The following is a 118,899-nucleotide window of genomic DNA, read 5'->3' as shown; positions in this document are numbered from 1 at the left end:
CGGCTTTTGAAAAACTTCAGGTCCATGTAACAAATTTATAAAAAGAGTTAGGATTTGTACCAAGTTTTGACCTCTCTGGGAAAAAAAAATGTAAAAATATATGCTTGCAATGACCAAAGCTGAAACAATTTGAGCAACAATAAATACAATAATGTTGGATTATAACCCAAAGTAGAAAGTAAGTATTTATGATTCCTTGCTGATTTTATGAAGTATTGAATAAACAAATAAATGGGAGAGAAGAGACTTTTGGAAAATAAATAAAATGCCTATATGTGAATGTGAAGACTTAAAACCAGTTCCTAAAGCCTGGTATCAACAGCTTCCTTCCTGTGAAAACAACCTCAGTGTTTCAAGGAAATCTCCTGGGCAGAACAATTCCAAATAACATAACTTCCTATTCCTGAATTGTGGGCTCTGTATAGTGATTGCCTTCCAAAAAGTAGAGTATGGAAGTGGGGGGAGGGTTTGTAAGCAGTGAAGAAATCTGACAAACATTACCTCAGCCAGGTGACCAAGGTCAGCGCTAGCATGATAAGCCATGTTGATAGCATATAGCCTTGATATAATGTGATAAAAATAGTGCCTTACCTCTGTGGTCTTCCTCCCCAAAACCCCTAAGCCCAATCTAATCATGAGAAAAATATCAGATAAATCCCAACTGAGGGACATTCTACAAAATACCTGATCAGTATTCTTCAAACTGTCAAGATCATCAAAATCAAGGAAAGTCTGAGAAACTGCCACAGCCAAGACGGCCTAAGCCAAGAGAGCCATATGATGGCTAAATATAATGTGGAATTCTGAATAGGATCCTGGAACAGAAAAATGAAATTAGGTAAAAACTAAAAAAAAATTAAATAACATATTCACTTTAATTAGTAATAACATATAAATATTTGTTCATTATTTGTAACAAATCTATCACACTAATGTAAGATTTTAATAATAGGAGAAACTGAGTTGGTGGTATACAGAAACTGTATCTTTCCAATTAAATGGAATTATTTCTTCAAAGTGAATTCAGAACTCTGGCTTGCAATGTGCACTGGTACAACTACCTCTTGTTTTTACTAATGAGCCACATTATCAGACCCAGTGTCTAGCCTGCACAGCCTACAATTGTCCTAGGAGTACGTAGACTTGGAAAGGAGAAATTTTTGTGCCATGACAAGCCCTGTGCTCAGTTCTATGGACACAGAACTGAATGGGACATCAAGCACTGGCCCTACCTGTGTATATTTTGGTTTATAGGGATGGGATGCTGACTAAAAATTGAGAATGAAATAACACCCACACAGGGAAAACTGTAGGTGACTGGAAGCTAAGAGCCTAGATAAGCTAAGAAGCTAAAATAGGAATAAAAACTGGATCTTTGGGTTTTGGCAAGAATCAAAGATGCTATTTAGAAGGGGAGTCTTGGTCCAAACTTTTTCACATACTATAAGATGCAAGATAGGGGCACAGTCTGTGGACTAGTTGTCTGGGCAACAACACCATAGTGATAGTAAAAGAAGAGCTGAGAAAAAAGTTGGATGACAGACTGAGAATATGGTTCGGGCCAGAGGTTCAAGGTTGTTTGCTTTAGGGGCACAACTATCTGCTTTGAAATTGTCAATGGAAAAAAAAAGCCAAACTCTGTAAAATAATTTTAAAGAGATTTACTCTGAGCCAAATTTGAGGACCATGACCCGGAGCCACGCCCAAGAATCCTTGAACAAGTGGACCCTGTGGCTGGGTTACAGTTTGGTTTTATACATTTCAGGGGTTACAGGTAAAGTCATAAATCAATATGTGGGAGGCATACATTGGTTTGGCCCGAAAAGGTGGGCCATCTCAAAGTGGGTGGTGGTGGTGGTGGTTTACAGGTTATAGGTGGGTTTGAAGATTCTTTGGCTTGTAATTGGTTAAAGACATGAAGCTTTGTCTAAAGGCTTGGAATGTTTCAACATAAGGAGCTGTTTATCAGAGATAAGCCACCAGACATATATTTGTTGTGTAAATTGAGGACCTGCAGGTTTGTCTTGCATACCCTTAGGTCTGTTAATGGGTTATAGAGAATGTCCCAAAGAAGGGAGGGGGGCATGATAAGGCATGTCTGACCTCCTTCGTCCTGGCAGACAATTTAGTTTTAGGATATTCCTTTGGCCACGAGGGAGTCCATTCAGTCAGCCATGGGGGGGGGGGGTGAGCCTTAAAATTTTATTTTAGTTCACAAAATGTAAAGATCAGAGAGCAACATAAGTAACTTCAGGGAACATAGGAAATTCCAATTGTGCTTGCACCCATTTGGAAGTATAATAGCCTTGCTGTGTTCCCTGTAAGACTGTTGGTTCCACATCAGGAGCTACTGGTACCAGTCTGTGGAAATTGATTTGGAGTCTTCATATTTGCTCATCAGCATTTTATTTATTTCCGCAAAAACAAAGTGCTGATGGAAAATTCTTCTCCCTCCAATTCCCAATATTAAGAAGTCTTTAGAGCAAAGATTTGTATCATATTTTTTTACTCTGGATTCCAAATCATATTGAATAAAATCCATGAAACTCCTTTCCTAGAAAGATGCCCCTAGATATATACATACACCATTTTTAAAACTATCTCAGTGCACTACTGAAGTCTATGGAAATCAGGTTAAGAATCTTCTTCATTTGATATTCTTCTTTATGTCATCTAACCTTATTTTTAACTAATAAGAAACAAATTCTGTAAGTAGAAGAAATTAAGCATTCTACTACTAAAATAAAATTATCTTTTAATTGTGGCTGAACATTTCATTAATCTTGATCTTATAAATTAGATCAAAGGTGCACCCACAACTGAAGCTGAGATACTGGTTAAACCAGTTCTCAAAGAGCTCTTAGAGTGCATATGCAGTTTGGGAAGACTTTACTCAAGACATAATTAGGTCAAACAGAGTGGAGAGGAATAGGCACATTTTTATCACAGGGTAATTGGACCTCTACTGAGATAATTTGTCACAGAGAATTTTAATGGCTTCTGCTTAGCACTGATTGTGTCCTGTTCAAACAAGAAAAGTATACTCCTCAAAAAAAATTCAACATATACATTCATTCATTAAGGACTAATTCTCAAACTCTGAATATCAGAGAGGCAGTCTTTTCCAGCCACAACCTTCATGGTTATAGCTGGTTTTGAACCCCAAGCTCCCAAATTATTTCTCTTACCATTATTAGGATAATAATAAATTTGTACAATACATAGTTTTAAAAGCCAAATGGATTGACAAAGCCTGTTTTTCAAAAGCCAACAAAAACAAACAAGCACAGCATTTTCCTGCCTAAACCCTCCCTAAATAGAATTCAGGTTTCCTAAAGGCAACTGTCCAGTTGCTTTTAGCTTCTAATTCTATGACCTTTGATAAGGAACTTAATCTAACCTCTCTGTGTTTTAGTTTCTTCACCTGTAAAACTGTCCTCTGGATTCTGGTTGAGTTTGGCCAAGGGAATACCTACAGGAGATGTAGAGGGAGAGTGAAGAGTGAGGTTGACATATGTAGCCTCTGGTTCTGTTGGCTGTGGTCTGAATCCCCCAGATTATGTTCTCACACCTGTCAACAAACCTCTCTACACAGCTGTCTCCAAAGTGCTGCAGGTCCTCAAGCTCCACCTTATACTCTTCAAGCTCAAGGATAGTGTGACCACACCAGGCCAATCTGGTTCAACTTTTACGTAATAAAGCCGTTAGTTTTTTTCAGTTGCCATGGACCCCCAGGTTGAAGGTCACATACCCTGAGCATGCGCAGATGAACGAAGTGTGCAACCATGGGTGGAACCTATGTGCTCAGATCAAGGAGCGGGAGAACTAAATTCAGACGCGGACACCCATGGCAGGATCCAGGGTCCAATCAGATCAAGCCCTGGCATTACCCCATGACATGGTCCACTCAAAGCACACCTCCTGGCATGACCCCATTGCAAGATCCAATCAACTCACTCCTATTATCCCATGCTTATAAAGTTCGACCCATTCCCAGGTTTGGGAGATAGATTTAAGTGTTTCCTCCTCTTTTCTTGCCAGTCAACTTGCAGTAAAGTTTCTTTTCTCTAAGACCGGCTCCACAGCACCATGGTATTGGCTTCTATGTGCATAGGGCAACGAGCCCATTGACTGCTTGGTAACAGTGGTGCAGTATTACTAGGACACTGTACTACCCTTGTTGCCTTACATGCTGCCCATTTGTTTTTAAATAATCATTCAAATTATCCTCAAACGTTCTAGTTTGAGTAAACACCTCATTTCCTGCTATTGTCCTGACAGATACAGACATTATCTAAAGACTTCCCTCTCTGAAAAAAGAAAAAAAAAAGACATTTAGCTCTTCCACACAGCCTAACACACAAACACACTTCTCTACCCACATCTTTTCAATATATTTGTATCACAGTATCGTGGCCAAATAGTGTTTTCCTTATTATGCCCATGTAAATACTGTCCACAGCTGGTTCACTTTGTACACTACAATTACATCTTATTTCTTGTTTTTCCTGATTTGAGTACTGCCTCTTTTGTTTGCTTCCTTTCTGTGTATCTAACACTAATTCATCCCCAAACTCTCTTCCAGGGCTGCAAAATTCTGAATTTGGTCAAATATTTTCAGTCCCCCCCCCTTTTTTTTTTAACTCGTTCAGTATAGACTGGTTAATCTCTAGGTCTGCTTTACAGCTATCATGCTGACACTTCTCCATCTGAGTCTCTTTACCTCTCTGCTGTTTAGAATCCCCTTTTTGTGGAATCACAAATCTCTTGGTTTATTCCCTGTTTTTTGGTGGAGAATATTCTCCAATAACTTTGTGAGAAAGGAGAGAAATTTTTTTGAGACTTTGCATTTGGCTTTCTGAAGCTGGTTTGCACTCAGATACATTCCTGGACCCTCCCTTGATCATCTCTGTAGCACCAGTGGTTGGCTCCTGCCACTATATTTCCCAGATTCTGCTGATGACAGCTGACATTTATCTGAGTTCTGCCAATAGAAGACAATAAAGGAATATTGAGGGGTAGAAGGAAGAAAGAAATCAGGGTCTTTCTTGCTTTCCTTCCCTTTTTCCTGCAGCATCTCTGGCAGCAATTGCTTCTTCTCCGTAACTCCAGATTCTGCCGGACATGGTTGTTCAAGAGCAAGATGCCACCCTCTGGGTTCTGATTTCTACATTACCCTGTTTCCCCTAGTTGGCTTCTTTGATCTTCCACCACCTCTGTAACCAATTCCTGTATTAAAGACTCTCGGGTTTAAGTCCTCATGAGATTTCTATTTCCTGCTTAGTCCCTAAAAAATATAATGCATGTCTGAAAATACATTTATTCTAACTTCATAAGTGATTTAGTTTGGTCAGGTAGAGATTTCCAGTGAGGAAAAACTTAGAATTTGGTGAGCGTTATTCTATTGTCTTCTAGTTATCAGTGTGGTGATTAATTTAAATGCCATTCTTAAGTAGACACTCTCTGGATAATTCTTGTTTTTTTCTTGTTGTTGTTTTATTTTGTTTTATTTTTTGGTCCATTGTGCTGGGCAGTAGTTTTTGGAAGTTTTCTTGCATTCATTAATAATTTCCCCCACCCGCTTTATTTTCTATTGTCTTTTCATGGAACTCTTTCAATTAGATGTTTTTGGACATTCTAGACTGGCCTTTGAATTTTCTTATCTTTTATTCTCCTATTGTCCATCTTTCTTTTTTATTTCTTTTTATGGGAAATTTTTTCAACTTTATCTTCCAACTCTTCTATTAAACTTTTTTCTATCATATTTGTTAATTCCAAGGGTTCTTGTTCTCTTAATGCTCTTTCAAAAATAATACTATTGTATAATTCTCATCCATACAAAATGTTTTCTTATTTTTCTGAGACTATTAATGATAATTTTTTTGTTTTTGTTTTTTGCTTCTGTTACCTATTCATCTGTATGTTCACGAAGCTCTCTTTGTTTCATTTGCTTGCTTTAATATCTATTTTCCCTCTGATTTCTGGTGACATTTAGCAGTCTAATCATATTTAGGAGGTAGGCCCTAAAACCTAATTGGTACTATGAGTGTGGTATGCCAATCAGTGGGCCCCATTCTAGAATCATTGTGCATGACAGGCCATTTCATTCAGGACCCCTGATATGTCCACTATGGGTCAGTTTTCTTATGACTGTCAATTTTTCCGGAGAGGAATCTTTCAATCTTCTGCATGTTTAGGGCCAGAGGTAGTGTAAATTTAGCTGTCCATGCTTTCTGAAACAAGTGCAGAAAGGAAGTTGGAGGTCTCCTAAAGAGCCTTTCGTTAAATCCCCCAATATTTAATATGCTCTTTACTTCCAACTTCAGCTGTGCCTGGTGTCCCTAAGTCAAGAGCATCTTTGGAGCATTTTAGCCCAAAAATAAAGCTCCTATCTTCCACCTCTGTGAAGGAAGGGCAGTCCAGCCTGATGAGCCTGAGGTTAGTTACATGGTTCTTCCAATTCCTAAGGCTTTCGAAGAAGCTGTGATATCAACTTTATTGTTGTTTGCTTCCTACCTTGCAAACAGTTAGTTTTCGGCTTTATCTACCCTACTTTATTCAACTCCCTTCTGTTATTATTTATTCAAGTCCCTTCTGTCTCCTAAAATTTTGTTGATAAATGTGATATCCACCTAAATTCATTTTCTCTCTTCCACAGTACAGTGTTAACTGTGGGAGTAAGCTACCCATCCAGGGTCTGTATTTACCAAGACTCCTTACATCTCAGTGTGACCATATGATTAGTTATAATCAATAGATTATGAATGCAAGTAACATGTTTTTCTCTGGGACTTTAAGAAATGTGCATTTCCCCAAGATTTAGGGGACAGCAAATCCATAAGGTAAAAGGGGACTGGGCTCCTGAATCACCACAAAAACAAAAACAGATTCTCATTTCTTTGCTGACACAAAAATCTACAAATGGATTCTTACATTAGTAAGGAATAAATCTCCATGGCATCAAGTTATTAATACTTTAATTTAGAAAGAAAACAATATTTCATATTATCCATTATTTAAAAGCTCTCATGTTCTCTTCATCATTGTGGGTTTACACATTTTTAAATTGCTTTTATTGTCAGCTTATGGGCATCTTAATAAAGCAAAGATAAAGTCCTAGCCTTCACTGCCATCTTTAACCACAAGTCCCTTTCAACAATGTGACCACTTGGACCAAATGTTTGACTTCTGAGTAACGTCAAAGTGCTTATATCTAGAGATTACTTTTTTCTTGTTCCAGCAATAAAACATATTTCTACTTCTTCATTTTTAAACCTGGGTATTGATGTCTGCTTCATGTCATAGAAAAACAAAGAAAAAAATAACACACAACCCCACAACCCAGAAACCACACTACTCTTGCATTGGTGGATTCTCCCCCAGCCCCTAAATATTTATAATGCAAAAATTTACATAATTGAGGTATTTACATTTTTCATCCTGCTGTTTTCATTTAACATTATATCATGTGCTTCTTCCCTGAGCTATCACAACCTTTTCCAAAATATTATTTTTAATAGCTTTGTAATATTCTTCCAGGTAGATATAACCTAAATTATATAATCATTTCCCCCTCCCATTGTAGGAAATGTTTGTTATTTTAATTATTTTATTATTATAACAAAGTATTCTAAGTGTTTTTGCACACAAATGATTTTTTAAAATTTGGATTATTTCCTTAAGAGAATTTTATACAAAATGAAGGGAATAACCATTTGCATGAGCTTCCGTGGTGGAATGTACAAGTGCTAAGGGGGCAACAGCAAGGATCTTGTTTCAAGGATATGGGGAAGGGAGCTGATTAGCTTCCTAGGGCTGCCCTAACGAATGGATAAATTGAATGGCTTAAAACAACAGAAATTTATTATCACAGCTCTAGAGGCCAGAAATCCAAAATCAGTATGTTGGCCAGGTTGGTTCCTTGTGGAGGCTCTGAGGGATAATCTATTTTATATCTCTTTTCTAGCTTCTGGTGGTTGAGAAAAATCCTTGTCATTCCTTGATTTGTAACTGCATCACTCCAATGTCTGCCTCTCTCACACATGGCCTTCATTCTGGTAACTGTGTCTCTGTGTGTCTCTAAATCTCCTCCTTCTTTTAAGAACACTCATCATCAGATATAGGACATACCTTAATCCAGTATGACCTCATGTTAAGTTAATTACATGGGCAAAGACTATTTTTAAATAGGTCATACTCACAGGTACTTTGGGTTAGAATTTCAACGTATCTTTTTGGGCAACACAATTCAATCACTATAGCAGTAATTGTCCCTTTGCCCACCCTAAATGAAAACCAGTGTGGGAGAACTTTAACTGCAAGACAGTTTGAGGGCCTCAGACATAAAAGGGATTCTCCTGTTTGTTTCTGAAAGTTTGTCTGAATTTACATGATGGTGCTTTGTCGAAGAACTTCAATTCCCAGAACTCGATGCAATAGTCTCTGAGATTTCCCCGTTAAACAAACAAACAACAATAAAAACCAGGTTCTGTAGTGTTTCCCTGAATCAACACCCTTTAAGCCCAGAAACAAAAATCGTATTAATATTGCTAGATTTAGTCTGGCATTCATAGGCTCTTGTGTGTTATGAGGGACAGAGAATGTCCTCAAGCTGGAAAACTGGAAAATTGGAAAACTGGAAAACCTGTTATTTGAGCTTTTCCATGTTCCCCGGCTCCCTCCCAAGACTGCCGGCTTCCCTCACTCGGGAAGGCGCAAAGGAGTGAGCTTTGCCTGATGGGATGGAGACCTTCCCAGAGTTTCTCTTCAGAGGCTTTAGGAGGGCTGGGTTCTCCCCACTGCCTCTTATTCCAAGCCCCTGCTCAAATCAGAGTCCGTTAAGCCAGGGAAAGGGCAAAGGTGTTCAAAGCCGTCGAAGATATTTCTGGTTTAGTATTCAACGCTGAAAGCAAATGCGAATGACTCCAAGGTTTCTGATTCTCTCGGTTTTCTTCCAGCCGGTTTCCTGTGCCATTGGCACTTGTAGATCTGAAGCTACTAGGGCCACCCTCAGCTCCAAAATCCGTTTCTGTCACAAACACTTGTGAATAGGTGCTTCGACGGTGATAAGCAAGTGGAGTTCAGGGGAAGCTAAAATTAACATCTTTTGTCTGGGAATGCTCCTTTGAATATCACCCTCCTCAATTGAATTTCAGTGTACTGTGGATGACTTCTTTCACTTAAGAGCTAGAAGCTCTTAATGTACCTAGGAAATTCTTTGTTACCAGACTTAGTATCCACACGCCAAAAAGTCCTTTATTTATCATATCAATTCCACTACCCAAGACTAGTACACTGCTCACATCCTCAAATACTTTAACAAAGTACCTGTGCAATTTAAGTAATCATGGCCGAGTGGCTAACGCGATGGACTTGAAATCCATTGGGGTGTCCCTGCGCAGGTTCGTAATCCTGCTGACTACGGTTTTTATCTTCCACCTGTAAGTTTCAGTTGTTCCTAAATAGTACTCCATTTGCGGCACCCCAAAGCCAAGCAAAACTCCTACATTCTAGTTGTTGTCACCCTCGTCGGCAGCCCTGCCTAGTACTACTGAGGTCCAGTAATACTACTGCATTCTAGCTGTCATCTGAGTTGATAACCCTGCAGTGCCTTCCAATTGTCAGATTTGTTGGCACCTCGCTTACCTCTGAGTTACTCTCTGAGTCAAATAACTTCCTCCAATTTCAGACACAGTCTCAAAATTGACATCAATCTCAAGTGGAGGAGGGGATCTACTGTGGCATGAACCTAACTGGCCGTTAATCCTGATTTGAGGAAGGCAATTCTGTTTTCCTCGATTACAAGCCATGGCCAACTTGGATTTGCTCTGAGCATCCAGATCAGACTCCATCCTCTCCTGTGGTAGAGATGACTTCTGCTACCATCTGTTCTAGGGAACTCGAGATTTACAAAAAACTATTTACTCTAACAGCTACCCTTTTTTTGAACCGTTATTGTGTTGTAGGCACTGAATCAGCATTGTATGCATTATCTCACCAATTTAATTACCAATATAATCCTATCAATTAGGTAATATTAGTCCTATTTTAAAGACGTATTATAGAAAATGATGATTGACTTGCCCGACATCAAACAGTAGAGTGATACCTACACCAAGGACTTTCTTAAATATGGATGTGAAGTCACTTTTTCACAAGTACTACAGGGAATATTTTTTTTTTTAAACAAGTGGTTAGAAGTCTCAGACTAGAGTACTTTACACATGGAAATGATTTTAATATCTGCTCCTATTTATCAAGCATTTATTATATACATATTTTTTCAAGGCTTTGTGTATGTTAACTTGTATGATAAATACAACATCCATACACAGTAAATACTACTATTACCTTCTTTCTCCAAATCTGGAAACTCTGACCCATGGGAATAAAATAATTTGACTCAAGTCACCCAGCTAGTAAGTGGCAGGGCTGAACTTGAACTTTGCCTGTGTTTGTGTCTATGGCCAGGGAGCCAAACAGTTGGGGTGGACATGGTGGCAGATCAGGAGTGCTTTCATTGCCACTGCCTACAGTTGAAAATTAATGCTACTGCCTAACTCTTTTATTCAGTTTTCTCTGTAAATAAATCTCTAAGTTGCTAGTCTGCAGTGTGAGGTTGTTGCCTATTGTGCATTAAGTGTTTTGTTATCCCAAGTTTAAGAAATATTATTTAACAGCAATGAGGCTTTGCCTGTTTTGGAGCAATATTAGCAGTGATTGTGATTGTAGCTTCATCTAAATGATTAGTTTATAAAGAGTACCACACCTGTTGTGTCTTCTCCTCCTGAAAACTCCAGAGCCCAAGAGTGAGAAAGGTTTGTTAAACCATAGGAAGTAGATGTCAAGGCTAACCACTAGATGCCAAGTCCAGAAAAATTTCTGGTTTGAGAGTAAAAGCAAAACTCACATTGAGCCCCATACAAAGACCAACAGGAAAGCCTGTTAATCTTGGTAAACTGGGTTTATTGAACCAGCTGAGCAAGGGAGAGCCCCATTTTGAAAGAGTCTCAATAGTGTCTCAAAGGGAAGGGTAAAGCAGATAAGAGTTTTGGGGGCTAGGCTTAGTTACAGGATGGTTATGGAGTAGGATGATGTTAGAGCAGAAATTACTAACCGAGATCTGTTCCGAGTGATCAGAATTTGTAAACTAAGCAAATGACTGGAGCAGTTATTTTATCTTTGGGATCTAATCTTTGGGATTTAATTCTTTGTGGAATTGTTTTTACTATGGTATTACCATGAAATATACAAATAAAATGGTGTTAAAAAAACTTGAAGTTAGGAAGTTTATCATGCACATCATGGTTTGGAACAGTTTCTCTGCTGTGTGTTTCATAGTATGACGTTTGAAAGATTTAGTTTCTTGTTTTGTTACTCATCTGATTTGGTCCAAAGATGGCTGGATTTGAAAGTCAAACAACACAGGCTGTAAAGGAATGGGATTTAAAAATAAAAAATGAAAATTAGGTCAGTTAGAGAAAAGTTCACAAATTTGTTGCATTTACCCGCTAGTACTCATTATGTTAAATGCCTGTCTTACAGCTTAGAGGGTCCAAGGTGGAGTTCCTTGGCCCCAGTCTGTTCTTCCTACCTTCTCCAGCACATACAGGGACAAAGAATGTTTATCTGGGCTTTACAGTAGATTTGGGAAACAAGTGTAAATTCAGAGACTCGCTGCTTTGGTTCTCATACAGAAGAAAGTTGGGAAGAAAAAGTCCAGGTAGAAGCAAAGAACACGTGGAAAAATAAGAAGAAGATGGAAGAGGAGCGGGAGGGAGAAAGGCCAGGAGATGGACTTGGACACCAACATGGGCTTTATGGTCCTTCTACACTGCCTCAGCTATTCTCTCCAGCATGCCAGTAGGAGGCAGACGCCAATCATATTCTTACTAACTTTCAATAAGTATCCTAAACCCTCTGTCATTTAAACGTAGATTCTCCTCTGGGCCTTAAAGTATCTGTAGCTTTGACGTCTTAGAATTGACTTGATTAAGGGCTGGTTGGGTGGTGGTGAGATGCCACTGCAGCTCTTCCCCCGGAGTCCAGTAGGGGACCATAGCGGAGGACGGAAGCAGCCTAACAAACGCCCTGGGCGTCCGCTGGGGAGTCGAACCCCGAGCTCCCGCGTGACAGGCGGGGATACTCACCGCTACACTAACGAGGAAACAGCAGGCAACTAACGTTGTCTAGTCTACCTCTAATAAGTGAAGCACTATTGGCTACATCTTTTGAGTCTATAGGTTTGTGTTCTACTAAGTTGATCATATTTGGCGAATCTACAAACCTGAACCCATACGGACTCGTCCGCGACCAACCAAGTCTCGCTGCGGCGCTTCCCTCGGCCGTGTCACTCAACCCACTGCCGCCTGAGCCAAAACTGTCCGGTGGGTGGACAGCCTGCTCTTTTGACAGTAGTTGCGTCGATTCCTCTGACGGTGTTTCTCGTACTAGATTTGCAAGCAGCGAAACCGAGCGACCAAAGCAGTTGACTCGTTGATTCCACAGACACTCTGTACTAATTAACCAAAAACTGTGACCTCTGACTAGGGCTCATTTCCATAGGGGAAGAAAATACTATCAAGAGTTGTCTAGCCTTCAAGTGTGTTTAGAGGGCAGGGAAACGCGAGGGTTTCCAGAGAATTGAGCGGAGGCTCCGTTGAAGGGAAAATGATTAAGGTTCTACTTATTTTACTTCAATCTTAGTAAAAATGATAGAGCAGTAACTTCCATCTCCTCTTGCTGTGGAGTTAATTGTGTCCTGGGCGAAGCACCGGATGACTTTAGTCAAGAATTTCGCACAATGTAACTTGCTTCGATTTCTTCTTTCCACTAATTCTCGTTTAATTTGTCTAAAATGGAGCATCCGTAGTCAGCAGGACTCGAACCTGCGTCGGGACACCCCAACGGATTTCTAGTCCATCGCCTTAACCACTCGGCCACGACTACAACTGCACGATCTCTCGTGAGTGTATGTTCCCCCCCCCCCGCCCCCGCCCCCTCCCCGCCTCCCCGCCTCCCCATCCCCGGCCCCTGGTGGGAGACATGAAGAAGCACAAATCAGGATACACACTATCTAGTGTGCAAGAAAATCGGCTTTGTGAGTTGAATGCAAACCTTCAGGTAAAATGAGGGTTTGGTTAAAAAAAAACAAAAAGTCAACCTTTTGTGCTGACTGAACAGTCAAGAGTACGGGGATGAGAGTCCTCACCGCACGAGCATCAGTGTGCCAAGCAAACAATAAACACTTCAAGACAGTATACACTGAGCGAGTTCCCACCAGCTCCCGGACTAGGCTGTGGTCTGAGCTCAGGCACTTGAGTCTCGGGAATTGGAAGTAAACTGCTTATTCCGAGGTGGAGTCAGACCCTAACTTCCACCTCCTGCTCATCCATTGCTTTTCAACAACGTGTCTTCCAATAGTCCTGAACACCCATAAGTACATTGAAGAGAGAAAGGGAGATTGGCTAGCTTGTGTGAAATCAGCGAGGTGGAAATAGGACAAAAAGAGCTGATGGTTTACATGGTTATGATATAAAGATGTCTTTTGCAGCATTATATGGAATAGCAGAGAAAAGTAATATGTTAATCAGTAAGGGAATGATATGATGCATTCCTATCGCAGGGTTAAATAAAGGTTTCTACTTATTAAGGCACCTTTAATCTTAATAAAAATGATAGGGTAATAACTTCCATCCCCTACTGCTGTGGAGTTTTGGTCCGGGGGAGGTACCGGACTGTTTAGTCAAGAATCTCAAACAGTGTGACTTGCTTCAATGTGACTTGACCCCACTTGGTCATGTCATATTATCCTTTTTAAAAATTACTGGATTCAATTTGCTAACATTTGTTAAGAATTTTTACACCTATTTTCATAAGAAACATTGGTTCATAATTTTTGTTTTTATCAAGCTATGGTCTGGTTTTGATAGAATAATATTCACCTCATAAAATGAGTAGGAAGGTGTTTCCTCCCCTTTCAATTTCTGGAAAAGTTTATGTAGACATGGTATTATTTTCTCTTCAAATATTTGGTAGATTTAACACTCAGCATTCAATGAACCTCTCATTTTGGTACAAAATCATGACACCACAGAATGATTTGATTTGATTCTCACCCTCCAACCATGCATGATACTGCTGTATAGTACTGTCATCTGGTATCTAAATCTTAAATATCATTGTTAAAAACAATGTTTATTAATTTCCTTGTTTACACAGAATTTTGCATTTCTTGCATTCACCAGGTCTAAATTCATATTTACTAATTTCCTCTTTACCTGTTGTATCTAATGTTCAAACTGTATTTGGATTTTTGTTTTAATAAGTGTATTTTTCACTGGCTGATTTTTTTTTCCTTTTAAGTATAGTCCTGTGTATCCTTATCTATCACCTAGAACACAGAGGTTCACACTCAGATAAGACTGCTGGATCCTTTCATTGAGTTTTTTGGCTCTGACAAATTGTTCCTGTTCGTCTGCTCAACTATTAAATTTCATCTTCCTTTAATTTCTTTTCCAAATAACCAAATATAATGAAAAATAAGTGAGCTGCAAAAATCATGTGATGAATAATACAAAAGGTAACTTGACAGTGGGGAAACTTGATAGGACCTTAATTCATCACAATTAGCATAGTGAGTATTAGGATTAATCAATATCCTGTGTGTCCTGATATGAAGAACTATGAAGGACACTACCTCACTTCCAGAGGAAACATCAGACAAATTCAAATTGAGGGGGCATTGTAAAAAAATGCCTAATCCACTTATTTTAAAAAGTCAACAAAATGAAAGAAAAAGAAAGACTGAAGAACTCTTCTAGATTAAAAGACAAAAGAGACATGACAAGTAAATGCAATGTATTTTTTCATGAAATAAAGGATTTGCACAACTAGCAAAAGATTAACAAGATTTATAGATTTTTGTAATTGTTCAATGTTTAGAAAAGAGAAAGCCTCTGTTTTTAGAAAATATACAATGAAATATTTAGTGTTAAAGGGACATCTTGTCTGAAACTCTCAATGGTTTAGAAAAAAGATTATATATGCAAATTTGCATATCCATCAATAGAAACAAAGCATATATGGTAAATTATTGACATTGGAGAATCTGGGTAAAGAATTTATGAAACTTCTTTGTACTATTCTTGCAACTTTTCCATAAATCAGATATTATGTAAAAATGAAATGTTAAAAAAAGAACAGAAACAGATTGTCAGAATCACAAAATTCATTGAAAAGATTTAGCATTCCCATGCGGGAAATGAACTCCTTTATTCCAGGAGGTAAGAGAGAATAAACACTACTGTGCTGAAAAGAAAGTGCTTGGGATGGAGGAGCCTTCTCTGTTCAGCCTTGTCCTAGATCCTGGGCTAACTGAACCAGTAAGACAGGATTCATTTTCTGGATAATGCAATGTTTCTAGACCCATATACAGGCTATCTTAAGTTCAAGCCCCTGCAAACGAGGCAATGAAGAAAGCATTTGATAGACTTTACTTTTCTAAATAAGACATATATGTGAGAGAGTTCACAAGTATAAATATTTGTGTTCTCCATGGGCACAATTCCATGGAGAACAAAATTCAAGGCAGGGGTTTCGAGACAGGAAATGAGGCAGCATTTTCTGCGTTTTGCTCAGAGATTGCTTCTTTTTATACAAGTGGAAAAAAAAATAAGAAGAGAGATCCGTACCCTTAGCCCCACGGGAACCCAGTAGCTACAGGGATTTGAATGTCAGAGCAGAACAAGGTTAGCCAAAAAGGCCGCACAGTTGTGATAGGGACCGGTTATAGGATGTTCCTTTCTAGTCAACTTCAGATTGTCAGACAAAAGACAACCCCGTAGTCGGCAGGACTCGAACCTGCGCGGGAAAACCCCAATGGATTTCTAGTCCATCGCCTTAACCACTCGGCCACGACTACAGCTGTCACAGTTTGGACTTTAACATATTGATGAAATCACGTAGCAGGTGATGCGTGCAAATTTCTGTCTTTGACGGCTTTATCGGAAAAGGTGAGGTGAAGTGAGAATTTAAGGAAAGGAGGTCATTCTTTCCGACAACCCTGGGAATTGAGAGCTCTGAAATGAGAGAGGCAGAGTCCTCATCCCATAAGCATTGGCGTTTCCAGCAAACTTCAGGTCTGTCAGGTAACACCCAGCTAGCGCCTGCCTGCCCCGAGACTCCAGCCAGGCTTCTGTACTCGCCACCGCTGGCACCAAGCCTCCCCGGTACCGAGGGGCAGTCAGGTCCGAACCCTCCTCTAGTCCGGGATGTTCGCACTTCCCTGAGCCCAAGCAGGCGCGCCATCGCAGTGGATTCCAGGCACCGAATTGCTTCCGCTGATTTGTGTCCCAGGTGGAGGGCACGAAAAATTATGTGGAAAAGCCTCCTCTATGTCCTCTCGCTGTGATATTGGTAAATCTTTAGGGCAGGCTCATACTCTGGTTTGATTTCTGGTCCATGTAGGGGCTCCTCTCTTCCCTTAGATTTAACCAATTCAAATCAACTTTTTCTCCCTCTTACATTTCGACTTTAATTTCTCAATCATAGTGCTTTCCCAAGACCTGAGACTTATTTTGTCTACCCTGCTTAGAGGGCCTCAATCTAATTTTTAAAAGAAGGGGGAGGGGGAGGGGGAGGGGAGGGGGAAGGGAGGGGGGAGGGGAGGAGGAGAAAGAGAGGCGGGGAGAGAAGACACCGATGACAGAGGGATCTATTGTGACATCTAAACAGAGAAGAAAAGGAGGGAGGAGAGGGGTGAAAGAAGAGTGAAGGCAGGGTAAGGGGGATGAAGAGAGATTGCTTACATACAGAGATAAAATCAACTCTAAGAAACCACATGATTTAATGGAGGAAAGTCTGTTCTGAGGGGAGTATTAAGCTGAGTTTGGGGTAAGGGAGCCAGACTCCATATCTAACTGAGCAGTCTATGATTTGAACTGTCTTTCCTATCAAAATGAATTTTAATCACATAAACATACTTTAAAAACCATGTCAAGTTAGGACATGACTAAATGCAAATTTAAAGTAAAATATAAGTTGTGATCTAGGTGTTGCCATAACTAATTATATGTTCCTTTTATTTGGTCTACACATTTTTAACAAGCATATAACATTTCGTTAAATTCTTTTTGTCAAAGAAATATAGACACAAACTTTTGAAATTAAAATGTTTTGTTTGGGAGAATAGAATTGCAGTTCGGGGCACACAGGCAAACGGGTGGTCTTTAGTATATCCCAAGAACAAAGAGGAGGTTAGAGGTTTCATAATAAAGGACAAATGTTACATATTTCTCTTTGAAAAATTTCATTGGCACTAGTAAGATTTTGAGGAGCTGGCAAGTTCTGATTGGTAAGTGATGGCAGTGAGCAAAATTAGTCTTAGTGTTGCAGCAGATTGTTTCAGTAGCCATTAGATACACCTGGCTGTTTCAGCTGCCAGGCTTGCAGAGAGTTACATTTTTGGAGCAATGTTTTGTGCCCTGAGTGCTTTTTCCCCCTGGTTTCTCAAATCTGTTTTAGTTGACAAAAATGACTTAATTTGTGTGATCAAAGTTCACACTTTGGAACTCTAGTTTGAAGGAAGTTAAATATTGAAGAAATACCAGAAACTTGTCATGCTTTAAAAAATCTCAGTAAAAAAGGAAAATTGCAATGATTAATATTAATGAAAACTAAATTTATTGGATCAATTCTTTTTTTACTTAGAATAAAATGAACAGAGATCTTTGACAGCTTCATCCTTGTTTATTTTTCTCATCATTCATCTATATGGACTGAAGAAAAAAAAAGCACAGCAGAATAAATGCAGGTAAAAGAAATGAATAAAAGTTCAGCCACAGGAAACAAAATTATTATAGACATTTCAGGTCCAAACTAAAAACAGTCTAAAGTCCCTCAACAATAGAAAGGATAAACAGGTTTTTTTTATACAAAGAATAGTAGAGCAATAAGATTAAAGATTTTTCAATTACACAAATGTTGGAATAATCTCACAAACATAATATTGAAGTGATGCCAGACACAAAGTCATACATGATTTTGTTTATATATACTGTAGTTCAAAACAGACAAAACAAATCTGTAGTGTTAGAAATCAGGAAGGTGATTGTTGAAGGTGGAAAAAGGCCATGAGGAGACCCGCTGGAAATCTTGAGAATGGTTCTGTTTCTCAGTCTGGGTACATAGGTATGTTCACTTTGTGAAAATTTCTTGAGCTATATAATTATGGTTTATGCACTTTTGTGTATCAATATTGTGTTATATTATGCAGCAATTAAAAATTTACTTAAAAATGAAAACCTCTCAAGCTATTTTAAGCAAAAGGAATTAATAAAGAATACAAAAGCTTACAAAATTTTGGGAAGAGAGGGATAAAGGGAGATGTCAGCTCTAATTTGAGCCTGCAGGAATTATTCCTAAAACAACTCCCAAAGAAATGATCTTCAGGGAGGCTGTTATTGTCTCCACAATCAAGAAAGTAAGAAATCAAGATTCTGTCACTAGGATTGTTAATTTCAAGGAACTGTAGGTCAGGCATCATGAAACTTCTGCAACAGTGGGGTTCTCTCTAGGGCTGTAGTTCTCAAAATTTAGCATGAAATCTAATTTATCATGACAGAAAGCAAGTCAGTCAGTGATTTTTGCCCAGGTCTTAATTTATAAAGGTGACTGAGTGAAGACACAGAGAGCTCAGTGCCATTGAAAGAAAATTTTAATGTTATTTACAGTTCCCCTAGACAGGAGAAGCACAGCCCACCATGCAGGGCCACATGGGGAAGTACCAGTGTCAGTGAGTAGGTAGAAAGAAGTGAGGAGAAAACATAAGCTACAGTGTTTATCGGGGTTGCCACGAGGAAGGTAGGGCAGGTCAGGGTATATAGTTTAGGATTGGTTAGTTTGAATAATTCTGTCAGGCTTTAGGATACAGGGGCTGTCCCTAGTTGCCTGGGATCTGATGCTTGGTTGATTTAGGGTAGGGGAAACATTGGCTTCGCTTGTGAGAGTTAGATACAGGAGGTCATTCAGAGTGTGGGCTCTGGATAGCAGGAGATGTAAACAACTTTGGCTATAGTTTCGCCCTGTGATGGATGATCAATGGATGCCAAATAGACAACTGCAGACTCTAAAGAAAACACAGAACAGTCAGAAAGCAATTTATATTTCTAAACAAGTTGCCAGTCGCTACTGCTGCTGGTCTGAAAACCATACTTTGAGAATCACGTGTTCTGGAGCCCACCATGCCTCCCAGATGTGAATTAGCAAATAACTAATGTTCCTCACCTTGCATTCCTCTGCAGAAAATCCCAATGAGTTCATGAAAATGCTTGTGAGCAAAAAATAACGGAAACATATGGTGCCTTATTTCCATATTTGAAAACTCCGAGGCAAAGTTTAAATCTAGAACCCTAACTGCAGGAGTTAGGGAAATGCAGTTTTAACCTTCTAGCCTCTGTAGTCAAGTAAAGCTCACTTGAAGAAGATGGAAATAGATGGTTACTGCCAACCTACTCTACCCTGTACAGACATCGAAGCTGAAATGCTCTGCCAAAATTGAGTTTTCCCAGAGGATTATAAATAATATGTCAGCATTGCACTGAGAGGAAACTGATTGATTGGCACTATCCTTGAAAGAGTACCTCACTGTAAGTGACCAGTTTATCAGCCATTTCCCCAGGAGACTCTACCTAGACTTCATCAACTGATTTATTGCTTATAGTCTTTTTCTTATTCATTTTAAGGAATTCTTTATATATCCTAGACATGAGTCCTTTGTCATATATATGTACTACAGATATCTTCTCCTACTCTGTGCCTTGCCTTTTCACACTGTTGTCTGGGTGTACTAAAGTTCTTACATTTAAAATAGGTCAATTTATCAATCTTTTATGGTATTGCTTTTTGTGCTTATTAAACAGGAAGTATTTGCCAACCAGAAGTTCATGAAAATAGTCTCCTTTTTTCCTTCATAACTTTTATTATTTTAACTTGCACATTTAGTTCTTTAATCCATCTTGAATAAGTTTAGGGAAAACATCAATGTCCACATTGTTTTCCTTTGTATATCCAGTTGATTCAGCACCACCTTTTGAAAAATCTATCATTTCCCCCCTTGAATTGCAGTAACACTTTGTCATATATATATATGTGGTTTTATATGAACATATCTATGTTGTTTCATTTGTCTCTTTATCTTTATGCCAGTAACACCTTTGTTAATCAGCATATCTTTAGAATAAGTCTTGTTTTGTAGTAGTAAAAGTCCTTCAGGTTTCTTCTTTTGCAAAATATCCTTGGCTATTCTAGATACTCTCCACTTGCACATACATTTTAGAAACAACTTGTCTGGTCTACCAAAAGTCCTGTTTGAATATTTTATTTCAATTACATTAAATCTGAGCCTTTCAATCAATGAATATGTTATATCTCTTCATTTATGTAGATATTTAAACATTCTTGCAAAGTGATTTGGAGCTATTGCTGTATCACTCTTACACATTTTTATACATTTATTATTTATTGTTAGATTGTTGATAGTTTTTTTGCTATTTTAAATGACATTTAAAAAATTTATTGTCCATTTTTTGTGAGTATATATGAATACAACATGTATTTGGATATTGGTTTTTGTATCTAGCAAACTTGTTATTTTCACTATTGATTCTAATAATTTGTAGATTTTGAAGATTTTCCAAACACATAATCATATTATCTGCAAATGATGGGAGCCCTATTTCTTCATTTTCAATCTTAATATCTTTTAATACTTTGTCTCATCTTATTTCATGGCCTAAGAAATGCAGTGGTGATAGTGGTTGTGCTTGTCTTGGTCTCAATATTTGGGAGAAAGTGTTAAATATTTAAAATTTTTTCAGCAATATAAATGGTGTTCAATTTTGTCAAATACTTTTATGCATCTACTAATATGATCATTTGGTTTTTCTCTCTTATACTCTGTGGTAAATTTAAAGTGATTGATTTTTAATATTAAATTTCAAGTTACTGAAATGCACATTATGGCTTAAGATTTGACTGTTCTTTCTGCATATTACTGGGTCTGATTGCTATTATTTTGTTCAGTAGTTTTGCATCTAGAATGTTTAACACAAAGGTTGCCTGAGCAATTTTTTCTTTAGTCAAATTTTAGTATGAAGATTATACTGGCCTCATAAAATGAATTGGGAGGAGTTTTCACTTTTTCTATTTTCTGAAGAGTGAGATATTACTTTTTTCTTAATGTTTTAAGATTGCAACAATGAATCCATTTTTGCATAGTGTTTGCTTTGTCAAAAGGTGTTATAGGCCGAATAGTGTCCCCTCAAAACTTGTATGTTGAAGCCCTAACCCCAGTACCTCAGAATGTGACTGTACTTGGAAATAGAGCCTTTAAAGAGGTTATTGAGTCAAAATGAGGCTGTTAAAGTGGGCCCTAATCCAATCTGACTGGTGTCCTTACGCGAAAAAGAAATTTGAACACACAGATATCAGGGATGCATCTGGTGCCACAGAGCCCTTGTGAGGACACATCAAGAAGGCAGTCATCTACTAGCCAAGCAGAGAGGCTTCAGAAGAAACCAAACCTACCAACATTTTGATCTTGCACTTCTAGCCTACAGAACTGTGAGAAAATAAATTTCTGTTGTTTAAGCAACCCAGACTGTGGTGTTTTGTTATGGCAGCCCTAGCAAACTAATACAGAAGATAATTATGGTTTTCATTTCTTTAATAGACTTCAGATTACTTGAACTTATAATTTATTTTTGAGTCTATATGGTAAGTTGTGTTTAAGAAGGAACCTGCCATTTATCCTCTATTGTCAAATTTATTGTTCTAAAGCTGTGCATTAATATCCTATGATTGTCGTCTTGAGATCAGTAAGATATTTAATGTTGTTCTCTTTTTATCCTTGATATTTTTTTCCATTAAAAAGAAGTTGATTTGAGGTAACAGTTTTACTAAGAAGCAAATTTTTGCTTTGTTTATTTTCTCTATTTTTCTTTTCTTTTTCAGTGATTAGAGCTCTTATTCTTGTTATATTTTTCCTTCTAACCTTTTAAAATTTAATTTATTAGATTTTAAAATTAGGTTCTTGGGATGAAAGCTTAGATCATTCAACTGCAAATTTTCTTCTCTTTTGGTATTGAATTTGACATTAGACATTAAGCACTGTTTTAACTTCATGCTATAATTTGTGATATATCCTATTTTCATTATCATTCAGTTAAAAATATTTTATAGTTTCATTTTTTTTCTTTTTTCTTTCTTTTTTTTTTCAGACAGAGTCTCACTCTGTTGCCCAGGCTAGAGTGCCGTGGCATCAGCCTAGCTCACAGCAACCTCAAACTCCTGGGCTCAAGTGATCCTCCTGCCTCAGCCTCCCGGGTAACTGGGACTACAGGCACGCACCACCATGCCTAGCTAATTTTTTCTCTTTTTTAGTTGTTTGGCTAATTTTCTTTTCTATTTTTGGTATAGATGGGGTCTCGCTCTTGCTCAGGCTGGTCTCGAACTCCTGAGCTCAAGCAATACTCCCGCCTCAGCCTCCCAGAATGTCAGGATTACAGGTGTGAGCCACACGCACCCAGCCCTATAGTTTCATTTTTTAAAAGTTATTTGACCCATGGGGTTTTTTAGTTCTATACTATTTAATTTTGTAACATTTGGGAATTTTCTATTTATTCATGTTATTTATATTTATTTAATTACACTATGCTCAGAAAAATACTCTGTGTGATGTCAGTCTTTTGAAATTTGTTGAGACTTATGTTAAACTCAGCACATGGTGACTTTGGTAAATCTTCCATGTGTACCTCAAAAGCCTAGATATCCTGCAGTTGAAATTAACCTTATTACACAAAATTTCTCTATTACTAAATTTTTGTCTGTTTGTCCCATTAGTTATTTTGATAGAAGGTTAAAATATTCAACTATAAGCTGGGAGTGGTGGCACGCACCTGCAGTCCCAGCTTCTCAGGAGACTGAGGCAGAAGGATCGCTTGAGCCCAAGAATTTGAGGTTGCTGTGAGCTAGGCTAACGCCATGGCACTCTAGCCTGGACAAAAGAGTGAGACTCTATAAAAAACAACAACAACAACAAAACAAACAAACAAACCCACAAGTGAAATACTCAACTATGATTATGGATTTTTATATTTCTCTATTCAGCTCTCAATTATTTGCTTTCTATACTTTGAAGCTATTTTTATGTGCATAGAAATATAGGATTGTAATATCTTCCTAATAAATTGACTCTTGAGGTTATGACATAGCCTCAGTATTTTTATTAATGCTTATCCCTTGAAAGTCTATAATATATAAAATTAATATTACTAAAGTGATTCTAGTTTATCTTTTTTGGTTACTTGTTCTGATATATCTTTTACATTTTTTTGCTTTACTTCTTTTTTATATCCAGATGTTTAAAGTGTATGCCTACACTGAGCATATAGTTTGGGGCAATTTTTTTTCCATATGACAATCTGTCTCTTAATTGAAATATTTAGTCTACTTATATTCAAAATAAGTATTTATTTAGCTGAGTTTAAGTCTACCATCTTGCTCTTCTTTTAATTTTAGCAATATGTTCTTTGTTCTCTAATTCCTGCTCCCTTGCCTCTTTTTAGATTGAAAAGTATTTGTATTAAAGGTTTTAGTGTAGCTATCTTACAAATTATTTTCAGATTTACTTCTAGGCAGTTGACATTTTTATGCTATTGAAACTAGAACTTTGAATTTTTAATTTCCCCTTGTTTGTTGCTAATATATATAAACACATTTGAATTTTTTTATATTGACCATGAAACCAGCTACCATGCTATAATAATTCATCTATTAATTCCAATTTTCAGACACTTTATTTTTCTTCAGGCCCAAGAACAACCTTTATTATGTCTTATAAGGCACATCTGCTAATAAAGAATTCTCCTAGCTTTTGTTTGACTTAAACTATTATTACTTTGCCTTAATTTTTCTCATTTTCTAAATTTAGGTATCGTTTGTATACTATAAAGAGTACAAATCTTAATTATACAGCTTGATGAATTTTTATGTATGTATATACCTGTGTAACAACCAGCATGATCAAAATACAGAAAGTTTTTAGTAATACAGAAGATGTTTTTAGTCTCATCCCAGTCAGTGCGGTCCTTCCCCCTAAGGACAATCACTCTCCTGATTTCTATCACTATAAATTAGTTTTGTTGTTTTTGTACTTTCTGTGAGTGGAAGTGTAAAAGTATGTACTGTTCTGTGTTTTCTTTGCAAGACATAGCTATGAGATTTATCTATGTTATTGTATCAGTAGTTATTCTTTATAATGGCTGCATACTATTCCATTGTATCTGTACACCACAATTTCCATTTCCATTCTACTACTGATGAATATTAAAGTGGTTTCAAATCTACCACTACAAATAAAGTTGTTATGAACATTCTTGTGCATGTTGTTTATAGTTTTTATATTTATCATATATTCAAGTAGTGGAATTTCTGGATCATAGGAAGTATTATGTTTAGCTTTTGTAGTTATGGCGAAAATTATTTTCAGAGTTGTTATCCCAATTTATACTTCTACTAGCACATGAAAATATTCTTAACAACAATTGGTATTTTAATTTTAGCCATTCTGGTAGATGTGTAGGGTTATCTAATTTTGTTTTTAATTTACATTCCTCTGATGACTAATGATGTGACTTTTCATATACTTATTGACTATTTTGGAATCTCTTTTTTAAAGTGTCTGCCAAGTCTTTTGTCCATTTTCAAATTAGGTTGTTTATCTAATTCTTATTGATTTATGGGGGTTCTTTATATATCTGGACTTTAGTCATTTGATGGTTACATATAGATATAGAAAGAAATATCAAAAATACCATCTCCATTCCATGACTGTGTTTTCACTCCTTTAATGGTGACTTTTGCAGTCAATACATCCTAATTTAAATCTTAATTCATCTTCTTATTTTATGATTCAGGTTCCTTATGTCATGTTTGAAAAATCTTTGCCTAGCTCAAGTTCATGAAGATATTCTACTGTGATTTCTTCTAGAAACATTACTGTTCTTTCTGTCACATTGAGAGCTATCATGAAATAATTTTGTTTATAATGTGAAGTAGGAGTCAAGGCTTATTTTACTCTACAGGTAAAATAAATGTTCCAGCATCATTCATTAAAAAAACTATCCAGCCTAAGCAACATAGTGAGCCACGTCTCTACAAAAAATAGAAAAATTAGCTGGGTGTGGTGGTGCACACCTGAGTCCCAGTTCCTGGGGAGGCTGAGATAGGAGGATCACTTGAGCCCAGGAGTTTGAGGTTGCAGGGAGCTATGATGATACTACTGCCCTCATGAGAGGCAACATAGTGAAATCTTGTCTCTCTAAAAAAATAAACAAACAAACAAACACACTATCCTTACTTGACTAAGTTGACCTATGACATATTTTGTAAATTGGCAGCATAAGTCTTCAAGATTAATTTATCTCCTACAATATTGACTTGACTTTTCAAGTTCCTTTGCATTTACCAATATATAGTAAATTTTCACAAAAATACTTGCTGAAATTTGATTGGGATTTCATTGAATCTATTGATCAATTTAGGAAGAATTAACATTCTAATACTATTGAATCTTCTAAAATACTAACTTTGTACATTACTTCACTTAGTTAAGTCTTATTTAATTCATCTCAGTAATGTTTTGTAGTTTTTAGTGTACATTTCTTGCACACTTTTGTTAGATTTATTACTACCTTGTTAATGTTTCTAATACTGTGGAAAAAGGAATTTTTAAAATTTCATTTTTCACTTGCTTGTTGCTAGTATATGTTGACATATTTGATATTTTGTATATTGACCATGAAGCCAGCACCATGCTAATTCCAATCATTTTTTAGACTCCTCTCAGTTCTGTATATTCATAATCAAGGTATCTTTCAACAATGAAGGCTTTATTTCCCAAAATTAGTATCAATCATTTCTTTTTCATGTTTTATTGCACTATCACTTTTACTATACGGTTGAATAGAAGTGATAATAGTGGACATTCTTGTCATGTTCCAAAACTCAGGTTCATTATAGGTGTTTCATAATTAAGCTTTATTAGGCTAAAGAAATTCCTATGTATTCTCATTTTGAGAGTGTTTATCATGAATTGTTGAATTTTATCAGATTCTTTTTCTATATCTACTAAGATGATTATTTAGTTTTTATATTTATTCTTTTAATGTGGTAAATTACATTTTTAAATGTTAAACCAAGTTTTCATTCCTAGAATAAATCCCATTCGGTTATAATGTTTCAACTTTAAAAAAATATGCTTGATTTGATTTGCTGATATTTTGGTTAAGTGTTTTGAGTTATGTTTATAAGAAATATTGACCTGCAATATTCCCTTCTTGTAGTCCATTCTCGGATTTTGGGATCAGAATTATGTGGCTATCATAAAAGTAGTTGAAAAATATTTTCTCTTTTTCAATTCTCAGAAAGGATTTCTGAAATATTGGTATTATTTATCTTTTAGTTGTATGGAAGAATTCACAAGTGACTCTAGGCCTGGAGGTGTATATGAATGGCTCTTTAAATTATGGATTTAATTTTTTATAATAGGTATAGGACAATTCAGATTTCTTATTGTTCTTTGTGTCAGTTGTGATATATTGTGTTTTTCAAGAAATGTGTCCATTTCATCAAATGTTTCACATATATTGACATAAAGATGTTTATTGTACCTCTTATTTTTTAAATATCATTAGGATATTTATGAATATCATCTATTTCATTCCTAATGCTAGTATTTATGTGTTATTTTATTCTCTTTTTTGATCAGTCTTACTCAGGGTTTATCTACTTTATCAATATTTTAAAAGAACCAATCTTTTACTTTGTTGATTTTCTTTGACAGATGTCTGCTTTTCAGTTTACTGATTTCTGCACTTTTTAAAATAGCTTCTTCTACTTTTTGCATTTAAGTTGCTGGTTTTTTACAGTTTCTTGAGTTAGATGAGTAATTTTCAACCTTTCCATTGTTCTAATGCATGCAATTAAAAGTAAAAATTTCCCTCTAAAATAGCTTTAAATGCATTAAACAAATTATGATATCTCTTATTTTCATTATCATTCAGCTCAAAATATTTTGAAGTTTCTATTGTGTTTTCTTCTTTGACTGATAGATTATAGAGACATGTACTGCTCTATTTCCAAACATTCAGAGTTTTCTTGGATACACAAAGATTGAACCTTTGTTACAATTGGCGTAGGTTAGTTTTTCTGTACTGTGAAAACAGCCCTTACTCCTTTTATGTGGTCCTTACTGCTAGAGTTCTTCGCTTACTGCTAAGGGGTAATGCATCTGAAGTCTGAAAACGACAGCCATTTGACTGAGTTCACTCCAACTGGGAGAAGCAAGAACTATAACCTGTCTCCCTAGAACCACGCAGCTGCTGAATCTCTACAGATGATTAGACTTCCAGCTGCTCTCTTCTGCAGTCTTGGAACATCTTCGTATGTATGTACAACTTAGTAATAGCAAGTGACATATGGAGAGTTTATTATACATAGAAATTTGAGATTCTTCTCTGTGGTTCCCTTGTAACCTGAAATCTGACCATCAGGTTCTATGCACTTTGGTAGCCCCAAACTCTGACCAGTGTCTCCCCCGTTTAGTACAACTGTTTCTTTTCACGTGAGTTTTATTCCAGAATGGTGCAGTATAGAACACACCCTCAGGAGGAAAGCCCTGTGAATGTGTGACTCATCTCATGTTTCCTTTTCCTCAAGGATTGTAGCCCTCCAAGCCTTGCTTGTATTGATTGCTTGTCAGTGCCTTCAAACAGTTGCTTTATAGTTCTTATCCATGATGATTCATTTTCCTCTTTAATAAAGAATATTTTGTCTAAGAAGAAAAGAAGTACTAGAGACAAATTAAATTCAGTGTTAGGTGAAAAGGATTGGGGCATCAATCACTCAACTGTGCAGCAGTGTTACTGAAAAAATAATCTATTGACTGACACTGCTGCACAAAAATATTAACTTATAAATTTGACTACAAAAATTTTATAAGAAAATGGAAAATAATTAATTTTAAAACAAAATCTCAGATTTATTGTTACATGCTAGAAGACTATTCCTCCATCAAAAGAACAATGATGTTTGAGTTTGACCATGGCTCACAGAAATACTGATTTTAGCATCTAACCATTCAGCATTCATCCAAAGTATATATTGGGTGTACTTCTAATTCTAACCTTATTTATCATTATAAAGGAGCATAGATAGAATGATTTGGATTTGGTCATACCTTTCCATCTTAAAGGTTATTGCTGTTTTGAATCATAGTATCATTTTGTTTTCATATCCCAAAATGTAGTCATTATCAAACAATGTTGTTTTACGCATTCATTTCTCATTCAGCCTTTCTCACATGTTATGAATTTCCTTGTTCATTCATAATGTTTGAATCCCATTCCTTCATTAGTTCTAAATTCCTATTCATTAATCTATTCATCACCTCTTTCACATTCATTGTTCAAAGTGTACATTTGAGCTTTTAAATTTAAATGAGTATATTTTTAATTTACAGTTTTATTACTTTTTTCTTCTTTTAACTTTCTATTTTGAAGTAATTTCAGACTGACAAAATCCTTATAAAAATAATACAGAATATTCCTGAGTACCTTTCACCCTACCCTCCATGTTAGCATATTTAGCATATTACTAAATTTTCTGTTTTTTCTCTCTCATATATATACATGTCTATTTCTGAACTATTTGAGAGTGAGTTTGAAGACACATACCTCCTTTCCTTTAAATATTTTTGTATTTTTTAAATATGTGTTTATTTTCTTAAAACAAAGATATTCTGTTATAGCACGGTAGAACACTTAATGCAATCAGGGATTAGCACTGATAGTATTATTTAATCTGTATACTGTATTCAGATTTCACCAATTGTTCCAATAACATCCTCTATAGTAAGAGAAAAATCCCAGATCATGTGTTGCATTCAGCTATCATATCTTTATGGTCTTTAACGCAGAATGCTCAGCCTTTCTTTGTGTTTTGTAACATTGCTATTTTTGAGGAGTACAAGTCAGTTATTTTGTAGAATGTGCCTCACTTTGAGTTTGTCTGATGTTTTCTCTGATTCAGATTATTCATTTTTGCCAGGAATATCACAAAAGTGACGTTGTCTCTTCTGACTAACTCATATAAAGAGATATATAATATTGGTTTGTCCCAATACTGATTTGATACCTTGATTAGCATAGGGCCTGTTTTCTGCACCGAGGAGTTGCTCTTTCTTTCTTGGTATGACTCTGGTGATTTCTAAATCTCATGTTTTTTGTAATTAGTATTTCAGTAGTTTAAAGGGACCTTATTAAAGAAAGAAACCCAACATTTCACTGAAAGAACTAAGAGGCATGTTTTCCTAAAATTCAAGCTAACTCCACGTCGGGGAGTCGAACCCCAGTCTCCCGCGTGACAGGTGGGGATGCTCACCACCATACTAACGAGGATTTGGCGAGGAATAGGGTTCTGAGGAAATCCCCATGAAGTTACTCATTGTTCTCCCTGTGTCTTTGCTCAATAGTCACCCGTTCGTTTCCTGTATCCACTATAGCCAATGTGACTCAGCTTCCAAGTCGAATGTGGATTCGCCTGCCTTGATTCCACTCCAGTTCCTCCTTCATTCCTCGGAACACACCACACGGCGGGACGGCCAGCGATGGAGCTTTGTGAGAACCTTAAAAGAAGAAAAAAGTGCCCCTTCTAGCTTCCTTTGTGGAGCACTGGTTCCCGTCTATTTAACCATGGTTTAAGCCCTCGCGAGTATAGAAGGGAGTTGGAAACCCTGTAAGGGGCGTCCCTGGACTCCACCGAGGTTTCAAGCCGGGTTTCGAAGGCAGGAAATACGGAGGCGGGACCTGCGCTCCGCTAAGGAAAAAGAGATTGTGAAAGTTCTTGATCTGTCCCCTAACTTGCATGCAGAAGCTCCATCACGAGTTTTTCCCTCACACAGAGAGCAAATTTACATTCTAGTTTCCTTGCTGGGTATGTACGCGCGAGGTAAAACGTCTCGTAGTCGGCAGGATTCGAACCTGCGCGGGGAGACCCCAATGGATTTCTAGTCCATCGCCTTAACCACTCGGCCACGACTACACAGGCGCACATTTCTCGTTCAAATCCTAAAAGAGAAATCCTGCCAGCTAACATAGGAAAACCTTCAAACAAGAAAATATGGTAAAAAATGGTATCCTGAGCGAGAAACGGTACTCCGCAAGTTGAATACAAACTCTAAGGTGAAGTTAACTGAAAGTTTGATAAAAGAGGCCAATCTCCCTCGGGCAGCCGCGGGGAGTCCTCACGGTATCAGCTATAGCGTTTCCAGACAACTTGAAGCTTCTGTACGTCCCTCACCTGGAACCAAACTCACCTTGCAAGGAAGTAGAATCAGCCCCTTACCCTAGTTCTACGCCTGACACGTACAACTTTTGATTGGAACTTCCAGACCTTACGGCACTTAGATGAACGATAATGGCTTTCAGGGAGGGACTACTGCTGATTTGTGTCTCAGGTAGAGGGACAGAAAACCATGCGGAAAAGCTTCCTTGTTCCTCCTTGCTCTGACGTCTCTAAGCGTCTAGGCCCATGTCCATCCTAAGAGAGCATCAGTCCCGTTGCGTTTGCACAGCACTTTGCATTTCACAATGCGCTTCTACGCTCCAGTTGGGTTAAGAACGAAATTTGTAGATAGTTCACGAGTTCCTATGAAAACAAGTTACATTCCAAAAGGAAAATCCTAAAAATTGATCTTTGGCCAAGGCAGGCATTCCTTTTCTCGAAATTTAACCAACGCGGTATGTTTTCTTTTCCTCTTCTTGTGTTTTGGCCTTAGAGTCTAAAGCTGTCATAGAGTTTTCCTGAGCCCTTCGGGTGCATAAATTACTGTAATTAGTTTTTATCTAATATGTGCTAATCTAAGAAATGAGAAAAATGATCGCAAGCGAAGAAATCACGTCGCCTAAATAGATAAATGATGAAATGGGACAAGAAGGAAGAGAGAAGAAAGGAAAAGGGGCGGAGGGAGCAAGAGGTAGAAGGAGGAGAATAATGGAGAAAGAGGAGGAGGGGAAGGAAGGGAGGGAAGGAGAGAGGGAGTTAGATTTTCTAAGGACCCTTGTTACAGCTCAAAACATACACCAAAGTGTGGCGTTTTGACCTGCTGAGTCCTTCGAACTAAAGAAGCAGTCTCAGAACTAAGGTCTCTGTGACCTGGAAGTTCCTCCAGAAGGAATGAGATTGCCATCAACACCATCCCTAGAATCTACATTAACCAGGGAAGATTAACTCATATCACATGAGAGAAAACTAAAGGTCTCCATGCTCAGGACACCACGCGCAGATAGACTTCTATTCTTCTATTCACCACTTGTTCTGAGGGCTGCTAGCCGAGAGACTTTATCTGTATAGTAAGATAAGCTTTGTTTGCAGTGCAGTTCCTTCCTAACCCTCTCCAAGGTTCTCACCACCACCTTCCAGGAGCCTTAAAGCCCCTATTTCTTTCTGTAGCTCAAAATGCTATTTAAACTTCAACCATCTGGCCCCTCATTGAGTCTCCTACTTTGTGCAACTTCTCCATCCCATTCGTATGCACATAATAAATTTGTATGCTTTTTCTTCTGTTAATCTGTCTACTGTCAGCTTTATTTCTCAGACTCAAATACCCAACCTCCAGAGGGGAGAAAAAAGATTCTCTCATCCCTGCAGTCTCAAAGAGGACTATAAGAATTCACTAATTTTATGGAAGACTACTTTGAGGGGATAGACATGAAGCAGTTTTGATAGGGTGGCCAGGTGTTCATATAAATATTAATATAAATTATGCTATAAAAATTGTTGTCTACAATTCATTCGTATTGTGTCCTTTCTATTTGGTGTACACATTTTTATCAAGCATATATATCCATATATATTTCCTAAAGTCATTTGGAACTTTAGCTTTGAATAAGGTTAGATACCAAAGAAACATCAAAAATCTTTTATGTTTAAAAACAACTCAGCAAATTAGAAAGCAATTAGTGATATATTTGAACTAAAATTACTAATCAACTCTTGTTTGTTTATTTTAGGGTAACAATGAACAGGGACTGGGAATAGGGGCTGGCCACAGCTGCAATCTTATTTTTTTTACTGGATTGAAAATAAAAATGTGAGAGAATGTATCTCAGTAAAGATAGAATCAGGATTTAATTGCAGGAAACAAAAACTAATCCAAGTTCTATTTGAGTCCTAAACTGGAAACAAATCGAATGTCCATTTACAGCAAAAAAAAAAAAAATACAAAAAGGCCATGCACAGTGGCTCATACCTGTAATCTCAGCACTTTGGGAGGCCCAGGAGGGAGGATCACTTGAGGCCAGGAGTTCAAGGCTGCAGTGAGCTATTATCTCGCCATTGCATTCCATCTTGGGAAACAGAGCCAGATCCTGTCTCAAAAATAAATAAATAATTAGCCAAGTTTTTTTTTTTCATACAAGGAATACCATACCACAACGAGAGTGAAAGAACTACAAGCACTCACAACCACATGGAAGAGTCTCACAAACTAATATTGAGCGAAACAAAGATCAAAGAATTCATACTATAGTCCATTCCATTTATTGAAAGTTCAAAAGCAGGTGAAATTAATCTATGGTGTTAGAAGTCAGGATTCTGATTATGCTTGGAAGGCAGTGACTGGAAGGTCCTATTTCCCTTCAGAGGAATACCTCGGATTCTGGTAATGGTTTTATTTAATAGTTCTCAAATTGAGTGCTGGGTACATGGGGGTGTTTGCTTTGTGTAAATCTATTGAGTTTTATTGATCACTTTCATATGCTTTTGTGTATTTGTTAAACTTCAGGAAATATTCTTCTTTTAAAAAAAATCTTCCTCAGGAGGATATTTTTCCTGCCACTAAAACGTATGACATACATTATACTTATTTTAAGAGCACACTAAGATATTACATATTTTTTGAGTAAAAAAATCTGGTTATTACCAAAATCCTACCTGCTGTGCAAAATGACACATTAATAAGGCAGGGTTATATATAAATTATTAATCTATGCACTTTCTGTGAATTTCAATTTTTTTTCTGTTCTCTATTTGGCACTTTGAGTTAATTAAATTAATTAATTCAAGTAGAATGTTTAAAATAGAGCTTGGCACCAAGTAAAAACTCAATAAACTTTGGATCTTTATTCACTAAATTATCTTCTTCGCAGACAGTGTTTCTTGCTGGTGCTTAGCACATAGTAGGTGTTCAATAAATATTTTGCCTATACACTCAGGGAGCACCTATATGGTACTTCCTATGGTTGTTTGGTTGTTTATCTTTTTATGTATAGACTCAATTGATAAGAGCAGATAGAGAAATCACTGAAGATAGAAATTATGTAGATCTTCCTGTTATCATCAACAGGAAAGCCTCATTTGTATAAGGTCTGGTTGAAAAGTTTCCAAATCATCTGGTGCTGGTTCCTGTTTGTTTAAGAATTCTTTCCTCAGTTTACGTCTTTCCTCATGCACTTTATTATAAGCAGCAATGAGAAACCAGCTTGCACATTCCACACTTTTCTTGGAAATCTCCTCAGCCAAATAGTCAAGTTCATCACTTACAAAGTTTGTTTTCCACCCAATAATAGAGTACAATTCAGCAAAGTCTCTGCCACTTTATAACAAGGATCGCCATTCCTTCAGTTTCTAATCATATCTTTTTCATTTCCTTCTGAGATCATACCAGAAACACCTTTAACTTTCATATATTTTTTAATTAATGGACTTCGTTTTTTTGGACAGTCTTAAGTTTATAGAAAAATTCAGTGGAAAGTAGAGAGTTCTATACTCCCTTTCTCTTCCCTCCTCCCCCAGTTTTCCATATTATTAAAATCTTGTATTAATGTGGTACATTTGTTACAATTGATATGCCAATATTCATAAATTATTACTAACTAAAGACCATAATTTACACTAGGGTTCACCCTTACAAGTTTTGGCAATTATAAAGTTGCTATAAACATTCTTATGCAAGTTTTATATGAACATAAGTTTTCATTTGTGTAAATACCAAGGAGCACAGTTGCTAGGTCCTATAGTAAGAGTATGTTTAACTTTGTGAGAAATTACCAAGCTGCCCTCCAAAGTGGCTGTACCATTTTGCATTCTCACCAGCAATGAAACAAGAATTCATGTTGCTACACATACCTTCCCAGTACTTGTTTTTGGGCTTCTAGATTTTGGTAGGTATGTAACGGGCTGTCATTGTTGTTTCAATTTGCATTTCCCTGATGATATATGATGTAGAGCATCATTTCATATGCTTATTTGCCATCCACATATCTTCTTTAGTGAAGTGTCTGGTAAGAGCTTTAGCCTATTTTTTAATTGGTTTGCTTGTTTTCTTATTGTTGAGTTTTAAGAGTTCTTTTTATATTTTGGATATCAGTTCTTTATCAGATATGTGTTTTGCAAATATTTTCTACCAATCTGTGGCTTGTCTTTTAATTCTCTTAAACATTCATTTTTTTTTACACCAATGTTCTATTCATGACAATATATGCATTCTCCAAGCTGAGTGAAGCTTTCTCTACCATGTTCCTTACTTCTATCACTTTCATTCCTCACCAGAATTGCCTTTAAAGTCCACATTTCTATCAACCATCTTTCCAAGACACTTTAGACTTCTAAAATTCATGTGCCTGAAAATTCTTCCAGCTTCTATCAATTAACCAAATTCCAAAATCACTTCAACATTTTTAGGTATTTGTTATGGTAGCACCCCTCTCCTCAGTACAAAAATCTGTGTTAACTTCCTAGGCCTGCCATAACAAATTACCACAAACAGTTGCATCTGCCAAATAAAGGAATTTTAAGTGGTATTATCTAAAACTTTTTCAGTACTAAAATTTATCTTGGGACTTTATGTATTGAAGGTAACTTGGCTGATATAAAATTCTTGGGTTACAGATATTTCCCCTTAAATTCTGCAGTTATTATTCCATTGTTTCTTAGCTTCTAGTGTAGTTAAAGCAAGATAAAGGCATATTGACTTTTGATCCTTTATAACTATTTTTTTTCTTCATTGTTTGTAGTAATTTTTTTCCCCTGTGGTTTAAATTTTCTTTGCCAGCAGATGCCTAGGTCTCTCTCCCACTCTCTTTTATTCTCTCCCTGGAACATTATGAAGTATTTTAATATACAGATGTATTTTTTCCTAATCTCAGGAAATTTTTGTATTTTTTTTACTAAGGACTCTAGTGTTAGAGATTAGGAGGGAGTGCTTGGGACCATATTACTAAAATTCAAGTCACAGCTTCCCCATTTACTGGCTATGTGACTGTTAGCAAGTTACTCAACCTACCTGTTTCTCAGTTTCCTTTGTTGTAAAGTAGAAATAATAATAAAGAAGTAACTCCATTAGATTGTTTTAAGAATTAAATAAGTTAATAGATGTAAAACACTTAGAATGATGCCTGGCACATAGGAAGTGTTAAATGATAGCTGGTTTTTATCTGGTCTCTCCTTTATGATTGCCAATCATCCACATGTTGGCTTTCTACCCTCTGTCCTTCATATCATTTTCTCTTATTCTGTTGCACTCATCTTTTTCTTTTGAATCATGGAGAAGCTTTAAAAGAATATTCTATACATAAGTGATTCCCTTTCCCACAGCATCAATTCAGTTTTTCTCCAACATGACTTTACGTTGCTGCATTTTAAATATGCTTGCTATATGTTCTTATCCCTTTGTATCTAGTGTCTTTTTATTACAAGCCTGTTCTCTCACAGCTTTTCTGTTCCATTCATGCCATGTCTTCCTGTATTCAGCTAAGAATACCAGATTGTTTCCTGAAATTGTTTTCTAATTCCTACAGACCTTTTCTGAAATCTGCTTTTAGAGACTTTTAAATATTGTTCCCTTTACTTTGACTGTAAGTTCATTTTTCGTATATTCAGTGTTAGGATTTTCAGGTTTAGTGTTTTGTCAGCCAACAGGCTGAGAGACTTGACCTTGTCCATTCTATCCAAATGTTGGAGACGCACTGAAGCACAGTAAAGTGCAACGGTCACATCTTTAAAAATATGAAAATCCACCAACTTATTGGACTCTTTCCAGCCAAAGACACACTGACAGACTGGCTTTGGGCTCCACTTGCAGCTATGTACTGATTGACATAGGCATATAAAATGAAATACTAAGGGGTAAAACACAGGAACACCACCTCTAGGTTTCCTTAAGCATTTCTTAAAATGTGGGTCGCGACACAATTGAGAGTCATGAAAGCAATTTTAATGGATAACTACCAATATTTTTTAAAACAAAGGAATAGAACACAAAATAGAATGCCGGACATGTAATAAAGCATCGTGAAGCACTTGTTTGCGGTTCAAAATTCTATGCGTGTAAATGTGTCTTTCTTACAATCAGTACAGTCAGGCAAGTTTGGGAGTCCTTGCTCTGCACACACAAACGCTTGAAACAACCAGGGGCAAATGACTGGCTAGTAGAACGCCGGGCGCCGCGCAGCGCGAACGCCCACGTTTGCTGCAGCTTCTGGGAAATGAAGTTCCGAAATATCGTCGCGGAGCATTCTGGGAAGCGTAGTCCTGTGTGCCCGCTGGGCGCCGATCAGAGCAGCTGGCGTGCGGGGCGGGGCCGTCTCCGCACGGCCGGAAGTGACCGTTGAAGCCGGCTGTAGGCGTGGAAAGAGGTGCTTTGGAAGTCCAGCTGCTGTGGCTCCGTTCGTTAGGTCTGGTGACTGTCACAGCGCTTCTGGACCCGGGAGCCGAGGGTGTGGATCGCGCTAGGGGGAGGGGAGCCCAGGTATCACCATGGCAACTACCAGCCCTCCAGGCGTGTGACGTCACCCTTCTGGTTTCGCGGGTAGCGGCCTCTGAGGGAGAAAGCTGGGGAGTCCTCGAAGGGGGCGCACCTCGCCTCCTTCTGTGTGGGGCGGTCCCGCCCTGATCCATTGGAGGGCTTTGTTCTTTTGTTCCGGCCTAAAAGGAAGTCGTGTGCTGGGTCCCGCCCTTCTGGTTCACCTTCCAGTTTTTACTCTCGCAACAGGTGTGTCTTCCTGTATCAGACCCCAGGGGTGTGAGTCTCAACTGTGTCCAGAAGAAACGGGCCGGGCCTGTGGGCGCCCCTGGCCAGCTTGTAGGATGGGCACCAAGGGTTTTTTGGATCTGAGCCTGAACCTGCGTACTCAGTCGCCACTCTTTTTGTTCATCGGAGTACATGCCTCTCTAGTGCTCTCTTGGGGTAAGACCTCTTGTGTAAGACCTCTCTTCTCTTGTGTAAGACCTCTTGGCCACTCTGCAAGACTATGAGGTGTGATTTTGTGACGTATGCTGCTGACTCCATCCTGTGTCTTTTAGGGTAGGCAACCTCAACGTGTGTAAGAGCTCAGACTTCCTGCAAGAGGAGCTGGACATCTGAGTGTCATACCGAGTTACGAGCTGGAGGAAGGCTGCTTGGCGAACCCTGGCGTCCAAGTTCCGGAGGAACGAGATGAGCTCCTGAGATGGAAGGTAATGGGGACAAATCAGGGGAGAACGGGGGTAATGGAGGCTAGAGAACAGTCATGACTGGAGGATCAAATACTGGGTGTCAGAGCTGGCAGGAGAGGTGGAAGGAACAGTATGTTTAGGGGTAAGTAAAGAAACTTAATTATATTTCAGGGAAATACTCATATTTACCTTATAGGGAGAAACTTGGGGGAAGAGTTAATTTTTCCTGGCATCCATATTGAGGAATGAAAAGGAACAGCGATTTAGAATATCTGTGATCCCTGTATGACTTCTACTTATTAAACATTAGAATGATAATCTTGTAGTCAGAAAAAAAATCTTGGTAATCATCCCTTCAATTCAAGAATCAGTTTTGAAATATACTTGGCAGATGGCTGTCTGTCAAGACTATGCCAGAACAATTGTGGCATTAAACTTGCCATTTGGAGTGCAGACTATTCCCTTATTGGCTTTTTTTTTTTTTAGTTTCTTATATTAGAAGTGCCTGTCCCTGTAACTTTTGTGTCGATCTTAGTTCTTAGTGCCCCAAAGCAAAAGTTCTTTTACGTTGCTGCCCTTAAGATATGTGAATTCAGCTGTTAAAACTCCTCCTTATAAATTATTTTATAAGCAATATGGCCTTAGTTCCTTTGATGGGTCCATGTGATATATCTCGACCTCTTCTCCAAAAACTCTCCTGCTTGTCAGCATTGTTCTTGAAATGCAGTGCCTAATACTAAACATAGTTCTTTGGATGTCCTTTGACGAATACCTGAAAGTATGGTGTACTACTTCTTTTGATTGGGATTATATTTCTGCTGTTTGGCATCAGATTGTATTTGCTTTTAAAAGAAACCAACAATATTATATTGTAAATCCTAGGTCTTTCTTACATAAACTGCAGAGAACTAGTCATTGCCATTCTTGTGTAATGGAATTGTTATTATCCTTAATTTCAGGACTTCATATTTATGATTGCTCAATTTTTTGGACAAGTGTTCCAGCCTGTCAGAATAATTATGAATCCTAATTTACTTCTTCAGTGTTTTAATTGTCATTTCCAACTTTATGTCACTAGCAGATTTGATGAGTATTTCTTCTATTTCTTCCTACATGTAATCAAACAGGTCAAGGTAAAGACAAAGCCATGTGACATGTCACTATAGACTTCCCTCTGCATTGTCATTGTCTTTACATTCTTTAGATATGGCTATGCAGTCAGGTTTGGTTTAACTTCTTATCATGTAGTCAGTCCTTTTTCTTGCATCTGTAAAAAATAGTATCATAAGAAGTCTTAGCATTATCCTAATTATTCATGTAGGTTTGAGCTATACTTTTCTCAATTTTTTTTGCCCTTAATGTCTTTTTATGATGTTCTTTTAAATTCTAAGTTCCTAAGAATTAAATCAGCCAAAATGGTTTCATTAAAAGTCTTTGTTTTTTCTTTTTTTCTGGGAGATTTTTTACAACTATGTAGCTAGGATTAACTTTCCTGACCTTCTATCCCTTGTAATCATACTAATTGTAACACTTACTAAGCATTTACTATGTGCCAGGCACACAGTTTGTTTCTGTAACTGTTGTTGGTTCTCTTGGTTTCTGTTACTTGGATTCAAAAGCATCTTGCCTTCAGGTAAGATTTCAGGTAGTATTTCTCTTGATCTTATTTTCCTAAAGTCTTAGATACCTATCTGTCCATGTACAACAATTTCTTTCAGTGTTAAAAACTCCAAGATGACGTCTTCATTTTTTTCTTAAGATTTCTGTTACAAAAGTTTTTCCATACTGGCCAAAATTGAGTCAAGGATAATAATTCCCTTATTGCTTCCTCTACTTTCCGAGGCATGACACCATTAAGATAAATCAAGAATTTCTTGATTAACACATTTTTTACAAAATGAAACTTATATACTTATCCAGACAATTGAAACCATCTAGGTTTTGTTGATATTCATCATTCCCACTTGCCTTAGCTGTTGATGCCATGCTGCTGTCAGCATGGTGCTGCTTTTGTTTTTTCTCTCCTTTTTGATTTATTTACAGTTTCCATCAGGTTTCACATTCAGGGTTATTGCATTGCATACAGTAATCTATCCCTTAGTCTATTTCTCTTATCAGGTCAATTACAGTAAATTTTACCCAGCCTTTTAACCAGGGCTTGATCATGAAACCCACAGTAGGCCAGTGGGATTTCTCTGGAATTTCAATCTTGGGCCTAAAATCAGATGCCACTGACCCATCCTAATGGTGGTATCCCAAAGAGACTGTCCTTGCACCATAATGGTTCAGTCTGGATCCCCTGAAATGATGTGGGTCCTGTGCATTTGATTGTTTAGCTTTTCTTTTTATTCTGCTGTTCCCCAATGTCCTTATATTTAGTTTCTTCTTAGTTTTTTTAGTTTTTTAAAAAAAGTTCTATCGTTTGAGGGTCTTATTCCAATTATGACTTCCATCCCAACAAGCCTTGGTAATACCTAAAAGACTGTATATCTCTCTTTTTTTTTTTCAGGTGTAAATTCACTTGGTTTATTGCCCCTATCTGATGCATTTGTGTCTGTGGTCATAAATATCCTTCTTGACCCTTACCTGTTACGATTTTTTTTTCTTGGTTTTTCCCAAGTATCTCTTACAGCATTGTTATTGTTTCTATTTCATACCTCATGTCTCTAATTCAGATTTTATCTCCAGAGATATCATCCCTCACTGTTCTTACTGCATACATTCAACTTCAAAAGGGATAAAATTCTTCTTGCCTACTTCTTTGTGGAAACAGTACATCTAGTTTAGTTTTCCCTACCACTGTCTCCTCCTTAACAGCATTTTGAAAGGTATATTAGTCAGATAATTGTTTCCACACTTTTAAAGATGAGGAAATTGAAGCCTAGAGAAAACAAGGGACTTGCATGATTATGCATGAGAAATTATCAGAGGAGCTGTTCTGAGAATCAGGCTTTCCTATCAATCAGTACTCTGAATAGACCTCCCCAAGAGCAAAGTTTGTTTTCATTTTGTTTATTGAGGTATACGTTACAGTAAAGTGTACACATATTAAGCATAAAATGTAGATCTTGATGAACTTTTATATATGTGCATACTAGTGTAACCAAGATATGTAATGTTTCTAATGCCCCACAAGTCTCTCTTGTGCATCTGCCCAGTCAGTAATCCCTCCAGAGATAACTACTATTCTAACTTCCATCACTATAGATTAGTTTAATCTGCTTTTGACCTTAGTATATATGTAGTCATATAGTATACATATTTTTTTGTGTCTGGCTTATTTTGCTCAATATTATATTTATGAGATGTATCCATGTTGTTAGTTATGTTAGTAGCTCTTATATTTTGGAATAATATTCCCTGTATGAATATACCACAGTTTGTTTATATCTTCTCTTGTTGAAATACATTTGGGTTGTTTTCAGTTTAGTAATATTATGAATAAACTTGCAATGAACATTCTTGTACAGGTCTTCTGATAGACATAAGCAATTCTATGGGTGCGTGCACAGGAGTGGAATTGCTAAATCAAGGGTAGACAGATGTTTAACTTAGATACTTATGTTTAACTTAGTGTATACTTTCCTAAGGGTTGATAAATTTACCCACCCCTCACAGCAATGTGCAAAAGTTCCAGTTGCTTTGTATTCTTGCCAGCAATTAGTATTGACTATGTCTGTTTAAGACATTCTGGTAGGTGGATAGTGTAAACAGTGTATGTCACTGTGATATTTAATTTACATTAATAGCAAAGTTTTCAAAGGACATATGAAGACTTTTGGAAAGTAATCTGATTACTTCTTCATATTTTATATGTAACAAAGAAAAGGCAGCAGAAATATTTTGACACAATGAGGACTGTAGATTGAGTTGTATGATCCATATAACTAAGTATCTATGGACAAAACTGAATCTTAAAGCAAATCTTAAACAGGGCCCCAGTTAGCAGTTCTCTTGTATATTTTTTTCTGATTCTGAAATGTAAAGGAAATGGCATAGTTTCTGTTAGTTTTAAATAGAAAAGTAAATGGGCTTTATGGTTTGCTGGGAGTAACTAAATTGGAGAGAATTCATTATGGCTTCTTCTTCTCCTAGATCTGTCCTCTTCAGACTCTGCCCTTCTCCAAGGGGGACATACTCTATTCCCATCATCCAGTTTTCAGGTAAGTTGGGATTTCCCAAAATGCCATTTTCTTCCTTACAATGAGATTGTATATTCTTTTGCAGTGGGATATTTTTGTCCAAAAACCAATGTTGGCAATTCATTCTGGGCTCTCATTTGCCCAATGCTCTGCGTCTCCAGCTTTAACTAATATATTCCCCACTTAATCTGTTGTTTAGTATCTTGCTATGCTCCAGGGATGGGAGAGCAAAAGAAGTACAAAACTTGATCCTTTATTTGAATAGAAGAAAATGACTGCTAAAAAACAAAACAGGCCAATATAAGAAAGGTGAAATGAGTAGTATAGAAATCAGAGAACAGAAAAATGTATGCAATCTAAAGGGGTTAGGAGAATTTCATGGATGGGGCATTTGTGTCACCTCTCAAAGGATAGATGACATTTGGATATTTGAACAAGTAAGGTTGGAGGCTGTATTGTAGGTATGGAGAAGATTATAAGCAGAAGTTCACGAGTAAGAATTCGCAGGTGTCACACAAGATTTAGAAAAATTTGGAGGAGATGGTTTATTTTGGCAAGTGGTAAACAAATGGTTGAATAAGGTTAGAATATGAAAGTCCTTAAATGTCTGGATGAGAAGTTGAAGGCATTATTTTGTAGGTCATTTGTAAACCATTAATGGTTTTTAATGAAGAAAAAGTGACCTGATAATGTTTTGGGAAAAAAATGATAACTGATTGAGAACTTAGATTGAAAAGGTAACAATTGCTTCATCTGCCATAATCAACCTCAAGCCCTCCTTTAATCAGTCTCCTTTTTCTTCTTAGACTTTCCCTTCTGCTTACTTCTTGTTCTACAACTGAATCTTCTTACTAAAGAAATAGTCCCAAGTACTTTTGGTATTGCTTTTTTATTGAGGGGTATATTGTGACAATAAACTGCACATATTTAAAGTATATGATTTGTTACATTTTGACATATGTATAAACTCATGAAAATATCACCACAATCAAGAGAATGAACTATAATCTATAATCTATAATCAGAGAAGAAACTATAATCAGAGAAGATACTTTGTATAACTTAAATCCTTTCAAATTTATTGAGACTTTTTTTTCCCAGAATATACTGCATCTCAGTAAATAATAAATGAGCACTTGGAAAAAAATGTATATTTTGCTATTGTTGGGTAGAGTGTTCTACAAATGTATTAGTTTCCTATTGCTGCTGTAATTAATCACCATAAGCTTAGTTGGCTTAACATAACACAAATTTACTGTCTTACGGTTTTAGAGCTCAAAAGTCCAAAATGGGTTGCCAGGGCTGCATTCCTCTGAAGGATGTAGGGGAGAATCTGTTACCTTGCCTTTTCCAGCTTTTAGAGGCTGGTATGTTCCTTGGATTGTGTCCCCTTCTGTCTTCAAAGCCAGCACTATGACATCTTCAAATTTCTCTCTGACTTCTATTTTCACATTTTCTTCTCTGGTTCTCTTGCCTCTCCCCTAGGACACTAGGAGGTCCTAGGACCTTTGTGATTACATTGGCCCCACCCATGTAATTTAGAATAATTTCCCCTTTGCAAGGTCCCTTAACTTGGTCACATTTGCAAAGTCTCTTTTGCTATTTTAGGTAACATATTTACAGGCTTTAAGGATTAGGACATGAACATTGTTCTGTATACCACAGATATCAGTGAAGTCAAGTAGATTGATAGTGTTGTTCAAGTCTTTTATATCCTGAGTGATTTTCCATCTACTTGTTTTATCAGTTGTGAAAACGGTATTGATATCTTAGGCTATTGTGGTTTTGTCTATTTCTACTTGCTATTCTGTTTTTGCTTCATGTATTTTGAAACTCTTTTATTAGGTGCATATAGATTTAGGATTATGTCCTCTTAATCAGTTGACCCCTTTGTCATTGAGGAATGGCTTTTTTAGTACTGGTAATATCACTTGCCTTGAAGTTTACTTTAATGTTGGTTACTGTCAGCATGGTATATCTTTTTCCATCCTTTTGCTTTTAACTTATTTGTATCTTTATATTTACAGTGAGTTATTTACAGGCACCATGTAGTTGGGTTTTGCTTTTCTTCAGTCCAATCTGGAAATCTGCCTTTTAATTGGGATGTTTACACCATTTATATTTAATATGATTTTACACTTAATGTGTTAAATTTAATGGAACTGTTAATATGGTTTAGCTTCAGTCTGTAATCTTGCTGTTTGTTTATTATTTGTACTGCCTTTGTTCTTTTTTTTCCCCTCTAGTCTTCTTTTGGATTGAATATTCTTATGATTCCATTTTATCTCCTTCATTGGCTTATTGCCATAACTCTTTGCTATTTTAGTTGTTACTTTAGGTTTACATAATTAATTTATCACCATTTACCTTCAAGTAATATCTACTTCATAAATAGCATAAGTACAATAGTGTGCTTTTATTTCTGCCTTCCATAAAATGGTTTTTATGCTGTTGTTGCCATATATTTTACTTATACATATGTTATAAATCCCATGTTATTATTTTCGTGTAAGCAGCCAATTATCTTTGAAAGAGATTTAAATAACAAGGAAACAATGTATGTATTTACCTATGTAGTTACCATTTTTGGTGATCTTCATTCCTTTGTGTAAATCAGTGGTTTACAGTTGGGGGTGATTTTGCCCCCAGGAGACATTTGTTAATGTTAGGGAACTTTTTTGTTTGTCTTAATTTGGTGGGGAGTGCTACTGGTATCTAGTGGGTTGAGGCCCGTGGATGCCTTACTACACAGGACAGCCTCCTCCCCTCGCAACTAGTTAAAGGAATTATCTGGTCCAAAATATCAATAGTGCCAAAGTTGAGAAACCTTGGTATAGATCCATATTTTCATCTGGTGTCATTTTTCTTCTAGTTGAAGAACTTCCTTTAACATTTCTTGTAGTGTAGGTCTGCTGGTAAAGAATCTTTCAGGTTTTTATGTCTAATTTTAATGTCTTTATTTTGCCTTTGTTTTTGAAATCTAGTTTGTAGATTTATTCCTTTTAGTATTTGATATTGCTGCATTGTCTTCATGCTTGCATTGTTTCTGACACAAATACCACTGTCATTTTTATCTTTGTTCTTATATATTTACATGTCTCTTTTTCTCTGCTTGTAAGATTTTTCTCTATCACTGAGTTTGAGCTATTTGATTATGATTTATCTTGGTGTTTGCACTTTGTGTTTCTTGTGCTTGTACTTTATAGAGTTTCTAGGATCTGTGGTTTTAATTTTCATCAGATTTGGAAAATAATCAGTTACTACTTCTTCAAATTTTTTTTCTGACTCCCTTTCCTCTTTTTTCCTCCCCACCGCCTGACTCCCTGCCCAGGGACTACATGCAATTGCACATATATTGGTCCACTTGAAGTTCTCCTATAGCTCCCCAATGTTCTTTTTTCAAATTATTTTTTTTCTGTTTCACTTTGGATAGTTCCTATTTCCCTCTTTTTTTTTTTTTTTTCTAAGAGATAGGGTCTTACGCTGTCACTCAGAGTGAAGTGGCCTCATCGTAGCTCACTGTAACCTCGAACTCCTGGGTTCAAGCAATCCTTTCACCTCAGCCTCCCAAGTAGCTGGAACTGCAGGCACACACCACCATGCTGGGCTAATTTTTAAATTTTTTTGTAGAGATGGGGTCTTGCTATGTTGCTCAGACTTATCTCAAACTCTTGGCCTCAAGTGATTCTCCCACCTTGGCCTCCCAAAGTGCTGGAATTACAAGTGTAAGCCACCATGCCTGACCCTATTTCTCTATCTTCGAAATTACTGATCTACTCTTCTCAATGCCTAATCTGGTGTTAATACTATCTGATGTATTTTCTCTCTCAGAACATTCTCATTTTCAGCTCTAGAAGTTCCATTTAGATTTTTTTTTTTTTTTAATTTCCACATCTCTTCTTAACTTTTTGAACATATGGAATAGAGTCACACTTTTAATATTCTTGTCTGTTAATTCTAGCATCTGTGTCAGTTCTGGGTTGGTTTCAATTGATTGATTTTTCTCATTATTATGGGTTATATTTTCCTGCTTCCCTGCATGCCGGATAATCTTTGATTGGAAGCCACATACTGAATTTTACCTTATTGGGTTCTGCATATCTTTATATTTGTATAAAATATTCTTGAGCCTTATTCTGGGATGCTGTTAAGTTACTGAAAACAGCATGTTCCTTTCAGGCCTTTTAAAATTTGTTAGGTGGGCCCAGAACAGCATTTAGTCTAAGGAAATTTATTCCCCACTACTGGGGCAGGAGTATTCTGAGTATTTTACCCAGTGCCTCATGAATTATGAAGTTTTCTAGTTTGGCTGATGGGAATAGACTATTTCTAGCCCTTTTTGAGTGCTGCTACTGGTCCCTTGAGATTTTTTGGATGATTCTTTCCCTGACTCATATAATCTCATCACACCTATGAACTGACTGGTACTTGGCTGAATACTCAAGACGGAACTCTGCAGATCTCCTTGCTTCTGTCTTTGTGTAGTTCTCTCCTCTCCAGTACTTTGTCCTGTGAACTCTAGTCACTTTGATTGCCTCAAACTCTCAGTTCTATTTCTTCAAGTTCAGGGAATCTGTTGGGCTCCTCCTGGTTTCCCCCTCCCTGCACCAGTGCTTGGAAACCCTCAAGGCAGTAAACTGGAGCAGTTGTAGGGCTCACCTCATTTGTTTTCTGATTCTCAGGGATCACTGTTTTTCATTATATGAGGTTCAGTGTGTTAGAAATTGTTTCATTTTGCCTGGAAATTTTTGGTTATTTCATGCAGAAGAGTAAATCTAATTCTTGTTAATTCCATCTTGGACACAGCTAAAGTGTAGGCTTTGTTAGCATTGATCTAGTGTAGCCTTACTCTAGGGCTGTGTTTCAGTGACTCATGACTTGCCTTCAGTTTGGTGATTCACTGGAATGACTCCCATGACTTAGTAGCATAACTTATAGCTAAAGAATATTACAGCAAAGCATACAAAAGAAGTTCATAAAGAAAAGGATATTCATAAGCAGAGTCCAGAGAAATCAGATGCAGGCTTCCAAGTCCTCCCTTTGTGATGGTGGTGCAGATGCACTTTCTCTTTGTGATCCACAGAGACATGAGAAATGTCTACCCAGGGAAGCCTGCTTGAATCTTAGAGTCCAGAATTCTTAAGGATTGCTGATCACATTGGCTGTGATATCATGCAGTGTGACCAGTTGTGGTATAGACCCCACACTAGGCACCTGGTACACATCATAAATTTATGTGTTTAAACAGTGCTGACAGCCTGGTACATCCTGCCCAGTGTTCCAGGCACACAGAATCACATCATTAATCAGTGACTATGTAAACATTCCAAGGTTTAGTTTTCAGAGCTTGTTCAAGGGTCAGAACCGTAGATCCGTAGATCCCTGGAATTTAGGAAGGATTGAGCCAGCAGACCTCCTGCTTAAACTCTTTCCTCACAGGCTAGACTTGCCCTGCTCCCAAAGTATGCTGGAACTGTTTGTGGGAGCTGATTGTGCACATCTCTTCTCAACTCTGTATTCAGCTATGTCATGTTGGTAACTTCATACTGCTCATGGAGATTGTGTTGTCACCAGATTTTTGGAGCTCTTCCTCTGTGCAGCTCCCTCCTCTCTAGTATCTAGTCTACAAATTCCCTGCCTCAGTATTTCTGAACTGCTACCTTTGTCTCCTCAGCTCGGTAAGACCACTGCTTTGCTAGAGTTCTGTCTCCATGCTCTGCAGTCTGGGCAGTGCCTCAGGCAAAAAGTTGAGGGGATTTGGGGGCTTATGTTAGTATTTCCTTTCTCCCAGGTATCTCACTTCTGTCTTGCCTGCTGTTCAAAATATGAAAAGACTTGTTGCAATTATATTGTTTAGTTTTATTGCTTGCAGTGGGGAAGCAAGTCCAGTTGCCCTGTTGTGGTTAGAAGCAGAAGTTCCAATGATTTAATATATTCACCTATTTTAAAACAAAGTTTATGTACACTCAGTTTTAAATACTTAGTAAAAACAAAAAAAGTAGGCAGTTCCCCTGCATTTCTCCAGGTCCCATTACCCATGGGGTCCCACCAATAGTATTTAGTTTGGTATTTTTTCAGATTTTTTTCTATGCATTTACATATACACTTTCCCTTTATCCATAAAAATAAAAATGGGATCATATACCATTATTCTATTTTTAATATATATACACATATTTTCTAATCAGTACAGGTAGAGATAGCTCATTTTGAAAATGTATACATAAAGTGTTTTGGTATGGATATATGCCACATATTCTTTAACCACTCTCCTACTAATAGACATGTAGTTTGATTTTTTTCCCCCTTCACACAAACGATGTTGCAATGTAACTTGTTCATATGTCTTTGTACTCTGAGGTGTTTCTGAAGAGTAAATTCCTAGATGCAGTAAGACTGGACTGAATGGTATATGCATTTAAAGTTTTGATAGATCTTGTCAGATTGCCCCCCAGATAGATTGCATTTGGATTCTGTTTGCACCATAGTATGTGACCACATTAGCAGTGTTACCCAATCTGCTATCTTATTGTTTAACTATTTTTAGTGGAGTGGAGCATCTTTTCATGGTTTATTAACAGTTTCTTGGGTGACTTGCCTGTTTGGGTTGTTGGCCTTTTTGTTGTTGTTATTGTGAGTTCATCTTTCTTTCTTTTTAGTTAACTATGTAATAATTGTACTTATTTATGGAGTACAGAGTAATAGTTGATACTTGTATACAATGTGTAATGATCAAATCAGGATAATTGGCATATCCATTACCTTGAACATTTATTATTTCTTTGTCTTGTGAACATTCAAAATCCTCTCTCTAGCTTTTGGGAAATAATATGCTAAATTATTATTAACCATATTCTCCCTACAGTGCTACAGAACACTAGAACTTATACCTGTAACTTGGACCTCCCATATACCTGTAATTTTGTATCCATTAACCAGCCTCTCCCTATCCTTCCCTCCTCCCTACCCTTCCCAACCTATAATAACCACGATTCTACTGTCTACTTCTATGAGCTTAATTTTTTTTTAGCTCCCACATGAGTGAGAACATGCAATATTTATCTTTCTGTGCTTGCCTCATTTTATTTAACGTAAAGTCCTCCAGGCTCATGAATGTTGCTGCGAATGACAAGATTTCATTCTTTTTTTTTAATGCCTGAGTGATATTCCATTCTGTGTGAATGTGTGTGTGTGTGTTTGTGTATATATATATATATATATGTATACATATATATATATACCACATTTTCTTTATCCATTCATCTATTGGTGAACACTTAGGTTATCTTGGCTATTATGAATAGAGCTGCAATAAACATGGGGGTGCGGGTATGTCTTTGATACACTGATTTCCTTTCCTTTGGATAAATACCCAGTAGCAGGATTGCTGGATCATGTGCTAGTTCTATATTTAGTGTTTTAAGAAAAATGCCATACTGTTTTCCACAATGGCTGTACTAATTTACATTCCCACCAACAGTGTATCCTTGCCAGCATTTGTTATTTTTTTGTCTTTTTGATAATTAGCCATTCTAACTGGGTTGAGATGATATCTCATTATGGTTTTGATTTGCATTTCTCTGATGATTAGTGATGTTGAGCATTTTTCCATATACTTGTAGACCAATTGTATGTCTTTTGGGAAATGTCTATTCAGATCCTTTTCCCACTTTTTAATGGGATTGTTTTTTTGCTGTTGCTGTTTTAGTTCCTTTTATATTTTGGATGTTAGTCCCTTGTTGGATGATAGTTTGCAGATATTTTTCCTTCCTCTACAAGTTATTTGTTTAATTTGTTGATTGTTTCCATTGCTGTGCAGAAGCTTTTTAGTTAAATTGCCTTTTGTTTTTGGTATCTTATAGAAGTTTTACATTGTTATGTGGTAATTATATCTGTCAGTCTCTCTTTGTCTTATAATTTTTGCCTTATACATTTCAAGCTTATATGACTATTTTCCTGTTTTTTATTCTACCTTTTTGTTTTAGCTTTTTTTTTGAAATTTAATCTTTTAGCCAGTAGAAATTTTTTTGTATATTGTTATGTAAGGAATTCACCTGAATTTTTTTTTTTTTTTTTTTTTTTATTTCAGCTCATCATGGGGATACATAAGTTTAGGTCATATACATTGTCCATGTCCTGCCCATCCCCCCGAGTCAGAATCCCAAGCGCGTCCGTTCTCATTCTCCAGTGCTCCTGGCACTCATCACCTGAATTTTTTTTACAGTCATTTGTTAAAGCACAATTTAGTGACTAATCCATCTTAACTAATTTGACTTTGAACTGACTTTTAATTTAATTAATTTGAAAGCTGCTTAATCTCTTTCAACTCTTATAAAACGAGTCTGTTTCTGGACTCTCTATTTTATTTCATTTTGTTTTATTTTGTATTAGGCCACTCTGTTTAAATTACTTTATCTTTTGCTATATTTTGAAATGTAGCAGGGCAAGTCCCCCATTCTTTTTGAAAAAATCTTTTGCTATTCTTGCACATTGTAGGTCATAAAAAATATTGACAATAATAGTTATTCTATTAATTAACTTAAAACACAGAAAAGATGATCATGATGACAATAATGAACACAACAGTAGCCATACTGACTCAGCATTTATATGCCAGACCCTAAATAAGCATTTCACATGGAACCTTTCTTATCTAATTCTTATACTAACACTGTGGGTCAGATGCTCTTTTTATATTTATTTTACAAAGGAGGAAATGTCAAGATCACTTTGAGATAGATGATCTTTCTTCTGTAAGTATTGCTAACTTTACCCTTTTTCTAGGTAAATGCTTTATGGCTAACCAGAAATATGTTTGGTATTTCAGGAATCAGTGACCTTCAAGGATGTCATAGTAGACTTTACCCAGGAAGAATGGAAACAGCTGGATCCTGTCCAGAGAGATTTGTTTAGGGATGTGACATTGGAAAATTATACACACCTGGTCTCTATAGGTAAGGATGACTTTGCTGAGTTAATATCAGGGGATGTGGAGGAAGAGCGTTCGTCTTGTGCTTAGGTGAGTTTTGCCTTTAAGTTTAGGGACCAACAGGTACCAATTTTGGAAGTTTTGAAAAAGTTTCTACTCTCCTAACAAGCAGAGGGACAAACTAATAATTTTCCTCAACCAAGATTAGTTCCCAGATTATACCCTTACCATGTCTGGGAATTTGTAACTCTGAAGCTTGGTATGCTTTCCACTCCCATCAGATTTATCCTACATGTTATTTTTCCTAAAGACAAAATGGTGAGATTGAATTCTGATATGGTACTTTTCTCTTACTGGAGGCAGATTTCTTTTTTTTTTTTTCTCCCCACGAGCAGGACTCCAAGTTTCCAAACCTGATGTGATTTCCCATTTAGAGCAAGGAACAGAGCCATGGGTCATAGAACCAGGCATTCCAGTAGGTACCTTTGCAGGTAAGTAAAAGATGCCAACAGATGAGTATCATTAATTCTAACTGCCAGCCTGATAAGAGAGAATTTTATGTCTGAAGTATAGATGTACTCACTTCTCTTTAAAGTATCTCTTATGAAGAAATGGGAAGCCATCTGTTCTGGACTCTGTTCTGGACTCTCTTACTCTTTATCATGTCACTAACTGTCTCAATCTGTATTCTATTTTTATACTTCTTTTAGAGGAGGTGTCCTTCCTACCTTTATCTAAAGTCAACCTCTTGACCTGTACTCTGGATTCCATCTCTTTCCACTTCCTTTGGGACCCTGATCTCATAATTATCACCTCACTTTTCAGTTCTTACAATTTTCTATTTTGGATTGATGGGCTCCATCCCTAGTACCTTCAGACAAAATAGATAGCCTATATTTCCAAATACATTTACTTAACACTGTGAATCTTTCTTGCTACCATCCCATCCTATGTCTCTCTTTTCTTTCCCAGCCAAACTCAATGAAACAGAGCTCCATACCTGCAGCCTTCATTTCTTTATCACCTAATCCTTTCTTAATCTCATGTATAGTTCTGATTCTATCACTTTATCATACTATCTTTGAAGATATGAATAACTTTCTTCTAAATCATCAGTTTCCAAACTGTACAAAGTAACCTTTTCAAAGATCTGACCCTGGAAAAATGTACAAACCTAGTCACTCTAAATAAGGGATACATCTCCAGAGTTAGTAGGGAATAGGTGGGGAAAAATGTGTACTACATTCAAATTTGGGAAATGCTGGATTAGCTAAAATTTTAGCAAATTTCTTACTGTAGTACCACTCAGAGATTTTCTTAATAGGCAATCAGGCATTATGAATGTCCAACTGGGTTGCATAGAATATAACATTTCTCTTCTTTCTCTCTCTTCCCTCCCTCTCTTTCTCTCTCGCTCCCTCTTTTCTGTCTTTCTCCAACCATGAATCCCTTTTTTCATATCATATCTTTAAAATCTTTCTCCTAAAAGATGGTTTTATAATTTAGAAAACTTAATTAAAAAATATGAGCTTTATTAACTGGTGCTTACAGTTAGTTAACTTTTGGGAAAAGCAAGTTGTCAAATTTTATTACAAATTAACAATGAAGTTTAAAAAAAATCTCAACTTGATCAGATGGAAAACAGTTTTAAAACACTTAAATGTTTATTGAAAAACCCAGGATTTTCAAAAAACACCAGTCTTTACCAAAAAGAGATTTATTTAGGTAAAAATAACAAAACTCCCCATGTTGCATAGATAATAATGTAGTTAGCTCCAGTTATCTGGTCAGTGTACAGAAGGCAAACACTTGAGGTATTGAGCTCCATACTTTTGTTTACTTTTTATTGCTAGAATTTGACTTGATGATGGTAGTCTTGGTAAATCAGCACTCAGTTCTGTTTTCTTTAGCATCTGGAACAGATGTATTCTTAGCTGGTGAGTTGGGTGCTTTTATCTCTATAAAAATGACATAAAGTTTTGTAGATATCTCTACAGGTAATTGAAATTATGGCAGTACCTACATTGAGATGGCCACTGGCCCTGGGCCTAGTCTCCATCATTTTTCTCATCCTCTTTATTGCCCTCTTCTTGGGGCTATCTTGGTGACCTGGCCCCTGCAGAATTGTGATCTATAACCCAGATGTGTATTCTGTCTCACTTGTATACCTTGTTCTTTTATACCCTGGTTCTCAGCACCCTGGATAACTTCTTCATGCACAGCTGTCAGAATACTGTGGTCAATGCCAATAGACCTTGTGTATAGTAATGTGGGCATTGCTTTCTGCAGTAGGGATGGTATTGTTCAATCTGGTCTTTTGGAACTTTCTCCAGTCCTTCAGTCTTTGCCCACCCCAGATATTCTGGTAAGTCTGTTGGTTATTGAGTTGAAGAGATACAATGTAGATAACATTGGTCATGATCTAGCTCATGTTGCCTTCAACTGAAATTCCAGCCACATTTGGAGATATGCCACTTACATGCCCTTTCCTCCTTTAACAGCATCAGATTCCATGGTCTCCACATCCTTCACTGCAAACTACTGCCAGGAGGTTTTCTTTATGGCCACCTTCTGTACAAACATAACTTCCTTGGTGTCATTTCTGTTGATGAAAATACATTCATTTCTTAAAGAATTAGCCATTGCCAAAGCATGTGTTTGTTGATCTTGTCCCTGCTAGAGAAATTCTGGTGCTATGAGGCTGCCTACACTGATGCACACTGCACCCTTACCCACGGTGCCAGGTGTGGAGGGGATGGCAGGCAGCTCTGGGTGCTGCCTCACTGTTCCTACATGCAGTGATAGTCATAGTGGTAGTGACTGGGCTCACAGCATGGGAAAGATTCAGGATTCTCTGGGGTCTGCTGTAACTCTTGTTACCAGTGGAATTGAAGAAGTGTTGTGTTAAACACAGCCTTTGGTTTTTAAGGATACTGCCAGCAGTGACTACCCTGCTTCTAGTCGTCGTATCTTGGGCAGCACTCTACTTCCTGACTGTGTATTTTCCTGTCTTTTTGTTTATTCTTTTATTTTGTATATTTGCTAATAAACCGCTTTCTTTCATTAGTATATTTTATTCATCCTATTACCCTAAATACTCTCAAGGATCTTCCCCCTATTTCTGCTCTTCCTCCGATACATATATGGTTTTAGCTATTCTTTTCCTTCCTCTTTTGAGCTGATACTTTCTATCCTACATTTGAACATCCTGGTTTTTCTGCTACTTTTGGCATCTTCCACTTTCACAAACACTATTACAGTCCAGTCCTCCATTACGTTTCCTAATTCTTAAATTGCCTAGACTTGAACTTGCTATCTTTCCCCCTTAAATTATTTCCTCTGCTATTTACAACTCTCCCATTTCTAGCAATAACATGACCATTCTGTCTGTGTTCCAGGGTAAAGATTCTTGGATTTTTATTTTGTTGTTCATTAGCAAAAAACCCCAGTTCAGACTGCCTCCTTCAGATTCAGTACATCTCTGTCTCCTCTTAGCCATCTCTATGGTCACCTTTTAAATTAACTTATCACCTTAAATGGAGTTCTCTTAGTGGTTCTTAGAGATTATCTATGAAATTGAATTAGACATTCTTGTGCCACTTTTATTTTTATTTATCATTCTCCTTAGCTCCTTCCAACTTTCTTCCCAAATAATATAGCTATATATTTGAAAACTATCAGAATTTCTGGAGGGCTTTATTTTTAGTTTAATTGGATCATTCCTACAATGGCAGTTTTGCTTTTTTCTATTCAAAAAATACTGACATTTTCTTTTTCTTTCAGACTGGGAGATAAGAGCCAAAAATAGTGTGGCAGCCCCAGAGCCTGACATTTCTGATGAAGAGCCATCTCCAGAGGTACTAGTAGAAAAACACAAAAGGGATAATTCTTGGAGTTCTAATTTCTTAGAAACCTGGGAATCTGAAGGCAATCTAGAGAGGCAGCAGACAAACCAACAGACACTTCCAAGGGAAATAAAAATAACTGAAAAGACAATATCCCCTTGGGAGAGAGGCCCTGTAAATAATGAATTTGGGAAAAACATCAATGTGAGTTCAAGCTTCATAACACAACAAGAAATATCTCCAGAAAAGACCTCTACTAAAACAAGTGTCAAACAGAATTCAAACCCAATTAAAAAAGAGAAATCTTGTAAGTGCAATGAATGTGGGAAAGCTTTTAGTTATTGTTCGGCTCTTATTCGGCATCAAAGAACACATACTGGAGAAAAACCCTACAAATGTAATGAATGTGAAAAAGCCTTCAGCCGGAGTGAAAACCTTATAAACCATCAAAGAATTCATACTGGAGATAAACCATATAAATGTGATCAGTGTGGAAAAGGCTTCATTGAGGGTCCATCTCTTACTCAACATCAAAGAATTCACACTGGAGAAAAACCCTATAAATGTGACGAATGTGGGAAAGCCTTTAGCCAGAGGACCCATCTTGTTCAGCATCAGAGAATTCATACGGGTGAGAAGCCATATACTTGTAATGAGTGTGGAAAAGCCTTTAGCCAGAGAGGCCACTTTATGGAACATCAGAAAATTCATACAGGAGAAAAACCTTTTAAATGTGATGAATGTGACAAAACCTTCACCAGGAGCACACACCTTACTCAACATCAAAAAATTCATACTGGAGAGAAAACCTACAAATGTAACGAATGTGGGAAGGCATTCAATGGGCCCTCAACATTTATCCGTCATCATATGATTCATACTGGTGAAAAACCGTATGAATGCAATGAATGTGGGAAAGCTTTCAGCCAGCACTCAAACCTCACTCAGCACCAAAAAACACATACTGGGGAGAAACCCTATGATTGTGCAGAATGTGGAAAGTCTTTTAGTTATTGGTCATCCCTTGCTCAACATCTGAAAATTCATACTGGAGAAAAACCTTACAAATGCAATGAATGTGGAAAGGCCTTCAGTTACTGCTCATCCCTTACTCAACATCGGAGAATTCACACCAGAGAAAAGCCCTTTGAATGCAATGAATGTGGAAAGGCTTTCAGTTATCTCTCAAACCTTAATCAACATCAGAAAACTCATACTCAAGAGAAAGCCTATGAATGCAAGGAATGTGGAAAAGCCTTTATTCGGAGTTCATCTCTTGCTAAGCATGAAAGAATTCATACTGGAGAGAAACCCTACCAGTGTCATGAATGTGGGAAAACCTTCAGTTATGGCTCATCCCTTATTCAGCACAGGAAAATTCATACTGGAGAAAGACCTTACAAGTGTAATGAATGTGGGAGAGCATTCAACCAGAACATACACCTTACGCAACATAAGAGAATTCATACAGGAGCAAAGCCTTATGAGTGTGCTGAGTGTGGTAAAGCCTTTCGACATTGTTCATCTCTTGCTCAACATCAGAAAACTCACACAGAAGAAAAACCCTACCAGTGTAATAAATGTGATAAGACTTTTAGCCAGAGCTCCCATCTGACTCAGCATCAGCGAATTCACACTGGAGAGAAGCCCTATAAGTGCAATGAATGTGACAAAGCCTTTAGCCGGAGCACTCATCTGACTGAACATCAGAATACTCATACTGGAGAGAAACCATATAACTGTAATGAATGCAGAAAGACTTTCAGCCAGAGCACATACCTTATCCAGCATCAGAGAATTCATTCAGGAGAGAAGCCTTTTGGATGTAATGACTGTGGAAAAGCCTTCAGATACCGTTCTGCTCTTAACAAACATCAGAGACTGCATCCTGGCATATGACCATTCTAGGAACATCATAAATTTAGGGGATATATTTAGTTTGTCCTTTTGTTAAGTACTGAAGAATCAGAGTGGATTTAGAAACTGCTTAAAATACTTTAACTTTTCAGTATCATGTACTATCATGCTATGGAATGGAAACTACATTGGGCTGAATTAATCCAATTATGTTACTAAGCAACTTTGTGACATTGGAAAACTCAACTGTTTTAAGCTTTAGTTCCTCTGTGGAATGAGAGATTTGGAGTAGATGATTTAAAAGGTAGTTTGGCATTTTATAATAACTTTTGTATACTTACAGTATATTCTTGAATAGGTTTACTATACATCAGCATTTTGCTGTGTTGCATCTAGAATGTGTATGTTTATGCATGTTTTGCCAATAGAAGGAATTTGTGCCTCAGTAACTATACTGGGGATCTATTATGCTCTTGTTTTAACGCACTTAAGTTGTTTAGGTAACTGGTTCCTAATAAAAAGAATTATATAGTACCCTCAAATTAAAACTTCACTTGCATATAATGGCCTAACTCAGTAGGAGTATTAAAACATATTATTTCCTCTTCTAGTATGTTTTTAATATTCTAGGAGTTTATCACAACTACGGAGATCTGCTTCTACAGCTTAAACCACTGTTATTTAACCTTGACTATATATTGGAATCACCGGGTGTCTTAGTCAACTTATGCTGTTATAATAAATTACCATAGACTAGGTGGCCTAAACAACTGAAATCTGTTTTTCACAGTTCTGGAGGCTGGGAAATCCAAGATCAAGGTGCCGGCAGATCCAATGTTGGGTGAGGGCCCACTTCCTGGTTACAGACAGCTGTCGTCTTGTTGTGTCTTTACATAGTGAACAACACAGAGAGAGCAAGCTCTCATATCTTTTTATAAGGGCACTAATCCCATTTGTGAAGGTTCTACTTTCATGACCTAACCACCACCCAAAGGCCCAACCTCCTAATACCATCACATTGGGGATTAGGCTTTTAACATAGGAATTTTGAGAGGACATATTCAGTCCATAACACCTGAAGAACTCTACAAAATTTTATTGCCAAGGCTCTAGGCATCCACATATTTTTTTTCCAACTCCATGTGTACCTTAGAAAGAAAAATTGGCTTATATTTCAGTATGCACTCATTTAGTTAATATCATCTTGTGGCTGCTTCTAGAAGCCTCACAGATTAGCTATTCAGTATACATAATGTAATTTTGACTGTCATCCTGTTTTGTAAGTTGGGTTTTCACAAGCTCTGGAAGATAGGGTTAATTTCCTTCTTCACCAAAGTACACAAATTAAATGGCAGTGTAAAGTAATGGTCATTTCACTTGTCCTTGGCCACCTCACATTGGAAGCAGATGACAGTGCAAACAACACCCCTGGAGAGATGCAGTCCACAGCCTATGTGGCCATTTGTGGTGGCCCTGGTCATGATAACGTTTCAGCTAAAAACAAATATGGGTTTAGCTGTAAAGTGCTGGGTCTTGAATATTTTCTCCAGATATATTCTAGTTATCAGGTTAGCTCTTTTAAGAACAGTTGGTAATTTCTCAGCTTAATTTTGAGCTCTGAAAACAGAAGGCATCATAGAAATTTATTCTTATTTGTTTTAGACTCTTCCCATAAACAAGTTTGGACAAGGGGGGTGCTGCAGATTCCTACAAATGAAAAAAAATCAGTGCAGTCCTTTTTGCTTTTATAAATGCCAGTGACCTGCATAGAAATTTTGTCACCTTAACTGAAGATGCCAGGCAGTAAAAAACAATTCAGGAAACGAAAATGTAGCCATTTAAATCTCAGGACCCAGCCTGAGCAAGAGTGAGACTCCATCTCTATAAAAAATAGAAAAATTAGCCAGGTGTGGCAGCATGCACCTATAGTTCAGCTACTCAGGAGGCTGAGACAGGAGGATTGCTTGAGCCCAGGAGTTTGAGGTTGCAGTGAGCTATGATGACACCACTGCATTCTAGCCTGGGCGACAGAGTAAGACCTTGTCTTAAACAAACAAACAAAAAAAACTCAAGACCTTTTTGTGTTGTCCTGAAACATCTATAAAGGAATGTCATCTTGATAATTTTTTAATTTCTCAAGGCTTTCGTTATGTAGGAATTATGGTTATCTCATTGCATAGAGGTGGAAACTGTTAAGAATGGATACCAAGTTTTAGGATAAGCTTTGCTTGGTATCTGAGCCACCCCCATATTAAAGGAAATGAAGTTTCTATATCCAGGTGAGGAGTCCTGTGTCAAAGGAGGTCCCAAAATTGAAAACACCGGAGTCTGTAATGGGAACACTTGTGCCACTGATTCACATGTGAAAAACTAGAATTTACATGGAAATTTGTCATTAACTCTGAAAGATCCCACTTTGTCCCATTCATTTTATCTCTTCATAGATACTGTCAGATCAAACCTAGGGCACCAAGAATATGCGGTCATCACCTAACTCAATTCATTTTTTTAAAGGGATTATTCATGCCTCTCTCTGCTTGCTTGCCCTTCATCTTCTCATACTTTGGAAATGTACTAACCACTCCCAGATAATACAGGCCTGGAGAAGAGATAGGCAGTAAGGCTCCAGAAGTTAACATGATCTGGGTTTTCTGTATCTCGTTTTTGAGTGTCTCAAAACCATCTCTACTACTATTCCGACCACATTCCTATTTCCCAAAGCAGGTGGATTCACGATTGCTGCTTTTGCTCAGCCATGTCTATCTAACTATAAATCTAGGTGAACTAAGGTTTTGTACTTTATCACCTTAGACGTGCCTTAGTCACATACTTTTTCTCTCTTTAAGGTACAGAGAGAAAGTCATTTAAAACTATTTCATAGTCTTTTTTTTCTTGATTCTGTAATTTACATGTCATATATGCCATAAACACCTAGTATAGCACTAACGTTAGTTCCTTAATATTTATCATACTGAGAAAGTATAATAAAATTTAAATCTAGAGGGGAGAATTGAAAGAAGTTAGAACTTTTTCCTTGAAGTTATAATTCCTCCACAAAATAGCAGAGGGATTCAATTTACCTTACAGGTTTAACATCTGACAAACTGCCCAGAAATAAAGAGATCTCAGAAATTACCAATGAAACCAGCCAACTCTTTATGAGACAAGGAATTGTCTATTAACAAAAATTCTAATGCCTTCATGTGTAATTTTTAGATGGTTCAGTGTTCAATATTGAGCATATAAAAACCAAGCATTTTCCTCTAGATCCTAGATTGGCAATTGCCAGCAGATTATAGATAATTGGACCACCTGACTAGTTTTTGCCAAATAACTGGGTGAATGAAGCAAGAAAGGGGGAACATATCACATAACCCAGTTACTCATCCTTAAACATTTAAGTCTTCATTAAAAATCAACTACAACTACATGGATTTGTTGTAATGGTAGGGGTTCAGAAATAAACCTGTTTGCTCTTACAGAGCTCACATTGTATTATAAACAAGTGTGTAAAATGCCAAGTGATGATAAGCATTGTAGAGAATAAAGCAGGGTGAACGACTTGGGCAAGAACTTCCCGCCTTCCCCCCCACCGCATGGGTTGTGATGGGGCTATTGTAGATGGGATAGTTGGGAAATGCCTTCCTAATAGGTTGTCATTGGAGCACACACCTGGAGGAAGTAAAGGAATAAACTAGGTAGATATCTGGGGGAAACATTCCAGGCAGAGGGATTAACAGCCACAAAGGTCCTGCGATAGGAGCATCTTTGGCAGTTTTAGGAACACCGGCTGGACTGCAGTGAGTGAGTGAGATGAGGTCAGAGAAACAGCTGGGAGACAGTTCCTGCAGACCTTCTTGGCCAGGGTAAGGATTTGGCATTTTAGTCAGAATAAGATGGTAAGTCATTGGAGGTTGTTGAACAGGGGAGGAACATGATTTGAATTGTTTTAAAAGGGTCACTTGCTACAGTGTAGGAAAGAAATAGAGTTGAGGGTACTAGCAGAGAGTGTAGCTGGAATGCTATTACAGTAGTCCAGATAAGGGCTAATGGTGACTTAGACAAAGGTATTGATAAATGATAGGAAGTAGTAGGCTGTATTTTGAATGTATAGCAGACACGGTTTGCTGACAGTTTAGACATAAAGGTGAGACAAAGAAGCCAGAATGGCTTTAAGGGTTTTGAGCCCTTAAAGGCTTGAACAATGTGAAGAAAGGATCTGTCATGTGCTGAGATGGAGAATACCAAGGAAGAAGTAGATTGTAGATTCACAGAGGAGATGAAGAATGAGAATTCAGTTTGGGAACTTCTTAATTTAGTAAAATAAACACAGACAAGAACACAAAATATAAATGTATAAAGTGAACTTTCTGTAAAACTATCACCCAGGTCAAGAAATGGAGCATTACCAGCATCCCAGTAATCCTATTTCTCCTTTGAATCATAGCCTTTTTCTTCTTCCCCAAAGGCAACCACTATCCTGAAATTCGAATACCATAGATAGTTTTGCCTGTTTTTTATTATCATTGTGGTAGTTCGTTTTCTGCTGCTATAACAGAATACTACACACAGACTATGTAATTTGTAAAGAGTAGCAGGTTATTAGGCTCACATTTCTGGAGGCTGTAAAGTATTATACAAGAACATGGGGCCAGCATCAAGTGAGGGCCTTTATGCTACATCATCCCATGGTGGAAGGCATCACATGGTGAGAGAGGGCAAGAGTGCATGAGACAGAACAAGGGGCCAAACACCCATGATAATTAAGCCACTCCTGTGATAATGGCATTAATCTATTCATGAGGGCAAAGTCCTCCTGACCTAATCACCTCTTAAAGGTTCCACCTCTTAATACCATCACAATGGCAACTAAATTTTAACTGAGTTTTGGAGGCGACATTCAAACCATAGCAATCATACAGTATGCTTTTGTATCTAGCATTTTTGACTTACATTGTGAGATTCATCCATATTGTTGCAAATAGTTGTGGTTCATTCACTTTTGTGCATGTGTTAATAATATTCCATTGTATGAATATACTATTTACCTACCGTATTGTGGAGAGGCATTTGGATTGTTTCTGATTTGAGGCAATTATGAATAATGCCATTGAGAACATTCCTGTACATGTCTTTTGATGTACGTGTGCACTCAGGAATGAAGTTGTTGTGTCACAGGAGTACACATATATTTGACTTTAGTAGACATTGCCAAATGTTTTGCCAAGGAGTTGCACCAATGTACACACCCACTAACCATGTTTGAGAGTCTCCATTGCTCCACACCTTTGCCAACATTTTAATTGTATATTTAATTTTAAACTCTCTCAAGCCCAGGGGTTTAAGGTTGCAGTGAGCTATGATTGGGCCACTGTACTCCAGCCGGTGTGTCAGAGTGAGACCCTGTCTCTGAAAAAAAATTAGAAATCAGAAAGATGAAGATCCATGTGTGAGGCGGACAGCATGTAAAGTAGTAAGATAATCAGCAGAATGCAGTATCCAGGAAGCTGAATGAAAAAAGTGATTCAAAGTGAGAGATGATCAACTATGTAAAACAGTTCTGAGAGAGTGAATAAGATGAAGACTGAGAATTGACCTTTGGATTTGGCAGTGACAGGGTCAATGGTGATCTCCAGAGCAGTTTTGGCAGAGTGGTGGAATTAAAACCTGATTAGAGGGGCTTACATGAGAATAAGAAGTAAGCAATCAGATAAAGCAAATTTGAACACTTGAGGAGTTTTTCTATAAACGGAAAAGAGGTAGGTGCTAAAAAAAGACATGGAATTGAGGATTTTTTAATATGAGATATTATAATATGTTTGATTGCTTCTGGGATTTAACTAGTAGAGAAGGAAAAATTGGTAATCCAGAAAGGTGAAGGGATAAATAGAGTGAAGTCCTTGAGAAAGCAAGATGAGAAGAGCTTCATTGCACAAGTGGAAGGGTGGGGCTTAAAACAGAAGCATAAATAGTATGGTTGTGTTGGATGCAGTGGTTCACACCTGTAAGCCCAGCACTTTGGGAGGCTAAGGCAGGAGGATTGATGGAGGTCAGGAGTTCAAGACCAGCCTGGGAAATATATAGTAGCAAGACCCCACCTCTACAAAAAAATAAAAAAAAAAAATTAGCTGGGCATGATGGCATGCACCTTAAGTCCCAGCTACTTGAGAGCCTGAGGTGGGAGGATCTCTTGAGCCCAAGATTTCAAGGCTACAGTAAGCAATGATTGTACCTCAGCCTGGGTGACAGAGCAAGATCCTATCTCTTAAAAAAAAAAAAAAAAAAAGTATGGTATTTAAAATAGGAGGGAACAAAGAGCATTTGGCTATAGCTGTAAGTAGGTTGATGGAGGACGAATATGGAAGTTCTCTTCTGATTTCTTCTATTTTTTCATACAAACTAAGTCATGAGCTGAAAATGAGATGTGGATGAAGAGGTGTTAAAAGTTTAAGGAGAGGAGATCAGGTCACCTCTTATAAAGTGGGAAAATGAATTGACTAAGGAAAGGTAGGATTGGAGGGTAGCACTGACAGTCCCTTTGAGGTATTTGGTTATGAGTTTAAAATGAGATAAATCATCATCATTGAGTTTTCTTTAGCTATGTTCAGCTACAGGGGGGCAGGGTGGAATAAGATGAAATTGGATTTAACAAGAATTTTTCCAGAGGGGTATGACCCAAGAGAGAGGTAGCAAAGATGCTTATGAAAGAGAAATTGTAATGATGACCTGTAGAATTTCAGCTGGGAAGAAATTAAAGTAAGGCCTAAAGTGGGGGTGGAGGGAGGTGAGACGGGAGTTAGGGAAGCAAAAATAAATCCATAGATCTTCTATTTTAGGTTTTGTTGGGATTGAAAAAAATTAAAGTTGCAGTACTACAGGAAGGAGAGTAAGCTGAAAAGATAGGAGGTGGCAGTCAGGAAGTGAAATACTTGAAATTGAGGTTTTGAGGGGTATACTTATTGGTAATGACCTAAGGCCTAGGGTGTGACTATGGGTGTGGATGTCTGAGATGGAAAGGAAAATTTGATCACTGGAGGGGAGAAAGCCACATCAGGTATGGTGCACATCAGGTTAGTTAGTTAGTTTGATTAATATAAATCAGTCCCTCTATCAATTATTTTCTGACCACATCTAGTTTCAAAAACTTGGGACTAGGCCCTGGATGACAACTACAGTAATAATAATTACAATTTATTAAAAAGCAACATGTCAGTCCACTTAACATCCATTATCTCATTCCTTTTTTAAAAATAACAACCCTAGGAGGTTTGTGTTGCTATATCTATTTTTATAGGCAATAAAACTGACATTTAAATGGTAAAGTAACTTTCCTAAGGTCAATCATATTGAAGCATTGGAGTTCAAATTCTGTTCTGACTTGTTCAGAGTTCATGCTTTTCCACCTCATCATAATACCTGTCAGTAAACTGCCAAAGGTAAAGCTATTTTCTGAGAGGTCAGCCAACTGGGTTTCTTTTTATAAAAAGGATGTATACATAGCTAAGCACCTCTTTCAATCTCCATGATAGTTTGGACCTTCCCTTTTATATGCCCATCATTCTATCTGCATGGCTCTTCCCTTGTAACAGAGTTTCCCCAAACCCAACATGAGTCTTTCTCTTAAGAAAATAGTAAACTTTGATGAAGCTCTTTGTCAAATGCTTTTGCAAATCTAAATAGATCACACCATCATCATCATCATCAAGGTAAACTTCTTTATTGCATCAGTGTACCAGAGGATTGCCAGTGTACCCTCAATTAATTAAAAAAAAGCAAATGACCATTGCTTATTTAATAAGTGTCATACTGTAGTGATCATGGTGTAATGAATAGAGTATAGCATTACCATTTAGACTGGGATCAAATCTCAGCACTACCACCTACTATCAATCAAACTTCAGGTATTTAACCTTCCTATACATCAGAGATCTATAGAATTATAAAATGAATACTGTTAGGCTTCCTAAAATGGATTCTTTTGAATGCTGGAGCAACTTTTCACTATCTCTCAACAAAACTTTACCTCTGTGGAGTCAGGCCTATCCACTCAAAACCAATTTGGCCTAAATCAGACAAAAATCAATGAATGAGCAATTTGCTAAAAAATCAATTCATTCACTTTATCAATTTACCAAAAACTTGTTTGTTTAACTACAAAGTATGGGTAAAATAAGAAAAGAAATAGACAATAACATGAGTGAAAACACTGGATACATGAGTTTTAATATTTTTGAAGATTTCTGTAAAATTTCAGTGGGACAATTTTCCTTTTTTTAGCATATAAAGAAATATTCAATTTGGAGAAAGTTAAGGATCATAACACAGTTTCATCTAATCTATCATGTAAAAAATAAAATTAATATTCAGTGACCAAAAATTTCAGTGTAAGATTAGTACTACAGTAGTCCCCTCTTATCCTCAGGGAATATATTACAAGCCCCTCAGTGGATGCCTGAAACCATGGAGAGTACCAAACCCTATATATACTGTACTATTTCTTTCCTATATATACATACCTATGATAAAGTTTAATTTATAAAACAATAATAATAAAATAAAGTATAATAATGTACTATCATAAAACTTATGCAAATATTATCCCTATCTCTCAAAATATCTTATTATACTATATTCATCCTTCTCTGCAACGGTGCAGAACAGTATGAAATTTTATCATGTTACTCAGAACACAGTGTAATTTAAAACTTATGAATTGTTTATTTCTTAAATTTGCCATTTAATATTTTTGAACAGTGGTTAACTGCAGGTAACTGAAACCTTGGAAAGGGAAACCATAGATGGGGGGGTGACTATTGCATAAATATGGTATATACATGGACCATAAATTTGCTAAGAAACAATTTAGGGTTCCACTTCTCAAATTTTAAAATGTTTATGAATTGTTCAGGATCTTGTTACTGATTCAAGTGGTCTTGGGAAAGGTCTAGAATTCAGTATTTCTAAAAGTTCATAGGTGATGTTACTGATCTGTGTACCATACTCTAAAAAGCTCATTACTACAGTGACTTCTTCAATATAAAATAACAAAATTTTGGCTATGAATTGTGAGAAATACAAAATCAAAATTAATATTCCATTTAAGACATTGATGAAATAATGGTAAAGTTCTGAGAGATTGGCAAAATGAAAAATAATATTCAAAAATGTAAAAGAACTCAAAAGTGGCCAAAGAAATCTCATCAAATGTAACATTTGAAGAATTGAATGAATACTAAAAATGACTAAAGTTATTTTTTAAAAGTTGGTATTCAAAAGCATCTAAAACAATACAGAAATGGCCCAAACAATCTTAACTATGTGCTATAATTTTCATTTCAATTTGCTAAAATTAGGATAGTTCTATCTAGAACTCAAAAAAAATCAATAAGAAAAAAATCAAACAACCCCATCAACAAGTAGGCAAAGGACATGAACAGAAACTGTTCAAAAGAAGACAGAATAATGGCCAGCAAACAGATTTAAAAAATGCTCAACAGCTCTAATCATTAAGGAAATGCAAATCAAAACCACAATGAGATATCACCTAACTCCAGTGAGATTGGCCTTTATCAAAAAATTCCAAAACAACAAATGCTGGCAAGGATGTGGAGAGATAGGAACACTCTTACACTGCTGGTGGGACTATAAATTAGTACAACCTCTGTGGAAAAAAATTTGGAGATACCTGAAAGAGCCAAAAACAGAAATACCATTTGATCCAGCAATAGCATTATTAGGCATCTACCCAAAGGAACAAAAGATATTCTATAATAAAGACATCTGGACTCGAATGTTTATGGCAGCACAATTCATTATTGCAAGGAGGTGGAAATAACCCAAGTACCTGTCAATCCATGAGTGGATTAATAAAATATGGTATATGTATACAACGGAATACTACTCAATTACAAAAAACAATGGTGATCTAGCACTTCTTACATTTTCCTGGCTAGAGCTTGAGCGCATCCTCTGAAGTGAGGTATCATAAGAATGGAAGAATAAGCACCACATGTACTTGCCATCAAATTGGCACTAACTGATCAACACTAAGGTGTTTACATGGTAGTAATATTCTTTGGGGGTTGGGGGTGGATAAACTCACAACTAACGGATGCGGTGAGTGTTGTAGGGGGGAAAGGGCATGCTTCAAATCACAGTTTGGTTGTGGCAAAGTCATAATATGTAACCAAAATGTTTGTACCCCCATAATATCCTAAAATTTAAAAAAAAGGATATTTCTAATTATTAACAGTTTGCAGAATGCTCTGCACGGAAGGATAAAAATCATTGAAAGCAGTATAAACAAAACCATGATGCCTAGAAGAGACTACTTGAAAGAACAATATGATCCGTACTGCCTCATTTGTAAGCTGCCATCCTGCACATCTAGCTGCCTACTGGACATTTCTACTTGGATCTCCTACCAGCATGTCAAATTAAATACTCCTAAAGTGGAATTTATCACTTCCTCCTTAGAGAATAAATCCAGTACTTCCTTTGCCTGTAGTTTTCTTATTTATTTAATAAATGTTTATTGAGTACCCATATTTCTTAGAAATTAGGAATACAAAGATAATACAATTAGGTTTTCAGAGTTCACAATCTATTCATGAATATAGATGGAACAATTAAAATTATATAATGAGATGTCACCTGTACTAAAGATGTAAACAAAGTGCTGTACTCAACCAAGAAACAGCAAACCATTTTACTCAGCTTCCCAGTGAAGGTGACATTTTATCTGGACCTTGATGGAACTACAGGAATTGTCCAAGCAGAGAAAGGAGGAAAGAAATTCATTCTGGGAATAGAGAGTAGCATGATAAAAGGTTTGAAAGTTTATGGAGAATCCCCAAAGAGCACATAGTCTTGTGACAATTGATGTTGTATGGGGTCCCTGCAGAGAGTGGTAGAAGATGAAGATGCATGGTAGATTAGACTTAAATTAACTGGAAATAAAATGGACATTGATATCAGCAGATAATTATTCCTATAGAGAATAAAAATTAACTTCTTTATCTCCTTGTTCAAAATGTCCAGGGTAAGTGGAAGCCTAAGGCCATTGCAAGCCTCTGATTCTGATTTCTCTGTATCTGAAAGGCTGCTTCATATTTTTTAGCTGATTAAAGAAAAATGTTTGGTTGGAAAGACACCAAAGCCAGAAATAATGTAATTCAAAATAGTTCATATGGCAGCTGTATTAGTTTTCTATTGCTGTATAACAAATTACTACAAACTAGGTGGCTTAAAACAACTCATAATTCTATAGGTCAGAAGTCTGGGTGGACTGAGTTGGATTCTCTCCTTAGGGTCATACAAGGCTGAAATCAAGGTGTTGGTCAGGCTGCATTCTCATTGGGAGAATCTGTGGAACAATCTGCTTCCAAGCTCATTCAGATCATTGGAAGGATCCATTTTCTTGTGGTTGAAGGACTGAGATCCGCATTTGCTTGCTGGTTGTTAGCTAGAGGTTGCTCTCAGCTCCTAGAGGACTCTTTGAGGCCCTTTCCGTGTGGTCCCCTTCATCTTCAAAGCTATGAACCACAATCAAATCCTTCTCATGCTACCAGCTGGAGAAAACTCTTTGCTTTTAAAAGGTTCATGTGAGTAAGTTAGGCCCACCAGGATAATCTCCCTATTTTAAAGTCAACTGATTAGTAGCCTTAATTACATCTGAAAAATTTATTTTGCCATATTACCTAGCAAAATCATGCAAGTAATACCAGTAACTGAAGGATCTGAGGGGACCATTTTGGAATTCTTCCTACCACAATAGTTGACTATGGCTATTGACAGACACTTGTGTTATTTATTTTACCAGGCCACAATAACCTGGGGGTTAAAACAGGATCCCAGGCAGAGTGTTTATATGGTCCTGTCTCTACCTACTTCATGAAAACTATGACCTTCTCAAATTCCTCCTAACTCTGAGATTCCTTAGGGAGAGTTTTATTTATGCTTCCAAGGGTACTCTCAAGTGCGTTTTCCTTGCTCTCTTTTTCTGGCTGTTTCATTGTCAAGTTGCCATAAATCAATCAACAAAAATGGACTGAGCTGGGTACAGTCCTAGTTGTAGTAAAGTAGAGTTCTTGCCTTCCAAGGAGCTTACATTCTCAAGTAAGAAATGCATGTATAAGTAAGATAATTACAAATACTGATAAAAATCATGAAGATCAACAAAATACTGGCAAACCAAATTTAGCAACACGTTAAAAAATTATATACCATGACCAAGTAGAATTTATTCCTGGAATGCATGAATGGTTTGACAATTGAAAGTCAATTAATACAACACACATTAATAGAATGAAGAAAAAATACTACATGATCACCTTGATTTATGCAGGAGCAGCAATGGACAAAATTCAATACACTTTCATAATAAAAACACTTAATAAACTAGGAATAAAAGGGAACTTAATATGACAAAGGTCATATGAAAAACCCACAGCTAACATCATACTCAATGGTGAAAGATAAAAAGCCTTTTCTTTGAGGTTAGGAAAAAGATAAGGATGCCTGCTTAGGCCCACATCAATTCAAATATATGCTTTAATTTAAGATCTTTAAGATGGAGAACATCCCTTCAATGATTAAGAGAGACACAAGACAGAAGTGAAGATTTTATCACTTATAGGTCCTGAGGGGTATATAGCATGCCTGGAGGCCACACATGCAGAGGTCAGGGGGCACAGGCAGGGGCAGAGAAGGGGACCCTTGGGTCAATGCCTCTATTGGGTCCAGAGCATTATCCAAACAGGTTTCCCTTGAGGAGTATTAATTGATGGGTTTACAGCAAACACGGAAGAGTCCTAGGAGGTCATGCAACATAAAATTATAAGAATTTATTACAATATAGTATTGGAAGTTCTCGCCAGAGTAATTAGTTAAGAAAAAGAAAGAAATGTCATCCAAACTGAGAAAGGAAGTAATAAAATTATCTCTGTTTGCAGAGGGCATGATCTTATATATAGAAAACCCTAATGATTCTGCAAAAAACCTATAGCTAATAAATGAATTCAGCAAAGTTGCAGGATGCAAAATCAAATCACAAAATCAGTTTTTATTGCTATACACTAATGAACAATCTAAAAGAAAAATTAAAACAATTATGATAGCATCAAAAATCATAAAATATTTGGGAATAAATTTAACCAAGGAGATGAAAGACTTGTACACTGAAAACTACAAACACTACTAAAAGAAATTAAAACATAAATAAATGGTAAGACATACCATGTTCATGGATTGGAAGACTTAATATTATTAAAAGGACAACACCACCCAAAGCAATCTACAGATTCAATATAATCCCTATCAAGATCACAGTGGTTGTTTTTTTTTTTTTCTCCCAGAAATAAGAACACTTCATCCTAAAATTCAAATGGTATCTAAAGGGACCCCTAAGAGCCAAAAAACTGTGAAAAAAAGAACAAAGTTGGAACACTTTCTGATCTTAAAACTTACTACAAATCTACAGTAATCAAAAGAATGTGGTACTGACATAAGCACAGACATACCAACAGAATAGAATAGCACAGAAATAAATCTTTGCATGTATGGTCAATTGATATTCAACAAGGGCACTAAGACCATTCAATGCATACAGGACAACAGTCTTTTCAAAAAACGGTGCTGGGAAAACTGGATATCCACATGCAAAAGACTGAAGATGAATCCTTACCTATACCACACACAAAAATTCACTCAAAATGGATCAAAAACCTAAACACAAAAGCTAAAAATATACAACTATTAGAAGAAAACATGAGAGAAAATCTTCATGACACTGGATTTGGCAATGATTTCTTGGATGTGATACTAAAAGGATAAGAAACAAAAGAAAAAAATAGATAAATTGGACTTCATCGAAATTTAAAACTTTTGTGCATCAAAGTTTTCACTACCAAGAGAATGAAAAGACAACCCATAGAAAAGGAGAAAATATTTGTAAATCATATATCTCATAAGGGATTAATATCCAGAATATAGAAAGACCACCTACAACTCAACAACAACAAAAAACACCAATTGAAAAATGGGCAAAGGATTTAAATAAATATTTTTCCAAAGAAGGTATACTGTACAAATAAGCACATAACAAGAAGCTCAATATAACTAGCCATCAGAGAAAGGCAAATGAAAACCACAGTAAGGGACCACTTTCAATAGGATGGCTACTACCAAAAAAATGGAAAATAAAAAGTGTTGGCTAGTATGTGGAGAAATTAGAAACTCTCATGCTTTGCTGGTAGGAATGTAAAATGTTGCAGATGCTGTAGAAAATAGTTCAGTGATTCCTTAAAAAGTTAAACATAGTATTACCATATGACCCAGCAATTCTCCATCTGGGTATATACCAAAAAGAACTGAAAACAGGATCTTGAAGACATATTTATATATCCATATTCATAGCAGCATTATTTACAATACCTAAGAGGTGGAAGCAAGTGACCCAAGTGTCCATTAACAATTCAATGGATAACCAAATGTGGTAAAAAGGAAGGAAATTCTAACATGTTACAACATGAATGAACCTTGAAAACATGCTAAATGAAATAAGCCAGACATAAAAGGGCAAATGTTGTATGATTCCACTTATATGAGGTACTTAGAATAGGCAAAAATGTACAGACATGGAAAGTAGATTAGAGATTATCAGGGGTTGGGAGGAGAGGAGATGGGGAATTACCATTTAATGGATACAGAATTTCTGTTTGGGATGATGAAAAGTTTCTGGAAATGGACAGTGGTGATTGTTGTACAACATTGTGACGTACTTAATGCCACTTAATAGTACACTAAAGAATGGTCACAGTGGGGAAATTTATGTGATGGATATTCTACCACAATAAAAAAATGATAAAGAAAATGAAATGAAGTAATGTGATGGAGAATGACGGGTGTATGTGATTTTGGTGAATGAGGCCAACAAAGCCCTCTCTGGGGTGACATTTGAACTGAGTTCCAGTTACTACAGCTGTATAACAAATTACCCTAAAACATAGTGGTTTAAAACAATGATTTATTATGTTCATAGATTTGTGTGTCAGGAATTTGGACAGGGCATGGAGGAGATGGTTTGTTTCTATCCCTTGATGTCTGTCTGGGGCTCTGCTGGAAGGCTTGAAGGCTGAGGTTGAGATTATCTATAGGCTCACTTGTTTACATACCTGGCAGTTGATGCTAGCTGTCTGCTGAGACCTTAGGATCTGCTATAGGCCAAAAGACCCACAGGTTGTCTTTCCAGGTGGCCTAGGCTTTCTCACAGTGTGGTGGCTGGGTTCCAAGGGTGAGCATCCTGAGACAGAGCCAGGTATCAGTTGGGATCTCACTTTTTATGACCTAGCTTTGGAAGCCACTCACTGGCACTTCTGTCAACTACTACTCATGGATGCAGTAACAAAGTCCCACCCCAGTTAGGAAGTGGGAGAATACGCTACACTTCTTGCTGGAGAGTAGCAATGTTGTGGAAGAACATTTGGGACTGGAAACATTGCTGTGACCATTTTTGGAAAATGGAATCTCCCACAGTCCTGAAGGATGAGAAGAGGCAACCATGGAAAGATCTGGGAGAAAGAGTTTTCCAAGTAGAAGCCACAAAGACCCCTCTCCCTCCAGTCCAGAAACTGTCTGTCACCCCTATTCTTGATCCTTTGTTACTTGTGCTACAAAGCAGAGGCACCCCTTTGTCTTCAAAGGCTAATAGAGATTTTTTAAGAAACAAACAGCTATTTGATCAAGGAATTTTCCTTAATCTTTATTACTGCTCCTTCTTTCTATAGTTCAGACAGCTGAGAAAGAGGACTGTATAAATATCAGACAGCATGTGGTATTCAAAATCTTTCTTTACTTCAGCTACTGGCCCTGTCCTTTATATGTGATACACATCCACCTTCACTTCTCTTAGAATGAGTTCTTTTCCACAAGATTCTTGACACTTCATGCAGAAACCAACTGTAATTAAGAGTCTGCTTCCATTTTTGATAGTTGACTACTGACAGCTTTCAAGCCACCCCCATATCCCCTTCTGTACCACATGTGGACAAGCTGATAAGTAAGCCTGAGTCCTGCCTCCTTTGGCATCCTAGCAGGGTGTGGATGTGGGGGTGGTTCAAACCACATAATCCCTACCTCACATGTGGAACCCTCATCCCAGTCCCACCCCCTAACTACCATAAAACCCCAAGCTAAAACCCCTCCCTTTTCTCTCTCAAGATATTTTCAGACCAGTTTGGGAGCCTACCATGCTCTCCAGATAAAGTCTTAGTGTGTAGATAATAAATCTTTTCTTACCCTCTTGGTGTATGTGTCCTCAGTCTTGACATATAAACCAAATTCTGGGTGGCTGTGGGGTATCTATCCTATCTCTGTGGAGTGACCATCCGACCACCCCGGTCTGAGCCCACAGCTCATGATTTCAACTGGAGATCTTCAGGCACAGGTATTAGGAATCAAATTGTTTCCCTATAGAAATTCTGGCTCTACTACAAAAGCGCACTGTCAAGTTAAAATCATGCCTACTTGCTGGATTGGAACAAGACATATTGTTAAAGCATGCATAATTACTTTGCTTCTCATTCTTTCATTCTGTGTTCTATCAGTGCTGGAAAGTGTTGGCAGTTGCTAAAGATTTAAGAAATATGGCAGAGCAATTTAAATGTTGAGAAAAAAATCAATTAACATTTCTACCTGTAAACTGCGATTGTTCAATTTTAGTGGCAGTGTACCTCTTTCCAGCTAAGGGTAGAGCGTTGTTCACAAAATAGTTTGATACAGTAAAAGAAAAGTCAGCGAATTTTCTCTCTTTCTGCATTTGTCACTGTGAAGATGGTGTGGGGGAGGGGGAGGGAAAGCAGGACCAACATGAATGACCTCACAATGGGATGTATTCTAGATCCTGTCTTGAACACATCCTCGGTCTCAGTGGACAGTGGGCTTCCAGTGCCCAGGCTATAGATGAAGCCACCCTTGAATGGAGGCAACGGGATTCATCTTGATCTTGGATTCTGAGGTATGTAGTTCTGAGGAGAATACTACAGGGCCAAGGGAACCATTCCTTCTGAGGAAGCAATGGCCCCAGCTGTTGAGCCTAAGAATACTGATTTATAGAAATGCCCCCTGTATTTTTAGAGACAGAGATGATTTCAGAAGTCAAATAAGGCTTTGCCTTAAAGGAAAATATAGACATGTTAGTTCGCATATCAAAAGCTGCCTCGCCTCAGGAGGGCGTCTCGTTGGTCAGTAACAGCTGCATTTCAAAGCGACAGTTGTAAGCTGGGCCTTATGGTTCTCACCTGTTTTGAAAGACAAAGCAGATCTTGCCTAGAGCCATAGGTTGCCAGAGCTGACCAATAAAGACAGGCTGCTGGAGATGAGAGCTAATCAAATAGATATGCTAAGAGCTGATCAAACAGGTATGCTAATGCCCAAGCCGGGCCCAGACCGAACCATGCGGTTAAAGTAATTAACATAAGGCACAGCTCATGTTGACTTCTGAAATCTCTGTTCTAAAACACAATGAACAGAGCCAAGATGTCTCTGTTTTTGCTAAAGTAATAGCCTTATCATAAAACTTAGAAGTTTGCCCTAAGAAGATTTTGTAACTCATTGTTCACCAAGATAGAGTTAGTTAAAGGATCTGTAGTAGCCTTTTAGAAGACTTTGACCCTAAACCAAACTACTTATTATTATGTAAATCCTGTTGCCAAGGGTATTTGCCAAGCCTGTATCTGCCCTATAAGTACCTGTGTAAAAGTTCAATCGAGGTTGCATCTCCGTGGGAAGAGATATAATCTTCTGGATACCCTCCTTGTCTATCTTCATAAATCTTTACTTTATAAACTATTATCTTTGGCTCTGTGTATTATTTTTTTATTTCTGTTTCCTACTATTTTTTCATCCTTTGAGACAACCCCTGTCTGAGAGACCCAACAGCAAAACCCCTTTGCGGGGAGCGTAGCTAACTCCCCGCACCCAGCACTGCCCAAAAAGATGAGGAACCAAAGGCTGGGTCTATTGGTAAAAGAAAATATTTGCAGGGACCTCTTCTTGTTTAGTCCTTTATTTTCTTCACTCTATCTCTTGGCCAGAGTCCCAGTGAGAAACTGATGGCAAGCCAGGCATGGTGGCATGCACCTGTAATCCCAGCTACTCAGGAAACTGAGGCAGGAGGACCACTTGAGCCCAGGAGTTCAAGGCTGCAGTGAGCTATGACCCCATCACTGCACTCCAGCCTGGGTGAGACCCCCGTCTCTAAAAACAAACAATCAAAGAAGAAACTGATGGCACACTTATTGAAGAAAGTATAACCAAAGGCCAGTGGAACACCAGCATCTAGCAACTGTAGAAAAACATTACCATCCAAGCCTGAAAGAGCAAGAGCAAATGAAGAGTACATTAGTTTCCTATGGCTGCTGTAACAAATTACCATAAACTTGCTGGGTTACAACAGAGATTTATTCTCACAGTTATGGAGTTCAGAAGTCTGAAATCAGTTTTACAGTGCCAAAATCAAGGTGTTGGTGAGCTCCAGAAGAGAAACCATTCCTTGCCTTTTCCAGCTTGTTAGTTGCCCGCATTCCTTGGCTTGTGGCTACATCAATTCACTCTGCCTCCAGTGCCTCCTCCTCTTCTGTGTCTGTCATCAACTCTTCCTCTACCTTCTTCTTATATGAATACATGTGCTTATATTTAGAGTCCACCCTGAATATCAGGACAATCTCCTCATCTGAAGATCCTTAGTCACATCTCCAAAGTCCTTTTTTGACAAATAAGATGATATTCACAGGTTCCAAGGATTAGTGTAACAAGACCCAGTGGGGTAATAATACTCTAACCTGTCTCTTCTCCCACCCTTTGCAGTTAAAGCAGAACATGCTACCCCAAAATACGCTACTCTGGCATATTGACTATTTTGAGTTAAATGCACTTGAAAAGCAGCAAGTGCAAGAAAATCACCCTGACCTTCTTAAAAGCAGGAGATGAAATTCCCATGTGAAAGATATCCTCCCTAAACCAGAAGGAAAATTTCATTCTTGTCATCAAGGATGAGAAGTTGAGGCCAAGGGAAATCTGTACAAACAAACCTTGTTAAACTAACTCTTATCTTTCTAGTAACTTTTTCACCCAATTAACATCTCTAGCCCAAGCCCCTTTGCTTTGTCATATTTTCACAAGTTACTAACTACTCTTTGTCCAACTCAGTATATAAGTGTGCAACTCTGCTTCTTCGAGTCTTCATCTCCTTATGAAGGCTCCTGTACCACAAAAAACTTGTATTAAATAAATTTATATGTTTTTTCACTTTGATTTGTCTTACGCCAATTTAATTCTCAGGCCCCGCCAAAAAATAAACAAAAAGAAAACATCTTAAGAGGGTAGAGGTAAAAGTTTACCTCCCTACAGAGTCCGTAGAGATCAGTCTTTTGGTGGGGTTCAGAGGAGAGTAAAGAATGCACATGGAGGGGCAAAACCAAAAGAGAACCACTGCACAGCTGCAGCTGGGTGCATAAGGAAATGAAGTACAGGGGGATTGTTACTAAGGCAATTTATCCTCAGTCAGCCATTTACTCATTTACTTAACAAATGTTTGTTAAACCCTCAGGGTGGGTGTGCCAGGTACCAGATAGCCACTGAATGTGATCTCAGACTGCAAAGAGCTTACGACACAATCTGGAATAGATAAGCCTGGACATGGTGCACTGTAAGAGGGCAATAAGCATCCAGAGAGAGACACAGGTTAATGTTGCTAGGCTCCTAAGAGAGGGGAACTTGCAGTGAAGTTGAGAAACTCTGCTTTGGAGCAGGCTGCTTCTCTAATGACTTCCTTGCTCTTCCTCTAAGATGAATACAAACAACAAAGTAGATGCAAGTTAGTAGCCTTCGGTTAGTCACAAAAGGAAGACAGGCAAAGAACGTGATCTCTAATGTGTAATTTTGGAGACGGAGGTTCTGACCCTATCATTTCTATCAGTTCGTGTGTGCACGTGTGTGTGTGTGTGTGTGTGTGTGTGTGTTCATAACCACAACAATCAGTGGGCTGTGGTATTTATTCTGTGCAAGTGATGCAAGAAAGAAAGCAAGGAGAAAACTGCAACACTTTTTATGACATAACATCTGAGGTCTCACACTGTCACTTCCACTTTTTCTATTCTTTAGAAGGGAGTCACTAAGTCCAGCCCACACTCTAAGGGAAGGGAGTTAGGCTCCACTTTTTGAAGGGAGTATCAAAGAATCTGTAAACATCTTCTAAACCACTACAGTACCTATCTGTTGTGGTGGTTGTGAGGATTAAATAAGACAAAATGTATGAAGTTCTTAGAACAGTGCCTGGTTCACAGTAAGCACTACCTGTTTAAGCTAATTTAGCTAATGTTACTCTCCCACTGCTCAGGTTAGGCTTTCCTGGCAAGTTTTCCCCTGGGTGAGGAAACCCCTAGAATTTGAGAAGAGACCCTCTGTGGGTGCTATTAAGGTGGGTAAGAGTACACAGTCAACTCTTTCTCCAACTCTTAGCCCAAAGGTTCATGATATTTTAGACTTAAATAAAAGTTGGGGGAGCATTTGCCTTTTCATTTATCATAAATTTTATTTATGTTTTCTTTTTTTTTTTTTTTTTTTTGAGACAGAGTCTCACTTTGTTGCCCGGGCTAGAGTGAGTGCCGTGGCGTCAGCCTAGCTCACAGCAACCTCAAACTCCTGGGCTTAAGCGATCCTACTGCCTCAGCCTCCCGAGTAGCTGGGACTACAGGCATGAGCCACCATGCCCGGCTAATTTTTTCTATATATATTTTTAGTTGGCCAGATAATTTATTTCTATTTTTAGTAGAGACGGGGTCTCACTCAGGCTGGTCTCGAACTCCTGACCTGGAGCGATCCACCCGCCTCGGCCTCCCAGAGGGCTAGGATTACAGGCGTGAGCCACCGCGCCCGGCCTATGTTTTCTTATATTCCCACAGGAGGCCTTAGAAGGATGTAGGGCAAGTATTATCCCCAGTTTTACAAATGAGAAAAACTGAGGCCCAAGTCTCATTATGTAATATCATATAACTATTGTAATACCACAGAAACCAGAATCCTGGGTTCCCTAAATCTGTGACCTTTTCCCAGGTCATGCCACTTTATAAAATTGATATTTTAGTTTTACATACCTAAGTAGTGAGTAACTTGGCATTTGGTTTCTGCAAATGTCTCTTGAATAAGGAAGGTTTTAGGAAAGAGTGTCTTCTATTAATCAGTGGAGTTTGGGTCAGATGGGAGCAGATACAGAGATTCAGTGCATATGTTTTATGTCTGAGACATCACCCATACACTGATACTGGATGCTATGTCCTTGGTCCATCCTTGAGTCCTAGAAGGAGGTGAACCTTGACCTTTGTAGAGAAGAAAGAGAGATTCCAATAAACAGGGGGATGGTGATTTTTTTTGCATGGGAATCCTAGGAGTGTCTCAGTAAGACCAGTTATTTCTCAAGATTTTATCCTTTTCCAGAAGAGATCATAGAGGAGGTAGAAATGACCGTTTTGTTACACACAGACTAGAAATAGAGAGAAGGCTGGAAAAGTAGGCTTTCACGCTAGGGCTTAGGTTATATTGCTTATTGAACAGGGCCACGATCAGATGTTGTTTGGAAAGAGAACTCTGACAGCAATGTGAAAAGTAAAAAAAGGAAGATCTGAGGCAGAGGCTAGTTTAGAAAGCTTTGGCAAAGTTGTAGCTGAGAGCTCATATGTGAGCTAAGCTAGTGACAGCAGCAAAGAAGAGAAAGAGACATTTCAGAGGTGGAATCAATGGCACTTGATTACCAATTAAATATGTCAGTAAGAAAAAGAGAAGAGTTGTAGATTTTGAATTAAGATGATGATATAGATGGTGAAGTCATTACCCTATTGACATTTGGGTAGGACAGTTCCTGCTGTGCCAGACTGCAGCAGACACTTTAGGATGTTTATTGTCCCTGCCTTCTGCTCACTAAATTCAAGTATCACTCCCCAGTCATCGTGATCATCAAAATGCCCTCTTTGGGCTTAGAGATACCACCCAACTGGTAGCCAGTAGAAAAAGTTGGGTTGAAGATGATGAGTTGCTTTTTAGACACATTTGCATAAATATATGGATCTGGAGACATCTAAGAAGTAGCTGGAAATGTAGGTCTTGAGCTCATGAGGAAGGCTTTGTGCAGAAATGCAGAGCTAGTACACAGAGGGGATGGTTTAAGCTGCAGTAGACACAAAAGATGCTTAAGACAGAACTTCAGAGAATGTCTGTATTCAAGAAAGACAGACAAGAGTCAAAGAAAAAGAGATAAGTCAGAAAACTAGGGGGGTAAAGCTTTCAGAAGCTAGGTGAGGAAATTCCAAGGAAGGATTGGTATGTGGTGTAACATTCCACTGAGTTAGGATGCATACAAGGAAGATCACATTTAGCAATTAGGGGTTAATGGAGCCCTCAAAAAATTTAAGGTTTTGAATAGGTATAAATAATCACATGGTTCAAAAATCACAAGAGTATTTTAAAAAACACAGTGAAAAACCTGTCACTCCTACTCCAGTCCTCCATCTATTTAGAACCCCCAAGTAACCACTTTAATTATTCTGTGTATCCTTCTAGAGCTTAGGTGCAGATATAAGTGAACATAAACATATTATTGTTTATTATTGTTTTCAATTCCCCTTTTTACACATAGAACATTATATATACCTGGCTATCTCTCCACTAAAAGACACATCCTGGAAATCTTTCCATAGAGAGAGTGTCTTCATTCTTTTTCACAGCTGTGTAAAATTCAAGGGTCTATAAGGAAAAAGAACCTAGATAGATAGATATGGATTCAAATACACAGAGAGGGATTTATTTTAAAGAATTGGCTCACATGATTGTGGGGGCTAGCAAGATGGAAATCCATAGGGCAGGCCAGCAGGTTGGTAATTCAGGTTAAGAGTTGATGTTACAGTCTTAAGTCCAAAATCCCCAGAGCAGGCCAGCAGGCTAGAAACTCAGGCAAAATTCTATGTTAAAGTCTTGAGGGACAATTCCTACCTTTTACCTCAGTTTTTGCTTTTATGGCCTTCAACTGATTGGATGAGGTCCACCCACACTATGGAGGGTAATCAACTTTACTTAAAGTAAACTAATTGTAAATATTAATCACAACTACAAAATTCCTTCAAAGAAACACGTGGACTAGTGTTTGACCAAACAACTGGGCATCATAACCTAACCAAGTTGACACATAAAATTAAACATCACAAACTGCATAGTGTTTCACTGTATGTATGGCAATTATTTAGCCAATCTCATGATGGAGGAAATTTAGGTTATTTGGGTTATTCTCAATCTTTTCCTATTACAAACCATTCAGTGAATAACCTTATATATATGCCATTTTAGATATGTTAGGATAGATGAGCAAATCCCCAGAAGTAAAATTGCTAGGTCTCAGGGTATATGGATTTGTAAGTTTGTCAGACATTGCCTTCACAGGATTTCTACCCCCACCAGCAACATATAAGACTGACTCTCCACAGCCTTGGCAAGGACTATGTTGTCATATCTAGGAATTTTTGCCTATCTGATTAGTGAAAATGGTATCAGTGCAGTTTTAATTTTCCTTTTTTCTACAAGTAAATATAGTTGAGTGTCAGGGGGACAGGTCAAATTTAAGGGGCTATGGAATAAGTGGATAGTAAGGAGGAGAATGAAGGAAATAGGTAGTCATCTAAAGAGACTGAAATTGGACCATATTAGAAGGAGAGAATTAGCTTGCTGAATAAGGTAGCATGTGGGTTTAATGAAGATGTTTTTAAATAGTAGAGACTTAACTAGACTTGCTTAAAGTGATAATGAAATGAGTCACTAGAAAAGGAGAGATTGAAAATTGAAGAGAGTGTGAGAACAAGTCATACAGAAAGCAGAAAGAAATGGTATCTCTGGCAAAGTCGGGATGGATAGGAGCTAAGTGGTGGGTGTGAAAAGTATGAAGGACAGAAGGTTGTGGGTGGGGAGCAGATGGCAGGCACCTTTTAAAGGGAGAGGAGGAGGAGAACTTTTGGAACAAGAATTAAAAAGGGAAGGATTAGATTCACCGGTGGGAGGCAAAAAGCACAGGCAGCAGATGCTGCACTACCCACAGGGGTAGGGATTCCTGCCTGCCAGATCCCAGGGTTTCAGATAAAAAGCAGAATGTTTGCCAGATGATTCATCCACGTGGACATTGATTGATCAATAAATATATACTGAGCATCTACTCTGTCAGGCACATTAATGTCACTTAGAATGAACTGAGACATGAAATATAGCAGTCTACAAGCTAGATGCCAAAGTCATGTGTGTATGAGAGATTAGAAGGCAGATAGGTGATGGTGACAAGGAGTGTAACAGCCAGATGGTTTGCTCCTCAATGCACCTTGTGCCTTAAAAGAGACATGGTTTTAGAAAACTTTAGTAGAAATATGCCAGTGCTTAAAATTGGCAGAGGAAACCTATGTGATACCACCACAGGGTCTTTGGACTCAGGAGAATAAGAACCCTGATCTTAAGAAAACAGTATCTGAGAACAGTGAGATCTGGGAGACAGCATGGAGGTAGAAGGGATGTTCTGGGAAAAGTTAGAGGTTTCAGAGATACTATGGAAAACTAGGAAGAGGATGGGTCCCAGGGGAAAGAATCACTGAGCATATGAAGATGACAGTGAAGGTGAAAATTGTTCATTTGGGCAATAGTCAAGGATAACTTGAACATGAGGCAGGAAAGAATTAGCTGGCCTCACTGTTCCAAGAGGAATGCTAGTATACATTTTTCAAAAAGTTTATTGCAGAAAATTTCAAATAGTCACAAAATAGAATAGTATAGTGAACTCCTGTGTAGCCTTCACCAGCTTCAATAATGATCAATTCTTTACCAATCTTGTTCAGTAATCACTGCAGCTACTCCCCACTTTTATTTATTCCTGGAGTATTTTAAAGCAAGTTCCAGACATCATTTGACTTGTTAGCATGTATCTCTTAACCAAAAGGATTTTTCTTTATTTTAAACATAATCATAATCACACTATCACAACTAATAAAATTGACAATAATCTTATAAAGTTGGTTTGACGATAGCAGACTGAAGCATTTGCTAGGGAGTCCAAATAAAAACACTGGTGTTTAGGAAGCCTGCAAAGAAATGCTGATACAGCACACAAGATTAGTTACTTCTTGGATGATATCATTCAAAAATTATATTGTAAAAGAATATTAATTAACATGGGAAAAAGTTCAAGATGAATGTATATAGTAAACATTTTAAGTATAAACTATAACATTTTTGTTATGTATAAACATAATACACATAATTTATCACTGTATATATAATATGTAAACATATATCTAAAATTTTAAAAGGCTGAAAGAACACATATGAACATGTCCAGGTATTATCTGAGTGGTTTTTAATTTTTGCTTTCCATCCTATTCTGCTTTTCAGGGTGTGTTGCAGAGGGCGCAGATTAGGGGTTAGCAGTGAAAATGTTGGGGGAAGGATTGTGGCTTCTCTGATTGGCTGACCTAATATAACGATACTGAAAACCTTTTTCTAGTGGCTCAGCTTTCTTCAATCTCATAGCCAGCCCACGAATTAGAAATGCAGACGAATACATAATAGGCTTGGAAAATACACGTTAAATGGACAAAATCTAACAAGAAAAGGCGAAAGCTGCACTCTGAATTAACAGTTAGAAAAACAAGTGACAGAAAGGGATTGAGGCTGGGCGACCCTCCCAAAATTAGGCCTACCGGCATCTGCACGGTACTCCCCGCCCCGCAGCCCACCCCGCCAGCCGTTAGATTCTTCGGCAGACGTCAGGGGGCGGTTTGGGGGGGGGGGGGGAGCAGCCCTAAGACTTCTGGGAAACGGAGTCTGGGCACTGTGACCACTGCGGCTCGGAGAAGTCTGGGATTGTAGTTCGCAGACCGAGGCTGCGTACCGACCAGTCCCCCGGAGGCGGGGGAGGAGGGGCCTGTGGTGGCTTGAGCCTCCTTCCCAGGTCACTTCCGAAGCTTGGGGTTTGTTTCGAGGCCACTTCTGCTTTGGGAGGAGGGATGGGCTCTCGCCTGCTACTAAAGAGGGTAAGGGCCCCAGCCCGGTTATCAGTTTTGAACCCCATAACGGCGGCGACTGAATCCGAAGGACTGGGGAGAAAGCTTTCTATTCCCAGGTGCGGTACATGAAAGGAAGTCCTGGAATACAAAAGTTCCTGTCTGTCTGGAGCCCTTGTTTGACAGTGGGAACAAGGGCAGCCCAGTGTATCGGGTTGAGGGGGTACTGCAGGGATGGAGGCAGAAACAGTCCCGCGTCCATGGTGCTGTATTTTTTCTGGGAAACAGCAATCAACCAGGGAAAACAAACTTGACCTAGAACTTTTCAGCCTTAGATTTGAGGAAGAAACAGGAGAGTCGCACTCACGAGGAACATATTCTAAAACCGTTGGGACTGAAGCCATTTCTGATTGCTTTACCAAGGGAGATTAGGATTAAGGTAGAATCGCAAAATCCTCCGTAATTATAAAAAATGTGGTCAGTGGTGGTTTTTTGTTGTTTGTTTCAGAGCTTCAGAGAATGATATGTGTTACAGAAAGATGAGGTTAAAGGGGAGAAGAAATCAGTCTCTAAAGGGTGAAAAAAACCAAAACAGTCATATCGGAAGAGGATCCATGAAAAGAAAGCAGCAGAAAGGAACATCTCTCTTGCTTTAGGGTAGGAATGTGAGGGACCTGTAAAGTCACTCCCACATTTGGACATCCAGACCACTTCTCCTTAGGCTCTGCTGTGTGTGCCAGAGTGGTCTCTGAATTTCAACAGAAAATGCATTGCTGCCTTGGAACCATTCCTTGCTATCTTTAGGAAGTAGTTACAAGGGGCAATGAAATCACCAAACTCCTGTAAATATAATGACTGTGGGAAAGCATTTACTTATCATACTTCCTTTATTCAGCACCAACAGATTCACACTGGAGAGAAACCTTATGAACGCAATGAATGTAAGAAATCTTTCAGTCAAAGAACATACCATATTCAGCATCAGAAAATGCACAGGAAAGACAAACCCTACAAAAATATAATCAATGTAGATCAGTAAACATTAGCCAGACACAATACCTCATTCAACATGAAAAAATCCATACTCGGAAAAAACCTTATGAATGTACTGAATGTGGGAAAGCCTTTGGTTGCTGGTCAAACCTTAATCAACATCAGAAAAGTCATGCTGTTGAGAGATAGTATGAATGTGATGAATGCGGGAAAACCTTTGGTTATTATTCTTATCAGACATCACATACATGATATCAGAGAATTCATATTCAAGAAAAACCCTATGAATTCTTTGAATGTAGATGGGCCTTCAGTGACTGCTCCACATATATTCACCACTACAGAATTCATACTGAAAAAAATCCCTACATGTGTAATGAATGTGTGAAGGCCTTCAGCCAAACAAATTACTTTATGCAGCATCAGAGAATTCATACCAAAGAGAAACCTTACGGATGCAATGAATATAGAAAAGCCTTCAGCTATGATTCATCCCTTTCTCAGCATCAAAGAATTCATAATACAGAGAAATGTTAGAATAATTAATATTAGAACAATTAAGTGTAATTAAACCTTTAGGTGCTGGCCAGAACTAAGTCAAAAGAGCCCACCCACAAAGTTAGATCCATCTATTTTCTAATCCAAGAGTTATTTCCACATTCAGTTAAAGTAATTTTTTAACCAGGCTGCGGAACTTTTCCAGACCAGTGACTTGTGCCCTGTCAGCCTCTAATAAAGCTGAAAAGGTTTGGCAACTTTTGTTGCCATCCAGTCCCCATAATACCAGTGCATAAGGCCTCTAGTTCTCTGGAGTATGGAGGGAACTCAGCCTCTGCCCTAGTCCTATTTGTTCTTGAAGTGGGTAAGGCCTGGGTAGAGAGGTAGTGTTGAAGGTGTTAGATTAATACTACTACAAACTGAAGGGGGTCTAGACCCCTTTGGTCTTTTTTTTGTTTGTTTGTTCACAGATCCCAAAGCTAGCCAGGGATCTTCCCCCGCTACGGTCTGTATTTTTAAATTTTGTGGCCCTCTCATGGTCTGATAGTAAGAGAGAATTTCCTTCATGGGCAAACCATTAATCTCCTCTTTGGGGACCTCTGCTGTAAATGCCAGGTCCATATGGTTCTATAGTCTGGACCTTTAATTGGTTTCTTTTTTCCCCCTTAGCCCAAAGGGCATATTTATCTTGGTTTGTGTCCAGGCTTTCATTCTGGGGACCTTATTGCCCAGTAGCTGAATAGTTTTCCAGAGGTTATTTCTAGGGTGCAAGAGAAAGTTCTTTTGATACCACTAGCCAGGTGATGCCAATTAAGCAAATGAGTCAATCAGACCTGGGGTGACCATCTCATCTGGATACTCATGTTTTCTGTTGTAAACTAGGTTGGGGTTACAATTCCCATGGTTGCTTATCAAATGACAGAAACTCTTCTCTGTTAGACTCATTTCAATATGGATTTATTAATAAAAACCCACTACAACAAAGCCCTGACAGATTTTGTCATGCTCATGTCATCATAGAAGCTTAGTCACAGCCAGGGTGGATTGGAGCATAGAGCCAATTGTTTGGTGACTGAGAAATTCCATTCCTTCTCATCCAGCAAAACTTGTGTGGTTTCTAATTTGCCACCCTCCAAATTTCTATAGTCTCTATGGACTTTTTTCCAAGTCTCTCTCTAATTTCCTTCATTTCCTGCTTATTGTAAGAGCATACCACAGTATATGTCTGAGTCACCAATTGCCCTTGATCACCAGGAATTATTCTATATGTAATCACAGCCTTCAACTGGATGAAATTGGTTGGTCCCAGTGGCATAGAAGGGTGAGCAACAACCATGGAATGCTTTAAAAAAAATAAAGCAAGCTTCCTTCCTTTAACTCTAAACACCAAAGTAAGTTTCAGAGATACGGTCAAGGGCTACTGTCCCTTTTGTCAATGAACCAGATCTACTACAGCCCATTAGGATCCTGTTCTATACCTGACTGGCCGACCCATGGGGTCTCAGCTATCTTTTTCCCAAAAGGCGATTGTGACCTTATCAGTCTCTGAAAGGAATAGGTTAAATGTCTGATGTAGTCAATCTGCCAGGAGTAGGTGGGAACAAGGCCCTGTGTAGTGTGACCTCTTACCATAAACCAAAGGCCCAACTTTTGTAGGAGTTACAATTTTTATATTAGAAACATCTTTATTTCGTAAAAGAAGTTTTTCTTTGATCACCAGTGGGATTCAGTGTTGTGAATCCATTTACATTATTTCCAAGAAACTTAGCAAGCAGGCTCTGAATTTTGTTGAGGCTTATCAGTTTTTTATGCTGGCAGACAGCCAAGGCCACTGAGACTATGACTTTTAACTTACAACCAATAAGTCATCATAAACTCTAACACTTTATGAATACATGCAATTCAAGCATGTAATATATTTTAATGGCTTTTACACATTTTTACAAAAGTATATACAATGAATCCACCCAGGGGGCCCCAATCTCCCTGGATTAGTGGCACCATCCCCATCACCCCAGTAGATGCCTTGGACCAACCCTGGCTCTGTGGCTGGTTGCCAGACCTCCTTGCTTCCTGAGGCCTGAGCAGCCAGCTACAACTCCAATTCCATGGCTGGGTGGAACATACCCCAGGGGTTATTACCAGATCCTCTCCAACTCCACAACTTCCACAACCCCCAGCTTTCCTCCTGAAGGATGCACTAGTGGCAAGCTCTGAATGATCCTTTCAAACACACTTGCCTGCTGTTTTTTCCAACAGGGAAAGCAGAGAACAGAGCTCCTTGTCTGCACTCAAAATAGTGGAGCATTCTTCCCATGCTGCCAGGGCCTGTAGACTAAAGTGCGTGAACTAAAAATCTTAAAGCTTCCCCTCACCAGCTGACTAAATGGACTCTCTCCTGGCTAAGAGGATACCCTAAAACTGAGTTGCTGGCCAAGACAGGGAGGTCAGAAATGCCTTATCATGCCCCCCACCCTTCTTGTAGATATCCTTTGTAACTCAATAACAGGCCTAGGGCTATACAAGACAAACCTGCAGGTCCTTGATTTACACAATAATTATATGGCTGGTAGTTTGTCTCTGATTAACAGACTTCCTTATCTTGACACATTCTAAGCCTTTAGATTAGACAAAGCTTCATTTTTTTTTTTTAAACCAATTACAAGTCAAAGAGTCTTTAATCCACTTATAATCTGTAAGGTCCCATCCCCTTTGAGAAGTCCCATCTTTTCGGGCCAAACCAATGTATGCCTTCCATGTGTGGATTTATGACTTTACCTGTAATTCCTGTCTCCCTGAAATGTATAAAACCAAATTGTAACCCAACCACAGCGAGTCCATTTGCTCAAGGCTTCTTGGGCGTGGCTCTGTGTTATGGTCCTCAAATTTGGCTCAGAATAAACCTCTTTAAATTATTTTACAGATTTTGGCTTCTTTTCCTTTGACAAGTATATGGAGGACACTGATACAGCTTTTCCATCTAGCTATATCCACAGACGTTGGAAGTCTTGGGACCTAAACTGGACTCAAAGTGACCCACAGCACTGCTCCCCAGGGACCCTTACCTGTGCAAGCTGGGACTCCCACCATCATCCACCACCGAGGTGCACACCACAGACCTGCCAGAGAGGCCTGTGGGCCACCTGCTCCCCAAGTCCCGCACAGTGTTCACCCTGCCCACTCAGCACATGCACAAGGTGACCCTCATATGCTATCCCGCCAATCCCACCGCATGGGTTGTCACCAAGGCTGAGAGGCGTTTTCCCATGAAGAGGCCCCATAATTTCATTACGAGGCCAATTCTTTCCAACTGGTGAAGACAATTACTTTCAACAGAGGCTTTGATCTGTCTCATACCCCAGGGTAATGTGGACTAGCTGACCATCCAGATCACATCTTCCGAAGGAAAAATGTCCCTCCTTTCATCCACAGTGCAGCTCTGCAGGGCCTCTAACCACAGAGAAGCCCCCAGACCCAGGTGCAAAGGAGACAGTGCTGAGGGCCTTCAGAGACTGCAAGAAAGAGAGGGAAGATGTATGGCCCAATGTTCCCTGTGAGATCAGTCACTAAGAGAAGGAGCCTGGAGATCATACCAACTGCATTTAAGCCTAGGATGAAAAATGGAGTTCCCCACCCACCTTCCTTTGTGCCCAAGCCTGAGCCTCTGAAGAGAAGCCTTCACTCTCAGGGCTCACATACTGAATCAGAGACATCATCTCTTCTTTATGAAGTCCTTGGTCAGCTTATAAAGAGCTGCCAATAGACGCTCTTGTGGCACCACTGGAGAATCCTCTGAGCCACAGAGGAGAAAGGGTTTCATTTCATCATTCCAGCCAGTGGAGCAGCCAGCAAAGAAAAGGAAGGAAGAATGTCATCAGTTACACTCTTGAAAGCCTCACTGGTGTGGAGAGTCCAGAGAAATGTTAATGAACTCACAATGGGGGTTTATTATTGTTTGTCCCATAGAAAGCCAATTACTGAGACAATGAGGATTGTTAAAGAATTATCTCATGGCTATAAGGAGATTCCATCGTTTCTGGAAAAAAACTCAAAGAAATACATCAGTACAACAAAGTTACAGAGTTTTGGTCAATAAATCTTATTGAGAGTTCTGTCTATTCTCAGCCTACTTTAAAACTAACTGTTAAACTACTGATGTTGAGATAAAACTCACTATTTTGGTACTGCCAATTTAAGGCCACTTAGAGCAGCCAGCTCTAGTTACAATGTAAACATTGAAAATTCATTTAAAACATGAGAAAACTAAAAACACTATTAAAGAAACATTCTTGTTTATAGAGCCAGTTACAGAAAGATTCCATGGGAGCATCTGGTGGTTTTGGGAAGCAAAACCAGGAGATTCTTCTACTCCCGTCCAGCTCTGGAAAACAGCTGGTATTGACCCTATGTCCAGCTTGGTTAGATAATCTCTACTAAGGACTTGGCCTTGGGGAGGAAAGCTGTGCTCCAATAGATCAATAAGGTCAGGGAAGATAAAATTGAGGCCAAGACACAGCCAGTCACTGAGACCTGGTCTGATATTTAGCCTTCCATTTCTACCGCCCTGCCTGCTGTAGGGACAGCTCCAACCCAAAGCTCCTCAGGCCCTCTGGCCTCCTACAATCTACTGGAGAGGTGACCAATGTGGCACATCTACCTCTGAAGTCATCCAGCATATTAGCCTCATAGTCCTTATTGTCAGAGCCCCTTCTAGTCACCTCTTCAGACTCAAAGCCCACAGCTATATTCATCCTGCTAATCTCTGCCTCTCCCAAATCACTAGTCACTGACACCACCTGGCCACCTCTGATAGGCCTGTCACATCTCCGAAATCTGTCCTCTCATCAACTCTTGACATCTCAACCCCTTCTACAAGCTTATCTTTGGCAGCCCAAAGCTTACCTTTGTATCCCACCTCCCGCACCCGATTTTGGACCTCAGCTTTGCTAAGAAGAGCCTCAGCCTCCTCCAGTTCTTTAATGCAAACACACTGAGATTTCTGACTTGTGGTTGCCTTAGAGAATCCTTGACTCTCTCCTCTAGAAGCTGAAGACCTAAGTCCTCTGTGAGGGATTCATCATGTAGCCTTACAGAAGCAAATCTTTTAGACTTAAATGGTTCTATGGTCCATGAGAATGGAGAAACACTTGCATATATCAAAAACCTCTTCTCCCCTCCTACTCATTTCTACCTTTTCTGTGGGAGCAGACATGCCAGGAAGGCACGCTTTCTTTCTCAGCTTCCCTATTGCTATTTTTCCAGTTTGTATATATAAAGACTTACTCTTATTATTTTATGATATGTGTAATGTGTGCTTTTGAATTAACTTTAGAGGCCAAATGACTTGTAGGAATGGTGCTATATTGACAGAGCCAGATTTAACTGTTTAAAGACTTCTGGGACCTGACAAATAGGATGAGACAAGTAACACCATGTTGTGGCTGTAAGTGCTGAATGCTAGTTTTCAAGCATTTTTACTTTAAAGGATGACATCTCAGGAAGTAGTAGGTCACTACTACTTTCCCAGGGGAGGAAAAGACAGGATGACACAACTGTGCTTCTTCTCTCTGTACTATAGACCATGATCACCCTGTACTTGCTAGGAAGGCTAAATTAGGGGACCAAACCTTACACTTCACGTTTTCTTTTATCTCATACCTTGTCAAATCACCCCTCCACACTCATACCTCTCTCACTGAGGGCAGAGGGTAGGAAGCTGCTTGGGCCTGGGACAAAGAAAGAAAGGGACAAGAAGAAAGATACAGGGAAACAGCAGGTTCCTAAGCAGACCCCTGCTCTGAAACCCATAGAAGGAAGGTATAAGACTAAAAGTCACACATTCCTTGGCACTTCTTACCATTCTGCTGAATAAAAATAAAGGCAAGAAAGACTCCCTGATTACATCTATCCCCTTCTAAATGGAAAGTCTTAGAGGCTTATTGGAACAATAACCAGTAACAATAAAATTTGTTTACAAAAATCAAATTCATCACAGCAACACTATGATACTCCTATTGTACTCATTTTTATGGATGAGGAGTCTGAGGCCAAAAAAATTGCTAAATACAGTAGTTCCCCCTTATTCAGGGGAATATGATTCAAGACCCGCCCAGTGGACCTTGGCTAGTACCAAACCCTATATATGTTTTTTCCTATACATGCATACCTATGATAAATTTAATTTGTAAATTAGGTACAATAAGAGACTAACAACAACTAACAATAAAGAGGAACAATTATAACAACATACTATAATTAAAGTTATGGGAATGTGATCTCTCTCTCAAAATATCTTAATATTGAACACAATCTGGGTAATGGGCACACTTTTAACCCTGACTAAGTATTACAAAAGCTATCCATGTAACCAAAAACATTCATACCCCCATAATACTTTGAAATTTAAAAAAAAATCTATTTTTGGCCGCAGTTCACCACGGGTAACTGAAACCACAGAAAACAAAGCCATAGATAAGAGGAAACTACCATAATTTACAGAAAATCACAGAGCAGTAAATGCCAGTGTAAGAATTCTGCCTCCAAATACCTTCAAATCTTCTGCCTCAGACACTGAGCTCTCAATACCACAGTATCCTACCTCTGATGTCCCAAACTTCCTAGTTTTCCTCCTACCTTTTGAACAACTTCATCTTTGTTTTATTATAGTCTCTTAATTGTTACAGTCTACTTTTAAATCATAGGAGGTCTTTAGGGCTCTTCTCTAACACTCTTCTCTACTCATGTCCTACATGAGTTAGCCCTGTATATTATACTTTATCCTCATATCTGTTTCACCGCCTGGCACATAGAAGGAGTTGGGCAGATGATGAATGGGTAAATCCCCCTCCAGTTCTATCAAGAAGAGCTCAGAGCTGGTGGCTGATCAAGTCTCACTGGTTCACTCTGTTGTTAAGAGGAGAGAGGAACCGTAATAGATACCTTTGTAATGCTTCCTGCCTTTCCTGATCAAACGACAATAGCCAACACCATTTCCTCTGATCAGGTGTTACAAATGTGCCATTTTGAGGGGGTGGGACGGTAGCGGTGTTTACAATTTTATTTTAGAGCAAATATTAATATTAGTATATAGCCTTTAGGTTGGAGCTGGGGAGAAATGATGATATTTGAGCCAATAAAAGTGATCATCCAAACTGAACACTTTCTGCGGGGGGAAATACTTTCCCAATGCCCCAGCTATATGCCAAGGATGACAGGCCCCTGGACAAAGTGATAGGAAGTAAATAAATAGATCCAATGGTGAAATGCCTTGAAGTTAAGGGAGTCTGAAGTTTTTACTGAGGACACTGGGAAACTGGGCTATTTTTGAACAAAGTGGTAGTTTAGTAAGGAGCTAGATAATGGCAGGAAGACAAAGGCAACAACAATGCATTTAGTAATCTAGGCCCAAGGTACCAAGAACTTGGCAACAGCAGTAGAAATAGAAAGTAATCAATTATTAAGCCATTTCAAATAAAGTCTAGCAGACTGGTTACAGAGGATAAAGAGGAATCAGCAAGCAATAATTACAGGACATTTAGTGTCCACTCAGAAATTTGTGATGTTTTATGGAAATTGAAAACAAGATTTCTGTCTTTAAGAAGCTTATAATCTAGTTGTATTACATCAAGTATTATAACCTGATAAAATGAGATTATTCTAATCTAACCTTTGTCCCAAATCACAAAGCTGATCATTATTAATCAGAGAAGAGCTAGGAGGTAGGAAAAGTATGGATCAGCACAGAATCATGGATCCTAAATAAGCTCAAGTTTTAAGGCATAACAGTGGCCAAAAGTGCCAACTCTGCAAATGTCAAGTAGGAAAAGGACTGAGCAGTAGCACTAGGTTTGTCCTTGAGAGATCAGCTTTCTAAGACTGGTGAGAGTCAAAGCCAGTGGGTATAAGTTTCATGAAGTCTGTAAATGAAAAGAAAGTTTTTTAAAAAAAACAGAGCAGCAACTGGAAGTAATGTTTTGCAAGATCATGGAGGAACTAAATGTCTCCAAAATTTTCAGAACATTCTTCATAAAGATATGATAAAATAACACTAGGATTAGTTAGGCACATTAGTAAAACTGTGGGTTATACTTTAAGGAAAAATGCTACAGCAAAAAAGCTGGGGGAAGGAAGAAGACAAGAAAAATCTTTCTTTACGAGTTAAAAGACTGAATTTGCCTCAACACTATTATTCCCAAACTGGTGAGAAATTTTTAGTCCTGCCTGAGCCAGGTCCCTTTCTTCTGCTATAGGAGTCAGCAAGTATGAAAACACACACACAAAGGATTTCCTCTTTATGTGAAGGGCCTGATGTGGTTGGGAAACAAAGGATTCACTGCTTGTTCTGGGACCCAAGCTTCATGGGACAAGGTGAGAAACTGCAAGGTGTCAGGTAGTTGGATAATCTAAGGTTGGAGTCCTTCAGAATACTAGATTGAATATGTTAGATTTTTAAAGTCATCCTTTTGTTGTATTGATAACTCACTTGAGCATTTATTAATAGTTTGAAAGAGAGTAAGGCATTTCTTCTAGCCATTTGTTCTAGGGGAAAAAAGTAAAAGAAAATAACATAAAAAAACTGGAAGAGAAAGAGGGGGAAGGAAAGAAGGAAGGAAGACAGGCAGGCAGGCAAGCTTGTAATTTATATAGCTAGCTAATAGGGAAGGAAAATTCAAACAGGTGTATATATATATATATTTTTGTTTTCCAGCTGTGGGAGGTTATGTGTATGTGCTTTTGTGCTAACATTAATAAAAGCACAGACATTACTCTTTAGTGTGAAGTTGCTGATGTCTGATGAGAGTTGAACTCTGACTGAAGGCTTTCCCACAGTCATTACATTTGTAAGGCTTTTCTCCGGTGTGAGTTCTCTGGTGAATAATAAGGGATGAGCTTCGACTGAAGCCCTTCCCACACTCTCTACACTCATGAGGCTTTTCTCCAGTGTGGATTCTCTGATGTTCAGTAAGGGATGAGCTTCGACTAAACACTTTCCCACAGTCACTGCACTCATAGGGGCTCTCCCCAGTGTGTGTTCTCTGATGTTCAATAAGAGATGAGATCCAACTGAAAGCTTTTCCACATTGACTGCATTCATAGGGATTCTCTCCAGTGTGTATTCGCTGATGCTGAATTATGGTTGAACGGTCACTGAAGTCTTTCCCACATTCATGACATTTGTAAGGCTTTTCTTGAGTATGAGTTCGCTGATGTTGACTAAGGTTAGTGCTTCGGCTAAAGGCTTTTCCACATTTACTACATTCATATGGTTTTTCTCCAGTGTGGATCCTCTGATGTAGACTAAGATGTGTACTCCGACTAAAAGCTTTTCCACATTCACTGCATTCATACGGTTTCTCTCCAGTGTGAGTTCTTTGATGTTCAATAAGGTGTGTACTTCGGCTGAAAGTTTTCCCACAGTCATTGCATTCAAAAGGCTTTTTTCCACCATGAATTCTACTGTGTACAAGAAGGTCTGATTGGTAACCAAAGGCAATCCCACATTCACTGCATTTATAAATTTTCTTTTGTGGTAAGAGTTTTTGGTGTTTAATTAAGTCTGAAGTGTCTTTGGAGTTTTTCCTAGATATGAGAGATCTATCTCCTTTTGGAATTTTCTGTTGTGTGTCAAGGTTTGAACTTAGACTAAATTCACTGGATTCAGGACCTCTCTCCCCAGTGAAAATTTCTTTGAGTGTCACTGACACTTTTCTGATCGCTGTTTTCTCAAAAGATGATTTCTTCTGTGCAGGACATTTTGTCTGCCTTGATAACTGGCCCTCACTTTTATAGGCTTCTTCATTTGTAGGACCCTGGGCAGTATTCCCTCTGAGTCCTTCCATTGCTGACCCTGAAAACCTCTAATTCTTCGGAAACAGCATGATTGGTGTTGATGCTTTGGTTCAGTTCAAATCTCCCTATCTGAAAGACATTTAAAGTGCAGATGTCACCTGCTTCTAGTGTGGAGAGCAAGGAAAATAAACCAGCAGAGAAAAAGACAACTAATATGCAATTCATGCACATCAGCAACTTTATATGGGAAGAAAAAAAGGGGGGGGATGGTGAAAGAGAAGTGAACAAAGCCAGAAAAGATAAGAGGAAGTTTTTGCAGTGGGCATGGTGAACACAGAGACATCAACAAAATATAGAAAGAAGGAATGGGTAATATGCTAAGCCAAAAACAGGAAGTGAACAGATATACCTGCTGATGAGCAGGGAAGGGGATTAAATGGTAAAATGACCTATTACAGTAGCTGATTAGTCATGGAATATGAGAGCAAGGAGAAAGATAAGAAGAGTAAACACTCTCAAGTGTAGGGGGGAAAAGCAAAAAGGATGACTCTATCAAGCTTGAATACAACCATTTTCTTGGCACTGAGAAAGAACAAAATTTCAGAAACGATCACTACCACGTTGCTATCCCCATTTGATCCCCAACCCTTCTTTTACTTAGTTTAGGTATTATCTAAAGAAGTCTACAATCATAGAGTATCACAGGTTTAACAGAACTCAGAGCTCATCTAGGCTAACTTGCTCATCTAACAGATAGAAAACAGACTGAGTAACTTGCCTAGGTCACCCAGTGAATTGCAAGGGGTTATACTAGAACTTGTCTCCTAAATATCAAATTGGTTATCTTTTTATGACACCACTCACCTAGACAGGTATTTTTAGGCACTCCCCTCTTCAGCTCCCTGAAGATCCAGCATCTACAGTTGCTTGTCCTCCAACTGGGTGATCAAGTCCAATTTGCATGCTGGATTCCTGCAGATTAGAAATGATTTGTCATAAGGCTATTGGTGCTGGAGACACAGAACTAGTCAAAGCTCAATTTAAATGATTTTATCTATAGAAAAGTTAGGGTGAACTCTCACAGGAGCTGTGGCAAGAGAGGCTGGAGAAAATGGGTAACTGAACGGGGCTAAAATTGAATTCCAAAAGACAGGTTAAACACACACACACACACACACACGCACACACACACACTCCCTTATGGAAACTGTTACTCCAGATATATTAGCCTTGCCTTGGACCTAGTAAATCTGATGAGGCCCCAGAATTTGTATTTTAATAACTTCATGTGACTTTACAATTTGAATGTCCAAAAACAGCCTTAGAAACACCCTCTAGGTTGCTTGCACAAAGTGCTAGCTGGGATGAGTACCCTCCTCCCCCAATATTCTTGTCACAACAAGAGGGTTTAAAACATGAATTGAGCTTCCCATAGGACAGGAGACTTCTTTCCTCTGCACAGGGACCAAAACTTCCCAAGGATCTCAAGGTTCCCGGGAACTAGGCAGCTAGCTTTCCTAGATGACTCCAACTTAAAAGCTAGCACCTCACATTCATACTGTCTGGCACCAAGCAATGTGTTTTTCTCCCCATTGATAAAGTTGTTTTTACTTACACTTGCCTTATAAGAAGGGAGAGCAACAGGGCAGCAAGGCCGTCTTGTGGAACACCAACCTACACTGAGTGTCCAGTAGAGCATCCTGGCCTCAGCAACCTTTCTGTCAGGAAAACGGGAAGATCTGGGAACCTGTGCCTTCTCTTCTTGCCTATCTCTGGTTCCTAAGTTCCTTATTAAACCTTGTTGTTTAATCCCTTCTCTTGTGAATTCATCTGGAGCCTTTGTACATTACAGGGGGCAACAAACTCCATAAAAGTTCTGTAAATGTTTCTGCTCACAGAACAATTTGAGATCCACTAGGTTAGGGAGTTGATTTGGTTTCACAAGTCTTTCCTTTCTCATAGAGTAGGAACCTCTCAGATGTGGATAGTCTGGGAGGTTATCTACCAAAAATCCACACATGGAGAACCTCAAGTGCAAGATGACGATACTGTCTGTGTCCAACTTCGCCAAGAACACGCCTTTCAACTGGAAACAGGGAAGACAAAAATACCACTGTGTTGACTGAGGAGTCAGAATTCCTTTTTTTTTTTTTTTTTTTTTCTTTTTTTGAGATAAGGTCTTGGTCTGTCACCCAGGCGGGAGAGCAATTGTGTAATCATAGCTCACTGTAACCTTTAGCTCCTGGGCTCAAGCAATCTCCCACCTCAGCCTTCTGAGTAGCTAGGAGGGAATCAGAATTTCTTGTTGTGGAATCTTGCATTAAAATCCAGTTGCATACTTTATGGCAGCAGTCCCCAACATTTTGGCATTAGGAATCAGTTTCATGGAAGATAATTTTTCCACATACGGCGGGAGGGGTAAGGCAGAGCTCAAGCAGTGATATAAACAATGGACAGTGGCTATAAATACCCTTGCTCCCTGCTCACCTTCTGCTGTGCGTCCCCCACCCAATGTCATGGAAAACAATTTTTTCACTGACAGGGGAATTTTTCCACTGAAAGAGTCGGGGCGGCAGAGCTCTCCTGCCCAGTCCCTAACAGGCCATGGACTGGTACTGGGGTGGACTGCAGCTTTATGGTGCCAACATTCCTTAGTAGGAATTTGCCTTACTGCCCGCTTGACTGGCCTCCATTGTTATAGCCTAGACCCTTAAGGCTGAGGTCTCCAACCCCCAGGCCTGTTAGGAACCCAGCCAGCCAGGGAAGCTTCATCTGTATTTACAGCTCCACCCCATTGCTCACATCACTACCTGAAATCCACCTCCTGTCAAATCAGCATGTCATTTGCAGGAGAACAAGCTAAGGGCTCCCACAGATTCTGCATTATGCTAAGTTGTATAATTATTTCATTATATATTACAATGTAATAATAATAGAAATAAAATGCACAATAAATATAATGCGCTTGAATCATCCCAAAGTCATCCCCTCCAGCCCCCACCAGTCTATAGAAAAGTTGTCTTCCATGAAATTGGTTCCTGGTGCCAAAATGGTTGGTGACCGCTGCTTTAAGATACCTTGTTATTTTGTTGTCAGTTCATTGTTACTTATCTCTCTTATTACAGTGATCCTCAAGAAAGCAGTACTATACCCTAGGAAGAGTTTTGGGAATTTGTGAGGGTTTTTTGGGTTGTCACAATGATTGAAGATTGAAGAGTGCTATTGAAATTTACTGGGGGCCAGGGATGATAGACATTTCTGCAGAACAAAAAGTTGTCACTTATCCTGCCTGATTTTCAAAAAAGCTGTTAATGCTTACCTCAAACTAATAACACTTTACATAAAAATACAAAGTATTTTGCACAGCTTTGATATATTAATGTATTGGAAAATCAAGAAAATACATATTTTTTTGTTTGAACATTATTAGGAATTGCTCACCATTTCAGGAAAATGAAACCAGTCGTGGTATTAGATTCATAAATATGACATTCGTAAATCAGCCAGCATTTGTACTTGTATTCACAGTGGTTCTAATTGGTGCAAGCATCTATTTCATCCAGTCATTTACATGCTGGCATATGTATTATTCTATTATAAATCACTTTCCTTTGTCTCCTTTACATTATAAAGTAATATATTGATATTTTGGAAATTATGTCCATAGATAGTTAATATTATCTAGGAATTTTATTTCAGGACAGTAAGGGGGATAGGAGGTCTGAAGGGTGGAGAAATACTTCTCTACTAGAATGGAACTAAAATATTGACAGTTACATGACAGATAAACAGGGCATCTCTCAGTGTGTAAATTGCAAAGTCTCTAAAGCAGAAGTCCTTGTCCCTAACAGAAATCCTTGAAGATCTGAGAACACTCATACTGCCATAAAGGTGAAGTGGGAACTAATGGGAATGTTGTATATAGTAGAATATTATGACATTATTACATACTATATTTGTAGAACAAAAAAAATCTCAGGACACCCCCCCCACCATACACAACTCCTCATGCAAAAGGGAAGGTAAAGGCCTCAGGTACCTATGAAGGACTGGCCCCATATATCATTCATTAAGAAAATTCCTTGCCAGCTCCCATAAGCAAGGACATGCAAATTGTAACTTGAGGTCTACAGGCTAAGTCTAGCTCATACAACTAAAGTCTGTTGTACTGAATTACGAGTTTATCTTCCCAAATGCAGAACACAGACAAGACATGACAACAACATTCTTCCACTTTCCCAGGGACATCTACATAATTGATGGTTCTTTCACTCCCTTTTTCTCTTCTAACGTTCACCTTATGTAATATGTAGATTTTCCTAGGTCTCATAAGAATGTAACCATTTTGTTTCACTACCCACCCACCCCCTGCTTTCTTTTTTCCTTTCTGTATGCCCTAATCCCCTTAGATACTGAAACTTCCAAATGCCCCTTCAGAAAAACAGTCACACATTTGTCTGTGGTTTGCATTTTTCCTGGATGTGTCCTTAACTTTGGCTTAATAAACCTCCATTGATTGAGTTCTTTGCCTCAGTCACTTATTTTGGGTTGTCATATTCCATCCTGGAGAATAGATATGGTCAGGAAATGTTTAGGTTTTTGGGGGCAAAGTGAAACCAGGAAGATCTGAAATTTGAAGATCTTTGCAAATTGTCTCACTAGACACTAGACTATCCCATTAAAACATAGGATACCTAAAAGTAGGCAGAATATCCTGAACAGAGAAATAACTGGGGCAGAGTTCAAAGGATATGGCCCATTTGAGGTTTAGGGTTCAATCTCATGCTCATTAATATCTTAATGATAGGCCAGGTGTGGTGGCTCATGCCTGTAATCCCAGCACTTTGGGAGGCTGAGGTGGGAGGATTGCTTGAGGCCAGGAGTTCAACACCAGCCTGGGCAACATAGCGAGACCCTATCTCTACAAAAAATAAAAAAGTTAGCTGGGCATGGTGCTGCACATCTGTAGTCCCAGCTACTCAGAAGGCTGAGGTGGGAGGAAGCCCAGAAGTTCTCCTGGAAGGTTGTGGTGAACTATGATGACGTCACTGCACTCCGGCCTATGTGATAGAGCAAGACCCTGTCTCTAAAAAACAAACAAAAAAAATCTTAATGATTGTTAAACTGTGCCAATTTGATATAAGATTATCTATAATCAACTAATGTATATATAATGTGTAGTGCAAGAGTCTCAAAATGTAGTTGTTTTTGTATTTCAAATAAGCTCATTATATGCATAACTGTATTATGCATTATGTGTTTTTGTGTATGTGACACATGTGGTAGACACATAGAAACTCCATTGGGGAAAGTTTCTAACTAAAAAGAAGGAACCTGTGAAAGAAATCTATCTTGGAAGTTCAGTCTCTGGAAATGGCCCTTCTTTGGGTCTTGCTATTCTAAGTATTTTATGAATATTGACTCATTTAATCCTCACAATAATTCTGAGAGAGGAGTACTATTATCATTCTCACAGTACAAATGAAGAACTTGAGTTATAGAGAGGTTAAATAATTTGGCCCAAGGCCAAGTAATAAATCCTAGACTCATGAACTCTCTATACTATACAGTAATCACTGCTTCTCAACAGTCAGGGAAAGAATACCTGAGTCACATTTTCCATTCCTGGGGCCCCTAAATGGCCAAGAAACTAAACTTGGTCCCAGAAGGATATCAGCATGACCTTGACTTCAGAGTACTGTGGGGGTTTAAAGAATGACCACCTCCTGGAGGTAATCTCTGAGAGGCAGTAAATCCTAACCACACTAAAAACCCTATGTAGCCTAAGGATTCTTCAGCCCCTACTGAAGTGCCAGTGGCATCCTTGGCACAATTCAATGAAACATCAGATAGAAGCCCCATAGTATAAGCATTTACCAGGTAATCTGGATTTTGGTCATAGCTCTGTTGGTAGCTATACAGAAAACAGAGGAAACAGAGGAAAATAATCAATCTTGTTTTATGTCTCCTCATCTGTAAAATGAAGACATTGGATTTGATTGTTTGGTCCAAAGCTATCTGATTCCCAGTAGTTTAATTTTAGATCCCAAACTCTGAGACATATAACCATCTGCCTAGACTAAGGGGATAAGACTAGAATGAATCTACTTTTTTTTTCAAATTCTCAGATTCATGTAAGAGCCTAAGATCCACATTTCAGAAGAAATCACTCAAGAAATAGCCCAGTAAGGCTGTGTTAATCACCTAATGATGAATTAGAGTGAGAGAGTGTTAAGGAAATATTAAGGGCAGTCAGCAGGCAAATGAAGAATAGTCCCATACTTGGCAAAATTTTGGCAAACTCATCTAAGACGGGAAATTCTATGAAAAGAGAAATATATGTGTCTCTGCTTGACAAGATGACACACTTTCAGAAAAGAGGGAAGTATACTTAATTCATGTGGGATAGAGGTAGACAGTTGTTTTTCCCTTTTCCTCCTCCCCTTGGCTTTCTTTTTGGTGAAAGGAAGAGCTGGGAAAATGTCAGAAGGCATCTAGAATCATTGGTCCAATAATGTCCCCATCTGGCCAGTTGAATTCAGCCCTAAGGATTAAGAGGTAAAAACAATGCCCAAAATTAATCTCACCTCCTCCCAGATACAAAGAAAATGACAACAGATACAAGTCTGTGTTTAAAGTCCATCTCTGATGATAAAAGATAAAGGGAACAGATCTGGGCCAAATCCAAACTCTCTCTAAACTCTTTAGGTGATTCAGCCTCTTTGACAAGCTCCTCACATGGGGTATGAGTTCAAAGAGAGCATGGCACTAGTCCCCCTTACCTCTTCCTGAGAGTAAAAACAGAAAGCACCTGACAATGCTCAGAGCTCTGCATCCCTGGGCAAGTCATTCATCTTCCTGAAAAACCTAGTCCCACATTACAAAACATCACTAGTACTTGCTTGACTTTTCTTACAAAGCTTTTGTGAGTGCTACAATCCAAAATATGGCAAAACATTTACAATAAAGAATATCATATACAACATAAAGAGAGTATGTTATTGCTGTGCTCATGTCAAATCAATTAATTTGAAATTGTGATGCTGTAGATTTAAGGAAAGATGTTCTCGGAGGATTTATGAGGCTCCCTTCAGCAGCTGCTACTCTAGGACATGGACAGATGCATTCTTTTTCCTGGCTTTGGAGGATATACATGAAATGAGGAAAGGAGGGCTGGTGAATGAGACAAAAGTTTCAGAGAGAGCCCCCAAATATATTTCAGAGAGGCTAGGAGGCTACTGTCTCCACAAGATTAGGGCCACATCCTTATCCAGATTCCATCCAAGGGGTTCCTCCACCATAATGTGGAAAGTTGCTTACTTTTCTCCATTTTTCCTCATACTTTAGTTATTCGGATCACCTTACTGCTCTATGGATACTGTATCCCCACAAAATCATTATTCTCTCAAATGGTCACAGCGTGTTGCAGCAGCAGCAAACCTGATCTGCTCCTTTATGTGCCTCTAACTTTCCAGCCCTAATAACTCTGGCCACCTACTGTTGCACTAACCATCTAAAGTTCAAAAGAACAATGTTATTTCTTCCTATAATCAATTCCTGATCCAGGAATAATTCTCTTTTATTTTCTACCTCCTTCAATGTCGAGAAATCACCTCATTCAGAAGGAAGCAGGTTTTGAAGGTTCTGGAATAGCTCTTCTTTCCGCTTTGCTTTGTGGCACTGGGCTGTTTACTTCCTGGAGCCTTTGCCGCTGCACGAAGGAATCAGCAGGAGGGCCTAGGCAGCCTCAGTTCAACCACAGAACAGAGAAAATCTAGTCCTGCCAAAACGTGGTCTTCAGGCAACAATGTTCATGGAAATTGGCTCAAATCACAAGTTCACACACATAGATACATAGAATTTGTCAGTACATCTACCAACAAATAATTAACAACTATTTTATTCAAATACCAACCCTTATGAGAACCACAAAATAAAAGCTACCACTCACTAGCTCTGTAACTTCGAGCAAGGTACTTCAAACTCTGTGTGCCTCAATTTCCTTATCTGTAACATGGGGACAATAATTGTGCCTTACTTCATGAGGTTAAGGAGAGGATTAAATGACTTACAGCAGGTAAGAACTCTTGGAGCAGTGCCTGCCCTCTGTAAACACCTGGGAAACCCACAGGTACAGAAGCCCTCGCTCGCCCAGCGAGAGGGGAACGGGAAGCAACCTTGCTCTTTTCCGTCGCCCAGGGGCGCACCCGGGGAATAGCACTGGCTGTCACTGCCCCAGAAACTAGGCTGAGCCCGCCCCTGAGACAAAAGCTAGGGGCCACCAAGAGACCCGTCGCCTCGCGGCGTCCCAGTCGCGGAGGCGCCTCCCGGCCAGACTTGTAACTAAACCACCCGCGGCCCTTTCGCCAGTCTCCTCCGAAGGAGCCGAGTGTTTCCGTGTGGTCACTTCCCAGAACTTCCAGGCCCACCCACCCTGGTCCCTGGCCCTGCGCGCCCCACTCACCGGCTGCCTCTGGCCAAGAGCCCTGACACACCCCGGGCCGATGCCACACTTGGAGTGGAACCTGAGCGCGCGAGGCTTGGAGAAGCCGGAAGGATTAAAGAGAAACCCAACCGTCGACCCGCTGCTCCAGCGCCCACCAAGCTCCCAAGGGTCCCAGGCACTGTTTTTCACTCAGTCCGCTGATCATTTCCCGCTCGGTAGGCGGGCCCAATCATTGCCTGAGCAGTGGCCTGGACCCTATTCTCCCACCATGGACCACGAGTTGCAGAACAGAGACCATACCGAGAGTGGGCAACATAGTAACAGTCGCAGCTCTGCGCCTGCGCCCGACAGCCAAAGGCAGGCGGGCTGTGCTCCGACCCATTTTCCTGGAGTCTTTGCATAGCCCCTCCCCTGCTGTGTGAGAGGCTGAGAGGTTGATGCTAGAGGCATGAGAAAGGGGGTCTATGAGAGCTCCTGAAGACCTTAATACACTCTGCAACGTATAGCCCAGACCAGTGATTTACAAAGTTTTAAATAGCACATACAAATTACCGTGAGAGCTTGTTAAAATTCAGATTTGTAAGCTTTATACTTAGTTAGGGATTGACTCATTGATCCAAAGAGGGTCCCAGGAAGATTACATTTTCATCCCAGATGATTTTGATGCAGGTGGCCCCTAGCCTATCTCTGGAAAAACAGGTTCCGTTGCACAGTCTAGATGTTTAAATACATTTAAACGCAGGACACTTTTCAAAGTCCACCAAGAGCCAAAGATAAAATCAGGACACTACCCTAATCTAAACAAACAAACAAAAAACCAAAAAACCCTACAGATAATTTTAGTACAGTGTAATGGAGTTGCACCAAAAGCGGTACAATTTTCCCTGGGATCTCAGAGGCAGGGACACTTACGGGATGAAGGATATTGGGGTGGTTTGACTAAGGGAAAATTTAATGGAAAGCATAGAGGAGGGCAACCTTAAAAATAGTTGATGAGCTAGAATAGTGGAAGCATGTGCAAAGCTGCAGATCTGGCATATGACAGCTGTGTGCAAGTACCATAGAAACATGAAGTAAGTATAAAGCATGAGGTATGAAATAAGTATAAAGGAGCAGGATCCAAATTAAAGGAGCAGGATTCCAGTTTCCTGGAACCTGTAGACAATTTTATCATTTCCTGGATTTTTTAAATTAAAAAACCATTCAAATTGTAGTAAACCATGAATAACATTAACATTACTATTTTAAAGTTGTACAATAAAGTTTTTAGTATTTTCATACCACCACCACTATCTAATCCCAGAACATTTTCATCACCCCTAAAGAAACCGTGGGTTCACGGGGCAATCTTTCTCCATTCCTTGCTCCTCGCAGCCCCTGGTAACTTCCATTTTACTTTATGAATTTGCCTATTCCATATAAGTGGAATCATATAATATTTGTCTACATCTGGTTTATTTTCTTTATCATACTGTTTTCAAGGCTCATTTATGTTGCAGCATGTACACTTCATGCCTTTTAATGGCAGAATAATATTCCATTTGTGTGTATGTATATACACACATATAAATAAATGTTATATATATAACATTTTGTTTATCATTAATCTCTTCTTGAACATTTGTGTTGCTTCCACCTTTTGGCCATTGTAAATAATTCTACATTGAACATTGGTGCATACATATCTGAGTCCCTGTTTTCAATTCTTTGGGTACATACCCAGGAGTGGAATTGCTGAATCATATGGTAATGCTATGTTCAGCTTTTTGAGGAACCACCAAATGGTTTTCCATAATAGCTGCATCATTTTACATTTCTGCAAGCAATGCAGGAGGGTTACATTTTCTCCACATCTTTGCCAAATTTGTTATTTAATGTTTTTGTTGTAGCTGCGTTATAGCCATCTTAATGGATATGAGGTTCTATCTCATTATGGTTTTGGTTTGCATTTCCCTAATGGCTGGTGATATTGAACATCTTTTCATGTGCTTATTTGTATATATTGTGAATATTAATTCTTCAGCAGATGTAAGATTTGCAAATATTTTCTCCCATTCTGTGGGTTGTCATTTCACTCTTTCGATAGTGTCCTTTGACTCACAAAACTTTTTAATTTTGATGAAGCCCAATTTATTTTTTTATTGCCTGTGTCATACTTACAAACACATTTTCTAATCCAAGGTCATGAAGATTTTGACTTGTGTTTTCCATCCTTTTACTTTCGATTTACTTGTATCTTTGAATTTAAAGTGGGTGTCCTCTACACAGCATATAGTTGAATATTGTTTTTCCATCCACCCTGGAAATTTCTGCCTTTTTGTTGATTTGCTTTAGGCATTCATGTTTAACACTATTACTGATATGTTTGGATTTGTCTGCCATTAAATTTTTAGATTTCTGTATGTCTCATATCTTTTTGGTTCTTCCATTCCTCCTATATTCCTTTTTTGCATTAAGCAAATATTTTTATATTGTGGCATTTAATTTCTTTAATAATTTTTCTATTATATATTTTGAGTTATTTCTTTAGAGGCTGCTCTAGCACTTGTCATGTATATCTTATCAGAACAGCTTCAGATTTATACTAACTTAATTCCAGTGAGATTTTAAAAAAATCTCATTTCTATATAGCTCTATTCCCTTTCCCCTTTTTTGTCATGTTATTATTATACATATTACATCTATAAATATTACAAACCAAACATTATATTATCACTTTATATAATTCTATGTGTTTTAAAGAAACTGAGAGAAAAAAGAGAAGAAACCTGTAAATATATATATATAAAAGATACAACTTACTGTATATTAACTTTCTTATTTATCATTTCTCGTTTCTTTATTCCTGTGGACTTGAGTTGCCATCAGGAGTCATTTCCTTAGCCCAGTACAGCATGCTTCCTACTACCCACCTTCTTTATGCAATTATTAGCAAATATATTACATTTCTGTAAGCTATAGGTCCCCAGGTACATTGTATACATATTGTTTTTACAATTGCTTTCTAAATCGGTTAAGAGAATAAACACGCATCTATCCTATCTTTTATAATTACATAATTACCTTTACCAGTGCTCTTTGTATTTTTTGTGTATTTGAATTACCATACATGCATTACTGACGGAGTCACCATCAATCTGAAGATCTTCCCTTAATATTTCTTGTAAGACAGGTCTGCTAGCAACAAATTCTCACAGTTTTTATTTATGTGGGAACATCTTTATTTTGCTTTCATTTTTGAATGCTTTGCTAGATATAGAGTTCTTGGCTGACGGTGTTTTTCTTTGACATATTTGAATATCTTATTCTGCTTCCTTCTGGCTTCTATTGTTTTGTATGAGAAGTCAGTTTTTAATTTTATTGGGGTTCCCTGAAAGTGATGAAAGATTTTTCTCTTGCTACTTTCAAGATTTTCTCCTTGTCTTTGGCTTTTAGAACTTTTACTGTGACACGTCTGTTTGTAGAACTCTTTATATAATCATATTTAGAATTTGTTGAGCTTCCTGGGTGTGTAGATTAATGTTTTTCAATTAGATTGGAAAGTTTTCAGCCACTATCCTTGAATTTTTTTCTGCTCCTTTCTCTCTCTCCTCTACACTTTCGTTATGTTTATGTTGGTGTGCTTAATGGTGTCCCACATTTCTCCACTACCCCCTCCTATAGCCACTGATCTTTTTACTGTTTCCATTGTTTTGCCCTTTACTGATTGTCATATATTTAGAATCATATGTAGCCTTTTCAGACTAGTTTCACTCACTTAGCAGTATGGATTTAAGATTCCTCCATGTGTTTTCATAGCTTGATAGTACACTTCTTTTTAGCACTGAATAATATTCCACTGTATGGATGTGCTATAGTTTGCTACCTATTCACCTATTGAATCATTTCTTGGGTGCTTCCAATTTTTGGCAATTATGAATAAAACTTCTACAAATATTTGTGTAAATATTATATGGACATAAGTTTTCAGCTCCTTTGGGTAGATAACTAGGGTTGTGCTTGCTAGATTGTATGGTAAGACTATGTTTAGCTTTGTAAGAAATTGCCAAACTGTCCTCCAAAGTAGCCGTACCATTTTGTATTCCAACTAGCAATGGATGAAAGTGCCTGTTACTCCACATCGCTTTTAGCCTTTGATACTGTCAGTGTTTTGAATTTTAGCTATTCAAATAGGTGTGTAGTGATATCTCATTGACGTTTTAATTTGCGATTCCCCAACGACCTATAATGTTGGGCAGCTTTTCATACAGTTTTCCATCTATATATCTTCTTTGGTGGGGTGTCTGTTCAGATCTTTTGCCCATTATTTTTTTAACTTATTGTGAATTTTAACATTCTATATATTTTGCATGCCAGTCCTTTATCAGACACATATATATTTTGCAAATATTTTCTCCAATCTGTAGCTTGTCTTTTCATTCTCTTAACAGTGTCTCTCGCAGAGCAGAAGCATCATGGGGTGGCCTGAGCTAGGGACTGAGCTGATGCTTGCGAAGGGCTCAGGGTTGGTAGACAGGATATCCCATTTGTCCCCTCTGGAGCCTCAAGGCCGCGCCTGATGGAAACGGTCCTGCGTTCTCCGAGAACCATGGGAAGGTGACCTGGATTCGGCCGCCGAGAGGCGCTGAAAAAGCCAGGTGGTGGCTCCTGTTTTCTGTACAAATGCCTGGTACCTACTGGCGGCGGCCAGAGCAGCAGGAAATGAGAATAGCAGAGATCCTCAATTAGCCAGCAGCCTTCCGTACTGTTACCGCCACAAATGCCATTCGAGCTGCACAGCTCCACCACCGGCCCAGGTCTCCAGTCCTGCGCACAAGCCAGAGCCGCCCACACTCACCCTGCGCGTCTCGGATAGCATCCCCCACTTAGACTTGGGGGAGCTGGCGGGCAGACCGATCCGCGCAGGGGCTCTGAGCCTGGACCCTCAAGGCCCGTCTCAGTCGGAGCCTGGAGCCTTGGCGCCAGCTCGATTCAAGCTCTCCGCGACTCGGTGAGCCCTGGCCACTCGGTCCCAGACCGGCACTGCCTACGCCGGGGCGACGGGCCACGCGCTTCCTGTCGAGTTCCTCTCCTCACGCCGCGTGCTGCAACTCCAGCGGAGAAACCAGAGGTCTGAGCGCCCCAGTTAGGCTTCAAAATAGCAGAGCAAGCTATTGGGGCCGCCGAAGCCCCGCGTGTCCCCTATTTCCGTGGATGCGGGGCCTGCAGGGTGCCAAGTGCCCTGATAACCCTCGCGCTTTCCTCGCGGCTGGATCCCAACCGTCACCCGAACACTGCGCTTCGACTGGGGTAAATTCCGCAGACCTCCAAAACCTGGGAAGCCAGAACCCTGCTCCGTCACTGGCCGCATCGCATCTCTCCTTATGGGCAGTTATCTGGGCAAGCCAGGACTCTCGCCGTCGTCCCCAGCCCAGGTGCGCACAGTCTTGATGGAGAGGCCCAGGAACCACCAGCCAGCTCAGCCACTTCACCAAGTTCATGGGGTTCAGTTCGTCCGCCGCGCTGAACCCGCCCCGCAACACAGACCTGTGAGTAGGCCGCCAAACTGGGACCCTGGCAATCCACCCACGTGGCTGGTTAACGAGACTTGGAGGCACTTTCCTTCAGACTGGGGGAAAAGTTACTTAAAGCGAAGTATTTTGTCTCTTCAGCACCCCAGGGCAATTGGGAGCCCAGTAACCGTCAAAATCACGCCTCCTGACCAGAGAGTGCCTCCTTCCATTTCTCGGGCGGATGTAGTCAACTCTGCAGGGCCGCCATCCTCTGAGAAGGCCCCAGACCCGTGTGCAAAGGAGACAGTGCTGAGGGCCCTCAGAGAGTGCAGAAAGAGGAGAGTGAGGTTGGAAGAACCACTATTCTCTGAGAGCCTGGTCAGTAAGAGTAAGAGTCCAGAGACCAGACTATCGGCATTTAAACCCCTGATGAAAAATGGAGCCCTCGCTTCTTTTGTGCCCAGGCCTGGGCCTCTGAAGAGAAGTCTCCACTCCCGGAGCTCAGACCACAGCTTGACTAAGAGGCCCAGTTGCTCCTCCATGAGTTCCTTGGCCAGCATACACACAGGTGGCCCCCTCAGTTCCAAAAGGAATGCTATTACCAGCTCTTACAGCTCTTCTAGAGATTTCTCAGAGCCTTGGAAAAGAAGTGTTCTCAGTGCATCATGTCAGACACCAGAGTGGCCAATAAAAAAGAAAGAAAACGGTCAATCTCACTCTCCAGTCCCACTGGTATTAGACAGTGAATCCCCAGGAACATCTGGAAGTTCTGGAAAGTAAAATCAGAAGATTTCGCTGCTGCTTTCTAGCCCTGGGAACTTGCTGTCTGTGACTCCACCTCCCCAACTTGGTTATGCAGTCCCTGATGAAGATCTGACCTTCGGGGAGAAAGCTGGGTTACAGTGGAGCAACAAAGCCAGAAAGGATACAACGGAGGCCACCACAGACCCTGTGCCTGAAACTTGGCCTGCTATTCAGACTTCCCTGTCTCTCACTTGGCCTCCTTCAGGGACAGCTCTAGCCAAGAGTATAAATCCTCAGTTGGAAAGCTTAAAGAAATTGAAGTCTCCAGGTCCACTAGCCTCCCCACAGTCTACTGGAGAGGCAACCAATGTGGCCCATTCACCTCTGAGGACACCCAGCCTACTGACCCCACATGGGTGCTCACAGTCAGAGCTCCTTCCAGGCATTTCTCCAGACTCAAAGCCCACAGCTACTTTCATCCTGCTGACCACCACCTTCCCCACATCATTAGTCACTGACACCATCTGGCCACCTTCAACCTCTCAGGCTGACAGGTTTGCCATGCCCCCAGACTCACCTGCCATTTCCCCTGTAGGACCCACCATGCAAAGTACTTTGTTTGGAATGATGAGTAGCCTAACTTCTCGTCTTCCCGCATCTGCACCTCCTGCTGCAACTTCTGTTCACCTCATGTTAAAACCCATTTTTGAGCCCCTGTACTATAATGAGATTGGAGGCTCCTTATATTCTAGAATTTCAGTCACAGCTGCAGCATCTCCAAGCTCTTCCCTCTCCACAAGTTGGGGCATTTTAACTCCTACCTTCAAGCCTATCTTTGGCAGCATAGGACCACTTGAAACTATGCCCATGATAGCTCCTTTCTCCTCCAAGCAGGACTCTCCTCCAGTCACTCCTGCTTCTACCCATCTCTTCCATGGCCTGGTCAAGGCCACCTCTGTGGTCATGTCTACCACCCTAGCCAGCACATCCAAAGATCCTGTTTTTAAGCCACCTTTGGATTCTGGTGTAGTGAATGTTATCAGTACCATGGGCAACACTTACTCTGTCCCTTCCACTTGCCACATTTTCCTGCTTGGGGCTGCTTGGGCCTTCAGGGATGGCTTCTCCCCAGCCACAGGCTTCATTTTCCCACCACACCACCATACTACCATCCATACTGTACACACAGTAACCATCTTTAGCCGGTTCTTTCCAGTGCTGTCCAAATATCCTCAAGAAGAAGCACTGCTAATTTCAGGAGTATGGGCAGCCATCTGTCAACCTCAGCCTTTGTACACAAAAGCCGGCCTGTACTGTCACCCAGCATCTCCAACCTGACCCCAGCATTCACAGTTTCCTTGGGGTCCAACTCAAGGCCACCTAACCTACTATCCCCAGGAGACACTTCCCAGCCTACATTTGGGAACACAGATGGACAGAAGCAAGATGCCCCCCAGCCAGCTCTTGCCTCAAGCTTCCATAGCTCTTTTCATTTTGGGAATTCAGCAGTGGCATCCCAAGCCCAGTGCCAACTCGAGCTCAGCCAATCTTTGGCATCACTACCCAGTCAACCTCTGGGGGTTTGACATCCTCAACCTCCACCTTTCACATCCCTGCCAGTATCCACCCAGACTTTGGCAGCACTTCTGCAGGTTTTCCCTTTGGTCAAGCTAGTACAACTGGCTTAGGAGTTGTCACCCAGAGGCCCTGAAGTGGGGCTTGTGGCTCAGTGCTTGGCAGCACAGCCCACAACATTTTGCCTTTGGGAGATTGGTAACCCCTATGGACTGTGGGGAGCCCGGGATCAGTGTGACTTCCCCAGACATGAGCTCTGTGTCTGGAGCTTTCAGTGTTGGAGTAATGCCAATTGGGACTGCTAGTACCACAACCCTCTTTGAAAAATACTGGAGCCAGAACACTCAGGGTCTGTCCAGCCAGAGCACTCCTTTTGTTTGGGGGAGGGTCAGCATTTCTGCAAGAAAGAGTGTGTTTGGGACTCCCTCCATGCCCTCCTTTCCTCAAAGGACCCCTGTTCCTGGACCAGTTAAGTCAGGCAGTGGTGTTGGTTTTGGGATGCCCCCTCCACCTGCCCAGGGCTCTGTTGGAAGAAGACCTTTCAGATCATCAGTCCCTTCATTTTGGACTGGTGCAAAATCAGAAACCCCAAAGAATCAGGAGCAAGGTCATTCCTGAAGGCATCATACCCATAGGAAATAGCCTGTGTTCCCTGTCACCAGCACCCTGATTCCAACCTCAGTATTGCTATGAAGAGCCTTAGTCTCTTCCAACTCTCTAAAGCAAACATACCCAGATCTAAAGCTAGAGCTTTAGCTTTTTCACCCTGTGGGTCCTAATCTACATCCTTGAAGAAAGTAAAGGACTAAGGCATCATTATTTATGGTAGCTATAAACAAACAAAAACACCTAGGAATTTAACCAAGGAGGTGAAAGATCTCTACAGTTCAAACTATAACACACTGGTGAAAGATATGGAAGGCTAGATTTGGGATTTAAAGCCTAATGGCTCCAGAGTCTGTGCTCACTTCTCTCTCCCTTTAGAAAATCACCAAAGTTAGAATTCAAACCCAGGTATGTCTGACTCTAAATATCCATGCTGTTTCAACATTTAAAGGCATCTCACAGCCCAAAATTGCCATCTTACCAAACAGGGCAGGAAGGTAAACATTAGCCATTATCTACTTCTCTTTGCATGATAACTTAACATTTATCTAGTGATGGCTCTATGCCCTGTATTGTGCTTTGCACTGAACATTCAGAGGTGAAGAACAACTCCTGTTTTGGAGGTTACAATTTAGTGGGCAGATTGATAAGCAAGCCAGTGATTCCAATATAAGTGACAAATGCCTAGGGAAAGGGAGCAGGGAAGAGGGTCATCTTATCTAAGACTGACTTGAATTCTACCTGTCAGTGTGTGTTCTAGGCACTAAGTGGAGAAGGGTGTTGCAGGCCAAGTACAAAACCTGTGCACAGCCGGGTAAGGCAGATAGAGCACGATCTATTAAGACAACTTCTACAGAGTCAGGCATAGCTGGGGATGAGCAAGGGCAGGTCACAGATATGCTTATAAACTATGTAGGGCAGTATGGAAAGTGTCCTAAACACAAGAGAGAGCCATGAAAAGATTTTGGAGAGGGAAGAGAGAAGTTTACACTTGGGGTTTAGATTGCTCTGTCTGTCACGGGAGGGAGGATTAAACGGGGACAGACTGGAGGCTTGGAAACGTGTAGGAAATTCATGGAGACATCAGCAAACATTACAAATGTGAGTTTGAACTAGGTTAACAGTGGTTGTCAACCAAGTAGTTAACACTGGGGATGAGGAGGCAATAAGGAAGATGAGAAATTAAGGAGCAGGACCTGGGGAATCCCTGAGGGGATCTGACCTGGCTTAGACTACTGCTTTTTTTTTTTTTCTTCCCTAAGGCACAGGATTAACAGATGGCCCCAGGAAACTGCAGAGCCTGCAAAGCCTATTTCCATCCTCAGGCAGATGGAAATAGCAGTCTGATGACCAGTCTCCAAGTTGACCTCTGCCTCTCCAGGCTCAGCCAACACTCTTCCTCCCAACTCCTGCTATGAGGATCCTTCCAGCCATCAGTCAGTCAGCAGTGCAGACTGACACTTATGTTAGTCAATATATACTTTATATATATATATATTTTTTTTTTTTCTTGGATATCCCTTTATTTGCCCTTCACTCTTTCAGTCAGCTGGGCTGTTCTGGGCTCCTTTCCTCAGGAAAGACATGTAAAAAGTAAAAGAAGCAACTGTTCTTTAAGTCTTTTCTTGGATTTGGTTTCCAAAAGCCTAAAGACTTTGGAGTGGCAGAGAAGTATCAAGACAGAGGTAAGTTTTAGGAAGATGTGGGCTTTGGGGACAATGAGACATCCAGGAAATTAGAAAGATTTCCCTGGAGTGGAAGGAGGAGTGATGGGGATAAGCAATGAGGTAGAGGTTGATGGGCCCTGAGGTGTCAGCCAGCCCTCAAAGCAGATATGGGTGTGGAATTAGGGGCAAAGGGGACCTCAGACAGCCTCTCAGAAATTTTGGTAATCAGTGATGATCCCAGGAAGAGTCCTGTCTTCAGGAAGAGTCAAAGATTAATCAGACAAAAATCTATAGCCCTAAAGGACCACATTCACAGTTTCATGTGGAACGTAAATGTAGCCCTTGGAGAATTTATATTTTAATTTCCTTAATCTCTATTTAATTTTATTTTTTTTAGATATGGGGTCTCACTCTTTCACCCAGGCTGAAATGCAGTGTTGTGATCATAGCTTACTGCAACCTTGAACTCCTGGCCACAAACAATCCTCCTGCCTCAGCTTCCCAAGTAGCTGGGACTACAGATGCTCACCACCATGCCAGGCTAATTTTTAAAAAAAATTTTTTTGAAGAGATGGGGTCTCACTGTTACCCAGGATGAATCTCTATTTTAATTTCTTAAATTATGAATTAAATTGAGCTCCAAAATCTACAAGATATGTCTTGTTTAACTGAGGTGTTAACTCATTTGATATTCAGGAAAATGTGTCTGTTTGGACCGTGGATCTGGACTACAGAGGTAAAGAAAGCTCTCCTGAGTGGGGACAAGTCTCTTCTGTGGCTAGCTGCAACTGCTCCATGAAGGCCACACATCCTTCTATTATCTTGGTGTTTGACCAAGTCATTGTCTCAAGTGGGTAGACAAGTCCTGTCCTAACCATGAGAGTCCAGAAGTGGAACAAAGACTGTATCTTGATGTCCCCAGATAATGAATAGGGAGAGTCAGGCTATTTCTGCATCAGTGGTGGGGAAGCCAATTAAAAGTATTGGTGGGGAAATCAATATATACAGGGCAGATGCTTGTGCACAGACAATCATGCACAAACACACAAATACACAGACGCATAGACATACATATGCAGGCACCACACAATTTATAGTTTTATTTTACTTGTTCTTTAAATTTTATGAAATTTCAGCTCTCTCTCTTTTAGAAAATCCAGTTACATCTTGCATGAAAGTTTCACTTGAAGTAGACACAACAATATTGAAGGGAAGTTATTCTGTTCCCTATGGTATGGTATCAGCCAATAAGAAGATTTCTAATATAATTTCTGGACACAGAATCTTTACTGATTGAACCTGGGGTGCCATCCTTAAAGGAGTAACCTATAATCCTTGGTATGTTCTTATCCTATGTTGATGCATGAGTAAGAAGTGTCTCTAAAACATTTTAAATCTGCACTATCTATGTGTCCTTTAGCTGTAGTGGCTGTTGAGCACATGAAATGTGGCTAGACCAAATTGAGATGTGATGTAAATGTAAGATACACACCAATTTTTCACACTTCATATGAAAAGAGAATTTCAATGATAATTTTTTCAAATTGATTAAATGTTGAAATGATTATATTTTGGATGTATTGGGTTAAAAAATACATATTATTAAAACCAGTTTCACCTGTTTGTTTTCACTCTTTTTAATGTGGCTTCTAGACCATTTAATATTATACACATGGCTCACATTTGTGGCTTGTGTTATATTTTGTTGGAGTATGGCTAGTTTAGTCAACCCACATCTTATATATTTTTATTAATGAGCTCATTGCCAGTATCCACTGAATAACATACCACTAATTTTACTTTTGTAAACCCATTTCTGACATTCTTTAGACTAATTAGCAAAGCATTTGCTATTGATAAGAGAAAAGAGAACTGAAGTAATTGAACCATCCCTAGAGTGTGAATTTTTGACTAAGGAGAATGACTACCTTCAAGGTACAAGTTAAAAATAACCCACCATTATATCACACTTTCTATACTGAAGAAAGTTAGTGACATCATAGGCATTAGATGCCTGGGAAAGAGGACTATGGGAAGTACTGTTAGCAAGAGGTATTGTTTCCTCACTGTGTGCAGGTACTAGTCTAATGGGCTTTACATACTTAGTTCTTCTAATATATTCCTATGAGTTATTCCCTATTATCTTCATCCCTATGCAAAATGCACAGAGTGGTTAAGAAACTCACATATGTGAAGTGAGCTGTGTCAACCTAGATTTGAACCATGTTACGCTTTTGCCACTGCACTGCACTGGAGGAAGGCCCCATAGTGAGTTGGGAGGAGCACAGTCTTTGGAGCCAACTACCTAGAAACAATTCTTTTTAAAATTTTAATATTTTTAATTGATAAATAATAGTTGTCTATATTTATGGAGTACAATGTGATGTTTTTATACATGTATACAATGTGGAATGATTAAATCACGCTAAGTAACATATGCATCACCTCTTTTACCTATTTTTTTTATGGTGGGACATTTGAAATTTACTCTCTTAGTTATTTTGAAATATGCAATTCATTTTTTTGGCTACAATCACCTTGCTTGCAATAGATCTCGAAACTTATTCCTCCTGTCTATCTGAAACTTTGTATCCTTTGACCAACAACTCCTCATTTCTTCCCTCTCCCCCAACCCCAGTAACCATAGCTCTACTCTTTACTTCTATGATTTCAACTTTTTTAAATTCCACAAATAAGTGAGATCATGTGGTATTTGTCTTGCTGTGCCTGGCTTCTTTCACTTTACGTAATGTCCTCCAGATTCATCCATATGGTCGAAAATGACAGAATTTCCTTCTTTTTTAAGGCTGAATGATATTCTATTGTGTATCTATACCACGTTTTCTTTATCCGTTCATTCATCGATGTACATTTAGGTTGACTTCATATCTTGGCTATTGTGAATAATGCTGCAGTGAACATGGGAGTGCAGATATCCCTTCAACATATTGATTTCAACTCCTTTGAATATATTCCCAGCAGTGGGATTGCTGGAGCATATGGCAGTTCTATTTTTAGTTTTTTGAGGAGCCTTCATACTGTTTTCCATAATGGATGTACTAATTTACATTCCCACCAACAATGTGCAAAGTTTTCTCTGCATCCTCACCAACACTCTGGACACAATTTTTGCCTCTGTCACTTTCTCATTGTGTGTCCTTTAGGCAAGCTATTTGTCTTCTTCATGGTTTTGTCCCCCTCTGTAAAATGATGGTTGATACAATGCCTACCTCATAGGACTGTCATGAACTCAATAGTTTGACAGTTTCTCATAAAATTAAATATATACTTACCATATACTCCTGAGAATTTCTCTAGAGAAATAAAAACACATGTTCACACAAAAACCTGTATATGGTGCCTGGATGTTTATAGTGGTTTTATTGATTATTGAGTAAAAATTGAAACAACCTAAATGTCCTTCAACATGTGAATGGATAAACAAATGGTAGTATACTCATACAAATGAATACAAATCAGCAATAAAAAGAAATAAATCGTTGATATATGTAACAACTTGGATGAATCTCAGTGACATTATGTTGAGTGAAAGAAGTCAGTTTCAAAAGGTCACATACTATTTAATTTCATTTAAGTGACATTCTCAAAAGGACAGCCTACAGTGAGTGATAGAGAACATGTCAGTGTTTATCAGGGGTAGGGATGGTGGGATGTGTGAAAAATTTTTCTTATTGATAGACATTCAAGTTGTTTGCAAAGTCTGAATATTACAAATCCCACATATTGCATCAGAGATACTTGGGCTTATGTTTAGATATTCTAAGGTGGATCCTCAGAAGGAGAATTGATGGATTTTTGGGAGTCTGCTTTACGAAATTCTTTATCCCATTCACTTGAATTTTCTTTTGAAAGCTTTAGAGTTTTTTTCTGTTGCATTATACTGCTAAATAATTTTGGACTTTTTCTTCTTAGTTTGACAAATAGTTAAATCCCCACACAGAGAGGCAATTGTCCCAACCCAATTTTTGAATAGATGTCATTTCTTCACTGATCTGTGATGCCATCTCTGCTATATGCTAAGTTGTTATAAAATGTTATAAAATGTATATGTTTCTATTCCATTTAGCCATTATCTAATAATGTATTATGAACAAAGAATTCTAATGATTGTAGATTTATAACATAAGTAAAAGATAATGGTCTAAAAATGGCAATTTTATTTTTCTTAGCTCTTTAGGCCTCACATTTGTTCATCACATTACATTGTCATGATTTCACTTAATAAATTTACAAAATTCCTTCCTGCATCTGCATCATCCTTTCTCCCTTTCTTTTTGCCCATAGAAATGATCTCTCTTCTCCCTAAGACCTGGCCTCCCACTTGGAGCCAATTTCCTCCTGCTTTCTTCTCTCTCTTTGGTATCTTCAGACTCTTATCTGTTCACAGTATATTTCCTATCAGCATTTAAACATACTCAAGTCTTACCTTAAATTCTAGCAAAATTTAAGAATCTGCTCCATGACTTCCCCAGGCATTTTGTATTTTTTTTTTCCCTTCAGCCCAATTTCGGTATCTCCTATGTCTATTTGCATTGCCTGTGTGATCTACCATCCATTCTAGTTTGGTTTCAGCCCCCATTGCTACCTAAACCATAACTCACTAAGTTCAGCCTTAGCTTCCTTGCTCCATCCAGTGGACAACATTTTGTCTTCATCTTTGTACTTCCCAGAAGCCTTTGAAACTTCTTTGCATAAGTGACACTGTCTGGTTTCTCTCCATCCTCTCTTGCCCTTTTCAATAGTCCCTTTTGTATGTTCAAACCCAAACTTTAAATAATACTATTTTCCAAGTCTTGGTCTTTGGTCCTTTTTTCCCCTCATGGTCATTCTCTATCTGAACAGTGTTATCATTGCCGAGAATTTCAGTTCTCTAGTCCCAAGGTTATATTGTGTAGGTCTCTATATCCCAGTATATCTTGCTACCTAGTGAGATTCTCTATTCATCTACCTCATATATCAAAAACTTGACTTTTTGTGTGTCTGAATCCTAATCAAAACAAATAAAACAAAAGGCAAAATCCTATTTTTTTCCATGTTCTCTCCAGACCATGTGACAACATTTTTTGCAATATGGTTAGGCTGATAATTTTCCAAATCATCAAATTGCAGTTCCTTTTTGCTTAACAGTTCCCTTATCAATTTACCTTTTTTCCTCTTGCATTTTACTATGAGGAGCAAGGAAACACCAGGCCTAACCTTTGCTTGGAAATCTTAGCTAAGTATCCAAGTTCATTATTTACAAGTGCTATTTTCCTCCCAACCCTAGAAAACTATTCAGCCAAGTTTTCTGCCACTGTATGGCAAGAATTGCCTTTTCTCCACTATACAGTAACATGCTCCTTATTTCCTCCTGAGACCTCACAAGATGTGCCTTTAATTCTCATTTCTCCCAAGATTCTGTTCATGATACCTATCTGTATTTTCTAAGATGATAGACACTTTCTTTTTTGTACTCTTCATTTTCTTTTGAGCCCTCACCAAAATTGCATTTACCATCCATATTTCTACCAACAATCTTTTCAAGCAATCTAGGCTTTTCTATGATGTGCCTCAAAATTCTTCCAGCCTCTGCCCTTTACTCAATTCCAAAGCCACTTTCACATTTTTAGGTATTTGTTACAGCAGCGCCCCACTCTCAATACCAAAATCTCTATTAGTTTCCTAGGACTGTTGTAACAAATTGTCACAAAATTGATGGCTTAAAACAACAGAAATTTATTCCTTCACAGTTCTGAAGACTAGAGGTCCAAAATAACAGAGCTGTCAGGGCCATGTTCCTTCTACAGTCTCCAGGGAAGAATCCTTCCTTGCCTCTTCCTAGCTTATGGTATTTACTAGCAATCCTTGGCATTCCTGGCTTGTTCCTACATTACTCCAATATTTACTCATACCGTCTACATTGTCATATGGCCTTCTTCTGTGTTTCCAAATCTCTCTCCTTATGGGGACACCAGTCATTGGATTGGAGGCCCACCCTAATCCAGGGTAACCTGATCCTGATCACATCTGCAAAGACCCTATTTCCAAATAAGGTCACATTCACAGGTACCAGAGGTTAGCACAACATATCTATTTTGTAGAACACAATTGAACCTACAACAGGCCCCTTGCAATTCTATATGAATTTGAGTATCAGTTTTTCCATTTCTGCAAAAGAGGCCATTGGAATTTTCATAGGAATTGCATTGAAGCTATAGCTCACTTTGGGTAGTATTGACATCTTAATGATACTACATTTTTCAATCCATAAACATGTGATATCTTGCCATTTATTTAGGTATACTTTACATTATTTTAGCAGTGTTTTGCAATTTTTATGCACAAGTCTTTCACCTCATTGGTTCAATTCATTCCTAGGTATTTATTCTTTTGGATGCTATTGTAAATGGAATTGTTTTCTTAATTTCTGTCTTAGTCCATTCGGGCTTTTGCAACAAAATACCATAGACTGGATAACTTATAAACAACATTAATTAATTTCTCACAGTTCTAGATGCTAGGAAGTCCAAGATCAAAGTGTCACCAGATTCAGTGTCTGGTTAGAGTTCAATTTCTTGTTCATAAACAGCTGTCTTCTAACTATATCCTTATGTGACAGAAAGGTGAGAGATCTCTCTGGAGTCCCTTTTATAAAGACACTAATTCTATTCATGAGGGCTCTGCTCT

General features: G+C 38.7%; 3 protein-coding genes and 4 non-coding genes across 18 annotated transcripts; 3 read left to right on the top strand and 4 right to left on the bottom strand.

Annotated features, from left to right (window-relative positions):
- The first annotated feature begins 9,340 nt into the window (after positions 1-9,340).
- Positions 9,341-9,423, top strand: TRNAS-UGA. The gene has a single exon. It is a non-coding gene; the product is annotated as a tRNA-Ser (tRNA).
- Positions 9,424-12,866: 3,443 nt separating this feature from the next.
- Positions 12,867-12,948, bottom strand: TRNAS-AGA. The gene has a single exon. It is a non-coding gene; the product is annotated as a tRNA-Ser (tRNA).
- A 2,892-nt stretch (positions 12,949-15,840) lies between these two features.
- Positions 15,841-15,922, bottom strand: TRNAS-AGA. The gene has a single exon. It is a non-coding gene; the product is annotated as a tRNA-Ser (tRNA).
- Positions 15,923-30,077: 14,155 nt separating this feature from the next.
- TRNAS-AGA lies at positions 30,078-30,159 on the bottom strand. Its single transcript has one exon. It is a non-coding gene; the product is annotated as a tRNA-Ser (tRNA).
- A 2,223-nt stretch (positions 30,160-32,382) lies between these two features.
- On the bottom strand, positions 32,383-102,457 carry ZNF391 (zinc finger protein 391). Of its 9 annotated transcripts, none has more exons than XR_006735329.1 (4): positions 102,147-102,418; positions 94,547-94,654; positions 53,102-53,224; positions 52,304-52,580 (listed from the first exon to the last, which is right to left on the bottom strand). XR_006735329.1 is itself a non-coding variant. In XM_045551975.1 (4 exons), exon 4 carries the CDS (start codon positions 93,730-93,732, stop codon positions 92,656-92,658), a length of 1,077 nt encoding a protein of 358 aa, XP_045407931.1. In that variant the 5' UTR covers positions 93,733-93,811; positions 94,547-94,654; positions 101,296-101,477; positions 101,634-101,655; the 3' UTR covers positions 92,306-92,655. The 9 variants fall into 9 exon arrangements, 3 of the variants coding, with proteins under 3 accessions (XP_045407931.1, XP_045407932.1, XP_045407930.1); XM_045551975.1 differs by lacking the exons at positions 52,304-52,580; positions 53,102-53,224; positions 102,147-102,418 and adding exons at positions 92,306-93,811; positions 101,296-101,477; positions 101,634-101,655; XR_006735333.1 differs by lacking the exons at positions 52,304-52,580; positions 53,102-53,224 and adding an exon at positions 32,383-32,486.
- Positions 36,705-56,866, top strand: ZNF184 (zinc finger protein 184). Of its 4 annotated transcripts, none has more exons than XM_045551957.1 (7): positions 36,705-36,791; positions 37,109-37,303; positions 37,420-37,572; positions 41,647-41,714; positions 50,521-50,647; positions 51,018-51,113; positions 54,406-56,866. In XM_045551957.1, the coding sequence occupies exons 3-7, from the start codon at positions 37,566-37,568 to the stop codon at positions 56,364-56,366; spliced, it is 2,259 nt and encodes a 752-aa protein (XP_045407913.1). In that variant the 5' UTR covers positions 36,705-36,791; positions 37,109-37,303; positions 37,420-37,565; the 3' UTR covers positions 56,367-56,866. The 4 variants fall into 4 exon arrangements, with proteins under 4 accessions (XP_045407913.1, XP_045407911.1, XP_045407912.1 ...); XM_045551955.1 differs by having other exon boundaries at positions 36,727-36,865; XM_045551958.1 differs by having other exon boundaries at positions 36,736-36,752.
- A 5,034-nt stretch (positions 102,458-107,491) lies between the features above and the next one.
- On the top strand, positions 107,492-110,581 carry POM121L2 (POM121 transmembrane nucleoporin like 2). The gene is given in 4 exon segments (XM_045551936.1): positions 107,492-109,565; positions 109,568-109,876; positions 109,879-110,103; positions 110,106-110,581. Coding segments are annotated over 4 exon segments (3,084 nt in total).
- The last annotated feature ends 8,318 nt before the right edge of the window (positions 110,582-118,899 follow it).

Source organism: Lemur catta, chromosome 5, assembly GCF_020740605.2.
Source record: "Lemur catta isolate mLemCat1 chromosome 5, mLemCat1.pri, whole genome shotgun sequence".
Classification (NCBI taxonomy): Eukaryota; Metazoa; Chordata; class Mammalia; order Primates; family Lemuridae; genus Lemur; species Lemur catta.
This window is presented reverse-complemented; position numbering and strand designations above follow the sequence as displayed.

Coding starts and splice junctions, on each gene's coding strand:
- ZNF184 (XM_045551957.1), top strand. Junction 50,648..51,017: donor TACACACCTGGTCTCTATAG/GTAAGGATGACT, acceptor CCCCACGAGCAG/GACTCCAAGTTTCCAAACCT. Junction 51,114..54,405: donor TCCAGTAGGTACCTTTGCAG/GTAAGTAAAAGA, acceptor TTTTTCTTTCAG/ACTGGGAGATAAGAGCCAAA.
- ZNF391 (XM_045551976.1), bottom strand. CDS start 93,732: ATGGAAGGACTCAGAGGGAATACTGCCCAGGGTCCTACAAATGAAGAA.